We start from the raw sequence: 113,935 nt of genomic DNA, 5'->3' as shown, positions 1-113,935 counted from the left end.
GATATAATTACATCATTGTGCTTTTAAAGTGTATGTGCATGGTTTGTAGGCACGTGGACATGCAGATGCTGTGGAGGCCAGCAGAGGGCACTCGATTCCCGAGAGCTGGAGGAACAGGTGGTTGCAAGACGCCCTGCAAGCATTCTGGGACCGGAACTCCTGATTTCTTGCCTCTGCCTCCCAAGTGTGGGAATGTAGACGGGTAACACCAGGCCCACCTTAGTTTTTCATTTTTACAAAGTCCAACTTGTCCACTCTGTAATGTTTACATTTTATTTATTTTGTGTGGCGTACACTGTCAGGCGCATAAGCATGCACACATCGCACATGCGTGTGGACACACACACACGCACACACGCGCAAATAAGTGTGATGTAGATTATTTTCCAAAGTGTGACATCTAGAATTCCACAGCCCCTAAGTCCTAGCCGCCAATCACGTTCTTGCTTCTGTGACGTCATCATTTATTATTACATCAACTCTTCAATTTTAATTTTCATTCTGCGCTAACCACATCCAGTGTCAACATTTGAGTCTGAGCTTACCCTTTTCTGTCTCTATAAATGTGCATTTTTTTAAATTTTGAAAATGAATTAAAGCTACCATACCCTTTAATTCTAAGTATACACCAGTGCATGGTCCCTAAGCTACGCCCATAAATAAAATGGCAAGTGTTCATTCTCTCATAACTTCATCCCTTTGCTACAATCTGTTCCTGTTTGCGTGTCAGTGCATATATGTTTCACAAACTGTGGAAGATAAAACAAAAAACAGCTAAGATCTGACATGGTCTATAATTTTGCTTAATAATATTAACTATTTCAGATGTAACTGATCTTAAAATAAACTGGAGCCTTTGTCTTGTTCTTTTGGATACTAGGGATAGAATTCAGATTCTTGTGCATGCCAGGCAAGAGCTTTACCACTGAGCCACGCCCCCAGCCCCTCACTGGGGGATTCTAGGCAGGGGCTCTACCACTGAGCCACGCCCCCAATCCCTCATTGGGGGATTCTAGGCAGGGGCTCTACCACTGAGCCACGCCCCCAGTCCCTCACTGGGGGATTCTAGACAGGGGCTTTACCACTGAGCCACGCCCCTTTTAATTCTGACGTTTTAAAAATTATTATTTGTTTTGAGTCAGGGTTTCACTATGGATCTCAGAACTCACTAAGTTATAAGCCTCAAACTTATAGAAATCCCCCTGCTTCTACTTCTCAAGTGCTAGGATTAAAGGTGTGGGTCACCATACAGTTGGATTTATTTTATTTTTAATTGTGCGTATATGTGTGTTTCTATGTGTGGGTATGTGCACATAAGTGCATCTGCCCATGGAGATCAGAAGAAAGAAGCATCAGATTCCCTGGGGATGCAGATGTCATTGTCGGTTACCTGATTTGGGTGCTGAGAACCAAACTCGGGTCCTCTGCAAGAGCAGTGACTGCTGTTAGAGCTTCAACTTCTGAGCCATCTTTCCAGCCTCTAAATATTCAGTGACTTTGTTCTTGTGCTTCTCCTCTCTCAGCTTCCTGCAGAGCTGGAATGACAGTGATGGGCCAGCATGTACAGCTCTGTGTGTGTGTGTGTGTGTGTGTGTGTGTGTGTGTGTGTGTGTGTGTGTAATGGCAGGACTCCCACTGGGCTCATCCCCAGGCTTGGAACAGGATTTTTAATGAGTCTTTCCTACATCTAAAAATTTTACTTCTGAAAAGTATAATGACCCCCTAAAGTGGATTTCCATTGTCCAAATGTCGTTTCCAAATGACTTTGTCTCTTCAGAGAAGCCCATTCCAATTAAAGGAGTCTTGGTCATCCCAGATGTCAGCCTGAGTCCTCTTGTCACTTGAACACATCCCCTCACATCTTCTCCTGAAAAAATCCACGTGTTAGTGTCACAGGCACTCACAGAATGAGCTCAGCAGGCAGGTAATGCATGGGGCCACAGGAGCAAGACATACCAGGGCTGTAGGAAACGGGTGTTGTGAAGCGTCTCACACCAGATGTCCCCTCAGCTCAAACGGCAGAGAGCTAGCTTCCACAGCATCCATGTCTGCTGCCACCTGGTCGTAGATTCCCCTCGGATCCTCACACTGGACCTCAGGCCAGCGAAGGTCATAGGGGTCCTAACAGGCAAGGAGTGTGGTCAGTGCCGCAGAGATATGCTGTGGGACATCTCTCCACTCTGGGGGCACATGTCCCTATAACCTTCCCGGGGAAGGAAAATGTTTTAGTCCTGATGATTCTGCACACCAGCTTGCCATGTGCAAGGCCTTGTGTGCAGTCCCCAGTGCCACCAAAGCCAAACTAGAACCAAAAAGCCACTATAAACCAGGTACTGTGCCTGGGTCCTTGTAATTCTAGTGTTCTAGCTTTGAGAGGAGGAAAGCTGGGGCTGCATAGCGACAGCTAGGCCAGGGCTACATAACAAGAACCCATCTCACCTCACAAACGCTCCCTGTTTGTCTGCCTGCCTGCCTGCCTGTTTGTCTGTCTGTCCATCTGTCTGTCTGTTCGTCTGAAAGTGCAGTTTGAGAGAAGTCAAGGTGAATGAGGGCTGAAGTTAGGAAATAAGCAGACTGGAGACGGTGAAGGTGGTTCGTTATAATCACTCTCGTCTCCGTGCCAGGGGATCAGGACTGTAATTAAGAGTTAAAGCTGGGTGTGGTAGCATATGCTTCTCATGTTAAACCCAGGAGTTGGAGGCAGGAGGATTTTGAGTTAAGAGCTTACTTGACCTCAGCATAGTGAGACAAAAGATAAATGTACAGAGAAAAAAACCAAAACACTTAACACCTAATAAATAATAAAATAACACTACCACCACCACCAACAACAACAGTTGACAGCCAGTTGTGGTGGCTGAAACCTGTTATCCCAGTATTTTGGAGTCTGAGTCAGGAGCATTGCCATTAGTTCAAGGCCAACCTGGGCTACAGAGTGAGTTCATAATTAATAAAACAACCTCATAACATCAGCTGTGGCATCTGTAGGATGTGAGCCTCGATTCTTTTTCTCACGGCTCCCAACACAATTCCCCATCAAAAAGGAAGACAGTCTGGTGTAGTAACACACAACTGTGATCCCAGCACACTCTGAGGCTGAGGCATGGGGATTGTCAGCCCAAGGCCAGCCTGTGCTACATAGTGAGACTTTGGTTTTGTTTTTGTTTTGTTTTTTAAAAACAAGTATGGTACCGTGGAATGATTCAGAAAGTAATGACACTTGTCACTGAGCCTGTTAACTTCTGTTCAACCTCCAAGACCCTTCCCTCCACACACATGCAGGCACCCACACAAGTAATTAATTTTAAATGGTGGATAAGAGGGGAAGGGTCATACAGAGAAAATAAATGTTTGTTTTAGCAAACCCTGGTACAGCATTGGCCCAGGGGGTGAACACAGCTGCCCTCATCTGCTTTTGTGTTACCCAAGAGCTACAAAAGGGTTGATAATTTTAAAATGTTAAAGGAAGTCAGAGAATGATAGTATTTGTGATGTATAAATTCAACTTTCAACACCCAACTATGCATTCCTCTTGGACCATAGCCTCGTGTGTTCATGTACGCACGCGCTGTGACTGCTTCTAACCTATGACAGCAATGAATAGCTTAGGGGAAAGCCATATGTACCCAGAAGCCCAAAATATTTGTTCTCCAGACCCTGTGCAGAGACACAACTTGCAGACTCCCCTCGTTTCTGGGGAATTATGGTCCAGCACCACGGACAGCGTTTCAGCTGCTCTGTCTTGGGAGCCAGGAAGGTAGCATCTGAGACTGGTGTTTTGTCTTAACATTGTCACCCCAGATGCTGGAGCATTGGGTGGGGCCCAGGGGAGAGTTGGGCTCTTCGTTTTGTCTTATTAGGTTTTTTATTTTTTGAGACATAGTCTTGCTGTGTAGCCCAGGCTGTCCTTTAACTCCCAGTCCTCCTGTGTGCAGGGACGATAAGCTGCTATCACCATACTGTTTGAATGTTAGGTGTGTATCTCGTCTCCCTTGCCGCCATGATGCAGTGGGTGGTGGTCACCTGCCCAGCCACCATCCTCATGTCATTAGTTCTCTGCTCTCTCCCACTCTCTGCCTAGTGTATTGAATAGTGTTGGCCTGTAATCTCTGACCCCATAGATGAACACTGTACAATGTGCAGCCTACAGTGGCTCACACAGGTTGTACCCCGTTGGGAGATGTGGACAGGACAGTCATGAGTTCAAAGGCATCCTAGGCTACATGGTAAGTTTGAGTCCAGACTGGGGTTATATGAAGCCCTGTTTCAAATCAAGACCCCTCCTCCCAAACCAAATGGTATATTCTATCCCCTGTCTCAGTGATTGGTTCAACATGCGTGGGACCAAGGGTGGACCATTGTATGGGTGCCCTGTGTGTTGGGAACTACTTGGAAAAGAGACATTCTGTTTCTTTGACGATTTCAGATCTAGCAGGATGGAAATCTGGCTCTACTGGGAAACACTGAGGAGGAGTGAGCCCCGTTGTGCCTGAAGACAATTCTAGCATATAACTTTTTAGCTGAGTGACCAAGATGTTCTTTCTCAGAGCAGCAAGACAGAGTAGCAGGTAAAGGCACACATCTTAAAAGTCTAGTGACAGGAGTCTGATTCCCGGAACGCACACAAAGGTGAAAGAAGACGACAAAATGGTTCTCAGACATTCTCATGTGCATTGTTTACCCCCGGTGGCTAGACCAGAGGCTAGACCATGTTCCCATCCATCAGAAGGGAGGGCTAGACCATGCTCCAATCCATCAGAAGGGAGCAGATGGCCATCTGGGTCTCTCTAACGGCTTCTCCCTTTGTCCTTCTCCAGATGATTGGCCCTCCACCCCTTAGTAAACTGACCTGTGTGTGCAGGCCCCACCAACGGGCATGCTAGAGGATGTCAGAGGGAACCAGGGGGAGAGCTCTGGGCTCTAAATCACTGGGACACAGCAGGAACCCCACCTGGACAGCTCTATGAGAAAGAGAGACTTCATTTTCTGCTTGGCGGAGACAGAGTCTCACCGTGTGGTCAAGTCTGCCTTTGAACTCCCTCCACCTTCCTCCTCCTCTCTGGCATGCGCCACCACACCTGAATGAAGGTGTGACACTTTAATTTTTCCTGCCGCTGCCCTGAGGGGGTCTCTTTGTCTCAGTGGCTTCTTCTAACCGGTACACACAGTGAGAGGTGGGTTTCCAACCTAGACGACCTGGTAATAAGAATTCTCTTACCATTCGTACTTCATCATAGAGGGGTCCCCAGGCCCCAGGCGGGCCATAGGCTCTCTCCACTTCATCATGCAGGTGTCCGGGGAAGGCCATGTCCTCGCCTTCAGCACCTGTGAAGGCCGGAGTTGGGATGAGGGCTGGGATGGGAAAGTATCTCCCCAAAGGCTCACAGGTTGGGGTTCCATGGCTAGGGGTGCCATTCTGGGAAGTTCTGGAACTTCGGTGGAGGGTGTGCTTAGCTGGACAGAGTAGGTCACTGGGGTGTGCCTCTTGCCTCTGGTCCCCTTCCTGTCTGGCTCACTTCCTGTTTCCCGTCTGCCACAGGAGAGAAACTCTCCTCAGCCACACAGGCAATGGGGCCAAGCCGGCATGGGCAGAACCTTCTGAAGTGAGGCAGTGGACATCTGGACTCCTTAGGTTGCTTTCCGGGAGTATTTTAGTCACAGTAATAAAGAAATAAGTAACTAACATTCGAAGGAAAGGTGGCCATGACTCACCTTGGTGATACAGCACCTCCTCCAGTGTTGGGGGAAGCTGGGGGCTGAAGTCCCTCATGGAGTAGTAATTTGGGTCCACTTCTGCTGTGCTAACCTGTCACACACATGCATATGCCCATACATAAACACACACACACACACACACACACACACACACACACACACACACACACACTGGGGGGAGGGGGGAGGAGGGGGAACCAATATATAAGGTCATTTCCCTTGATTCTCAAATCCCAGGAGATGACAGTGGTTAGCCTGAAGCTGAGGCTGGAGGCTGCCAGGCCCCTCCTCTCACCGTGGAGCTTCTCGTGTCCCGGTCCCCAGTCCACTGACTCTCCTCATATTCATTCCTGATCCTGTCCTCCGACCTTCCAGGGCAAAAGTGCCAATGAAAGTTGGCTTCAAGTCTGCCACCCGTCTCTCCCAAGCCTCTCCCTCTTACCCTGCCTCTGTCTTCTCTGAGATCTCTGAGAGGAAAGAGAAAGGAGAGCTTCAGAGACTCTGTTCGAGCCCACCGGGACCCGAGCAGTTGTACCGTGCCGCAGCCCCGGCGTCCCCACCCACTCGGATCTCCAGCTTGGCACTGAGAAAGCTCTCTCCTCACCCTCAGCAAGGCGCCTCAGTCTTCTCCGCCAGAGGAGACCCCCAACACAGGAGGCATTGGAGAGCAGCAGAAGACCACCAACTGCAAAGAGCACAGGCAGCAGGGGCAGCCTTGGGGGTCCTGGGAGCGGAAGATCCCTTGGTGAATCCCCAACTCCTGGGAACATCCTGGGATTGGGATTCTGAGAAAGTCTGTCCCTGACTGATGGTTAGTCTTCAGTGACAACCTGATGGTGCCCAAATTACCTAGGACACGTGTGCAGCACGCGTCAAGGTGTGTGAGAGGAAGGACAGCCCTGAGGGTGGGTGGCGCCATTTCCAGGACCTGGGAACTCAGAGAGAATTGAAAGCTGGGGGATTGATGCCGAGTGTCTTCCTCTACTGCTTTCTGCCTTATTTTAATATATACGCGTTACATCATTTTTATTTATTTTATGTGTATAAATGTTTTGCTCGTATGTATGTATGTTGTATGTATGTATGTATGTATGTGCACCACGTGTGTGTCTTATGCCTGTGAATGTCAGAAGGTCCCTAGAACTGAAGTTACGGATAGTGGTAAGTCACGAAAAGGATGCTGGGAATCAAATCCAGCTCCCCCGGAAGACTTTTTTTTATTTTTATTTTATGTGGGTGAGTATTTTGCCTGTGTGTATGTATATAAACAATGTGTGTGCAGTGTCCCCAGAAGAGGGTGTCAGATCCTCTGGAACTGAAGGTATGGATAGCGGTAAGGCACTGTGTGAGGGCTGAGAACTGAACCTGGGTCCTCTGTAAAAATGAACAAACAAACAAACAAAACCAGGAAGCGCTCTGACCTGCTGAGCAATCTCTCTAACCCAAAAGACTTACTTAATTTCAAAAATCTGTATGTGTGTTTGTGCACATGCATGTATGTGCCCGAAAATGTCATATGAGGGTGTCAGATACTCCAGAGCCACCCGATGTGGGTCCTGGAACTGAACTCGGGTCCTCTAGCATGTCCCTGGCTCCTCTGTCTTGTCTCACTGAGCCGGGTGCCTCTGCTTCAGCTCGTCTGGTTAGCTAGCAAGTCTTTGGGGTCCGCCTGTGTCTTTCCCCAGCCCCAGGCTGCAGCTGTGTACAGCGACACCAGGCTTTTATGCAGCTCCTGCAGATCTCTTGCCTTGTGTCTGTATGGCAAGTGCTGTACCCACTGAGCTGTCCTCCCCAGTCCTGGGACCCCTTCTTTCCACCCAAAGGCAGTCAATGTGTTAGCAGTGGGTCCCCCTCCACCTGAGCCCTGTCTGTCTGAGAAATCCCCTTCCACGCCGGCTCCATGTTGAGACATGCCATTTGCCTGTGGGGAACAGTAGCTGACGGGACAGAATTAGAAGCTCGAGAAGCACTGGTATATCAGAGCTCATCTTTCTTGTTATTCTTGGACCCCGTGGTCATCTCCATGTGAGCGGTACTTACATTGTCCCAACCCTGAGCAGGATGACTGCCACACATATGAGGAGGAAGTCATCTGAGCTCAGTCCCAGTCTGACATGACCATAGAGATGGTTTAAATCAGCCCAAGCCAGAACTGTCCCAGCAGACTCACAGAATCACGGAAAATAATGTATGTTGCTCTATGCCTCCGCCCTTGAGGTGGTTTGTTACCTGGCTAAAGCTGACTGACACAGCCACCTCACAGAGAGAGCATGGGTATAGGTAGCACTTTTTTAATTGTTGCTGTTTGCTCTGGGGTGATGGAGTACATCACTGTGCAGCCCACACTTCAAACTTGTGATCTTCCTGTCTCAGCCTCTGGAGAGTAGGGAGTATGGGCATGCAGTGGCTGGCAATCCTTTAGAATTAAGATAGACTGGGAAGATGGCTCAGGAGGAAGGGCACTTTCTGCACAAGCACGAAGACCTGAGTTTGGATCTCCAGCACCCACACAAGAGCTGGCTATGGTGTGTGTGTGTGTGTGTGTGTGTGTGTGTGTGTGTGTGTGCATGTGTGAGTCTGCTGTGGGTACACATAAATGTCCATGTGTGCACATGTGTACATGTGTGGGCATATACGTGTGCTCATGTGTGGGTGTGCATGTGTATGTGAGTGTGCATGTGGATACGTGAGTCTGCTGTGTGTGCATGTGTGAGAGTGTGTACGCGCATGTGTGTGGGTGGGTGTGAGTGTGTGAGTGTGCATGTGCATGAGTCTGCTGTGTGTGCACATGTGTATGAATGAGTGTATGGGTGTATGCATGTGTGTGTACTCTTGCAGAGGCTGGAGGATGACGTGGGGCATCTTCTATCACCCTCTATTTGCTCCCCTGAGACAGGGTCTGTCAGGGAATCTAGAGATTGCTGTTTTATTAAGATTTAATAATTATTGTTATTCATATGTGTGTGTATAAATGGCAGGTAGGTGTGTGTGCGTGCATGTGGGTGTACACAAAAAGGCCAAAAGAAGGCCTTGGATCCCCTGGAACTGGAGTTACAGGCAGTTGTGAGCCATAAGATGTGGGTGCTTGCAACCAAACTCAGTCCACTGAGCTAAATCTCTCTGGCCAGCCTAACCAAATTTCAAACAGAAGTGGTCACACTCAAATACGCACACACGTGCACACTATCACATACACTCATACATGCACACTTGCACACTCCCACGCTCATGCTCTCTCTCTCTGTCTCTCGGTGTGTCTCTGTCTCTGTTTCTCTCTCTCTCTCTCTCTCTCTCTCTCTCACACACACACACACACACACACACACACACACACACACGCACATGCTCGTATGCACGCCAGCATTAAATTAAATCACTCCAGGCATAATGGCTCACACTAGTAAATCCAGCCATTGGCAGGCTGAGGTAAGACCTTACTACAAATTCATAGCACGACGCTGTCTCAACAAAAGGGAAAAAGCCGGCCTGAGGATGTACCTCAGCGGCAGAGTGCTTACTTGCGCAGCATACACAGGCACCGACCTGGGTTTGGTCCCCAGAATTGCAAAAGGGAGTTAAGCCAGCTTAGGAAAAGAGAACCGATATTACTTCAGCAAGAAGAGCTGAAGGGGGTGCGTGGGAGTCTGCAGGGATTCAGCTAAATCTTAGGCAGCTGTGGTCGTCTGGGAGGGGAGCGGCGGCGGGGGTGGGGGTGGGGGTGGGGGTGGGGGTGGGGTGGGGTGGGGGTGGGGCGGGGGTGGGGGTGGAGAGGGTGAGGGGTGGGGACTGAGTGAAAAGAACCAGGGAGGGGCTCAGGGAAGGGGCACTTGCCTGGAGGCAGCTCTGTGGGCAGCTGGTGGTCTGTGTCTTCAGGAGCCTGGTCGGGGCCTGCGGGAGGAGAGAGATTAACATTAATACCAGGAATCCGATAAGCCCAAAGGATCCCTGGACTTCGTAAGCTTTCCAGCCGACTTTAAAGATCATGGAAGTGGTGCATAGCTTCTTAGGGACATACATTTATTTATTTATTTATTTATTTATTTATTTATTTATTTATTTATTTATTTTTAAGATTAGTTTTTTATGCGTGTCGGTGTTTTGCCTGCATATATGTGTGCGCACCGTGCGCATGCCTGGTGCCCAGGTGGTTGTGGATCACCATATGGGTGCTGGAACCAAACCCCTCTGCAAGAGTAACAAACGTGGGGTTGGGGATTTAGCTCAGTGGTAGAGCGCTTGCCTAGCAAGCACAAGGCCCTGGGTTCGGTCCCCAGCTCCAAAAAACAAACAAACAAACAAACAAAAAAAAAAAAAAACAGAGTAACGAACGCTCTTAACCACCCAGTCAACTCCACAGCAGAGTGTGTGATCTTAAGGACAACAATATATGACAGCAGTTCTGTGCTGATAACAGGGGATTATTAATTAGTGTTTTACAGTGTCCATGTCCCTTTAATGTGAACTGCCGATTTGTTGAGTGAGTTAAAAAGATGCCGTGGGGAGGGGAGACCGCTCAATAGGTGAGGTCGCTTGTCACCAAGCCTGGTGACCTGAGTTCGATCCTTGGGACCCACATGGTGCAAGGAGAGCCCTGATTCCAGCAAGTTGCCCTCTGACCTCCCCAGCCATGTTGTGGTGTGTTTGCATGTACGCATGAGTGGGTGTACAATAAATACTTCAACATAAAAGCATTAAAATAATTTAGATACGTTTATGCAATTATATATATAAGGCATGTAAGTCGCAATATTAATTAAAGAGGAAGAGGCCATGAATTTGGTTGGAAGGGAGGATAGAGAAGGGGGAAATGATAGAATTACATTTTAATTAAGAAAAGGAACAGCGGGAGAGACAGCTCAGCAGGCAAGAGCGCTGGCTGCTCTTCCAGTACCCCTATTGTGGCTCACAGCTTTCTGTAACTCCCGTTCCAGGGGACATAGCTTCAGCTGGCACCAGGCGCACACAGAGGACACACACATGCCAACAGGCAAAACATCCACACGTTAAAAATGTTTGAATACAAAAATAAATAATATTTAAATAGTAAAAACCAAGAACGTCTTTGAATAGAATAAATGCATTTGAAAAAAAGTGGTTTAATTATTCTCTGTTGGCGTTTTATACTAGAAATACAAATTAGAGTTAGAGCAAGGGAGGCAAGTGTAATGGTTTGTTTTAGCATGCAAAGGTTAAGACGGAGCATGCGTGGTGGGGCGGGGCGTGTGCAGAGGCTGCAGATTGGGAAAGGATTCATCATGGGAAGACAGGACAGGAGGTATCGTGGGCTAAGCGAACTGGAGTACACTGGGGATATTTCCTTTACATTTACGCCATAATATTGCACTGTCCAAAGAGTATATCAGATAGTCTCTTCCCTTAATCCTCACAACCCAGCTGAGAGGAATCCACATTCAGGAACCCAGGGGAAGGGCTCTGAGAGGAAAGCCTACTCTAGCTGGAGTGGCAGTGCATCTCTGGAATCCCAGCACTCACAAGTGGAAGGCTAGCCTGGACCACACGATACATTTCCAGGCCAGTCTGGGTTGCAGATTGAGATCCTGTCTCAATAATCAAACGACAAAGAGACAAGTAAGAACTGCTTTTAGAAACTGAGATATTTCCTTGAGCCTACAAAAGTGGTGGATAAGCTTCAGGCCTCTGTAAACCATGTCCTGACGGATTAACCAATGTGCTGCCCGTCAGTTTTCAGTGTTACTCACTGGTTAGTTTCTTGTGGTGCTGGGGATTGACTTTTGCATTTGAGTCAAAGTCTTGACAGTGTAGCCACGCCCCCAGCCCCTCACTGGGAGATTCTAGGCAGGGCTCTATCACTGAGCCACACCCCCAGCCCCTCACTGGGGGATTCTAGGCAGGGGCTCTACCACTGAGCCACGCCCCCAGCCCCTCATTGGGAGATTCTAGGCAGGGGCTCTACCACTGAGCCACGCCCCCAGCCCCTCCCTGGAGGATTCTAGGCAGACACTCTTCTGTTGATCCACACTAACATGTGCTCTTCTACCACTGAGTCATATCTCTAACTCATGAATCATTTACAATGATTTGTCTGTGTTTTCAAAGTTACTATGTGAAGTGACCTAGATTATCTCTAATGTTTCCTTAGAGACCTCTTTGTGTCTGTGAGTACCTCTTTATTTCTGGCAATGGGAAGTTGTTTCTCTCTCTCTCTCTCTCTCTCTCTCTCTCTCTCTCTCTCTCTCTCTTTCTCTCTCTGGTTTGTTTTTATTTTATGAATATGAGTGTTTTGTCTGTATGTATGTCTGATCACCACATACATGTCCGATGTGCTGCGCTCCCCCTCCCCAGGCCAGAGAGGACATTGGACCCCTTGCAACTGGAGTTACAAACTGTTGTGAGCATGTGGGAACTGGGAATTGAACCCCAGTTCTCTGGACGAGTAGCCAGTGTTTCTTAACTATCTCTCCAGTCCCCCTCTTAATCTTTCTTCTTTCAATCATTTTTTGGGGGCAGTTTTTGTTTTTTGAGACAGGGTCTCACTATGTACTGTGGAGAGCCTGGAATCCGCTATGTAGAGTGGCCGAGAACACACAGAGCTCCACCCGCTCTGCTGGGATCAAAGGCGTGCGCTGCAACGCATTGGTCGGTTTTCTGAGGTCTCCGAGTCTCTGCAGAAGAACTGACTTTCAGTTTCGTTGATTTTCCTAGTTGTACTCTGCTCATTCCTTAGGACTCTGACCCTCGCCTTTTATCTTCCTCCTGCTCTTGGATTTGGTTTGACTCATTCTTCTGCTAGTTTTGCAGGATGGAAACACAGAATTTCCTTCAAGGCCTAGGTTGGTGCATTCTTTGTCTTTTATGTTTACTTATTTATTCACTGATTTTCTGTGGGGGGGGGAGCACATATGGGGGTGAAAGTTCAAGTCACTTCTCTCCTTCCATTATGTGAGTCCTGGGACTTGAACTCTAACCATCAGTGTCGGCTACAGGCATCTTTACCCACTGAGCCATCTCCCTTTCTGTTTTATTTTTTTAATCTAATATAGATATTTAATCTGCGAACTGCCTTCTACACCCTGACTCAGCTATATTATCATTTTTTGATGCTTTTATTTTCACTCAAAGCTCTTTCCTGCTGAGTGTGGGGGCACACACCTTTATTCCCGGCACTCAGGAGGCAATGGCAGGTGGTGGATCTCTGTGAGTTCTGGGCTAGCCTGGTCCACATAGTGTGTTCTGAATTGGTCAGAGGTGCACAGCTCGACCCTGTCTCAACAAACAAAACAGACCCCCCTTTCTTCCCAGTCCTTACAGATCAGTGACTAAAATTGGTCCCTAGAGCACATCTGCCTGAATTCAAGGCTTATCTCCAGCTGCTCCTGGCTGTGTGACGTCAGTTCGTTTGCTTAACCTCTCTGGGCTTTAGTTCACTCATCTGTAAATAGGAGAAATAACAACATCTACTTTGCTTTGCCATCCCACAAGATGTCAAAAACCAAGCCAGACCAAAACCAGTAACAAAAACAACACAACCAAAAACCACAAGCCAAAGCAACAGCCCTACCCAAGACTGTCCCTTCCCACCTGGGGTAGTGACGGAGACCTGGATCCCCTTGTCCGTCAATCCACTGTCCCCCAGGGCATTGCTGGCCAACAGCCAGATCCTATATCGTGTAGAAGGCTTCAGCCCAGTCAGCGTGAAGGTAGTGGCCTGTGTAGGTAGGACATCCACGTGGAGGAATCCTGGGGTCTCGAGGGCCTCGTACCTGCATGGTGAGAACAGTCAGCTCTGCCAGGTGTCTGTCTCTGTGGCCTCCCCCACTTCGCCATCCTTGGCGGAGGCCTCACCTGATTTGGAACCTCTGAGGCAGACCCCCATCAAAGCCAGGCTTCCACTCCAGCCCCACCGAGTGAGGGCTTATGCTGACAACCTTCAGTCCCAGTGGAGGGTCAGGGCGGCCTTGGAGAGAAGGGATGGAATAGTCAGGTGTACAAAAGGAGTCTCGAACTTGCCTGCCAGAGTCTCCTGAGGACGATGGTTGGTTCTCTTTCTTCACAGAAGCTGTGCTCAGTGAGTTCGTCTCAGCAGTTAACAGCACGAGCTGCTCTTGTAGAGTTCCAAGGTTCAGTTCCCAGTTCCCACATGCAGCTCACAACCGTGTGTAGCTCTGTGGGTAGCTGGCACATGAGTGGTTCATAGATACATATGTACGCACAACACTCACACACATAGAACATGGTTTTAAGTTCGCCTGGAACCCTGGCTCTGAGAAGCGCGAGCATTGCTTCTGGAGAGGTACTGGGAGGCCAAGCTTCTCTACGGCATTCTCTCCAACATCGTTTGTTTGTTTGAGATAGGAGTTCCCTGTGTAGTCAGACTAGCCTGAAACTCACAGAGATCTGCCTGCCTCTGTCTCCCCAGGGATTAAATATGTTATATATTTATTTGTTTTCGTGCACATGGATTGTGGAGGTCAGAGGATAGCTTGTGGGAGTCAATTCTCTTTTTCCACCATGAAGGTTCCAGGAATGGAACTCAGGTCCAAACCCTGGAGCCACCTCATTGGCTCAACTGATTTTTAAAATCAATCTCTCTCTCTCTTTTATCCATTCATATATCTATCTGTCTGTCCATCTGTCTGTATGTCTGTCTATCTATCCATCTATCTATCAATCATGTATTTATCCATCTTTCATTTGTCTGACCATCAGTCTGTCTGTCTGTTTGTCTATCTATCCATCTATCAATCATGTATTTATCCATCTTTCATTTGTCTGACCATCAGTCTGTCTGTCTGTTTATCTATCTATCTATCTATCTATCTATCTATCTATCTATCTATCTATCTATCTATAGACAGGTTTCCTCAGGTTAGCCTGGAACTTTTTGATCCCCTGACAATATCCGCCCAGATGCTGAGATAATTGGCATGTGCCTCTACACGCTTCCACCCATACATTTTTACTTTATACATGTTTCTGGCTTTGAAACCTTATTTAATATATGTCGCCGACTCACTAACATTGACAATATGGCTATCAGGAGGCTGAAGATATGGCCAAGTGGGTAGAGCGCTTATTTAGCATACACAAATGGCTGGGTTTGCTCCCAGCCCCTCATGAGCCCAGCATAGAGGCACACACCTGCCATCCTAGTGCCCAGAGGTAGAAGCAGGAGCACCAGGAACTCAAGGTCAGCCTGAGACTGAGACTCTGTCACTCTGGCTTCAGCAAAGTTTACTCAATGCGAATTCTTCATTGGGGTGTATAATAACTTCTCCCTTTTTTTTTCTTTTAAAGATTTACACACACACATACACACCAGCAACCACATGGTGGCTCACAACCATCTGTAATGGGATCGGATGCCCTATTGTGGTGTGTCTGAAGACAACTACAGTGTACTTATATACATGAAATAAATGAATAATTCTTTTAAAAAGATTCACTTATTTTCACTTTATGTTTATGGATATTTGTCTGCATGTATGTATGATGTATGTGCACTACATGTGTGCAGTGCTTTGGAAACCTGAAGAGGGCATCAGATCCCCGGGAATGAGAATCACAACTGTTGTGAGCCACCATGTGCATGCTGGGAATTGATCCCTGATCCTCTGCAAGAGCAGCCAGTGTTCTTAATTGTTCAGCCATCTCTCCAGCCCCCATAAATTTCTTGAACTTAGGAACATGACAGGGCATTTTAGCCTTCTGTTTGGGGACCACTTTAAATTATAAATACCAGCAAAATGAAAATCAAAACAAAATCTACACTCTTAAGTAAGTCACAGAAAGGAAAGGACACTTATTTACAGCATGACCCTAGGACAGCAAGGCAGAATGTTCACCATCGATGTGAACATGCCCACTAATGGACTCACATTCCATCTCTCTGGTACATGGCTTTTCATGACCACAAAAGGCCCGTTAGTGTGGGATACGGTGGCACACACCTTTAATCTAAGCAAATGGGAGGCCAAGGCAGACAGATCTCTGTAAGTCTGAGTATAATAGCCTTGGCTATGTAGTGAGTTCCAGGCCAACCAAGGCTACATAGTGAGACTCTAATTAAAAACTAAGACAAAACCAAGAAATGATGCATGTATACACACACACACACACACACACACACACACACACACACGGCTTTTGCCCCAACCTTAAAATCTTAGTAATGACACCCAGAATAGCATTCCCAACCACACTCTCAAGCCATGTGCTTCTAATGGGAATGACCTCACTCTTAGTAGGAGGGACATATGACTAAGCCATGTCAATCAATGTGAAATTGAAGTGAAGCCATTGAGTTACAAATGCAATGTTTCCACACAGGCATTAGAAGAAAAAGAGCTGTATTCCCAGGTTAAGGGGTAACTCAGTGACAGGCAACTTACCCAACATACACAAGGCTCTGGACTTGACTTCCTGCAACCCCCCAATCCCCAAAGAAGCTAGGCCTGGTGACTCTCAAATGTAACCCAGCCCTTTGGTGGTTAAGGCTGAAGGCTTACCATTTTGAGTCAGGCTTGGCTACAAAGCAAGTCTGAGGTTAGCCTGAGTAATATACAAGTTCAAGGTTAGCCTGGGCTACATAGTAAGTCTGAGACTGACCTGGGTTATACAGCAAGACCTTGTTCCAACAAAACAAAACTCCAGTCCCATGCATCGACACCTCTCATCTATCAGAAACACTTCCTGGCTTTGGTCAACCAGGAACTTGGCCAGTGACCCCAGGACCTGACCCCACCCTTCTCCCAGCCACTCCCGTCGTACTGATGCTGACGAGCTGGATGTTGGTGTGGTCAGAGCCAAGGGCATTGGTGGCCGTGCATTTGAAGAGGGCATAGTCCTGGGCCGCAGACACATTAGCGATGGTCAAGAGGCTGCTGTGGACAACACCCTGGTGGTACCTGTGCTCTGTGTACCTGGAGAGGGGGCACAGTAGGGCTCAGAAAGGAAAACCAGGGCTGGATGAACTGGGCTGGCATGAGAAATGGCTGACTCAGGTTCACCTGGGGTCTTGGAGATCCAGAGGGACCCCGTTTTTGGTCCAAGTGAAGTCGATGTTGGGGACACCCCGGGCACGGCAGTGCAGTGTGGCTGAGCTGGTGCTGTCCCCAGCGGCAGCCACTTTTGTTAGGGGAGTAGGCTGATCCACCTGGGGAGCAACTGGAGGGGACAGAGGAGCACTGGGTTGAGTGTGGATGCCCGTGAGGGACTGCTTGAAGCATGGGCAGACCTCAAAGTTACCCACATCGGACGACAAGACGAACCAGTCCTCTGGCTGCAGGAGCCACCCCATTGTCCACGATGCACTGGTAGGCACCAGCCTGGGATAGCTTGGCTTGGCGAATCCGCAGACGCCCCGTGGATCCCTTGGAAACTTTCTCCATGTCGTCCAGGTTCAGATCCTCCTCTTCTTCTCCCTGCCATCCCAAGACACGAGGAGCTTGTTCCCAGTCTGGCCTCATATCATCTCTCAAACTGTGTCCCATCTGTCCCTTCAACCCCCTTCCTCAAAGTTAATGAAGTGGGACTGTTCCTTGTTATCTATCCAACCACTTATTTAACCCATCCATTCATCGACCAATCACCATGCATACATTTGTGTAAACGCTCATGCATGAGTCAGGATGGCAGTCCTGGTTCATCTAACCATCTAGACTGCAGCTTGTGGGTAGAGCCCTAGACAGTCTCCAGCACACACACACACACACACTCGTGCACACACACATACGCACACACACACTCACACACACTCACACAATACACACTCACACACACTAACACACACTCACACAATACACACTCACACACACACGCGCGCACACACACATACGCACACACACTCACACACACTCACACAATACACACTCACACACACTCACACACTCACATACACTCACACACACTCACACACATACACACACACGCACACACACTCACACACATGCACACTCACACACATACACACTCACACACACTCACACACTCACACACTCACACACACTCAACACACTCACACACACTCACACACTCACATACACTCACACACTCACACACATACACACACTCACACACATACACACTCGCACGCGCGCGCGCACGCACACACACTCACACTCACACACTCACACACACACTCACACACACATACACATGCACACACACTCACACACTCACACACTCACATACACTCACACTCACACACATACACACTCACACACATACACACACACTCACACACACACAAGCTGAGCTGCATCTAATGGTTCATAAGCACTTGGGAGGAAGAGGCAAGAGAATCCCAAGTTCAGAGCCAACCTGGGCTACATAGCAAGTTCTAGGCTAGCTTAGACTACAGACCAAAATCCTCTCTCAAATATGAATGTCCTAGAATGGTAGCACCGGCCTGTCATTCTAGCACTTGGACCCTCCATCCCATAAGGGTGGGCTCTGCCACATAGCATGCTTAGGGCTAACATGGGTTACATCACCAGAGGTTCTCAACCTGTGGGTCACAACCACTTTGGGGTGGAGTCAAATGACCTTTTTACGGGGTCTTGTACCAGACCTCCTGCATAACACATACCTACATTACGATACACAACAGTAGCAAAATTACAGTTATGAAGTAGTAGTGAAATAACTATGGTCCGGCAAAATGGACCAGTCCTCCAGCCATGGGAGCCACCCCACTGTCTACAACGTATTGGTAAGCGCCAGCCTGGAACTGTATTAGAGCCATGAGGAACTGTATTAACGGGTCGCAGCATTAGGAAGGTTGAGAACCCCTGCATCAAACCCTGTCTCAAAAACAATGGGGGCTGGAGCGATGGTTCAGTAGTTAAAAGCACTGGCTGCTCTTCCCAAGGACCCAGGTTCAATTCCCAGCAGCCACGTGTCAGCTCACAATGTCTCTGTAATTCTAGTTCCAGATCTGACACCTTCACAAAGACATACATGCATGCAAAAACACCAATGTATGTTAAATGAATAAGTAAATAAAAAGCAAATAAAAAGCAATGGACCTTGGGGTTGGGGATTTAGCTCAGTGGTAGAGCGCTTGCCTAGGAAGTGCAAGGCCCTGGGTTCGGTCCCCAGCTCCGGAAAAAAAAGGACCAAAAAAAAAAGCAATGGACCTGGAAGATGGCTCAGGGGGTAAAGACACCTGCGGTTAAGCCTAAAGACCTGACCTCCTGACCTTCACACCCATACTGTGTCACATAGGCCCTACACACACACACACACACACACACACACACACACACACACACACACCAAATGAATTTAAAACTGTCACAATGAACAGCAAAACAAAAAACCAAATCTACCTTCCCACCTGCTCACCGAGCGAGCCATTTGACTTCTTCCTTTACAGTTTTAAGCATTCTGTATCATTAGTTGTGTGTTGTGATAATGATGATGATGATGTGTACATGTGTGTATGTATGATGTGTGAATGTCTGTGTGCATGTATGATGTGTGTGCATGAATGCAGTCACATGTGTGCAAAAGCATGCAAGTGAATAACTTGAAGACCTGTTTGCTTCTGAGGTCTGAAGTCACCCTGTGCACACAGCGCTCTTACAGCACACCTCACCTGGCCCCTTTGTCTTCCTTCCTCCCAGGCACCAAACCATCCACCCACCACGCAGCTCTCTGCTCATTCATGCCATTTTTCACTCCTCTGTGTCCACATTCATAAATGTGTACAACTGCTTACACATACATACACATATGGATATACGTACATATGCTATATATGTATACATTGGATATATGTTATATATGATATACATTCTATATATCCTATATCTGTATATGTATACACACACACAGACTTCCTTTCACTCACCTGCCTGCCCCCTTATCCTGTTTATCCTCCCTTTGGTCTCAATCAAGCATGGAGTCGCCCATCCTATGTATCTGTTCTTTCACTTAACTTAGCTTTTCACTCATCCCCCTACCTTTTGTTCCTCCGTGCACCCATTTACACACACACACACACACACACACACATACACACACACTTCACTCATTCATACATTCGCCTGCCATTCGACAAAATCAGTTCCAGAAGATACCCTGACTTGTATAGTCACACATGGCTTACACAGTGTGGCATCAACTCCCAAGGCACTAGTAACCAAGACACTGCACCTTCCTGGCTCCGCCTCCATTCACCAAAGGCTGGGCACTTACCAGTCTCTCCCAGCTGAACATCTCTGGGAGGATGGGATTGGCGTCAACGGTGCAGACTATGTCCACAGAACCCCCAACATTCACCTCAGTAGGGTCCCGGAGGGCACGGATGGTGGGAGCATCTATTGGGAGACAGGTGCTTGGAGAAGGCTCTTAGGCCCTGACAGGCCCTGCAGGGAGTGAGGGGAAGGGACCTTAGGAAGGAGGGGTGTCTTTGAGATGTTGCGAGTAGTATGGAGGTGGGTACAGCTTGCTCTTTATAGAAGAGAATTCTCAAGATAACAAGCCTTCACCGTGCCTCTGTAATTATTAGTTTGGTGTGTGTGTGGGTGGGGGGGCGGGTTGTACTAGAACAGTGTTGGAGTGGGGTCGAGAGAACTTGAGTGGCCGTGACTTCCGCGGTAAGGGGTAAGGCCAGCTCCTGGGAAACCCTAGTTTTCTGGGTTTCTGAGGGGGCTCACAATGCACGTCCAGCTTCAACAGCGCCTCAGCGGTGCCCTCTGAGTTCTGGCAGTGCAGCTGATAAAAGCCATCGTCAGCTCGGGTCACATTCCACAGCTGCAGAGCCCCTCCAGACAGGATACGGTGCCGGGGACCCCCAGCTGGGGAAGGAGAGGGTCAGGAGCCTGGATGACCTGCCATCCTCCTGAATCTGCACCACCTCCAGGCCCGCATCCCACCTGGGCTGAGGCGGTAGCCTCGGAAGGTCCAGTTGAAGGCCTCGGGGGCGGGGTTAGCGGACACCGACACCGGCAGCAGCACCTGGCCCTGCTCCACCACGGTCACTGCCCGGACTTGCTCCCCCAGGAATTCTGGAGGATCTTCAGAGGGGGCGCCCCAGGAAGTCAAGAGTGGGTCAAGTTAAGGCATGAGTTCAAGGGTTAAGGTTAGGGTCAAGGCTAGGACTAGGGTGGTGGACAGGGCAACTGTTGGAGCTGAGATCTGAGGCAAGACTCTGAATGGAAGCTAAAAGCTGGCAGGATGGTTCAGCTGGGAAGATTACTGCCAAAGCTGAGTTCACGGTCAGGGACCCACAAGGTGGGAGATGAGAACCAGCTTCCTTACATTGTTCTGTGAAGCTGGGCGTTGCAGCGGTATATGCCTTTAATTCCAGTACTTTGGAGGCAGAGGCAAGCGAATCTCTTGTGAGTTCTAGGACAGTCTGGTCTACAGAGCTAGTTCCAGGGCAGCAAGAACTACACTGAGAGAAACCCTGTCTCGAAACCCAATCCTCACAAAAACCAACAAAAAAAAAATTAAAAAAAAAAAAAGTTGTTTTTTGACCTTCGCCTGCTCACCATGGCACAGACATGAGGGAACACACACACACAATAATTATTTGTAATTTTTAAAAAATCCAACTTGGGTGTGGTAGCTCATGCCTTTAATCCCAGCACATAGGAGACAGGAGTATGTGAATCGCTTGTAAGTTCCAGGCCAGCCAGAGCTACACAGTCAGACACAGTCTGAAAAAACAAAAGCAGCAAATAATAATAATAATAATAATAATAATAATAATAATAATAATAATAAATATATATGTGTATCTAGTCGTACGGGCCTGCGATCTCAGCACTTCCGAGACAGAGGCAGGAGGATTGCTGCAAGTCCATGGCTCTCTTGCTCTACGTATCGAGTTCCAACTCAGCCAGGACTACATAGTAAGACATTTTAAAAACTTTTAAAAGTTAATAATTGAGAAGCTAAGATCCAGTTTTGCAAAAAAGGTAGCAGCAAGTGCCAAGACGAGAATGGAGACGGTGGATGGGAGCTGCTGCCAGCCCGAGATCAGGGTGAAGGCTAGGAAAGTTGCTAAGTGAAGAGGTCTAGGTGAAGACTGGGGAGGGGGGGGGGGGTCTGCAGGGGACCGGGCTGGAGGGGCGGTGTCAGGCCTGCGCACTTACACAGCACATTGAAGCGGTAGAAGGAGCTCACGGTTTCACGGAGTGCCTCGCTGTGGGCCCGGCAGGTGACCCGTTGACCGTGGTCTCGGGATGACACTCTGAGAAAAACACTCCTGGATGCAGCGGAGCCTTTGAACGGTGCACTCTGGGGTTTTGCAGCCACATCTTCCAGCCTGTGCAAGTTTGGGAAGTCAGGTGAGCACCCAGCTGGTTCCAGAAGCTCAGGGCACCGAGGGAGCAGACCGGGAGGGGGAGGGGACGGAACATGGACGGATGGGGCTTCCTGTAAACTCACCTCTCTCCTTCCTTGTCCCAAGACAAGTTGACTGGGGGGTTGCTGCTGATGCTGACGCAGGTCAAGTTCAAGGCGTCGCCTGGGCGCAGCGCGGACGAGTTGGCCAGGATGGTCAGGTTGGTTGGGGGGACTTAATGCATTAGAGATTCAGAGGCTGAGGAACCTGGACTACAAGGTTCGGACTCTACACCGCCCCCTCTCCACCACTCCCCACCCGCTGGGCCCGTGCGCTTACACTGCACCACCAGCTGCGTAGACGCACTGAGCTGACCCGCCTTGCAGGAGAACTTGGCTCGGTTGTCCGGCGGACCTATGATCAACACCAGCTCGCGGGAGAAAGTGCTCCCGGACTTCTCCACACTGCCCAGCTGCACACGCCGGGGCTCCTGGGGCTGCCGGGGCTCGCTCACCGGACGTGAATCCTGAGGACCCAAACAGGGTGGGTGGCTACTAGCCCAGGGCTTTTGTGTGACGAAGGTGCACTCAACGGCGTAGCACCCCACTAGTTTAAAGGAGTGGGGTCTGGAATCGAGTATCCCTAGTTCTAGCCTCTCCTGCCCGCCTTGGCAGTCTTGGGATCTTTCATCCATTGTACACCCCTCCCACCCTCACCCCCACCTTTTACCTGCTGCAGGCACCACACCCCTCAGAACTGATACTTGCAGAACACTGTGTCAGGAAACTCCCTTGAAATTACCAACCTGGTATGTTACTTTTTCCCTTTTCTTTGTCTCTGTTGTTTTTGCCTTGTTTTGCTTGAGGCCAGGGTTGACCTCAGAACAAGTTCTATGAGTAGCATGGCTGAGGATGGCCTTGTACTCCTGACCTTCCTGCCTTCAGCTCCCACGTGCTAGGGTTACAAAAGAGCCACCTCACCCGCCAGGTGTTTTTCTGAAAAATTCTAGTCTTCTGCTGGAGAGTTGGCTCAACAGTTAAGAGCACAGGATACTCCTGCAGAGGACCAGGGTTCGATTCCTAGCACCCACACGGCAGCTAATCACCTGCTGTAACTCCTGGTCCTAGGGGATCTGACACACTCTTCTGACCTCAAGGCATCAGGGATGAATGTGGTTCACAGGCAAAATACCCATACACATTAGAATTAATAAATAAAAATTTAAAATTTCAAAAACTTTCCACTCTCCCCAAAAGTTTCTCTGACCTTTTGCCCAATTCCCACATTAAGCCTTAGATATTCCTGCCTCAGTCTCTGTCTCTTTCTGTCTCTCTCTGTGTGTCTGTCTGTCTCTCTCAATCTCTTTTCTTTCCCTCCTTCATTCTTTATTTTCCTTAACATTAGCTTTAATGTGAATGAATTGTATTTACTGTGAATGGAATTATGGTTGTTTTTATCTCTAGAATTTTTGGCCCAAAGTTCCTTCTTTTATCCTGGAATTATTTTTCCAGTCCCTCCCTGGGGGTTTCAAAAATTCTCGTGGTATTAGCGACTTTTCATAATCTCTAGAGTTTTCCAAGAAATATGGGTATTTCCATGGTCTGAGAGGGTGGAGGACACAAGAGGGTCAAAGGCTGGGCAGGGTTTTGGTCCAGGCAGAGTCGGGTGGATCTCTCTAAGTTTGAAGCCAGCCTGGTTTACATAAGATCTAGGCCAGCCAGGACGACATAGTGAAACCGTCTGGAACAAAAAGGAACAAAATTCAAGGCCAGCCTGCATGACATTTTGTCTTAGGAAAGAAAGTAGGGAATGAGAAGATAGATTTTTCAGTAAAGTCTGAGTGGTTTGCTCACACTCATACACACACACACTCATACACACACACTCTCACACACATTCACACACTCACACACACACTCTCACACACATTCACACACTCTCACACACACTCACACACACATTCACACACTCTCTCATACGCACACACACATTCTCACACTCTCACACATTCACACACACACATTCTCACACTCTCACACATTCACACACACTCACACACACATTCACACACTCTCACACGCACTCACACACACACTCACACATACATTCTCACACTCTCTCACACACACACTCACACACACATTCTCACACTCTCACACACACTCACACACACATTCACACACTCTCACACTCACACACACTCACACACTCACACACATTCACACACACTCACACACACATTCTCACACTCTCTCTCACACACACACACAAGCAGATAAACAGAAAAGAGAGAGAGAAGACAGAAAGGAAGGAAGGGAAGGAAAGGAAAGGTGGGAGAAGGGAAAGAAGGGACTCTTGCTTGGTCCCTACCTTAAACCAGATGAGGGAGGGGTCTGGGTTGCCTCCGATGGCCAAGCATACCAGCCTCACCCGAGTCCCAGTCCGGATGTACTGTCCCTCTGGGGGCCCCTCAATCCACAGCTTCTGGGCAGGGTCTAGTGAGAGATGGTGAAGGAGAGATGTTTTCATCTGGGCTGAATCCTCAGGATGAGGTCGGTGAAGCCTGAGGCCTCACTGGGCTCTGGGTAAAGGCTCACATTTCACATTCAAGGTGAGTGACTTCTTGAAGGTCTCCTTGCTGAAGGCGTCACTGAAGGCTTCACAGGTGAGGGGCAGGCCATTGTCTTCTCTCCGCACCAAGAATGTGAGATTGGACATGGAGATGTGGCCACCATGCAGGCCCTGGCAAGGAGTAAGCTTCAGATTTAGGGCCTGAGAAGCTCCCACCCATGGCAACAGAGGCCTGGGTCCACCAGACCCCAGCAGGGACACATGAAGCCCTTCCCACCCTCTTCTGTCAGACCCGGGAACTGGGGCCTCAGTCTGGGCTCCCTGGGGCCTCAAGGGATGTCAAACCGTCATCTTCTACATCCTCACATCCATGACTGTCTCATCTGTGGGCAGCAGCTGCCGTCCACCCAACCACCATCGCAGCAGGACCCGTGGGCGACTGGACTTGGTCAGGCAGCAAAGGGTCACGTTCTTGTTCTCCGATTGTGATACAGATCCCAGGATGGTAATGGCGCTTGGGGGAACTGATGGAAGACACAGCGAGGATAGATGGGAGTTCAGGCCAGGGTCTTCAACCCAGACAGATGGGGGTGGGGGCTGATGGCGAGGTCTTTGGCATCAGATTGGCCAGATATGAGGACAGAAGGCCGTCTGGGTGTGGACGGAGAGCAAGAGGACGGGACTCACAGGTGACCTGTAGTGTGATGCTTCTCTCCTGGGTCCCTGCAGACACGCTGTTGTAGGACTGACAGCTGAGCCGAGCTCCATGGTCTTCAGGTCGTACAGTCATCACCAGCACGCTGTGGGCCACTGCCTGGGCATGCTCGGTGCCCCAGGCTGTGGACACTGGTTTACCGTTCTGGACACAGAAGCAAGCCTGGTTATCTCCTCACAGCTCCTTCCCTCATCCCCCATGTTAGCCCTCCATCCTCACCTTCAGCCACTGCAGGGTAGCAGGTGGATTGCCACCTCTGGCTGTGCAGGGCAGCTCCAGGTTCTCCCCTGCCCTCACATGCCCCTCATTCAGGCCTGGCCAATCAATGACAGGAGGTCCTGGGGGAACTAGAGAGCACAGAGCACTCAGGGAGCCTGGGAAGCCCACCTACTCTTTCTGGGCCCATAACTGACTTCAATCTCTTCTTGTAGGCAAGGGAAATGGGTCAGGAGGTAAGGGTACTTGGCCACAAGCCCGACAACCTGAGTTCAAGTCCGTGGTGCAAGAAGAGATTTAACTTCTGAAAGACGTTCCCTGACTTCTCCACTTGGCATGTGCATGCATGTACACATGCACACACATGCACACACACACACACAGAATACCAATAACAAGAATAAATATTAAATTTCCTTGTATGCTTGCTTTTTGTTTCCAGTATTAGGTGTGAAACCTGGGTTTATGCTTATCGCAGGCCAGATTCTATGGCTGAACTACAAAGTCCAGCCCTCAGTAGCCCAGGCTTGCCTTACTGTCCTTCCGCGCCCCCCCCCCCACCTCCTGAATGCTGGGATTATAGGTACACAACACTGATGACAATGTCTGAATTTTCTCCCATTCTTAAATCTCCCAGTGCTCTCAAATCATCCTCAATGTCCCAGGCTACCCACATCCCCCACTCACACAGAATATTCATGGTGAATGAAGCCTTTATGGGAGTGTCCAAAGCTGGGTTGGAACCCTCACAGACCAGTAACTGCCCGTTATCCGAGCTCTGGGGTATCACCCTGCCATGATAAAATAGAAGTTTCTGGAGTCAGAGTTGTCATCTGAAATCTAGGGACCCAGGATGAAGAGGTGGACGTCCCAAGTCCCCACTTTTAGCTCATCTCCATACTGATTTATGCAAAGATCTAAAATCCCCTGGGAGAGAACTGGGGGCTCGACCGTGAGAGTTGGGGTGGCTAAGGTCCCTATCTGGGTTAAATATTTTTACTTAATACCTTACCGTCGAGAATTTTTGAGAGTCAAAGTCAAGAGTTAGGACCCAGGTATTTCTAAAACTCAAGTCTCCATACTTGCATTGTTAGGTTTGGAAAGTGTTGTGGGACAACCTGGAACACGGGGTACAGGGAGGAAAACCCAAATTGCACACCTGGCTTCGGCCTCTGTGATGCAGAGTTTCTCCTCTGATCCCTCATTCACATTGGAGGAGACGTCCAATATAGTTCGTCCACCTTGGGGCAACAAGAAATCCGGATAGACGGATGCTGGATTCTTCTCCAAGGTGAATGTAGGAACATTACCCTGGAAGTCCTCAGGGTAGACAAGCACCCCTTCTTACACACCCCCTTCTTATTGGCTCAGGAGGACAAGAAGCTGAGGTGACAGTTTGGTCCTCCCACATGTTCAGGACCCCCTGAATTCTGGGATTCTCAGGGCCATATCATGGTTTCTTCTTTCCCCCCTCCCCTACATCTGCAATACGTCGGCAGCCATAGCTCACTTGAGTGCTGACCCTAGATCAGCCATCTTGCATTTCCTGGGTGTCTCCCCCACCCCATATCTCTTTCTTATCCAGAACATCACATTGGCCTCATTACCTGGGGTGATGATATCTTCAGGGAGGACATATTTTAGGAGCCCCTAGGAGGGCACTTGGCAGAAACACCACCTTCCCATCCCACCGGTTCACCCCCACTCACTCTGGATGAAGGTGATGTCAGGTGCTGGTTTTGCATCTCCAGACACACAGGTGACCACATACTCCTGCCCAGCTACCCAGGTCACTGTGCTTCCTGCCTCGGGGGTCAACAGAAGCACCTTGGGGGAAACTGGTGGGAAAGAGTCTGGGATCAAGCATTGTTGGGAGACACGTGAAGGGTTTGGCCAAAAAATTAGAAGCCGGGACTGTACCCAGGGCCCAGGGTGGAGGACTCCCAGTCTGAGGGAAGAGGACTCCCAGATCTGAGGGAAGAGGGCTGGCGCCCAGACTGGTGGGTCCTGGAGGGGAGTCTTTCACCCGTACCTAGAATGGAGAGGATTACTTTAGGAGACACAAGCTCGGGACCCAACTCTGAGCGGCCGACTTGGCATTCATACTCTGCGTCATCACTGAGGTCACAGGCTTCAATAAGCAGGTGGAACTCGCCTGGAGATGGAACCACCAAGGTCAGTGCCACTGTCTCTGCTAGTGCCTGACTATCACACACTCCGATCTCTTACCTTTAGCACGATCTCCTTCCAGGCTGTACCTCGGGAAGCCTGGCATCTTCGGGTTTGGACCCAGAAGCAGCCCATCCTTAGCCCACTGCACCACACTGCCAGGGGCCCTGACACCGCACCATAGCTTAACTGTTGTCCCTTCCACCGCAGTCAGGTTTTCAGACAGAGCCCAGAAGCCTTGAGGTGCTGAGGTGGGGACTGGCGACTCGGCCAGGCCTGGGGACACAGGAGATTGACAATAGGAGACAAGGTGACACTTGAGGGTATGTGTACTATAAGGCCAGAGTTCCACTCACCTGAGGTCAGCATTCCCATGAGCAGCAGGGGAGTCAAACTGGACGTTCTGTGTATTGGGCTTGTCCGGGCACCTCTGACAGTGACTCTCTTAGCGCCCATTACTGGCAGCTTGGATTGTTGAGGTCTTCCCTGAGCCTCTCTCTGTGTCCTTTTCTTTTCTTTTGATCTCTTTTTGTAACTCCCCTTCTCTCCTTCCTCTCTCCTTCCTTCCTTTTCTTCTTTCTCCCTATCTTCCTAGACTCCTCTCATTGTCTGTGACTGTCGCAGTCTTTCTCCCCCTGCTAACAGTTCTTTCTCTCAGTTCCAATCCCAAGTGCTCAAAAATCCCCGCCTATCTTCTCTCCGTTTCTCTTTCTTATCCTTTACTATCTCCCTCTCACCCACTCACAGGCACTCAGAGCTCACCAGCTGTGCTGGGTCCAGCAGTTCCATGAACCCAGAAAGCCAAAGCCGTCAGACACAGCATGGGAACATTTCTTGGACCCAGGGTGAGCTCACTTTGCTGCTTCCTCCAAGTCCTTCCTGAGTCTGCCCAGCGGGCAATGAAATCCCCTGTCAGCACATGCCAGGAGCATTCCTTGGTGCCTCCCTAGCCCCAGTGACCTCAAGGTCCGAGGGAGAGCATTTCTGACCAGGGCCATCTCCCAGCTCAGTACGGGACCCAGAGCTAGGCCTGTATGGGTGAGAAGGACACGAACCCCTCCCCCAATGACATCCTTATTCTTTGCAGCCCAGATCATGACATGTACCCTTCTTCTCTCCATGGCACCTCTGCTGGTGAATATTCACGAGTGTGTTTTTAAACAAGGAGAGTGTGGGGCAGAGAGAAGCCAACTGTGTGGGTGTGGATTTGAGAGCGTGCGTGTTCCAGGGGAGGTGACAGCCAATTGAACACAGTTAGAGTGTCTGATATCGTGTACACAGAGCATCGGGACAGTCAGTAGGACTGTGTCCACAGACCTCAGTGTGCAGAAACCTGGTGAGCTCAGACACCGATAAACATAGGCTGGGGGTCTCTGGGAGCTGGAACATCTGAATCCTGAGGCCATGTGAGAGTCCTTCTGTCCTTCTGTTTCCTCAACCCCTCCATCTCTCCTTGTGTGTATGTCTCTCTCGCCAGGATGATTTATCGTCTTATTCTTCTCCACGTCTTTGATTCCATCCCCCCCTTCCTCCACTCCTACTCCCCTTCTCGTTTCTGTCACTCTTGCTGCCCCCTCCCTGTTTGGCCCTTGAATTTTAGAAGCATATGTTGACTGGCCCACCCTCCCAACCTGAGAGCACAGACGCATTCACCTGGGATAAACTCCTGCTGCCTGCTTATCTCCTGCAGGAATCACAACTGTTCTCTTTTGCCCCTTATTCCCCTCAAACCTCCCACCTCACGGCTGCTCCTCCTCCAGGAGGCAGTCCGGGCATCTGGCCTGAGCCCCCCACAGCTCTCTACCAAGGGTGAGCCCTCTGGTCTTTCTCTCCCATCCAGCCGCATTATTGATTCATTACCGTCGGTCCACATTCCCATCTCCAAACCCATCAACGCCTCCTGGGAAATGGATTGCACGCAGACCTAACCAGGGAGTCTGTTATGGGGCCTTTGCCAGATGGTATCTTTGGGGGCCAAGGTGTAGAGATGTCAGTTGCTGGAGCCCTTAATTAGTGCAAACCTTCTACACTCAACCTTGGCTGTTTTCCTCCTCTGAATGCTCTGGGGACCCCAAGCTCTCCATTTTTCCATGCCCGTGGCCCCAGAGTGCCAGGAAAGGGAAGCTGTGTCGGGTGTCTGGAAAAACAGCCTCATCATCTGACTTCCTCCCCAGGACTCAGGAGTCCTGGGCTCAAGCCTGTCCTATTTCAAAACACAGAAGCCAGGAGGTCGGATTTAGGTGTGGGGCCTCCCGGGCCTCTCTTTTCCAGGCCGCCAGCCTGAAATCCTTCCACTTCTAATAGGACTCAGCACAGCTGTTCAGTCTGTTGGTTTTCCAATCCTCCCGGGGCTGTGAGGGTGAGTGAGATAGAGATTGGTTGTCAAATCCAGTAGCTTTAAGACTTAAGACCAGATATTCTGAAACTGGTCCAACTCCACCACACTGCAGGCTTCTCAGCCAGCAGAGGTCTGAAACCTCCCCTCTGAGCAAGTCCAACCCTCAAACATTTAGAAGTACCGGTTTGAGCCCTGAATGTGCTTTAATTCTGAGAGGTCCAGGAATGTCAGACCCAGGGTCCCAGGCCCCCAGTCCCTTCAGTAAGCTCGGGGTCCCTCCCACCTGCTTTGCCAGCTGCGCTGCGTGGGAACGCCCAGCTGGGCTGCACGGGAGCTGTCAGGACAAGCTGTGCGGTTCCCAGCCTCCCTCCCAGCCTGCCAGAGTCAGGGCACTGCCTCCTCCCAGCCGTCGCCCGGCAACCACTCCGATAGGCCATGGGCCGGGGGACGACTGAGTGGAGAGAGGGGACGAGCGAGTACTGCCGGGTCCTGGGAAAGGAGGAACTCGAGTTGGAGGGGAGGGGGCGGGCTGGATTCCTAGATCTTAGAGTGATGGTGTGGCTTACAACGATCACAAAGCAGCAGGGGGGTATTTTGGGAAATGGGGAGCTGAATCCCTCTTTTCTCAAGGCTCCTAAGTGGTCCTTCAGCACCTGGGTGCCCTCTCTCCGACCCGCAAGCCCAAGGAGCCTGGGCTCCGACTCCCCAGGGCGCGGAAGCTGGCGAAGCCTCAGGGATTCCCATTTATAGCTTGGTTTCCACTCAGCTCAGTCCCTCCAGGACTCGGGCTGAGCAAGTTTCTTCCATTCTCTTCTCTCCTCCCCCTCCCTCCTCCTCCTCTTCTTTAGCCTCCTCCTCCTCCCCGCCTCCCCTTCAACCTCAGCAGGGTGCAGGTGTCCAACTCGAGCAAGGGCCCCAACTTGGACTCAGATGTTCCAACTCTCAGACACCCTGATAATGCGGGGGCGCCCTCTTGCTGCGCGGACAGCTACCCTGAGCACCCCTAGCCGTCCGCACACAAGGCGCCGGAGTTTCTCAATGGGAAGAGGCCGGGTCTCCAGGAGGCGGGGCGAATAGGATCCCGCCCGCCTAGTGGGTCCTTCGCAGTCCTAGGGTTGCAACCCCGTGAGCGGTGTAGAGCACTGGAGACTGCGGACGAGCCGGATTTCAGGGACTTTGGGCCAGACATAGAATCTTCCAGCCCGGAGAGAAGAGTGGGGTGCAGAGAGGGGTTCCAGTCCAGCGTGGTGAGAGGCGAGCTATCGAGGAAGAAGTTGGAGGGCAAGCAGTGCAATCCTAAGTCTGCGAGATCTTGGGGTTCACACACTCAGGATGCTGGCCTCCGCCCTCCTCGTTGTCCTCTGCTGTTTCAGAGGAAATGCAGGTACTCCCAGCCCAACCCCCGGAGGGCACAGGGAACTCTATTGTCCATTACTGTCTTGTTTGGGAGAAGGAGTCTAAGGGTTCTTAGTCCTGGGTGTGAGAGAGTACTTTAGAAGCCAGGGCTTCTGAGTCTGATGAAGGGAGGCTTTGGAGACTGGACCCCTTGGGTCTTGCATAAGGGGATTCCTTTTCTAAGCTCAGCTATACCTCTTCTCCTAGGCTCATCGCCCCATTTCCTTCAACAGCCAGAGGACATGGTGGTGCTGTTGGGGCAGGAAGCCCGGCTGCCCTGCGCTCTGGGCGCATACAGGGGGCTCGTGCAGTGGACTAAGGATGGGCTGGCTCTAGGGGGCGAAAGAGACCTTCCAGGTGAGGCTGGTCTTTGCTCAGGGAAGGGCTGGCATTAGCGGGGCTGCTGGGCATGGACTGCATCTGAGGGTTTCAGCTTTGGGGGAGTGACAGACTCCCAAGAATATTTGGGAATCCTGAGTTTTAAAATAATTGCCTTTGAAGAGGTGTGATTCCATGTTTGGGGAATACCATCTTTATCCTAAAACATATACCTGCACGGACCCTTTGCCAACAGTTGTAGACAGTTGTACAGGTAACGCACAGGTTACTGTGAGTGCCTCAGAAGCCCCGCCCCTTTTTACTTTCCTCTATGGTAGGCGAAGGGTATTGTTTTATCTAATTTCTGTTGGTTTGTTTTGTTGATTGTATTGGGGTCTCCTTCTGCAGCCCAAGCTGGTCTTAAACTCGAGATCTTCCTGCCTCCGCCTTTTGGGCGCTGGAATGCAAGCATGCGCTACCCAAATCTGGCTCGACCTAATTTTAATGGGAATTGTCTTCTTCCACTCCTTTCTGATCTTTTCTCTCCCAAATCTGTGGAGACTATGAATTGCCAGGAGGCTTAGACTCTCTCTGGACCCAGCACATATTCTTTTCTCCCAGTATTGCTTTGGTTTGCCTTTTGAGACTGGGTCTCTCTATGTAATCCTGGACAGCCTGAACTCCCTATATAGACCAGGCTGGCCTCGAACTCATAGAGATCTGCCTGCCTCATATTCCTGCATGCTGAGATTTAAAGGTGCACACCACCATACCCTGCCCCGGCACATGCGTTTTAATTACGTCTTGGTGGGAAACATGGGGCTCTTTCCCTGCTCCCTGAGGTGAGGTGAAATAAAGACTTGAGACCAGGAGCTCAGGATTATGTGTGGTCTCTTCTGTCTCCAGGGTGGTCCCGGTACTGGATATCAGGGAATTCAGCCAGTGGCCAGCATGACCTCCACATTAAGCCTGTGGAGCTGGAAGATGAAGCATCCTATGAGTGCCAGGCCTCACAGGCAGGCCTCCGATCACGACCAGCCCAACTGCATGTGATGGGTGAGGGTCCAGCCCACTGGCACCATGGGAGCTTGGGGTGAGGAACTGGAGCAGCTAGGACTACTTGGGAGTAGCAGAGTCCAGGAACCCTAGGGGAGTGGTGGGTTGGAGCTGAGAGGGATTCAATTCTGACCCCAGATCTGCCATGTAGTCCCCCCAGAAGCACCCCAGGTACTAGGCGGCCCCTCTGTGTCTCTGGTTGCTGGAGTTCCTGGAAATCTGACCTGTCGGAGTCGTGGGGATGCCCGACCTGCCCCTGAGCTACTGTGGTTCCGTGATGGGATCCGGCTGGATGGGACCAGCTTCCACCAGGTTGGGTCTAAATCTGTTTGTCATTTCTTGTTCATTATGGAGACTCTGGGTTCACTCTAACCACAGGCTTATCTAAGGGGATTGGCAGCCATTCGGTGGTGAAAGGTGATTCAGGTCGAGCCAGACTTCCTGGCTCAGTCATTTGCTAAATACTTGTTTTTGCATATGGTGTTTAACTCGTTGTCCCTCAGTTTCTTTGTCTGTACAATGGGAAAATAATAGCACTAGTCACCTCATAGGGTAGTATAGAGAGTTAAATAAAACATGTGTGGGGTTGGGGGATTTAGCTCAGTGGTAGACCGCTTGCCTAGCAAGCGCAAGGTCCTGGGTTCGGTGTTCATCTCCGAAAAGGAAAAAAAAAAAAAGAAGGAAAAAAACCCCATGTGAATGACTAAAATTATCCAACATGGTTCTCATGTGAGTTATAGATGAAATCATTGTTAATGTGGAGAGTGGTAATAATGCACGCCGGTAACCACAGTGCTCAGGAGGCTAAGGCCAGAGGACCAGAAGTTCCAGCCGCGGCTCCATACTGACACTCTGACCAAGAAAGAATAGAGGAATCATTATTGTGTATTTATCACCTCTAGATCACGCTGAGGGACAAGGCCACCGGGACAGTTGAAAACACCTTATTCCTGACCCCTTCCAGTCAGGACGATGGAGCCACCTTGATCTGCAGAGCACGGAGCCAGGCCCTGCCCACAGGGAGGGACACAGCGGTGACACTGAGCCTTCAGTGTGAGTACAATTGGTCCTGGAAGGACCAGGGTGGGCCTGAACTCTTGCTTGTGACAAAGGAAGGAGGTCGAGGGATGTCACGATGGGGTACCTGGGGGATTGGGAACTGAAAGCCCAGCCTCTATCTGAGAAAGAGAAGAGAGCTAGAGATCCACACCCCATTCTCACAGATCCCCCAATGGTGACTCTGTCTGCTGAGCCCCAGACTGCGCAGGAGGGAGAGAAGGTAACTTTCCTGTGTCAAGCCACTGCCCAGCCTCCTGTCACCGGCTACAGGTGAGGAAAAATGTCACTTGTCTCTAGCAGCCGAGGAGAGCCAGGACGATGTTAATAACGTGCTTGTCTCTGCAGGTGGGCGAAGGGGGGATCCCCGGTGCTCGGGGCACGTGGGCCAAGGTTGGAGGTCGTTGCAGATGCCACGTTCCTGACTGAGCCGGTGTCCTGCGAGGTCAGCAACGCGGTCGGAAGCGCCAACCGCAGCACCGCGCTGGAAGTGTTGTGTGAGAAGGGGTGGGGCCGTGGGTGTGACCGAGGTGCGCGTGGCCGTGCCAGAAGGCGGGGCTAGGACAGGTGTAGAACTGGGTTTGGCCCAGGGAGCGAGAGGGGATAGGGGGTGGGGCTTCAGGGGCGGGGCTTGTGGTGTGGACATTTAGTGTCAGGTGTTGCTGGAAACCTACACTAGTGTTTTAGAAACGCAGATCCTAGGTCAGGGGTTCATTCCAACCCGCTCCTCTCTCTCCTCCAGATGGACCCATTCTGCAGGCAAAACCGAAGCCCGTGTCCGTGGACGTGGGGAAAGACGCGTCTTTCAGCTGTGTCTGGCGGGGGAACCCACTTCCACGGATATCCTGGACCCGCCTCGGTGGCTCTCAGGTGGAGTCCGATCTGGGGCTTGTGACAGTAGCTGGAATTAGATGGAGCTTCCTCCCCGAGGCTTGTCTCTGATGCCCCTTCCCTGTGCTAGGTGCTGAGCTCCGGGCCCACACTGCGGCTTCCGTCCGTGGCACTGGAGGATGCGGGCGACTATGTGTGCAGGGCTGAGCCGAGGCGAACGGGTGTGGGAGGCGGCACAGCACAGGCAAGGCTGACAGTGAACGGTGAGAGAACCCGAGGGTCTTGGGACAGGGGGTGGGACAAAAGGGTGGGAGTTGAAAGGAAGTTATAGGGACTAGTGTTGGAACTGGAATTGTTTTTCTTTTCTTTTTTCTTTTTTCTTTCTTTTTTTTTTTTTTTTCCGGAGCTGGGGACCGAACCCAGGGCCTTGCTAGGCAAGCGCTTTACCACTGAGCTAAATCCCCAACCCTGTAACTGGAATTGTTAAAGGCGAGGCAGGCCTGTTCTGGTCAGTAGGGAGACGTGGGCTGTTGGTTTTTTGTTTGTTTGTTTTGTTGTTTTGTGTTTTAGAGGTGAAACCACAGTGACCAGGTCTGACTTGGTTTTATTCAGAATTAGTTTTGGAGAGGTGGAGACCTGTGTCTAACGGTCCATGGTTTCCGTTCCAGCACCCCCTGTAGTGACAGCCCTGCACCCTGCACCAGCCTTCCTGAGGGGTCCTGCTCGCCTCCAGTGTGTGGTGTTTGCCTCTCCTGCCCCAGACTCCGTGGTAAGGAAAGGACCTTCACCTCTATGACACACCGGCCCTCCCACACCTGACAATGACATCTCCCACCTCCCACCAGCCCCTCTGTTCTTTCCCAAGCTCCTAATGGACTTTTTTCCCCCCACCCGGTTTTTAGGTTTGGTCCTGGGACGAGGGCTTTCTGGAGGCTGGTTCACTGGGCAGGTTTCTAGTGGAGGCCTTCCCAGCCCCAGAAGTGGAGGGGGGACAGGGCCCAGGCCTTATTTCTGTGCTACACATTTCCGGAACCCAGGAGTCCGACTTTACCACAGGCTTCAACTGCAGTGCCCGCAACCGGCTAGGTGAGGGACGAGTCCAGATCCACCTGGGCCGTAGAGGTGAGTTATTGACCCAAGGAGCCCCAAACCTGAGCGTCCCAAACCCCACAAGCACGGTTTGAAGCTACCAAACTATAAGGGTCCTTAAATACACAGACTCCCCAAAACTCATGAGTCTCACAACTATGAATTCAGGAGAGCGAGATGGCTCAGCAGATAAAGACACTCGCCACCAAGCCTGATAACCAAGGTTCAGTACTCAGAACCCATGTGGTAGGAGAGAACCAATACCCCAAAGTTGTTCTCTGACCTCCATTTATATACCCCCCCAACACATATACCTATACACAATAGCATTTAAAATAAGTAAAAGCAAAAACAAGCAAAAAAAAAAAAACAAACAAAAACAAAAAACCCTATGAGTTTCTTCAATCGTAGGACCACCAAATCAATAATTCTTTCAAATACAGGACCCTAAATGGAGACGCCATTCCATACTAGGAGTCTACAAATGTGGAAAATTGTGAAATAAAAGACTCTCAGGTTCTAAGCAGCCCTAAAGTTATGGTGTTTGTTTACATTTATCTATGTATCTATTTATTTATTATATGAGTACACTGCAGCTGTCCTCAGACACACCAGAAGAGGGCATCAGATCCCATTACAGATGGTTGTGAGCCACCATGTAGTTGCTGGGAATTGAACTCAGGACCTCTAGAAGAGCAGTCAGTGCTCTTAACCTCTGAGCCATCTCTCCAGCCCCCTATTTGTTTATTTGTATGGAGGGTCATGTTCCTGCCACAGTGCACATGTGGAGGTCAGAGGACAACTTGTGGAGTCAGTTCTCTCCTTCCATTCTATGGGTCCCCAGGATCGAAGAACCCAGGGCATTAGACTTGGTAGTAATCATCTTTATCTGTTGGGCCGGCCATCTTGCCATCCGTTTGTTATTGGAGCCTTGTTTTCATTTTTTGAGACAGAATCTCAGATAGACCAAGCTGGTCTTCAACTACTGGCAGTCATCCTGCATTGTCACAAGTGCTGTGACTACAGAAGGGACTTGCCAAGGGATTTTACATTTACATACTCTCAAGCTTCAAATCCCCAAATTCATGGGTTCTCAGACACCAGACATAGCACACTACAAATGTGGGGAAATCCCAAGATTGACAGCCTTTTCAGCCCAAGGATCCTAAACACAAGCCCTGAGCCCATTTCCCTGCTTTCCCCGTCTTTGGACACCCTTCTTAGGACACCCGTCTGCTCCTTACAGACTTGCTGCCTACTGTCCGGCTTGTGGCTGGAGCAGCTTCTGCAGCCACCTCTCTCTTTATGGTCATCACTGGAGTGGTCCTCTGCTGCTGGCGCCATGGCAAGTATCCATGCCTTGAACCTCTGCCATCCCAGCCACCCTCCTCTCCATCCCATCTAGCCCAACCCCTTGATTGACAGCCTTGATTGACAGCCTTGATTGACAGCCTTGATTGATAGCCTTGATTGACAGCCTTGATTGATAGCCTTGATTGACAGCCTTGATTGATAGCCTTGATTGACAGCCTTGGGACCTGGCTCCATTCCTGGCTCCCAGAGCTCACACAAGGCTCATCTTATGCCAGGTTCAAGTTCCCACCCTAGTCCTGATCAGTTTCCTCTGGGTCACCCCAGCTCCATTCTGTCTCTCCCAGGCCCAAGTTCTCCATGGTTTCCAACCTTCCTAGTCCACTTTGCCCAGTCAGCTCTGTTCCCAAGTACTGGTCACTCCCCTCTTACCTTTGCCTCTCCTGTCCTGGGCCTCAGGCTCTCTCTCTAAGCAAAAGAACTTGGTCCGGATCCCAGGAAGCAGTGAAGGTTCCAGTGCACATGGCCCTGAGGAGGAGACAGGCAGCAGTGAGGACCGGGTAAGATCCTGGGTCCCCACATTCCATTGTGCTCCCAGATCAGCCCACCCTCACGCTCAAGTACGGCCCCAGCCTTTTTGTTGTTGTGTGAGACATGATTTCTCTGTGTAGTGCCTTGGAACTAGCTATGTAGACCAGGCTGGCTTCCAAATCCGATATCCTCCTGCCTCTGCCTCCTGAGTGCTGAGATTAAAGGTGTGTGCCATTATAACCAGCTTGGCCCCAGTCTTAACCATGATGACCCCAGGCCCACAGTATCCTCATAATTGCAAACGTGTCTCCTCGCAGTTGTCCTTTCGTCTCAACGTGTCCTCACAGCCTTCCTTATTGTCCTAAGTGTAGCCTTCAGCTCTCTTCAGCCTCCAAGGACGACCATGAAAGACTTTGGGGATCTCGCAGAGATAGGATGAGCTTCTGACCATGGCTTATCATTATCTGTCCCACCTCAGGGTCCCATTGTGCACACTGACCATAATGATTTGGTTCTTGAGGAAAACGAGGCTCTGGAGACAAAGGTGAGTACTGGGAGGGGGGGAGCTCACTCTCAGTCTGCGGCTCGCCTTACTTCAAAACCAGAACAGCTCTACGGAGACAGGGTCTCGCCGTAGCTGGCTTGGACTCCGCACAGACTTTCTCCGGTAGCCGTTGTTGCTGGGGTTGTGAGCCTCCGACCAGAACACCACATTCGTTGGTTTCTCTGCTTCTCTTCTTTTAATTTTGTCACCTTAAGACCTTCGCCCAGGCAGGTAGATCTCTGAGTGTGAGGCCAGCCTGGTCTACAGAATGAGTTCTAGGACAGCCAGGGCTACACAGAGAGACCCTGTTTCGATAAAAATAAAAATAATAAAATAAAAAAGAATCAAAGAGATGAACAAGGGAAGAAGAGACGTCTCAGCAGGTAAAGGCCCTCGCCAAACCTTATGACCCGAGTTCATTATGATATGACGGAAGGACAGCCAGGGCTACATGGAAAAACCTTGTCACGAGCCTCCCTCATACTCCAAAAGACCTGCCTTTAACTGCACCTTCACTTCCTGAGCCAGCTCACCCGCTCACCCGCTCACCAGCTCACCAGCTCACCTGCTCACCAGCTCACCAGCTTACCCGTTCACCAGCTCACCAGCTCACCCGCTCACCAGCTCACCAGCTCACCCGCTTATCAGTTCACCAGTTCACCCACTCACCCGCTCACCCACTCACCCGCTCACCAGCTCACCAGCTCACCAGCTCACCAGCTCACCAGCTCACCTGCTCACCAACTTATCAGTTCACCAGTTCACCCTCTCACCTGCTCACCCACTCACCAGCTCACCCTCTCACCTGCTCACCCACTCACCAGCTCACCCGCTTACCAGCTCACCCGCTCACCAGCTCACCCGCTCACCAGCTCACCAGCTTATCAGTTCACCAGTTCACCCTCTCACCTGCTCACCCACTCACCAGCTCACCCGCTCACCAGCTCATCAGTTGCAGCATCAGTTGACTCTCCTTTTACCTTGGTTTCCAGGCCCCATCTGCCATGTTTTATGCCTCTAAGTGTCTCTTTGTTCAGCTGCTGTCTTCCAGACAGGGGTCTTTCTTTCTCATTGACTCTATGTAGTGCTGGGAATCAAACCAAGGGCCTTGAGCAAGCTAGCAAGCACTCACGGACAGAACTACATCCCTAACCACAGTTAAAGCCTTCTTGTCTATACTTGAGTGCACTTTTCTCTTGACCTGAAAGCCAGTCTTCCTTTCTCCCACCCTCCCTCTCCCGTTCCCATCTTCCTCCTGCCCCAACTTCAGTCAGACCTGGCTTGTTCTAGGAAGACAGTGCCCAACCCCACCCTTTCTATGCTGGTCTATATGTCTAGCTCTCTGTCTGGGAGTCTCTGCCTCTGCTCTTTCTGCTGTCTTCATACCTAGCTCTAGGTCCAGCTGAAGTTCAGTGTGTCTTTCCACCCATGATCCTAACCTTTCTATGCACATTCCTTACCAAATCTCATTTGTTCCTTAGGATCCAACCAATGGTTACTACAAGGTTCGAGGGGTCAGTGTGAGCCTTAGCCTTGGGGAAGCCCCCGGAGGAGGCCTCTTCTTGCCACCCCCATCTCCGATGGGTCTTCCAGGGACTCCTACTTACTATGACTTCAAGCCACATCTGGATTTAGTCCCTCCCTGCAGACTGTACAGAGCACGGGCAGGTTATCTTACCACCCCTCATCCCCGAGCCTTCACCAACTACATGAAACCCACATCCTTTGGACCCCCAGATTTGAGCTCCGGAACGCCCCCCTTCCCATATGCTACCTTGTCTCCGCCCAGTCACCAGCGTCTCCAGACTCACGTGTGAAAACATCTCTCCAATTGAAGAGCCTCAGGACCTTCAGCTTACCACATAGTGTGTTGTCCAGATTTTTGGGGAGTCAGAGCAAGCTGATGACCAATCCCTCCAAAATGGAGCCCTGATGGAGGGAAAGAGCACTACAAGCATCAGAACTGTTAATGTATACTCAGTTCAGCCAAAGTGGATTCTCCAAGCAGGAGCAATATGGCTGCTATACCTACTTGTTCTCCTGTGAGGAAGACATTCAAGATGATGACTAAACACTATGCAGAGGGACAAAGATGGGGACTAGGGCTATGGTTGGAAACATTTCTAGCCAGTAAAGCAGACATGTGACCATCTGCACCAAGAGGAAGGATAACATAAGACAAATCAAGATGAAAGAAATAACCCCCGCCCCTCCATCCTGGCCAATAAAAGTATAGCCAATATGGCTGTCCATTCTCTGGGAACCAAAATGGCCACTATCTTGATTCCTTCCTTAAAGATACAGAAAGAATTGAATCCCAGGAATGGGATGGGGTGAAAATAAAAGAAATAAGGGGGATTCTTGGACTAAGAATATTTATATTTAATAATAAAAAGGGGGGACAAAGATGTAACTGTGCTTCGAGCCTCCTGGTGTTTTCCATGAATGAAGAGGCTTGTAAAGGTTGGACTGTATATAGTCCTTCCTCTCTCCTAGCTCATGGGGTGGCAGAAGCAATGACATCCTAAGTCCTACTGTAGGCACTTTCTCTTTGTGTGTGTGTGTGTGTGCGCTATCTTTTTAAGATTTGTTATTTTTATTTTACTGTGTGGGTATTTTGCCTGTGTGCATTACTGTACACTCTATACATGCCTGGTCCCTGAGGCCAGAAGAGAGCGATGGATCCCCTGAAACTGGAGTTATTGTCAGTGTGGGTATTGAACCTGAGTCTGCTGAGAGAGCAGCCAGTGCTTTTACCCACGGAGCTTTCTCCTAGTGGTTAGCCGGGAACTCTTGGTCTCGCTGCCTCAGGTCCTCTGGGATTACAGGTGCACATCAGCATTCCACTTTAGGCTCTTTTAATAACATGTCTCCATCTCACCCCAATCACACCCACAGAGATGCACACACGCAAACAGAAAGACGGCAAATGCGGGCAGGTTCCCACAAGACCGTCAGCTCGAAGGCCATATAGATGCACACACACACACACACACACACACACACACACACACACACACACGGGCGCGCGCGCGCGCGCACGCAGCTAGGCTGCCTCAGTTGGCCCGGAAAATAGAATATTTTACACACACTTAAGACAAAACAGTGGGGGCTGGGGATTTAGCTCAGTGGTAGAGCGCTTACCTAGGAAGCGTAAGGCCCTGGGTTCGGTCCCCAGCTCCAAAAAAAAAAAAAAAAAAGACAAAACAGTGACCCCCTTTAGGCAGAAGACTTAAGGTGGTCCTCAGAGTGGGCGAGAACGGGGACTCCACACAGTGGTCCTTAGGTGCTGGGTTTTCGAAGGTTATACTATCCAGCCCCTGGCCTGAGTCATCTTTAAAGAAAGGGTTCTAGGGCTTTGGTCATGGATTTTTGGAGGGAGTATTTAAAGGTCCAGACACCTAGCAAACAGGACAGGAAGGCTGAATTCCTAGGTCTGAGGAAGCAAGGGTGGGAGACAGCCTCTGGTGCTGAGACTGAAGAGGCCTGGAAGGGAGTCGGCCTTACTTAACTACAATGTTTCTTCTTTTGAGACCTGGTTGCCTGTAGGCAGGCTAGCCTCAAACTCCTATCCTCAGGTCCTCTCCTCTCAAATGCCCGGATTACAGGTATTCCTGTCACACTCCCTATGTTCTTGACTGGGGAAATTATGGAGGCCTGTATTCCTGGGGCCTCAAGAGAGGAATTTATGGAGGACCTCTGCCCCCATGGGTTCTGGCGTCCTTGAAGGACAAAGCTGATGATGGTGTCTGAGTTTGCCAGAAGAGAAGGCTAAGGGTGAAAGTCCAAAAAACGGCTACGCCCAGGACTGAGCCTAGTGACTCGGCCTTCACGAGGACAGTGACACCTGGAATCTGGAGGGGCTGGGACTTGGCGCAGGCTCCCTCCCGGGGTTCCCGAGCTTCTCAGTGCGCAGAGCCGCCACGCTATTGTCCTGGCTGGGAAGGCGGGGCCGGCGCGGGGCGGGGCTGGCGGCGCCGGCGCAGCCCGGGGGCGGCGGGAGGAGGAGGAGGCGGCGGCGGCGGTGGCGCTGGGAGCTCCTGTCACCGCTGGGGCCGGGCAGGGCCGGGCGGGAGCGCAGGGGACCTGAGGGCCCGAGGCCCGGACATGGGGCCCTCCAGCCCCACCACTCGCGGTCAGGGTCGCCGCCGGGGCCCGCCGCCGCTGCCGCTGTTGCTACCACTGTCGCTGCTGCTTCTGCGCGCGCAGCTCGCCGTCGGGAACCTGGCTGGTGGGAGCCCCAGCGCGGCCGAGGTGAGGCCCGGCCGGGTCCTGGGGATGGGGAAGGGGCGGGACCGGGCCTCTGGACCTGGACGCGGGACGGCCACCGCAGTCCTTTTGGCCAGGTGGCCTGCCCCACGCGATCCGAACTGTAGATATTCCTAGGTTCCTCCATCGTCTGACGTCCCTGCCCCCTCCCACCCGCATCGTCGGACCTGGCTCTTTCCAAGAGCCCCGGGTCATAGAAATCCAGAGCACCCCTAGACGACAAAGCCCCAAGCCCTGCCCACCTAAGCGTAGGACCCACCAGGCAGCAGGCACTTGGATCTAAAAACCCAGATCCCTTGTATCCTCTGTATCCACATGAACCCCCTGCCCTCAAACATCCAGGACTCCAGGTCTCCACCCACTACTCAATCCGGATATAGCTCCCCTAGTCCTAAAGGTCTGATGTGCAGGCCTGCTAGGAAGCTGGGCCCTGTCATCTTTACACCCCCTCAGTGGGAACCTGAACTGGGGATGGAGGGAGGAGGGGCCAGAACGCCTGGGTTCGCCCTCCGCCCCCAACACGATTCAAGTTTAACCCCTTCAGGCTCCAGACCCAAGCCGCTGGGGCGGGGGCGGAGCCTGTCTTCTCAGCCACAAGGCCGCGAGAAACGGGGGCGGGGGGGGGAAATCCTGGTCACCATAGCAACGGGAGAGCTGGGGCGCTTCAGCCCCATGGGATCTGTTTCCCGGGGAACAATCTCTTTACCCAGGAGGTGCTTAGAAGGATCTGGTTCTAGAGACGATAGGGGCACGAGTCCTAACTGGATTTTAGGGAGCAAAGGACCAGACAACCCAGATGACAACGTTCCCTGGCCCCTCACTGCCCCATCTGCCTCCATTCCCAGGCTCCGGGGTCGGCTCAAGTGGCTGGACTATGTGGGCGTCTCACCCTTCACCGAGACCTGCGCACCGGCCGCTGGGAACCAGACCCACAGCGATCACGACGCTGTCTTCTGGACCCGCAGCGCGTGCTGGAGTACTGCAGACAGGTGGGCGGGACCCCGTGGGGAGAGGCGTGGTCAGTGGGAAAGTGGGTTCAAGCTGGGGCGGGGTCGCCCTTCAGGAAGCTGGATTTGGCGAAAGACAGAGCCTAGGGAGATGAGAGGATCTGGAAAGCCAGGGAAAGCTTGGGGTCTGTGGCCAGCGAAGAGGCTAGGAGGGGCTAGCGCAGAACCTATTTTGAGAAATTAGGGGCGCCGGGGGTGGGGGGGAGGAGACTGCAAAAAAACCGTCGACTAATCAAGATTTGCCTGAAGAGTGGCAGGGTTTAGGAATCTGTGGAGCCATTTAGAAAAAGTGGGAGTGTAAGTGGGCGTGGCCGAAAGAGAGGCAGGGCTTAGATCAAAAGATCTTTAAACCAACAAGATTCAGTAGGTTTTGGAGCCGGGTGAGAGTGGCTGCCTGCCTAAGAGAGGTGAAATGAAAAGGCGGGGCTAATACAAAGAGAACAGTTACTTAGAAGCTAGTCAGAGAAAGGCAGGGTAGGAAAGAGACCGAGATACATTGAGAAAGAAACCTGATTGCAGAGCAAGGTCGCCCTGAAACGTGAGCTCAGAGAAGTTGAGCTTGGCATGAACAGGCGTGCGGGGGGAGGGGCCGGGGGGGACCTTTAGAAGGATCACAAATTAAAGACCCATATAAGCCACAGAACGAGTTCAAGACCAGTTTAGGAAACATTAAGGAGACTCATAATAAAGGAGTCTCATAATAAAAAGTAAAAAGAGGGCTGGGCATATAGTTTGGTGGTAGAGCACTTGCTTTGGCGTGTACAAGCCCCTGGGTTCAATCTCCAGTACTGCAAAAGAAGAGATGGAGAAGGCGGAGGTTAGCCAGTAGGTTGACCGCGCCCCTCGCCCCCCGCCCCCACACTGTGTCCTACAGATGTACCCAGAGCTGCACATAGCTCGTGTGGAGCAGGCTGCACAGGCCATCCCGATGGAGCGCTGGTGTGGGGGTACCCGAAGTGGCAGATGTGCCCACCCCCACCATGAGGTTGTGCCCTTCCATTGCCTGCGTGAGTCACCCGTTGGGGGAGTGGGGTGGGAACTGAGGTGAAGTGGGAGTCTCCTAGAGATGACTCCGGTCTACATTAGAAGTCTGGGCGATGGGTTGAGAAAGCTATGAAATGCCTGGACTCTGAGGAGGGCAGGGCTGGGCTACTAGGATTCTGGTGTCTCCCATTCCCCAGCTGGCGAATTCGTGAGTGAAGCCCTGCTGGTGCCCGAAGGCTGTAGGTTCTTGCACCAGGAGCGAATGGACCAATGTGAGAGTTCAACCAGGAGGCACCAGGAGGCTCAAGAGGTTAGGACTTTGTCCCACCTGTTTCCTAGCCCTAGGACCTTCCTTCCAGAACCCAAGCATTCAAACCGGGATGTAGGGATTCCATGCCTCAGCCACTTAAGAACCCAGCTTCCAGGCTTTCTGTCCATACCTTCCAACCATGTCATTCTGGTCCCCCGGGCCTCCTCTTCCTGCAGGCCTGCAGCTCCCAGGGCCTCATCCTGCACGGTTCTGGTATGCTTTTGCCCTGTGGCTCTGATCGGTTCCGAGGTGTGGAGTATGTATGCTGTCCACCTCCCGCAACTCCCAACCCATCTGGGATGGCAGTTGGGTGAGTGACAGAGACTCTTTCTATACGCAACCCCCACCCACAAGGCTCTTGAGGCAGGCATGGAAGCCGGGAGCCTATCTGGAGATCTTACTGGCTGAGTCTTCTGCTCCTTCAGTGACCCCTCTACCCGGTCCTGGCCCCTGGGGGGCAGAGCAGAGGGAGGTGAGGATGAAGAGGAGGTGGAATCCTTCCCTCAGCCAGTAGACGATTACTTCGTAGAGCCCCCTCAGGCCGAAGAAGAAGAGGAAGAAGAGGAGGAAAGGGCCCCACCTCCCAGCTCCCACACCCCTGTCATGGTCAGCAGAGGTGAGGCAGGCTCTTCTGCCCCCTCTTCTGCACGTGTGGTTTGGGTATTTGGGGGGGGAGTATAGGGGTGCCTTTAGGAGTGACCTAGTGGGGTGGGACACAGCTGGGGGAATGGAAGAGATAGTGGTGGCTTTGGATATGGTAGATTAGTCTGTGAAGGACGAAGGGGGGCGCTCACAAAGGGGGGCTCAGAAGAGGAGTCATTTGACAGACATTACTTTGAAGATGGGATGATGGATTCCAGAATTTTGCAAACGCTGGTCAGATTAGCCAGGCAATATCTGTGGCTAAACTGGATGATGTCTCCAGCACATATCCTGAGTAATGTCCTTCTCAGGGAGGAAAAGTGACCGGCTGGCCTGACCCCTTGTCTTGCAGTCACTCCCACCCCGAGACCCACTGATGGTGTGGATGTTTACTTTGGCATGCCTGGGGAGATCAGCGAGCACGAGGGTTTCCTGAGGGCCAAGATGGACCTGGAGGAACGTAGGATGCGTCAGATTAATGAGGTGATGAGATGGGGAAACCAGCATCCCCACAGGAGTCCATAAATACAGGGAAGTTCTTAGTTGACACCGCCTCTTAAAGGGTAACCAGGCATCCTTCTACCTGAGCCCATACTACCCTCTAATATGCCAAAGGATTACTGATCTGCCTAGCAGACCACTGCAATGCCACCGGATTCCATAGATACTCTGGTCTATGGCACAATCCACTCTAAATTCCTTTGGAGCTGGTTGGGTGTAATATCATACGCCTTAATCCAGATGCTTTAGATGTTAAGGCAAGAGGATCAGAAGTGCAAGGCCATATATATAATATATAATGACTTTGAGACCAGCCTGGGCTACATGAGAACCTGTCTCTAAAGAAATAAAATACATAAAAGAAACCATCTGGTTATTCCTTCCCGGGAACCCAAAGTTCAGTGGTACTAGGTGATCTTCATCCTCTTAAGCATTGGAGATGGGGAGGGGGAGTACCTGTGTGGAGCAGGATAGATCATGGGATCCTGAAGTGTCCCTATCCACCCCCAGGTGATGCGTGAGTGGGCCATGGCTGACAGCCAATCTAAGAACCTGCCAAAAGCCGACAGGCAGGCCCTGAATGAGGTAGGACATCCTCCTCCGAGTCTCACTCATGCCTGTCCGCTACTGGGGACAACTCCACTTTCTACTCACCCGTCCCCTTCCAGTCATTTGGCACTGCCTCTACTCCTAGAGTGGAGCCCAGGGTTTGGGGCATGCCGCTGAGCAAGCACTGCCCCCTGGGGGATGGCTTCGGAATATTCTCTCAAACGGAGTCATGACCAGTCCTTTCTCTGAAGGTGTCCCATCAAAGCTAGGCCCCGTCCACTGGCTGTGGTTACTTGGTCCTGTCTCTCCGGTCTCATTTTTTTCTCAGTCCCTCTCTAACAAACCCAGCTTCCTAACCCTGGCCCTACGTCCCTACGGGTTGCCTTTGGGAGATCCTATGTAGAATACTCTTGGCCAGCCTCCAGGCTTGAGCCTCACTCCGTTAGCGTTGTCTCTTGTTTTGGAGCTGCCCAAGCCTGCCTTCCCTTTGATTGACCGGTTCTGTTTTTAGATTGTCCCCACCTAATCTTACAGCCTACACACTCAGACCACTTCCCAGTAGGCTAGCCCCGCCCCTGATCCTGCAGTCCAGCCCTTCTTTTTTTCGGAGCTGGGGACCGAACCCAGGGCCTTGCGCTTCCTAGGTAAGCGCTCTACCACTGAGCTAAATCCCCAGCCCCCAGTCCATCCCTTCTATTGGGCCTTCCATCCCAGATTGGCTCTGTCAGGAAGGAGACCCACTGAAGCCTCTTTGTTCTAGATTCATGTTCACTCAGGTTTTCACACACCTGCTCTCTCTCCGACCTCTGCACCTCTCCCTAGCACTTCCAGTCCATTCTGCAGACCCTGGAAGAACAAGTGTCTGGTGAGCGACAGCGCCTGGTGGAGACCCACGCCACCAGAGTCATCGCTCTGATCAACGACCAGCGCCGAGCTGCCCTGGAAGGTTTCCTGGCAGCATTACAGGGCGATCCGCCTCAGGTATGGGGGTTGTGGGTAGGGCACAAACACCAGTTGAGAAGGATTAGGATCGGCTTGGACAGCCTTGGTCCCTTCCGCAGGCTGAGAGAGTTCTGATGGCCCTGAGGCGCTACCTGCGAGCGGAGCAGAAGGAGCAGAGGCACACCCTGAGGCACTACCAGCACGTGGCCGCCGTGGACCCTGAGAAGGCCCAGCAGATGCGCTTTCAGGTTCGCACACACTTCCGGTCCCGGATGCTAACCCATCCTCCTCTCCTTCTACCCCCTCTTCTAAAAAATGTTCGGTGTATGAGTGTTTTGCTCGCATATCTGTTCACCACATGCGTGCCTGGTCTGTGAGGAAGCCAGAAGAGGGTGTCGAGTCTCCTTGAACTGGAGTTCCAGACAGTTGGGAGCCACCATGTGGTTGCTGGGAATTAAACCTGGGTCCTCTGGAAGAACAGCAAGTGCTCTTAACTGCTGAGCCATCCCTCCAGGCCCCAGATTCTTCTCTTGACCCTCATTTTCTTTAATTTAATTTTTTTTTTTCAGAGCTGGGGACCGAACCCAGGGCCTTGCGCTTGCTAGGCAAGCGCTCTACCGCTGAGCTAAATCCCCAACCCCGACCCTCATTTTCAGTTTAGAACCCTTCACTATGCCTGGAACTTCCCCCTTGTGTCCCCAAACCCTTTCCAGTCCCTCCATCCTTAGCCCCCAGTTTCTTGATGTGGGAACACTGCCCCCAAAGCTTGCCCACACACACACATTCAAACGTGGGCATGAGTCCACACCTCTCATACCATGCTTTTTTTTTTTTTTTTTTTTTTTTTGGTTCTTTTTTTCGGAGCTGGGGACCGAACCCAGGGCCTTGCGCTTCCTAGGCAAGCGCTCTACCACTGAGCTAAATCCCCAGCCCCAATACCATGCTTTTGACCCCCCTTCCAGTCCCTTGGAATCCTACTTCCTGTCTCTCAGATTCCTGTTTCCTCTCCCTTGGATTTTACTTCTCTTCCCAGAATCCTTTCCCTTGAGCCTGGAGCTTGTCCTTCAACCTTCCTCCCTAGCCCCGCTTGCTTTCCCTGGAGCCCCTGCTGTATGCACTCAGATTCTACTTCTGGTTTCTTGGACATTCTCTTTTGATCCACAGATGCTCTCCCCTGTACTTCTGAATAGCAAGCCTTGCCCATAAGCCATTACGACTCCTTTATGAATCCTCTAGACCGATTCCCATCTCCCCACAACCCCACATGTGTTCCTCCAGCCCTCTTGCTTTCTCCCTCTGACCCATGAGTCTTCTCCTCCATTGGTGTGTTCTCTCTCTCTCTCTCTCTCTCTCTCTCTCTCTCTCTCTCTCTCTCCTGTTTTTGCTTTTGGAGAGAGGGTCTCACTATATAATAGCCCTGTTTCCTTGGCCTGGAGCTTGCTACGTAGACCAGACTGTCCTTGAACTCACAGAGATCTATCTGCCTTTACTTCCCAAACGCTACTATTAAAGGCATGCACCACCACGCCCAGTTCTAAACCATATTCTTTGTATCCTCCTGTCTTCTTGCCTCCGGTACTGTTTTCCTCTGTCCAAGCCTTAAACTTCTGGTCTTATACACATCTCTTCCTTCTCTCTGGATCCTGCTTCTCCTGCCTCAGTTTCCTTCCTCTGTGGTTGGGTGTCTGACCCTTGTGCCTTACTCCCTGTCCATGCTCCATGGTCTATTTCCATGGTGCCTGTTGAACTCCTTTTCATCTCATTCTTCTCCAGCCCGCACTGCCTGCTTCATCCCTCGTACTCACTCCCCACAGGTCCAGACCCACCTTCAGGTGGTTCAAGAACGAATGAATCAGAGCCTGGGGCTGCTCGACCAGAACCCTCACCTGGCTCAGGAGCTGCGGCCACAGATCCGTGAGTGCCCGTTACCTGTGTCCTGAACTTCAGTTCTCCGAGGGTGGACTTTGACTCCCAACCCTCAATTTCCCAGTCTTCATTTAAATCACCGTACAACTCGGTAGTTCAGAGTAAGGGCCAGGTTTTTTGTTTTTATCCAATTAATTTGAATCAGTGTCCTCTGATCTGGATTTGTTTCTTTTGGTGGTATGGCTAGTAATCTATTAGTTGTACAGATTGATTTTAATCATGGCTTGTTTTTGTTCTTGTTGTTTGTTTTGAGACAGGGTCTTACTTTGTAACACTGACTGGTCTGAAACTCACTATGTTAGACCAGGCTAACCTTGCACTTTGAGCAATCCTTCTGCCTCCGCCTTCCAAGTGCTTGTGCCCCATCACCTGGCTAGATGATTTTTTTTATGGCATCAGGGATGGAATCAGGACTGTGAGCCCTGATAGGCAAGTGCCTCACCATCCCACATCCCCAGCCTTTGGCTTTTTTTTTTTTCCGGAGCTGGGGTCCGAACCCGGGGCCTTGAAGCTTGCTAGGCAAGCGCTCTACCACTGAGCTAAATCCCCAACCCCCAGCCTTTGGCTTTTTAAGACCAGGTTTTGTTCTGTAACTGAGGCTGGCCTGGAACCATGTAGCTCAGACCAGCCCTTAAATTCACAGTCCTCCTGCCTCTGTTTCCCCAGTGTCAGGATACAGCCATACATTGGCCCTACCCTCTTCAAAAAAATTGTGTAGTGTCAAGTGTGGTGGTACACACACTTCAATCCCAGCACTTGGAAGGTGGAGGCAGGCCGATCTCTGAGTTTGAGGCTAGCCTGCTCTCCAGAGCCAGTTTCAGAACACACAGAGGAAACCCTGTCTCAAAAGAGAAGAAAATTGGGTAGTCCTGGGGACTAAACCCAGGACCTTTTATATGCTTGGCGTGTACACCACTGAGCTACAACCCTGGGTTATTGAGTCTAGGTTCTATTGGTTAGAACAAGTCCCAAGTTAAATCTGGATTCAACAGAGGGAGCCTACACAAGAGAGACAAGACCAGGAAGTATCAGCCTGCACAGTCCCAGGCTACTGTGATTTCCTTCCAGACAGTCCATGCCTCGGTCCAAACCTACTTGAAGAGAGGATACAGCAGATCCAGCCTCCATCCTTCCTGCTAGAGCACCTTGCATGCTTCTGCCGTCTCTCTAATCTCCTGTCCGTTCCGCTGTGAGGGTGCCCTGCCCTTGCCCTGCTGTGACCGTCATACACTCACTGCCATAGTCATCTTTCTGTGTGTCCCCTCAGAGGAGCTTCTCCATGCGGAACACTTGGGACCTAGTGAACTGGAAGCCTCTGTGCCCGGGAGCAGCAGTGAGGACAAAGGTAGCCTTCAGCCTCCTGAATCCAAGGATGGTGAGCGAATACAGAGTCCCTCCCACCTTTGAGCGTCAAGCCTCTTCCCCTTGCAATGCCAGATTCCTTGCCTTAAAGGAAGAAGCTGCTGGGGAGCCCAGGACTTTGTGCATGCTGGCAAAGAGAAGAGAGTTCTTCCACTCAGCACTCAGCGCTAGCCTTAGCTACCCCCTCCCCTTTTATTTTTTTTAGACAGTCTAAGTAGCCCAGGCAGACCTTGAACTCAATATCTGGAGTAGCTCAGATCACAGGCATGTGTCACTAGGCCTAACTCAGTCCTTAGATTGTTAGGACAGGGTCCCACTCTATAGCTCAGGCTAGACTAGAACTCACTATTTAGCCTCGGGTGGCCTCAGACTCGTGATCTTCTTGTGTAAGCTTTCTAAGTGCTGAGTTCATAGACTGTGTAGTACCATAGCCAGCATACAGCCTTCTTTCCAATTCTCTAAGGTCTGGGGGTATCTGTGCCACCACAGCAGGTGGGAAGGAATAAGGAAGGATATCTGGGGGGTATTGGGCCTCTGTGGGGTCGTTGGCCCTGGTGGGGTTCTCTACTCTTTCTTTCTCTTCACTGTTTCACCTTTCATCTTGTCTCCTGTGCTAGCAGATGCCCCAGTGACCCTTCCAAAAGGTAAGTGTCACACGGCATAGACCCCGACCACCAAATACCACTGAACCCTAAACCATGAGGGGAAAGGGCTGCATGCCGCAGGAAGCCCATGCCGCCTGAGTGGAATCCAGCGCCCTTTCTGATGTGACTTGGGGTGGGGTAGGGTCCACAGATCAAGAGTCTTCCTCCTCTGGGAGAGAGAAGCTAACCCCACTGGAGCAATATGAGCAAAAGGTGAGTGGGTGTCTGGACCCTGGGTGGAGGGAAGGTTCTGGAGGCTTGGATTCCTCAGCTTCGGGAAGGAGCTTGCTGGGACATGGACTTAGTGTTGTTGGACTGGGAGGTACCCTTCTAGGCCCCGGGGTCTGTGACATCTCCTGACATCTCCTGCTTCCCAGGTGAATGCATCTGCCCCAAGGGGGTTTCCCTTCCACTCATCAGATATTCAGCGGGATGAACTGGTAAGAAGAGGCAGATCCTGGGGGCGAGGTCAGAGGTCAGCGTCTAGGCCGTGACCTCCAAAGCCACAGTGGATCCTGGTGAGCCTCAAAGAAACTCTTGGTTCCGCCTCCTTTCTCCACAGGCACCAGCTGGGACTGGAGTGTCCCGAGAGGCCTTGTCAGGTCTGCTGATCATGGGAGCTGGAGGAGGCTCCCTCATTGTCCTATCCTTGCTGCTTCTGCGCAAGAAGAAACCCTATGGCACTATCAGCCATGGAGTGGTGGAGGTGAGGGGCAGACATCGCGGTGGGGGCGGAGTTAAAAGCAGCTCTGCTCCCACGCGCTGAGCCCTTCCCTCGGCCCTGTTGCAGGTGGACCCCATGCTGACCCTGGAGGAGCAGCAGCTCCGGGAACTTCAGAGGCATGGCTATGAGAACCCCACCTACCGCTTCCTGGAAGAACGACCTTGACCCCAACCCTAGCTGCCTTCAGCTGAACCCTACTGCCCTTCTTCCGGTCCCCTAATCCCAACTCCCAGCTTCCGGTGGGGGAGGGAGATCTTGACAAATTCATTCCAAATTCCACCCCCTTAGAAATTCCCAGTTCCTGCCCCACCAGGGACCTTCTCACCTTAATTTATTTTACGTTAATTTATTGCTCCTTAAGGTGACCACCATCTGGGTCCCAGTGTATGTCACCCCCTGGAATTCACCGTCCCACGTTTCTTCACTAACATCCCAATAAAGTCCTCTTCCCCACCCGGCCATCCCGTGTTTCTGTTGGAGAAACTGTGTGTAAGCACAAGCACTTCTTGAAGGTTTTTAAACTGAGTGAGGGGTGTGTGTGTGTGCTGCGTGCGTGTGTGTGGGCACAAAATTTTAATCTCAGCACGCAGGAGGCGGAGGCAGGCAGATGTCTGTGAGTTTCAGACTAGTCTGGACTCTGTTCTACTTAAGAGTTCCAGAACAGCCTAGAATCAAAAACCCAAACAACAAAACCCAAACAAACCTGGACTGAACCTGGGTGAGGCTGTTTTAAACTTAGGTGGGGCCTGGAGGTGAGGGTTGCCGCGTAGGTGGGCGGGGCCCAGAGGCTGGGCGTTGTTTTTGGTCTGCCTGGGAGCTTTCCGTGGTGCTGAATGGGTCCCTGCTCTGACCCATTTGTGTGTATCAACCCTCCCCCATTCCCTCTGCTCTTAAGTTTTCCCCTATAAACTTTAAAAAAAAAAAAAATTACTGGAGCCGGGCGGGGTATGCGTGTCACGCTGTGGGAGCGGAAATCAGAAGACATCTGTCCTGGGGCTACAACTCGTTTGTTAGAGGCAATAACCCTTGACCCAATAAGCCATCTCAAACGTCCTTCTCCAGCCTTGTATTTTCAGTCAACATCACACCACTGCGACCGTCCAGCCTTAGCAGTGGAGGACTGGGAATACACGCATGCTTGTTTTTACTTTTTTTTTTTTTTTTGGATGTAATAAGCAAAGGCGAGGTTTATTACGGAGATCTATTACGGAGATCTCCGGGCCGACACGTATCCCGCGCAGGAGACAGAGGTGTCGACCTAGGTAAGCGCTCTACCACTGAGCTAAATCCCCAGCCCCGCCATGCTTGTTTTTTAAAAATATGTTTCGTTTGCTGGTTTTGTTTTTGAGGCAAGGTTTTTTTTTTGTTTTTTTTTTTTTTTCCGGAGCTGGGGACCGAACCCAGGGCCTTGCGCTTCCTAGGTAAGGGCTCTACCACTGAGCTAAATCCCCAGCCCGAGGCAAGGTTTTAAAATATAGCCCTGACTCTCCTAGAACTCGCTTGGTAAACCAGGCTGGCCCCACATGCACAGATCTCCCCTTTGTCTCCTCAGTGGATATTGCAAGGCCTAACAATATACGACAGTCAAATACTCTGCCGCTGAGCTGCATTCCCAGCCCCGGGTGCCACATCAGTGTCCCACAGAGGATATCTAATACCAGCAGCCCCTTCTGAACGCTCGCATTCCAGCTGTGACATGTCAGGGTCACGCTGCGACCAATCCCGAGGTAAAACAGGCTTCCCCGAGTGTGGCTACTTATCCCAAGATAGCTGTTAGCAGGACTCCAGGGTTACGTGTGGGGATAATTTAGCTGCACCTGCTATTTACCAGGTTTTTATTCAGGGGATTTTAAAACATCAGGAGAGTCTGAGATCTCAGCTTAACCAAGCATGCACGAAGCCCTGATCTCAGTCTTCATTACTGAATAAAGTGGACACGGTGGCACCTGCCTATTATCCCGGCACTCAGGAGGTAGAGGATTACGAATTCAAGGTAAGCAGGGGACAGGGCTCAGTGGGTAAAGGCGCTTGCCACTAAGCCTGATATTTTCTCCCCCAGAACCATGTGGTAGGAGAGAATCTGTCTTAGAAGCTGGCTTTTAACCCCCCCACTCCTCTACACACATGGACACAAATAAGTACACACACACACACACACACACACACACACACACACACAAGTGCGATAGCAAGAAGACATCCAAAATGTTCCACACCTTTGGTCCCAGCACTTAGAAGGCAGAGGCAGGGGATCTGCACCAGTTGACGGCCACCCTGCTCTACACATTTTAAAGCCAGCCAAGGCTATGAAGTGAGATCCTGTCTCAATCAAAACAAGAAAGAGAGAATTTCAAAGTCAACCTCAGCTACGTAGCAACTCCCAGGCCAATTGAGAGTACATGCAACCAAAAATAAGTATTTTTAAAGATTTATTTATGTGAATATTGTTCGTATGAGTCTTTTGTCTTCGTGTTTGTGTGCACACCACATCTGTGCCTGGTGCCAGTCAGCAGAGGCCAAAAAAGCATTGGCTCCCCTGAAACTGGAGTTATAGACAGCCGTGATCCACTGTGCGAGTGCTGGGATGTGAACCCATGTCCTCTGCAAGAGCAGCCGGTGTTCTTAACTGCTGTCATTCTCTACTACATAGTGAGCTTGACAGTAGGTGCCATGAGACCCTACACCAGAACACACAAAAACCAAACTGTGTTTTGGAAACAAACATTTATGGTGCTCACTCTATGCCAGAAATTGCTCCATTTGAGAAAGGAGGAAGGAAGGAAGGAAGGAGCATGATCAAGGCTTTTCTCTTCCTTGGCTTGCCAGATGTCCCTTTCTAATGTAACTGCCCAGAAGATGGCAGCCATGCACCAAACTCTAACATGGGTGAGTCACGATCTTCTGACAGATGGCTTGGACAGAGGTAGGGGCGGAGGGGAGGAGCACCTATTTCTAACTCTCCCAAGGGCCTTATAAGCTAGCAGAGGCTCTTCATGAAATATCCACGTCAACGCAGGTCACATATCACACACACACACACACATACACACACCCATATACACACACATACACAGACACACACAGACACACAGACACACACACACACGCATACACACACATACACACACGCATACACACACACAGACACACACACATACACACACATACACACACATACACACACAGACACACACAGACACACACATACACACACATACACACACACATACACACATACACACATACACACACATACACACACATACACACACACGCATACACACATACACACACAGACACACACACAGACACACACACGCATACACACACAGACACACACATACACACACATACACACACACATACACACATACACACATACACACACATACACACACACACGCATACACACATACACACACAGACACACACACGCATACACACACAGACACACACACACATACACACACATACACACAGACACACACATACACACACATACACACATACACACACATACACACACACATACACACACATACACACACACACTCACACACGGTGTGAAGTGGATGAGTGTTGCACACCCTCCCAGTCCACTAGAGCACCAGATTTGTGCTGTTGTCTGACAACAGTCACACCTTTATTACACTCAGAGCAGGGAGATGCACATTCCCCTAATGCCAGAAGGGAGAAAACTCATGATCACCCGAGATTTAATAAACTTCACATTTTAAGTCGGATCTCAGCACTTGGGAGGCAGAAGCAGGTGGATCTCTGAATTCAAGACCAGTCTGGTCTACAGAGCAAGTTCCAGGACAGCCAAGGCTGCATAGTAAGACCCTGTCTCTAATTAATTATCTAATTAATTAATTTTACATTTTAGTGGAGATGCCTGATCTCTCTCTCTCTCTCTCTCTCTCTCTCTCTCTCTCTCTCTCTCTCTCTCTCTCTCTCTCTCTCTCTGTATTTGCACATGCACCACAGGCTATAAGAGAACGTCAGCCCTCTTCTTCTCTGCTGTTTGTGGGACTCAAAGTCATCAGGCTTACTGGGACAACAAGTCCCTTTACTGGCTGAGCCATCTTGCCAGCCCTGTCTTTGTCTGTCTGTCTGTCTGTCTGTCTGTCTGTCTGTCTGTCTGTCTATTTCTGAGACAGGGTCTTACTATATAGACCAGGCTGGCCTTGAACTCACAGAGATCTGCTTGTCTCTGTTTCCTGAGTACTAGAATCAAAGACACGTGCTACCGCGCCCCCCAGCCTGTTAGATAGTTTTAAAACACTGTAATTAGGAGCTGGAGAGAGGGCTCAGAAGTTAGGTTCTCAACACTCATGTTAGGCAATTCACAGTCACAGTAACTGCAGCTCCTGGGGATCTGACGCCCTCTTCTGGCCTCCATGGGCACGCATGCTTTCCCTCACACATTTTAAAATTTTAAATTCTAAAACAATACCATCATTAAAATGTGTTGCCATTGCTGTCCTGATGCTTCATGCCCTAAAACAGCCTTCTTCTTACACCGAAGATGATGTTTTGGGAGGGGGACATAGATCCCTAACCATATCACACAATCGGCTGTACAATTAGGGATTCCTGATCGTTAATAAGTTCTCAATGAAATTCAGCACATTCATATGAATTCCTGGGCCATCTGCCACAGTATCACATCTAGGAGCACACTCACTAGCGTGAGGCAGTTGCCATGAGAGACAACACTTGTCCCTGGTAACTCTGCCCCCCAGTTTTCTTTCCTGTCCTCCTGAACTTCTGATCCTCCTGCCTCAGACTCCCAAAAGCTGGGATGATAAGATTGTACCACCACGCCCAATTTGGCCATGTGACTTTAGTCGAGGGTATTTATCAGCAAGTCTTATGCAAGCAGGGCTTCTTCCTCTCAAGATACTGTCCAATGGGGTCTTTGCTCGCTGTTCTGGATAGTTTTTTGGTTTTTTTTGTTTTTGTTTTTTTGTTGTTGTTGGTTGTTCTTTTTTTTTTTTTTTTTTTAAGATTTATTTATTTTATGTAGTCCCACAGATACACCAGAAGAGGACATCAGATCCCACTACAGATGGTTGTGAGCCACCATGTGGTTGCTGGGAATCGAACTCAGGACCTCTGGAAGAGCAGTCAGTGCTCTTTAACCACTCAGCTATCTCTCTAGCTCAAGAACGTACTGGATAGGTTTATGTCAACTTGACACAAGCTAGAGTAATCAAGAGGAGGGAGCCTCAACTAAGGAAAGTTTGGGCTGCAGGGAAACCTGCAGAACACCTTCTTAGTGATTGGTGGGGAGGGCTCAGCCCATTGAGGGTGGAGTCATCCTGGGGCTGGTGGCCCTGGGTTGCATAAGAAAGCAGGCTGAGCAAACCATGGGGAGCAAGTCAGCAAGCAGCACCCCTGCCCCATACACCACGGCCCCTGCATCAGCTCCTGCCTCCAGGTGCCTGTCCTGTTTGAGTTCTGTCCTGGTTTCCTTGGATGATGAACAGTGCTTTGGAAGTGTAAGTAAGCCAAATAAACCCTTTCCTCACTGATTTGATTTTGAGCATGGCGTTTTGTCACAGTGGTAGCGTGTGGAGAGACCCACCTGCCTTTCTGGACCACCTCCATCTGCCATTAGTTGAGGATTGTCGTTAGGTTACAGCAGGAAGTAGGGTGAGCCTAATACCCCCAGAATGGTTTCCTCTATCTCCTTCTCCTTCTAATTAAAACAAAACAGCAGCAGCAGCAGCAACAACAACAAATTAGTTTGAGTTTTTACTGGTAGCCTAGGATTGATTCAAACTTGAGTGCTGAAATTATAGGACTGTACCATCACCCCCTCCTTTCTTCCTTCCTTCCTTTGTGTGTGTGTGTGTGTGTGTGTGTGTGTGTGTGTGTGTGTGTGTGTAACCCTGGCTGTTCTGGATTTGCTTTGTAGACCAAGCTGTTCTCAAACTCAAAGAGATCTGTCTACCTCTGCTTTTCAAGCATTGGGATTAAATGCATGGGCCACCACACCCAGCAAACCAATTTTTTTGTTTGGTTTTTGCCCAGGGCTAGAACATAGGGTTTTTGTTTGTTTGCTCCTTTGTTTTCAGACAAGGTCTCAGTATGTAGTTTTTGACTGTCCTAGAACTTACTAGGTGGACCAGGAAGGCCCTAAACACAGAGATCTGCTTGCCTTTGCTTCCTGAATGCTGGGATTAAAGGCACATGCCACCATGCCTGCCAACACAGGGCAGAATATTTTCCACTGAGCCACACCCCTAGCCCCTCACTGGGGGATTCTAGGCAGGGGCTCTACCACTGAGCCACGCCCCCAGCCCCTCATTGGGCAATTCTAGGTAGGGGCTCTACCACTGAGCCATACCCCCCCAGCCCCTCATTGGGCAATTCTAGGTAGGGGCTCTACCACTGAGCCACGCCCCCAGTCCCTTATTGGGCAATTCTAGGTAGGGGCTCTACCACTGAGCCACGCCCCCAGTCCCTCACTGGGGGATCCTAAGAAAGGACACTCACTACTGCTGAGCCACTCCTAGCCTGAGAAGCTCCCTGGCTTTGAAGTCTCATCACATCTTTGATGTTTTTTGAGACAGGGTCTCATTATGTAACTCTGGCTATCTTGGAACTATATAGACCACACTGGACTCAAATTCAGAGACCTGCTTGCCTCTGCTTCCCAAGTGTTGGGATCAAAGGTGAGCACCACCACAATCTGCTGGTTTTCTCATGTTTGCTGAGGGGATTGGGCACCAGTGGTCTGAAATTACAGTATCAGGAAGGGAAGGCTATCTTCGAAACAGAAAAGAGCCTTCTTAAGGCACTAGATGGACAGCACCTTGACCTTTGACCCCTAGCCTTTCTATCAACATACTGTGGCCCCTCGGTGCTGCTCTCCTGCACCAAAGCTCCCCCAACATCCATTCTGAATGACACCACACAGTCCGAGGCCAAATCGAGTTTAATTGGTAGCTAAAGGGATACAGACCAAGGGGAGCAATTCACTGGGAATGCTAGTGTCTGGGGCATTGAGTTCTAAATGATAATGTAGCCAGGACTCAGGGCACGTTAATCTCAGAGGGCCCTTCCAACACCTCAAGGGTGTGGGTCCTGGGGAGGAACCCTGATGGGAGGGTTCTGGGAGACCTCAAATCCCATGGGGCTCCATTGGGGATTCTGGGGTGTAAGACTGAGAGTATGGGGAGGTGATCATGACTGATCCAGGTAGGAGAGGGTTAAAGGTCTTTAGAGTGTTTCACAGAAACAATCAAGTGGGCTCGATTTCACAGAAATCATGCAGGCAGCCCCTTGTAGGGGAGGAGGTGTTACAGACCCCAAATATTGGAGACTGCTTACCTCCCCCAGTGCCACTTTGGAGTTTTAATGTAAGACCCTAATGGCAGGATATTACACATATATTATCAAGAATCTGCGACATGAGCATACGCTGACTGTCCCACGGGACGGTGGGGACTGGAAAATCAGTCCAGGTTCTGGGTTTCGGTCCTAAGAGGACAAGCCTGGGGGTGCCGCACGGCTCCTCTTCAACAGCTGCCGGAGCTAGGGACAAATAAGTGGAGTGAGGCATGGGGGAGGCTGGGGGAGGGCACCTGGGAGGCTGGGAGAGGGCACCTGGGAGGCTGGGGGAGGGCACCTGGGAGGCTGGGGGAGAGCACCTGGGAGGCTGGGGGGAGGGCACCTGGGAGGCTGGGGGGAGGGCATCTGGGAGGCTGGGGGAGGGCACCTGGGAGGCTGGGAGAGGGCACCTGGGAGGCTGGGAGAGGGCACCTGGGAGGCTGGGAGAGGGCACCTGGGAAGCTGGGGGAGGGCACCTGGGAGGCTGGGGGGAGGGCACCTGGGAGGCTGGGGGGAGGGCACCTGGGAGGCTGGGGGAGGGCATCTGGGAGGCTGGGGGAGGGCATCTGGGAGGGTGGGGGAGGGCATCTGGGAGGCTGGGGGAGGGCACCTGGGAGGCTGGGGGGAGGGCATCTGGGAGGCTGGGGGAGGGCACCTGGGAGGCTGGGGGAGGGCACCTGGGAGGGTGGGGGGGTGCCTTCGGTGGAGTTCCTGACAAGGGAGAAACTGAGTGGGGTCAGTTGAGCAGAAAGGTCACAGGTCCAAAGTCAAGATAGGGGTTGAGGTTATGTGTGGTGGTCCATCCCACTACTTGGAATGGCTGAGGCAAGAGAGCTGGGAGTTGGGTCATCCTGGGCTATACACTGAAACCCATGTGGTTTAGGGGTGAACCTTTGTTCAGACTCTGATAGAGTCAGGAAGATTTTGCTGGTTGGGATTCCAACCACCTTGGAGTTAGCATCGGTGGGAGTCAAAGGGCAGAGGCAAGGGTCAGAGATCACATTTAAGATCAGGATCCAGAGTTATGGACTGAATCAGAGGCCTCACTGGGGGAAGGAAGGCCACACTTTCAGCCCAAGAATCAGGGTTGAGAGTACCAAGAAAGGAAGTCCTAGGAGCCATGATATGGAAGGAAAGGGTCAGACTTGAAGGTCAGAGATCACTGTCTGGGGGTTTATGTGGTTTTTTGTTTGTTTTTTCTTTTTGAGACAGGGTCTAACCATGCAGGTCAGGCTAGCTCAAACTCTGTCTTGCGAGTGCTGGGGTGATAGGAGGGTAGTACTCAGCACAGGACACTCTTTGAAGAGTCGCCTTCTGAGACTAAATGTCATTTTCTAAACGAGGCTTGGGTGCAGTTTGGGGGACCCCTAGTTAGCTCAGAAGTCAGGTCAGTGCTCACCCCCTCAGGGCCCGGTCCAGGCCGCAGCAAGTGAACTGGCTGTTCATTCTCCAGGTTGCGCAGTGTTGGGTCCGCGCCAGCTGCCAGCAGGTGCCGCACAATGGCCTCTTGGGGCGGCCCAGGGGGCAGGGCGGCTGCCATGTGGAGGGCTGTGTTCCCATGGGCCTGCAACCACAAAGGGAAGACTGATGGGGACCCAGACCCCTGCACCTGGGTCTTTGAACCGGATCCTGCCTCCTCTGTATCTTACGATCTTATGCCCCCCCCTCACCTACCCCCGCCCACCCTATGTGGTACCGGCTCCTTTCACACCCTGGGTCTCCCCCTCTCGACATCCACAGCTCATAGGGCCCCAACATCCACCTGGTTATTCCATCTCAAATCACCCACACACATCTCGGCCTGGCCTACCTTCATATTCACGAAGGCCCGAAGGTCTCCCCTCGGCAGGCCCAGGAGCAACTGAACCAGCGTGGGGTTGGCAGCCTGTACAGCCAAGTGCAGAATGGTCTTGTTGCTCTTGATCTCCTAGGAGGAGAATGGTAGAGGTCAGGCCAGTCGTCCCTCCGCACCCGCTCCCCGGCAGCCACCAGGGGTGCCTTCCACAGATGTGTGTTATGTACTGTGTAAGAACGTGGCTAAGGGAGGCCTTGTAACATGTGTGTCATAGAACTGCACATTCAATATGACAATTTTCCAGCTCAAGTGTCTCTGAGACCTCTCTTCAGTTTCCAGTTCCTCGAAGGACCTCTCTGGGCTAGACGTTATCCCGGTCCCCTGGCACCCCACTGTACACACTAAAATGCACCCTGTCTCACGTGGACGGTACTGTATCGTAAGTGCAGGAGCTGGGTGGTGCTAATCAGCAGACAAGTCTACATACAGTACAACAGTCATGTATTAGAGCAGCGGTTCTCGACCATCCTAAGGCTGTGATCCTTCAACACACTTCCTCATGCTGTAGTGACCCCTGACATAAAATGATTTCATCACTACTCCATCATTATAATTTTACCACTGTTACAAACTGTAATGTAATGTAAATATCCGATATGCAGGATATCTGATATGTGATCCCCAAGGGGGTCATAGCCCACAGGTTGAGAACTGCTGCTTTAGAAGGAAATAACTTTTTAATTTTAAAAAAAATTGAATTTTAGGGGTTGGGGATTTAGCTCAGTGGTAGAGCGCTTGCCTAGCAAGCGCAAGGCCCTGGGTTCAGTCCCCAGCTCTGAAAAAAAGAAAAGAAAAAAAATTGAATTTTAAATTTCTCTGATTTTAAAATTAAAAAATTTTGTTTATGTATGAGTGCTCTATCAGCATGTATGCCCGAAAGCCAAAAGAGGGCATCAGAACCCATTATCGATGGTTGTGAGCCATCACGTGATGGCTGGGAACTGAACTCAGGACCTGTGGAAGAGCGAGCCAGTGCTCTTAACTGCTGAGCCATCTCTCCAGCCCTGGAAATAGATTTCTAAAATGAAACTTTACTACATGCTTTCAAGGAGCGTAGAATCTCTAGCTCTTTTGCCCTCTACTGAAGCATTATGAACAAAATGCTCTACCACTGAGCCACGCCCCCAGTCCCTCCCTGGGGGATTCTAGGCAGAGGCTCTACCCCTGCAATAAGCATGAGGAGGTTCTAGGTTCCACTCAGCACCAAAAGAAAAGAAGAGGGAAGAAAGGAAGAAGGACAAATAGTTATGGAAATAGTCACATGTTTCTGTTTGCTTAAAAATAGTGTAGGAGAGGGACTGGCCCTGGGGACCCAGGGCTATCAGCCCAGCACCTGGGAGGCAGAGGTAGGAGAATGGTGAGTTTGAGGTCAGCCTGAACCACAGGAGAGAATGTGCCTTAAAGTAATAAAAATAAAACAAATATATAACGTAGGCTTTGTGACAAACTTGCCTAGCCTGCAGCACACCTTCAGTTAAATCCCCGGGACCAGCAAAAATTAAAGCCGAAGGGAAAGCGGTCCAGAGACTGGGATGATGGAGCCACTGTAAGCGCTGGCAATTGATGTAATGTTGGTGTACACAGGGCTCATCATAACAGTTTTTGCACTTAATCCATATTCAAATATGTTCTTGGGAGGGCTGGAGAGATGGCTCAGCGGTTAAGAGCACTGGCTGCTCTTCCAGAGGTCCTGAGTTTGATTCCCAGCATCCACATGGTGGCTCACAACCATCTGTGATGGGATCTGATGCCCTCCCTGGGGTGTCTGCAGATGGCTATAATGTACTCATATACAATAAATATATACAATAAACATTTAAAAGATATGTTCTTGGAGACAGCTTATCAAGTACGGGGCACAGAGGTAGTGAGCTGGACAGTAGCTACAGTACAACCTCCATCCCCTGTTCAAACTCAAACTGAAAAACTAATGTTTAAAGTTAAATGACACAGAATTCCCTCCGCTCGCCTATGAAGGCACCACTCACAGGAAAGGAGGATCAAATAAAGGATTGAGAGACAAGTTCTAGGCTCAGATCTCTCCCCCGGTTCTAAATAGGGCTTCTGTTTCCTTATTGGCAGAATACAGCATAAGAAAGAGCTTGATGAGATTGGGGGTAGGGGGAGCTGATTTAAGTCACTCTGTGCTTGACAAATCTAAGCCATGTGGATGACCAGGACTCAGACAAGGGGAGGAACATACTCAGGGTTTCACAGCGAGATGGCCCAAGGTCAGCATTTAGTACCACTGGTCCTTTGCACACATGTCCCTCTGGGTTTGCCTGTCCCCTGCCCCCCACCGCTGCCAGCCAAGCTTACCTGGCTGGTATGACTGGCACCCATTTGCAGTAACATCTGCACACATGTCAGTCTGTCTCGGGCTTGGGAACTCAGCATCCTCGGACACATAGTAGGTGGGAGCATAGCAGCGTTGAGGGCCAGGATGGCCGTGTGGAGGGGGGTAAGGCCTGTGGAATGTACACAGTAAGGGACTTGCACCTGAGTGTCCACCCTGTCCAGCCAGCCAACCACATCAGCCCTGGGCAGGACCAGCTCACCTTCGAAGTCTCTGGCTTCCAGATCCACTTGAATGCCTGACTTAAACACAGCCTGGGAGAGGAAGGAGGAGAGATTGGAAGGGTCTGCCTAAACACGGTCCTGAATACCAGGATCTGGACAACCAGCCCACCTCAGACACCCTGGGTCTGCCAACGGGACATACCGAAAGGACTCCCGGGAGTCCGTAAGTGGCAGCCACATGCAGGACAGAACGGCCCTGGTGGTCAGTGGCGTTAGGCTCTGCTCCCAGGTTCAGCAAGTCTTCCACAATCAGGGGCTGGTTGGCAGCAGCTGCCACTAGGAGAGGCGTCTGCAAGAGGCAATAAAATCAGCCGGGACTCCTGAAAGTCAGGAGCCCCCTTCTTCCCCAGCTGCAGAAGTCGGGACACCTGGCCTTACCTTGCCTTTGTGTTCACGGATATCCAGCTGTCGGTACATCTGTAACACCTCTGCGGCTGCATAGGCTGCCCAGCGCAGTCCCCGAGCAGCAAACAGGTGCAGGAGCCTGGAGACAGGTGGGTGGGGGTAGGGCAGCAATGAGAGCAGCCCTACACCTGCAGGCAAGCCACAGGGGTCTGGACAATCCTGTCCCCCACCCCTGCCCCCTACTCACGTGTCTCCTTCCTCATCCTGGGCCAGCAGTTGTTGGGGGCCCAGAGCCAGTATGTGAGCTCGGGCTGCCTCCAGGGAGGGTCCAGTGGACGGAGGCAACTGTGGGGATCCCGAGGGAAGACCAGAGACTCTCCAGGATCCTACTTGTGACAGGGAAGGTTCTGGATACGGCCGGGTATCCAGAGAGTCCTGAGGGGCAGAGAGGTAGGAAGAGTCAGTCACCTGAGAATTTTCATCACACACAACACACAATGCCTGGTCAAATGGGTGTGATCAGGAACCCATGTTTGCCGACTGGTTTTAAAGCTCGGGACTTCAGTTTTGCCACAAGGAAGAAGGAATCCTTTGGCGGGGGGGAGTTTGCTTTTGTCTTTTGAAAGAGACCTCGGGTTTGGGGATTTAGCTCAGTGGTAGAGCACTTGCCTAGCAAGCGCAAGGCCCTGGGTTTGGTCCCCAGCTCCGGAAAAAAAAAAAAGAAAAGAAAAGAAAAGAAAAGAAAAAAAAGAAAGAAAGAGATCTCAGTGTGAAGCTCAGGCTAGTCCTGAACTTGAAGAAATTCTGCCCCAGAAATCTGACTGCTGGGCAAGCACTACTATGCCCAGCTTGTTTTAGTCTCTGCATTGCTACACTACCTAGGTTTATTTCAACTTAGCTGGCTTAAAATGATGATCCTCCTGTCTCTGCTTCCCAGGTGCTGAGACTGCAGGCATAAGCCAGTACACTTGGTCAGGGGTGGGAATCTTAAATCAGTCCCCGAGGGCTGGAGAGATGGCTCAGTGGTTAGGAGCACTGACTGCTCTTCCAGAGGTCCTGAGTTCAAATCCCAACAACCACATGGTGGCTTACAACCATCTGTAATGAGACCTGATGCCCTCTTCTGGTGTCTGAAGACAGCTACAGTGTACACAGTATATATAAATATAAGAAATAAAAAAATCTTTAAAAAAAAATCAGTCCCTGATATCTCAAAATACTGAGATTCCCTACCCCCCATCCCTCCCTCACAGAGATTGAACCTCGTGGCCTCACGCACGCTAGGAAAAAGCTGGACCACAGAGCAAAACTCCCAATAGTCTTTCTGTTTTCCACTTCTTCTTTTTAAAGGACGAGGTCTTATTCATGTGCCTAGGGCAACCTTGAACTCATTCTGTAGCCCAGGCAATCCTTCTACCTCTGCTTCCTGAAGAGCTGGGATGACAAGCCTGCACCACCAGTCTGGGCACCACGGGGAAATTTTTAGGGGCCCTTAAGCATCTGTCCCCACTCTATAGTTTACCTCCATTGCCAGGGGAAATGGGCCTGACCGGCCTGGGTCTGACACTGGGTAGAGATCAGGAGTCAGGAAGCCTTCAGAAGCAGAGTATGGGAAAGAGCCTTCTGCATACGGAGCATGGATGCTGGAGTCCCAGTCTGTGAAGCCTGAAGGGGGAGCCAGGTTGCCAGGTCCAGAATCCACAGTCTCTTGGAAGGCAGGGAAGTGAGTATGGCCTGAAACCGAGAGGGTGGGCAGGACCAGCTTGTTATTAGAGCCCAGAGACACAGCCAGGGATAGTGAACCTGGAGTCTCTTGAGGCACTGAGGCACTGAGGCACTGAGAGCTGAGTCCTCCAATCCTGGGACATCAACAAGCTGGGGTGCTTGGCCGCCTGGGTCTCAAGCAACTGGGATCTGGATTCCTGGAATCTCAAACCCTGAGTCCCTGAGGGCAACAGTCACAGACTACTGGGCTATTGAAAACCAATGTCAAAATCCAGGGGTTTCTGTTTGAAGACAGGTGTCTTAGATAGCTCTAGGTGGCCTGGAACTCGCTAGTTTAAAAAAAAAAAAAAGTGTGGCTTCAAACCCAATGGCAATCCTCTCCTCTCAACCTCCGGAGTACTGGAAATACAGACATGTGCAACAATGGCAGGCCAGCCATTAAAATTTCCCATATGTCTCAACAATAATGAGAGCTGCCTGTCTCCTCGGTCCCCAAAGTTCTGAGAGGTGGGTCGAGCTAAGTTTCTATTCTTACCTGCCTCTGACTCGCTCACAGATGGGGTCAGTGGCTGGACCAGAGGAGGGGAGAAGTGTCCCTGCAATGCAAAGAAAATGAATTTATATATCTGCAAGATTCTTCAGGTCCATCCCCCGCCACATGTAAAGCATCAGAGTCAGGACTACAACTCCCATCTCCCCCAGAGCACATGGCTTCATGTCCTATGCGGGATTTCCAGAGACTCACCGGTACCCCAGCAGCCTCTGGCTGCTGCTGTCGGCGCCTCTGTTCTTCCAGAAGCTTCTTTACGGTCTGTGTTGGGCAGTGACTGCGCTCAGGCCGACTCACTGTGTGTGGGAAGACAGAAGGAAGTCATCAGGAATATTTAAGTCACCCGAATGCACCCTCAGCGGCAGCGGTGGGTGGCTGGGAGTGGATGTGGGCGCGCGCCCTCCTTTCCCTCGAGCGCGGAAAAACTGGAGAACTACAAAGCCAATAGAAGATGTTGAGTGCAGGGCCCGCCTCCGCCATTTCCTTCCTTTTACTCCACGCTTTTCCTCTGCACCAACTTTCCACCACCGTAGTGGAAACTGAGGAAGTGGGGAGGCTAGCATTTCTCTGAAGCATCTATCTCCTCCGGAGACATCCCACTCCTCTGAAGCATCACCACATCCGTAAAAAATCCCAACCTAGGCTACCAGGCCTAACACTTGAAGAGGGGTGGGGTTTGCCAATCTCAACTTCCTGAAAAGGCATTTCCAGGTTCCCAATGTCTCTGTTTTAAACTAGAAGTAGAGGCACACCCCTGCAATCCAGCATTCTCGTGGCAGGCCAAGCTCATCTACATATCAGTGAGAGGCCAGCCTGGGCTACCTGAGACCTCGGTCTCAAAACAACAGCAAAATAATTTCTCTGTTCTAGAATCTGACATGTTGGGACTAGGCGCAAGCCTAGTGTCCTCAGCACAGTCTTGGACCATCACTCTTGCTTCATGCTCTCTGCCAGAATCAGTGGCAGAGTAGTTCCTCAGAAATCCAGATATCTGGTGTCGCAAACCTCCTGTCCCCACCTCGGCCGACTTGGGAATAGCAGGGACCCACCATCCCGCGATGCCCCTGTATCCCATAGGCGCGGCAGTCTCTCATCCAGAAACCCAGGAGTACAGACCCCCTCAGCCTCCTCTGGGACCTGCAAGTCCGGTTCCCTCCACCGGAGAAGAGCAAATCCCTAGCTCAGACTTCCCAGCTTTGACTCCAGCGCAAGAAGGGTTAAAGCCAGACGGGGACCGACTCGGAAACCCTCGAGAAAAGACGCCGCGCGCTGACGTCACGGCGCTCACGCAAGGGAATCTTCCACCTCCCAGTTCCGCTCCGCACGCGCACGCCGCAGGTGTCTGGCTCGGAGGCGGGGCACGCAGCGAAGCGCGGCGCCCGTGGAATCTCCGCTCACGGGGAATTCCTTTTCGGCCCAGGCACCCGGCACCGGTAGAGCGCTGGGAAATCCCAGGGCGGGGCTGGTCTCGACCAGAGTGGACCCCTGAGGTCCGCCGCCCGACCTTCAAGACCCAAGCCTGCGTCCATAACGGCAACTCGAAGGATGCAATGCAACCCCTCCTTGGGTGAAGGAGTCCGAGTCACTTCGTCCTCTTTCAGAATCCCCGGTATCAGGCTTCCTAGTCCTTGCACCCCAACCCCTAAGATCCCAGATACCTCTCTTAATGTCCAACACTCCCAGGACTCAGAAGTCCAGGATCCCAGCCTCTCCTCTTCAGCCAGCTCCCTTAAACGTCGGGAATCCCCAACTCTCAGGGCCCAGCTTTACGCTCCAGTCAACCCTCAAAGCATTCAGAAAGGCGCGTGCCTCGCTTTACCCCAAGGTTAATCCCTTACCTCGAGGATTCTTGGATGCAGATTGTGGGCCCCCAGGGCCGCGGCCTCGGCGCTGCGCCAGCCTCGCTGCTTGCCCCGCGGAGCCGCCGCCGGGTCCCCCGATCCAAAGCCAGGTCCCCCGCGAGTTTTTAAATTCTTCTTTTGGCCACGCCTGGTTCAAGGCGGAGCCCCGCCCACAGTTCTAGGAGTCCCGGGTGAAGCGGGAGAGCTTAGTCTCTGAATGGGAGGGGCTGACCTTGAAGAGTGTCATCGCCTAGTCTCCCTGGAAGTAGGTGCTTAAGGATCCTCCCTTTTTCTAGAGGGAGACATGGGGATCTGGAATTTTGAGTCTCTGACCAAGGAGATACTGGAGGCCTTGACTTGGCTGTGCACAAGCAGAGAAGTACTGTGGGGTCTTCCGGGAGAGGATGACCATGAACCTAGACCCCATGGCTTCTTGGAGAAGTCCTTAGGCAAGGGTCGTAGAGGTGCCTTAAACCTCTCTTTTCCACGTGGCTGTTTGCTTCTTTAGAGTTAACTTTCATTTATAAAGCTTTTTTCTCCCGCTTTGGTTTCAGTTTTGATTTGAGTGTGTGTGTGTGTGTGTGTGTGTGTGTGTGTGTGTGTGTGTGTGTGTGTGAAGGGCGAAGAGGGGGTTCGTGTAGCTCAGGTCAGCCTAGAACTCTAGGTAACTAAGGATAACCTTGAACTCCTGATTCTCTTGATTCCATTTCCCAAATGTTGGGTTACAGAGAATTGGCCACCATATCAACTACCAATATTGGCTTTTATTGTTTTGTTTTTCAGGTTTCCCCCGCCCCCCTTCAAAACAGGGTCTCACTATGTAGCCCTAGCTGTCCTGGAACTCACTATGTCGACCAGGCTGGGCTTGGAATCCACAGAAATCTACAGAAATGTCTCCCCAGTGATGGGATTAAAGGCATATGCCACATTGTCTGGTTCCAATATTTGCATTAAAAACATGTGTGTGCGAACTCCCCCCGGAGGTGGAAGAACATGTGCTCCAAAGCCCTCTGTAGATTTCAGCCTTTTTGTGAGGGTTATGGGGTTCTAACACACGTCAAGAACCTTTATCTGCCGAACAATCTTCCTTCCAACACTTTGTTTTTGAGACAGGGGCTTCCTACATGTAAGCAGCTGGGCTGGCCACGAACCTGCTAAATCAGCCAGGCTGGCCTTGAACTCACAGCCATTTTTCTCACTTGTCTCCCAAGTGCTGGACAATCATGTCTGACTTACTTATTCACCATTTAAGAAACCCTGTTAGCATAAAGGAGACACTTTCCTGAACACAGGGGATGGAGAAGTATGAGCCAAACAGGAATTCCCAGTTCGCTAGGGGATGGATAGTCTCAGTTCTCACTTGGTGACCTTCCTTGGCACTGAACTGTGATGACCAAATCAATCTCTCTCTCTCTCTCTCTCTCTCTCTCTCTCTCTCTCTCTCTCTCTCTCTAACACTGCTGGGAGTTGGGTCTCCTCCTCCCTTGCTTCTGCCCTCGGCTTCCCTATATGGTTGCTTTTCCCTCTCTCCCCTGGCTCTGTGTGTGTGTGTGTGTGTGTGTGTGTGTGTGTGTGTGTGTGTGCCTCTTTAAAGATCTCACCCAGTCTATGGCTTTACACATGTCTCTCAGCTATCAGCCCTCCCAGATTTACTGTCAGGACTAGACTTGTCCCTAGACTCTGAACCCTACCTGTAGTCATTCACCTTTCTCCAGAGAGATGTTAGGTTATTTTCAACTCACCGTGACCAAACACAGGCAGCCCTCTCTCCCTCATTTCCCAACTCTTCTAACTCTCTTTCAACCCGCTCTCCATTTTTCTAATCCCACCCGGGCCAATCACCGTGGTCCCTTTTCTCAAACACACACCCCCTCCAGCCCCCAAGTGTTGGCCCTACCTCTAACCTATTTCCATAATCTCCCTGGTGCCCACACCATGGCCCTTTCGCCACTCCACCGAGATAATCTCGGAAGCTTCTCAGGGCTCTGACTCCCCCATATTTGTTCTCCAAAGGAAGTCTTGAGGACACACATGCACCCACACAGGAAGTAGGTGGTGTTGTCACCATCGGAGTGATATCTGTCCTAGCTGCCTCTCTGCTGCTCCTCTACTGTTCTGAAGATCACAATTTTGACCAGATCCTTTCAAGTCCCAGCCCAGCATGGCCCCTCCAGGTCACCTCCTGTTCCTGTTCCTGCTCCCAGGTGAAGCCAGTGGTCAGGGGTTGAGGGACAGGAAGGCCACCTGATGTCAGGGGCACAGAGAGGAAGCCGTTCTCCCTGTGCCCCTGGGCCCTTGGGGGTTGGGCATGGGATTCTGGAGCCCTGCTGAGTCACTTCTATTTCCCTTTTCTGCTCTCTGTGCCCAGGAGTCAGTTCTCCTTCCAGTTTACCTCTCCGCTGTGGAGCTTGGTTAGGCCATCTTAAGTGTAGCGAGAATTTTTGGTTTCTGTAAGAACTTAGTTATGTTATGTGAATGTTTTTGTTTTAATCTCAGATGTGGGGATGTGGGGATCCTTCAGACCGTCCACGGCAGGTAACTGTGATGTGTCTCGTGCTCTGGCAGGGGTGCAATTTTACCAGCTGAAGATAGTTTACTTTTGGAATTCTGGGGAGCCTCGAGAGGTTTAAAGAGGCCAGAGCCCCAGAGGATGCAACAGCAGCCTGCTGCTTCTGCTGGGTTGCTGGTTGGAGACATCCTAAGGACTTGCCCCTAGAACTTGACAGCCCCTAACCAGTAGGAAGTAGTCTAAAGAGGTCCACATGCCCTTCCCCCTCTAATCTTCCTTCTTGCTTACCTAGTGTTGGGGGTTGATGGTGAAGGGGCCAGGATGGAGAAGAGTGCTAGGAAAAAGACCCCAGTAAAGTAGCCAAAAAGCAATCAGCCGTTAGTGATTCAGCAGACAGCCAGTGCAGCGGCAGGAGGAGCAGCCACAGCCTCTAGGACTCTGGCATTTTTTTCACCCTCTCAAGAGTCCCCAGAATTCCAAAAGTAAAATCATCACGCCCCTAGGAGACAGAGCATGAGACACATCAGAGTCAGCTGCTGTGGACAATCTAAAGCAGCCCCATGGCCCGCACCTGGGCTTAAAATGAAACATAGTCACATAACACAACTGGTTTTTAGAAGAAGCCAAAATTCGCACTACACTCAAACATCCCACCTGCCCTGGGCCTCAGTGTTGGCGTCTGCTCCCCTATACTTGCCACCCCACCCGCCTTCTCGGGTCTTTTCACAGTGGCCGCAAGTCAGACAAACGAAGGTGAGGAATAAAAGAAGCCTTTGACCTTGAAACTTCAGCACGCCTGCAACCCTAACGTCTGGTGACCTTCCTAATCCCAGCCCTTTCCTGGTCCCGTCTTGACTCTTTACCACCCAGTTGAAGTGATGGGAACCATGAGACTCTAACAGATTCTCCGGTGTGCCCAGGGCACAGGAATTCCAAAGAATCTAGGAGCCACAGTTCCCCCTACCCCACCCCACCGCACCTTGCCCCACCCCGCCCCACCCCCACCCCGTCTGGGATCTTGGAGGGGGCTGTTCGTGTGAGAGAATCACAGCTTTTGGGTGCCAGAAGTCTCAGCTGCCTGCTTATCTGGGCTCTCACCCCCCCCCCCCCAGGTTCCTGCTCCGGATGTGGGCCTCTGTCCCTGCCACTCCTGGCAGGCCTGGTGGCTGCAGATGCGGTCATGTCACTTCTAATAGTGGGGGTGGTGTTTGTATGTATGCGCCTACACAGCAGGCCTGCCCAAGGTGAGCCAACGCTGGGGCAGGGCTTGAGGTGTAGGTCCCGTAGCAGTCCCTAGGGAAGAAGGGGGTCCCACGAAGGCGGTCCCGGGGAAGCCCTGGAGGAGGTGTCTGGGGAACCCCTGAGGAAGTCCCTGCGGAGGCAGGGGGTCTCCCAAGAAGGTGGAGATGCGGGAAGAGTGGTGGGTGGTCAGGCTTCATGCTCTCTCTACTCCACCCACCAGAAGATGGTCGAGTCTACATCAACATGCCTGGGAGAGGCTGACAGCTGCACCTTCCACTTTTGTCTTCCAACCATCCTCGATCGCATGAGGGTGGGGTAGGGAGCGTGGGAATGCATTTTCTTCCGGACTAGAATAAAGCATTCAAATACCTCTAGACTTGTTCTTCTCAAAGTCTGACCTCCTCCCAAGTAGCGATTCCCTGATTTATGACCGTTTTTTTTGGGGGGGCCCCACTGTTACCCAATGCCTCAGCCCAGTCAAACATAACTCAGTCATTGTTTTTGCTTCGTCTTTTATTTGGGGACAGAAACGGTACAAGGTCAGATATCTCCCAGAGGGCACTCTGTGGATATTTATTCCAGCGGGAGTCCTGATCCCAGGGAGGGTTTGTTGAGTAAGCGTCTGGAATGAGTGGATCCGGGCATCAGGTTGTTGGTGGGCATAGGGTGGGTTCATCTGTAATACTGCCTCTGTGTGTTGAGGTCACTGTATACTTCTGGCCTCTGACCCTGAAGCTCCTATAAAAAGAAAAAAAAAAAAATAGAGGGAGGACATCATTGGAGGGGCCCAGCAAGTAAAAACAAATCTTGTTTCCTAATGACCTTCTAGGTCTCTGCTAACTTTTTCAAACTTAAAATCATGAAAAGGTCCAGATTTTATTCAAATGCACTCAGTGTTCCCCTGGCTTCTCTGCCCAGACATTATGTGCCAACCCCAGGGCCCTTGCACATACAATTCCTGCTGCCTGGAGCACCAAGCCCATAGATGTTCAACCTGCTCCCTCTGAGTCTTGGACATGTCTCAGTTTCCCCATCTTTAGTTTCTTTCCTATCCTACCATTATATTGGCTTACATCAGTCTCTTCATAATGCTCCCCCAAATGACTTTGTTAATTTGCTTCAAATAAGCCTCTCCAGTCGGGATGCTGTGTTGATCCACATAAATCTCAACCAAGTCATTGAAAGATAAATAAATCCGGCTGACATTTGCCCTCAAGTTTCCTGGCTCTCAGACTGGACAGCCTAGGGTCTTCTGGGTGTGAGGAGGCCAATATTGAGATTCTATGTTTTGTTTTGTTTGCTCGGAGACAGGGTTTTGTAGATTGATGTCATTATGCAGGTGAAGACAGACAAGATAAAATGAGGCCCGCCATTGGATGAGAAGGAAGGGAGGCAGGAACAGAGGTTTTAGAAGGGAGAGAGAAGAGGAGAGGCCGGCCGGAGTGAGGAAGAGCTGGGAGAACATGGTGGCAGATGTTAAGATTCTTCTCCAACATAGATACAGGTTTTTATGAATATTTTTAAGGGATGGGTGTGTACAGAATTTTGTGCTGTCTAGATGGGCAAATTCTATCGTATCAATTGGATCACGGGTTAATTTGTGGTGTAAGGCAACTTTAATTGAGTTCAAGAGAAGGTGCGGTGGTGGGACACACCAACCCCACCATGGAATTGGGATGTGTTTGTTTGCATCCCATGGTAACTACCCGCCAAGGGAACTGTGAGTGAAAGCAGCGTGGCCACCCGGGTCAGAGAGAGAGCCCGGGAGAAAAGCGCAAAGCAGTACAAACCGCAGGAGAAACCCTAGCACTTTTCTTTTTTACAGCAACAATGTTTCTTTGTGTATCCCTGACTATCCAGGAACTCACTCTGCAGACCAGGCTGGCATTGAACTCACAGAGATCTGCCTGCCTCTGCCACCCGAGTGCTGCGATTAAAGGCGTGCACCAACACTGCCTCACACCAAACTCAAATCAAGAGTCAAGAGAGTCTTACACTTTTCAAAGAAAACCTTTCTCCAGCAAGGAGTCAGTCAAATGGGCAAAACTGGCTCCGGGGAGTGAGGTAGACTTCCAGAAAAGGGGACACAGATTAGGCATCTGTGGTTGCAAGGGGCAGACTCTCCGAGAGCACACACCAGAGACCAGCCTGGGTGTGTGCTTCCCTAGAGAAGGAGTCGCATAGCCTCACCCACATCCTGAAGGTTAGGAAGGAGTTTTGAGACTGGTGAAATGGCTCAGTGGGTAAAGCTGCCAAGTCTGACGACCAGAATTAAGAGTTCAGAGGTCCCCAAGGTGGAAGGAGAGAACTAGCCCCACCAGTTGTCTTCTGACCGCCTCCATGGCTGCCAAGGCGGACGCACATCCACCCGCTCCTCACACACCCATAAATAATATGTGCAGTTTTTAAAATAAGGTAAAGATAGGATTTGATGATCTCCTATAACCTGCCTATACACGCACGCATGCTCACACACACATTCACACATAAATACACACACACACATAAATACACACACACATAAATACACACACACACATAAATACACACACACACATAAATACACACACACACATAAATACACACATGCATAGAATCTTGACTAGAGACTCATTTGAAACTGAGCATAAAGGTCATGGTTGCATTGAATGTGTTTGACAGATGCTCCTTTGCCTTCAAGATTGGGGGAGCTCCCGAGGAAGGGACCTCAAGGTTCTGGGAAGGGGTGTGTTTGTGTGTGTGTGTGTGTGTGTGTGTGTGTGTCTGTGTGTCTGTGTGTCTGTGTGTCTGTGTGTGTGTGTGTGTGTCTGTCTGTGTGTCTGTGTGTCTGTGTGTCTGTGTCTGTGTGTCTGTGTGTCTGTGTTGGGGGAGCTGGCATGGGGCAGGAGCAAGGGTGGAGGAGAATTTGCTGTTCTTACCTGATAAGGTGACTCAGTCTCAGCCATGTGCTGTTTCCGGGTCCCTGGAGAGGGATAGAGAGGGACACAGAATGTAAAGATGGACTAAGCTGTTAATTGGGACTAGTTTTTGTTTTTAAAACCAGCCCTTCCGAGCAACTGGAGAGATGGTTCTGCAGTTAAGAGCAGATGCTGCTCTTGCGGGGGACCCAAGTTCAATTCCCAGCATCCACACGGGTGGCTGGGTCACTTGTAACTCCACTTCCAGGGATCTGGTTCCATCTTCTGACCTTTGTTGACACTGCACTCAAGTGCAAACACACACACACACACACACACACACACACACACTGAAGAAATATAAAAAAAAGAAATAAGAGGGGGGAAAACCCAGAAGCCCCCCCTTTCTGGCCTGAGGGTGTCACTCAGTTGGTACAGAGCATTTGCTACAAATGTAACCATTTGGACTCTCAGCATTAAGGGAGGAAACAAAAACACAGCAACAACAAGCCAGCCCTCCCGTCCCCAGCCCTTTCGATATTTGTGACCTTGAAGCTTTCATTTTGTCCCCCTCCCACCAGGCCAGGTCTCAAAGTGCCCCAGAGCAGCCCCCACCAGCTCCGCTTACCGTCTGCAGTCCCTCGGCCTCGAGAGACCAGGCGGCCCAGAGAGTACACCGCCAGGGCGATGAGCAGAGTCAGCACCAAGTCGCCCAGCACAATCCCAGCCAGTACACCCGGGCTCACAGAGGAACATTCGCATCCTGGGTAATTGTCTCAGAAGGATGAAGAGGGAGACACAGGTTAACAATCAGGGCTCGGCGTTAGCAGAGAGAGAGAGCTAGAAGGAAAAGGGGTAGCCTGAGGAAATCTTGAGAGGAAGAGAGAAAGACCAGGGGTGTTATGGCTTACCACTCTGGGCCTGTACGGGACTTAATCCTAAGGAGAAAAAAAAAAAAGGTAAACTGAGAGAGGTGGAGGCAGCGAATAGAAAGATTGAGGTTGTCCTCAACTACTTAACAAATTTGAAGCTAGCCTGGGCTATTTGAGATTCCATATTCAAAAGGAAGATGTAAACTGAGACACAGGCAGACAGTGGATGTAGAAGCTGAAGAAGGTAGGAAAGGGCTCGTCCCACAGCACCTAACGGACCAGTTGCAGAAGCAACTGACCAACGTGTGATATATCTGTGAGCTTCAATGTCCCTCCTACTGATTCCACCAGGTTCCAAATCTTGGGGCCTCTAGCCTAAGGACAAACCCACAGGCTCTGGTGGAACCTTCTTTTGCCCAGCCTTTCCCTTTGTCTGTGCTGTCCCTTCCTGCCCTCTGCCCAGCCCCGGCCCCAACATGAGCTGAGGCAGCCACAGAAGCACCCCCAACTCACCTCCCACAGTCAGGAGGACAGGAAGGAACAGAAAGCACCAGGAGGGCTCTGGGGCCCCCATGGTGGCCAGACGTGCACTGGACACCACAGTCCAGGGGCTGGTGGGGCCGTGGTGTGACGTCCAACCAAGTGAAGGAGGAAGTCTGAGGTGGGTGGTGGCAGCAGGAGGAGGGGACAGCAGCAGGGGGGAGGGACATATAGACATGGCCGCAGAAAGTATGCAGCCCAGGGGGCTGTGCTACGGTCCTAATGGGCTGAACGTGAAGGACAAGAGATACACACGGCAGTTCTTAATCTTCATCTCCAGAGGGAGGGCAAATCCTATAACAGGAGGGACTACGGGTGTCAATAATTGAAATCAGTTCATCGTCTTCTTCCTGGTTGGGCAACCTTGAGCAAGTCGCTTAGCCTCTCTGGGCCTCCATTTCTTCACCCACAACCCTGAGAATAAAATCGTACTTTCTTTGCAGGGTTGTGGGGCCTCAGCCAACTGACGTTACCAGGTCAGGGCCCGACGCGCACTAGCCTCGTAAGTATCAGATGTAGCTGTCATTCAATATCTACATTCTTGCCACGGTCACAGGCTATCGAGGAGAGAGCCACTGGCAGGAGCACTCATGTCAGTACTCCCAAGTGTTAAGTCACTGAGTCCTCATAGTACTCATTGGGGCTTGATACCTTTCTCCCATTTTATAAAGAGGTAAAGACACTTGCCACAGAGCAAGGAAAGACTGGACAGGACCCAAGACCTAAAGATGGCCACTTCCGCTGTTCGAAGAGAAAAAAGAAAGAAAGAAAGAAAGAAAGAAAGAAAGAAAGAAAGAAAGAAAGATACAGAGAGAGAAAACAGCAAAGCTAGAGGGTGAGAACTCATATCACAGATGGGCACACCACAGAGACAGAGCTGGGGCTTGAGGGGAGGCAGGTGGTGGCCATGTGGTGACTACTGGGCCGGGCTGGGCTACACTGGGGAGCGGGAAGGCAGCTGGGAGCCAGGACTGAGGGAGCTCTTGGGCGAGGAGGTTGGGACTATTTTAGTCCACAGTGGGAACCTAAGCAAGGACTAGAGGAGGAGGAACCTGAGGTTGGAGCCCTTAGGCAAGAGCCAGATGCAGGAAGCCTCCCCCCTACACTGTATGTCACGCCCTGTAGCACCCTGGGTGCAAGAGAAAGGGGAAGCTGGATGGTGGTCATGGGACAGAAGCTAATGCCAGTCTGGGAGAAAAAGACGCTAGAATTGGGGGTGGGGGAGGTGTCTCTGATAATCATAGCCACTACTGGTCAAGCTGAGTCTGGTTCCTAAAGAGTCCAAGTTTCTTTCTAAAGTCTAGAGTCTAGTGGGGAAAGTGGCCCCCTGGACACAGTAGACCTCTTAATTCAAGCCTGAGCTAGCTTGAGCTAAATCAGCAAAGGACCTTTGGCCATGGGAAGGGGGGACCTGGCCTTCTGGGGGGGTCAAGGTTCCCTCTGCCTATGAGTAGAAGCAGAGCGTAGGAATCTGAACCAGAGGACCACAGATCCGTATCCCTGGAGGACTTTGTGAGGCTCATTAGAGCTCTGCCTGACACACTGTATGTTCTCACGGCATGCTAACGACTCTCTTGAGTGGTGTTAGCATGTTCAGAGGTGAGCTCTGGTCTCCCCTTTCTAAATCTTTCCCTCGTTTCCCAGCTTCCCAGCATGAGCCTTCTGACGCCCCGTCCTCCGACCCCAGCCACGCCTGTTCTGTCTCCAGAACACATGCAATGGATCAGCCGAAATGCCAGGGCTATGCAAGTCAGAGCAAACGTGGGCTGTAGGAGGGGGACTGGGCTTGGCTTGGAGTTCTGGTGTCCTCTTTAGTTGCTAAGATGTAGGGAGTTTGGGGGTTCCAAAGGAGAGGTGTTAATGGACATTTGTGGGGTATGAGCCAAGGTCGGGCTGAGCGTGTGTGTGTGTGTGTGTGTGTGTGTTCCTCAGGTGTGTGACTAGAGGACAAACTCTGGTGTCATTCTTACGAATTATTTACCTTTTTTTCTTTTACTCATCTGAAAAACATCAAGTAGTCCAGGCTGGACCTCCCATCACCCCCCTGAAAAACATCAAGTAGGCTATGCTAGACACCCCCTTCTAGGAATCCTTGCCACTCTGTCACCCCGGTTGTGAGATTACAAGACCCAGTCTTTTCTCTTACATGGGTCCAGCACTTTGCCAACTGACCGACCTTTCCAGACCCAAGGACATCCATCCATCCATCCATCCATTCATTCATCCATCTAAACGGCTTTTCCTTTTTTTTCCAGATTTAATTTTTCTGTATATGTGTGAGTGCCTAAATCTACATGCATGCCTGGTGCCCTCAGAGGCCGGAAGAGGCCATCAGATCCCCTGAAACTAGGACTGGAGTTACCGGTTGTCATGAGCTGCCACGTGGGAACAAGGAACCAAGTGAGGCTTAGCCACAGGGCCATCTATATAGCTTCATGCCTAGTAGCTCAGGATGGCCCAGGGATCTGTAACTCAGCTGGCCTTGAACCCCCAATCCTCATGTTTTAAGCTCCCGTGTGCTAGCGTTAAAGGCATGAACCACCACGACCAGCTCAGAAATGACATCTCGCAATATTTTTAAAACTCATACAGCTGCACAGATCCAAGCCACAGAAAGCAGACCTCTGCTGGTCTCTGGGCCAGAGGGTGGTCAGGTTCTATCTTTGGGTGAGGAAAGAAGATGTGGTGAGAGACATCTCCTGATGGGCTGAGCTCTGCAATGGTGCCTTGCTGCAGGAAGCTGGGCTGAGGTCTACAAGACGACCAACCTCTCTAGGCAGCAGGCCAAGAGCTGAGGAAGGTGAAAGCCCACGGTCTCAGAACCCCAGTACTCTGTTGGCTCTGCAGCTGCTGCAATCTATCTGCCCCATGGCAGCCCTGTGAAGCTTTGAAAAGCAGAAAAACGGGCCCACAGGTGTAGCTCGGTGGTAAGGTGCTCATTCACTGTGTCCAAGGCCCGAGACTCTGTCTCTAGCACTGAAGAATTGGAGAAGAGAATGAGGAAGAGGAGGAAGGAGAGGAAGAGGAAGAAGAGGAGGAGAAGAGAAGGAAGAAGAGGAGGGGGAAGAGGAAGAGAAGGAAGAGGAAGAAGAAGAAAAGGAGGACGAGGAGAAACCCCCATTTCCTTCTTCAGGTATCCTATGCTAGCCTTGAACGCATTATATGGCCAAGATGATTTTGAACTTTCTGATCTTTTGTCCCCACCTCTGGAATGCCGGAGTTACCAGCAAGCACCACAGTGCCTACATACTGGGTTGGTTTCTTTTTTGAGTCAGTATCTCAACCTTCATAGCCCAAGATAACCTCAAACTTAGCCTGACTGTCCCATGCCTGCTTCTGATTCCAGAAGTAAAGCCTGCCTTTACCTGAGTGGCCAAGAGTTTTAGTTGGCCGTTTGGTTTGGTTTTTGGTTTTTCCAGAGTTTCTCTGTGTGGCTCTGTTATTCTAGAACTTGCTCTCTAGACCCAGCTGGCCTCGAACCTCCAGAGTGCTGGGCTTAAAGGCAGGTGCCACCACCAACGGCGAGAGTCTTTTTTTAGCAGGCACTTCTGCAAAGGGGAGGCTCCGATGGCCCGTTAGCAGGAGGTGGGCACCAACGTCATGAGTCACTGGAGAAATACCAGTGACAGCTCAGCAGAACACCACCGCACCCCAGTGGAAAGGCTGACCCACTCAGTGGCAGCAGAGACTGGAAGTCTCGGGCCGGCGGGAAACAGAAAGAGAGCTAACACTTGGGGAGTGGGGGGATGGCCTCAGAGGTTTTTTAAAAAATAAAGTATTTGCCTCCCCAGCCATCCCGAAATCACATACTGTTTACTCAAGAGAAATAAAATCACAAGGTCACATGAAGGAGCGTAGAATCAAGTGGGCACCGTGGCAAGCACCTGTAATCCAAGAAGGCAGAGAAAGGGGAAATGAGAGTTTGGCCCCATAGTGTGGGTTACACAGGGAGACTTTGCCTCAACAGGAAGTGGAAGCAATAATCACTAAAGACCCTAGGAATGAGATGTCACGGGCTGGGAACGTAGTTTAGTGGGTTAAATGAGTGCCTAACAGTTACCAAGCCTTGCTTCTGAGCCTCGCACTGCTAACTGGGTGAGGTGGAGTGGACCTCAAGAATCAAAGGCAGGAGGGTCAGGAGTTCAAGGTCACCCTCAGCTACCTTGCAAATTTCAGGCCATCCACAAGACCCTGTCTCAAAACAAAACAACAGACCAGTAGTCTAAAAACTATGTCAAGGGCCTAGAGAGATGGCTCAGCTCTGGCTAAGAGCCCACACTTTTGAAAGGAACCCATGTTTGTTCCTTGGACCTACATCTGACAGCTCACAACTGCCTGCAGCCCCAGCTGCAGGGATCTCATGCCCTCTTCTGGCCTCCGCAATACACACATGCACGAAGTGGAGACTTATGGGTTCTTTGGAAAGCCAGTTGTGTTAAATGATGCTTCGCTGGGGCACACAGGTGAAAGGGTGCCTTGCTGAAGCGGAGACGTGAAGGACTGTTGTCCTGAGCAGACACGGGAGAGCGGGTGTTCTGATACAGCTAACACATGAAAGGACCTGGGATGAGGAGCATAACCGCGATTCCACAGACAGTGGGAGACGAGCACTGAGCTTTGCTTTGGTTTGCCCCGCCTCACTATTCTACGCTAAAGACATGCATGTCCCTGTTGAGCTCAACTTGTGGTGATGCTGTCATTGAGAGACGCTCTCCCAAGAACTGCTCCTGAGGTTCCTGCAGCAGCTCGCCTCAGGCTGGCTGGTGAGCCTGGTGGTTTCGTCAGGATTGAACTACAGCTGCCTGGCGTCTGCCTGCCCAGAGGACTGGTCTTCAGCTGCTGAGTCCTATTTGGTGTTTGCTACGGGATTGAGCTGCTGCCCAAGAGGATGGAGCTCAGCCCCGAAGAACCATTGCTGCACAGGTCCACTTCCCCCACATCCTAGTAACTTTCCTCTTCCACGACCTCTGCTGGGCGGTGGGCAAGAGGAGAGGTTGAACCCTAATAAAAGTAGGTTACAAAGGATGTATACCTACAGATGTACGTATAGATACATAAGTAGGACATAAAAATAAACCTTAAAAAAAATAAAAAGCCTTGCAGAGAACTAGAAACCATAAAAAGCAGAGGAAATGCAAAAGGAAAAAAAAAAAGCAATTCTAGAAACAAAAAGTACAATACCAAAATTAAAATTCAATGGATATATTTAACAGAAATGAAAGCTCTAAAAAAAAAAAAGGCTAGTCTAAAATTCTGTAGAGATAAAAATATGAAAGCTACACAGGATAAAAGAGCATGTCTAACTTTTTTTCTTCATAGCTCCAGAAGAAGGAGATACCTACAATATTCAAATAGATCATAGGTTGCGGCAAGACTGTAACGCTGTGACGCCAGGTATGGGCTCCCCCACCCTTACCCCCTACCCCTCCACTTGCCCCCTCCCCACATGAGCTCCTCACCAAGGGAGCCCCCTGAGGCCCCCCAAACAATGCAGGCTCTGACCATTGCTCCTGATTGACCAACGGAACTGTTTGAACAACAGACCGGGGTGCTGAAGACACCACACACTGGGGTTGCGGGACAGAGAGACCAGGTTAGAAGGAAGTCGGAAGCTTGCCCCGGCTGGCTTGCTTTCATCCAGCCAGAGAATGCTGCTGGGAGAGGAGGGGTCTCGCCCAGCTGAGGGTCTGGCATGCTGTACTGTAGACCTGACAGACAAAATGTGCCGGGGGGTGCAATGGTGGCACGAACGTTATGTGAGTAACCAACTTCTTTCTGATTAGATTTGGTACCCACTCCACCCGGGGGGGATGCACACTGTAAAACCTGTTCGAAATCAGGAGAGGTTCTAGGCTGTGGTAAGTCAGGCACTGTCGCTGTTTTGCAAAGTGGACTTTATGTGCCCCCCAAATTCCCTTCTAGATCACTATGTCTATGCCCACAAATTGAGGGTCAGAGTCGTAGTGGGCTATAGGTACTGAAGAGACTCATAACTGACCAAAGTGTTCAGAATGAGTCGACTGCTGAGTTTCCAGCCTATATCTATATGCTCTTACAGAGGACCTGGATTTTATTCCCAGAAACACAGTATGAACTACAATTGTCTGGTAACTCCAGTCCATCTGTAACATCAACTCCTTCTGCAGGCCTCCACAGGCATCAGGCACACACGTGCACATGCACTTTCACACACACACACACACACACACACACACCATGTGTACAAGTAAAAGAAATCTTTATTATTTTTCTTTGGGTTTCCTTTGAGGCAAGTTCTCTCTACATACCCCCAATGATGACTATCTGTTCTGGAATTCTCAGTGTAGACCAGGCTGGCCTTGAACTTACAGAGATCCTCCTGCCTCTGCCTTCAAGTACTGGGGTTAAGGTTGTGCACCACTATGCCCTGCCTAATTAAATCTTAAAAACTAAGATGTATAGAAGGTCTAGCTGGGAGGTCAGCAGGAGTGGGAGGAGGCAAGAGAATGGTTTGAATATCATCCAATAGGCACGTATGAAAATATCATGAGACCATTGTTTTATATTAACACACCTAATAAAGACTATTATTTTTTAATTATTTATGTTATGTGTGTGGGGACCTTGTCTGCGTGTATTTCTGTGCACATGTGTGTGCCCAGTGCCTGCAGAAGGGATAAAAAGGGCATTGGGGGGCTGGGGATTTAGCTCAGTGGTAGAGCGCTTACCTAGGAAGCGCAAGGCCCTGGGTTCGGTCCCCAGCTCCGAAAAAAAAGAACAACAACAAAAAAAAAGGGCATTGGATCCCCTGGAATAAGAGTTCGAGATAGTTGTGAGCAGCCATGCGGGGGCTGGGAATTGAACCCAGGTCCTTTGGAAGAATAGCTGGTGCTCTTAACCACTGAGCCATTTCTCCAGCCACTAACAAGTCATATTTTTACATGTATGTAATCTGTACATGGGCTAGGGCACTTGAATGCAGTATTTCCAGAGGTCAGAAGATTCCCCTAGAGCTGGATAGACAAGCAGTTGTGAGCCTTCTGACCTCCCAACACCGGTGCTAGGAACTGAACCCGGATCCCCTTGGAGAAAGGAAGTAGGCTTTTAACTGCTGAGCCAACTTTCCAGCCCTATAATAAAGGTTTTCTATAAACAGTGTAAGCTTGGCTGAATATTGGAAAACCAACTATGTAAATCAGCACATTATCAGCATAATGAGGGGGAATCATACGCTTACCTCAACAGATGCGAAAAAGAAAAGGCATCAGATGAATTCAACATCCACTTGGGATTAAAATTCCCAGCACATAGACTGGGCTTGGTTGATAGAGGGGCTCGCCCAGCATGTACAAAGTCCTAGGTTTGACTTCCAGCACCTCAGGAAACTGAGTAACAGCCTCGACCTTCAAGCCCAGTGGTCTGGAGATAGAAACAGGAGCATCGTTTTCTGGTTCCTGTTGAGGCATAGTGAGTTCGAGTCCAGCCCAGGATACTTGAGACCCTGCTTCAAAAATGATGTCAGTAAAGAGAGAACAGACGCGAACCTCCTAACTTGATGATTAGTGTTCCGAGAACTATAGCTTACACTCCTGTGCAGACACTGAGGCATTTAATGGCTCAATCCTAAGAGAGGATTCTTCTAAGAATTGAAGCGAGGTCTGCCGTGTCTGTTGATTTTATCCTGAACACTGTAAGGTCGCCATCAAGCAAGATGGTGAAGGCAGGGGGCTGGAGAGATGGCTCAGGGGTTAAGAGCACTGGCTGTGGGGTTGGGGATTTAGCCCAGTGGTAGAGCGCTTGCCTAGCAAGCACAAGGCCCTGGGTTCGGTCCCCAGCTCCGAAAAAAAGAAAAGAAAAAAAAAAAAAAAGAGCACTGGCTGCTCTTGAAGAAAAACCCAGGTTCAATTCCCAGCACCCACATGTCAGCTCACAACTGTCTGTAACTTCAATCCCAGGGGATCCTTTGCCCTATTCTGGCTCCCACACACGTGACTCACAAAATACCCACACACATAAAATAAAAAATAAAAACAGGCGAAAGTTATCAGCACCATTATTCAGAAGGGATAGGACTGGGGTTATAGAAGAACGTACAGTAGGCTCAGTAGACTAAACTTCTGAAAAATTCATAGCAGAACTTAGGTGGGTTAATGAATTTTAAAAATCAATATATAAAAATCAATTTTATTGCTATGTACCGGCCGCAAACCAAACAAAAACAAAGAAAAACAACCACTTATATGACTATAAATGGTCAAATACCTAGTTATAAATCTAATAAACTAGATGAAAAGCCCGCTCAAAGAAACTTTATTAAGAAAGACTTTTAAAATTAAAAACCCTAAATAAATAGTGTGATATATCATTGTATCGGGTTGATGTCAGTTTCAATCTACGTACTTGGTGGCTTTGTAATCCAAATGAAGATCTCTTTTCTTCTCTCTCTCTTTGGAACTTGTATTTTACACAGAAATATAACGTCGAGAGAAACAAAGATGGTTTTTTAGAAAGAGCAAGGCAAGAGGTCTCAGACTACCTGATATCAAGACCTTTTGGAGGGCTGGGAAGAGGGTTCTTTGGGCAAAAACCATGGCATGCAAGCATGAAGACCTGAGTTCAGATCCCCTGACCCATGTGAAGCCAGATGAGGTACTTGTGCATCATCAATCCCAGCTCTCCTCTGGAGGCATAGAAGACAGACACGGAAGAGTCCCTGAAGTCTGTAGACAAGAAAGCATGTCTCAGGGGCTGGGGAGCGTGCTCAGCCCATGCACTGCTCTTGTGGAAGACCAGCGTTCAAGTCCCAGAATCCACATCAGTGGCTCACAACCACGTGGACCACCGGCTCCCAGGGACCCGACATCTCTGGCCTCTGCAGGCACCCGCACTCTCACACACATACCCACACACAGATACGCAATTAACAATAAAATAATCTTTTTTTCTTTTTCTTTATTTTGGAGTTGGGGACCGAACCCAGGACCTTGTGCTTGCTAGACAAGCGCTCTACCACTGAGCTAAATCCCCAACCCCAAATAATCTTTTTTTTAAGTGCTGTCTTCAGCTAGAAAGCAAAGACTGACACCCAATGTTATCCTCTGACTTTCACATGCATGCCTAGGGCATTTACATGCATGAACATGCACGTATGTGTATCATACACAAACACACATAGTCATGAAAAGGAAAAAAAATCTACTGTAAAGCTATGGGAATTAACATGGTTGTTGGTCACCCTGAACAGAATAAAGTCTAGAAATATCTATCTATCTAATATTTAGCCACCTGAAAGATGGTCTTCTCAGTAAATACGTTTCTTAGGGTTTTGTGGCTGTGAAGAGACACCATAACCAAGGTAACTCACATAAGAAAACATTTAGCTGGGGCTGGCTTACAGGTTCAGAGGTTCAGTCCATCATTATCATGGCGGGAAACATGGCAGCATCCAAGCAGACATGGTGCTGGAGAAACCGAGAGTTCTACATCTTGATCCAAAGGCAGCAGCAGGAGACTGAGTCTTCTGCCTGCCTACACAGTGACACACTTCCTCTAACAAGGCCACACCTCCTAACAGTGCCACTTCCCATGGGCCAAGCATCTTCAAACCACCACAATAGCCTAACCTAATTTGGACGAATGGTTAAAAATGACTCTAGGGCTGGCAAAATGGCTCGACAGGTAGAGGTGCTTGCTACCAAATCTGAGGAGCTGGACCTGAGTCCAATCCCAGGACCCACACAGCGGAAGGGGAGAACCAACTTCTGCAAGATGTCCTCTGCCTCCACACACGTGCTGTGGCCTATGTGCATCTGAAACATATTGATTATAAGTAGATCGTATTCATGTCCCTAGACACAAAAAGAGAAGCAATTAAGGATGATGTAGAATATATTAAGAAAGAAAAACAGTTCTGAGTCAACCCCCCCACTACTGATTAGAATAAAGTGATAATCAATACATTGGCTAATTAACATTGGGAATTCACAGATAGGTGTACTGGTGCATGCCTTTAATCACAGTAGAAGGGGACCTCCGATTTGGAGATCAGCCTGGTCTACAAGGCAAGTTTCAGGACAGCTAGGGCTACACAGATCCTACCTCAGGGGAAAAAAGAAAGAAGAAAAAAAAGAAAAAAATTGAAATTTGCATTCATCAAGAGATTTCTAGGGGCTGGCGAGACAGCTCAGCAGGAAGAGTTACTGCTAGAGTCCTGACAACTAGAATCCAAACTTCAAGGCTCAAACAGTGAAAGAGAACTGACTCCAGTGGTTTTCTGACCTCCACATGTGTGCCGGGGCATGCACATTCCCATGAGCACTCACGTGCTTGCTAACAACCTGCCCCACAATAAATAAATACCTTTAAATAACCTAATAAATGTAATTTTAAAAATGACTTCTATGCTGGCCAAGATTATGTACATGGCTACAATCCCGGCAGAAACAGGATTGCTGTGCGTGTGAGGCCAGCCTGGGCTCCACAGAGAAACTGTGTCTCAAAACACACAGGGCCATGATTGACAGTTATTGGAGCTGGTGGCAAGTCTATGGGAATTCCACTTCTGGACGCTAGGCACATGCTCTACCACCACCGTCTTTCCCAGTCATTTTATTATTATTATTTATTGAGGCAAGGCATCACTATGTAGCACTTGTTAGTCTGGAACTTTCTATGTTGACCAAGTCGTGCTCACACTCAAAGATCCAAGTGCCTCTGTCTCCTGCATGCTAAGATTACAAGTGTGCACTGCCCTGCTTAACTTTATACATGGCTGGGAATCAATCCTAGGGCTTTGTGCACGCTAGATGCACACTATCAACTAAGCAGCCCCAAGACTTAATTTTTCCAGGCTGAAGAGATGGCTCGGCAGTTAAGAGCACACACCACTCTTACAGAGAATCTGAGCTCAGACCCCACATCCGGAGGCTTACGAACTACCTGTAACTCTGTTTCCCAGGATTCAACACTTTCTTCTAGACTCCTGGGACACATACTCATGCACATACAGTCACACACACACACACACACACACACACACACACACACACGACTGAAAATAATAAAAAAAAATCCTTTTTAATCCCAGTGTGTATTATTAAAAATGATGCACACAAAAAAGTATGAATTTCAATGATTTTTTAAAAGATGATTGACTGTTTCAATGAGAAACAGAACCACTCCCACTGTTCCTTTCACCCCTACAGATGACAAACTGTGTGATCTGATTACATCAGGTGTGATGAAGATGCAAAGACAGAACAGCCACAAAAGGCTGAATAAGTCAGTAGCTTAGCATATTTGTGTGCATATGTGCACTGGCAGAGGTATGTGCAAGTGTGTGCATGTGTGTGTATGTACACTCATGCACATGTGTATGAATGTGTGCATGTGTATGTGTGTACATGTGTGTATATGTGTGTTTTTACACTTGAACAGGTGTGTATATATGTGTGTGGATATGCACTCATGCACATGTGTGTATGTATAAGCTCACCCATGTGTGCCTGTGTGTGTGCATGTGCAAATGTATATATTATGTGCACTTTTATATGTGTGTGTCTGTGTGTCTGTGTATGTGTGCACTCACCCATGTGTATATGTGTGTGCATGTGTACATGTGTTATATGTGCATTCACCCATGTGTATACAAATGCACATGTGTATTTGTGTGTATGTGTATATGCACCCTCACATGTATATGTTTGTATGTATGTTTGTGCATGTATGCACATTTGTATTGTGTATGTATTGCACATATGTATATGTGTGTATAGGTGTGGGTACATGTATATACACATGTATATGCATGCATTGTGTATGTGTATAAATGTGTGCACATGCATAAATGTGTGCACATCCATATGTGTGTACATATGTATATGTGTGCATGTATGTATATGTGTGTGCATGTATGTGTATGTGTGCACATGCTCCCATGCATATGGAAGCAGAGGTTGATATCAGATGTCCCCATCTTTTTTTTTTTCACTTACTGCAGCACTTTTATTTTTCTTCACACAATGACGTGTTGCTGGGGCCTAATGTTCTCATTGAACAGTAGAAAACCAAAATTTGTCATTTCTTAAAGAATTGAGTACAAAAAACCTTATATAAATTAAAAGGATGGATACATTTACAGGTGTCAATGCAAACGTTCCCAACTCAAGGCAAGTAACAACCTATGGTGGTCAGGAGGGAAAAAACCAGAACGGAAACTGGGTCCTAAGGCTCGGACTTTCCCACCCTGTTAGACTGGCAAGAAAGAAGTGGTAACTGGTTCAGGAACCCTTGCCAGCCTCAGGAAATCCTGTAGTCTGCTGTTGGTTAACACCCTGCACAGATCACTACATGGTGCTCACAGAGATCCACTAGGCTGGGGACTTCTTTTCCATAGATCTCCTCAGCCACCACGTGACCAAGCCACATGAACTAAGGACTAAATCAAGATATGCACAAGGTATTAAACATATACCAAGGGAACAGTTAACTTGAATACAAGGTCAAAAATCAGCAACAAGTTCTATGATCCAGTGCTGATATCAGATACAAGCTTCAAGGACAAATTTCTTTTCAAAGGCTTATTCCGGTTTCATGAGGCTAGCATGAGCTGTGTACATTTGCCAGGGCAAATCGATACTTCAGAATCGGCTCACACAGCAGATGCCTGGCACATGCTCAGTCCATCTAGAAGCATTTGCGGTGGACGATGGAGGGGCCTGACTCGTCATACTCCTGCTTGCTGATCCACATCTGCTGGAAGGTGGACAGTGAGGCCAGGATGGAGCCGCCAATCCAGACTGAGTGCTTGCGCTCAGGGGGAGCAATGATCTTAATCTTCATTGTGCTGGGTGCCAGGGCTGTGATCTCCTTCTGCATCCTGTCAGCAATGCCTGGATACATGGTGCTACCACCAGACAGCACTGTGTTGGCATACAGGTCTTTGCTATGTCCACATCGCACTTCATGATGGAGTTGAAGGTGGTCTCGTGGATGCCACAGGACTCCATGCCCAGGAAGGAAGGCTGGAAGAGAGCCTCTGGACACCGGAAGCGCTCATTGCCGATGGTGATCACCTGACCATCAGGCAGCTCGTAACTCTTCTCCAAGGAGGAAGATAATGCAGCAGTAGCCATTTCTTGCTCAAAATCCAGGGCAACATAGCACAGGTTCTCCTTTATGTCACGAACAATTTCCCTCTCAGCAGTGGTGGTAAAGCTGTAGTCCGGTTCAGTCAGGATCTTCATGAGGTAGTCTGTCAGGTCCCAGCCAGCCAGGTCCAGACGCAAGATGGCGTGGGGAAGGGCGTAGCCCTTATAGATAGGCACTGTGTGTGTGACCCCGTCACCAGAGTCTATGAAAATGCCAGTGGTGTGCCCAGATGCATACAAGGAGAGCACCGCCTGAACGGCCACGTACATGGCCGGGGTATTGAAGGTTTCGTACATTATCTGCGTCATCTCTCGGTTAGCTTTAGGGTTCAGGGGGGCCTCGGTCAGAAGCACCGGGTGCTCCTCAGGGGCCACACGCAGCTCGTTGTAGGTGCGGTGCCAGATCTTCTCCACATCATCCCAGTTGGTGACAATGCCGTGCTCGATAGGGTACTTCAGGGTCAGGATACCCCTCTTGCTCTGGGCCTCATCACCCACGTACGAGTCTTTCTGGCCCATGCCCACCATGACGCCCTGGTGTCGGGGGCGCACAACGATGGAAGGAAACACGGCCCTGAGGGTGTCGTCCCCAGTAAAGCCAGCTTTGCACATGCCAGAGCCATTGTCAATGACGAGGGCGGCGATTTCTTCTTCCATTGTGATCGGCGGAGGAGCAGAAAGGAGCGCAGTGTAAGCCGGCGGCGGAGTGTGGGCCCTCCATCTTATTTTTTGAGGCAGTCTCTCACTGAACCTGGCACTTAGCCACTAAGCCACAGAGATCTGTCTGTCCCCACTTGCTCAGCACTAGAATTTCATGCATGCGCCCTATACCTGGCTTTTCTGTGGATGCTGGAGACCCAAACTCAGGTCCTCAGCCCTGCACAGGAAGCAGTTTACCAACTGGACCATCTCCCCAACCCCTGCCACCTTCAAAACCAGTTTGTCATTGTGCTTCTGCCCCATCTGTACTCTAGACAGATGAGTGCTATTGACAGCTACAGACCTGACATCCAGCCCAAATGCCCATTGCAGGACGAGGGCCATACAGTGACACAGTCACACAGCAGAGCACTGCACATAGTAAGTGGAACAGACAGCACTTTACCACAGCCTGGGTTTAACTCCGAACATAATGCTGAATGAAAGAAGAAACTAGGCCAGGAAGTGCTGGTGCACCCCTTTAATCCCAACACTCAGGAGGCACAGGCAGGCGGATCTCTGTGAGTTCAAGGCCAGCCTGGCCTACAGAGTGAGTTCTAGAATAGCCAGGGCTACACAGAGAATAAACCACCACCACTTCTGTTTTGGTTGTTTGGTTTAGTTTTTTGAGATGGGCTCTTATTGAATGGATCCCAGAAAGGCTTCGAACTCTTCAGGCCTTCAGCCTGAGGGTTGTTTGTGTCTTTGTATTTTGCCCCCAACCCCTGCCCCAGACAAATTGTATTAACTTGAAAGTGCAGCTTCATCCCCTATGGCTGTTCCTCCGTGAGCTGACCTCTCTGTTTTACATTGGTTCTGTCCTGGAAAGTAACCAGAGAGGAAACCCTTTCAGTCCTTGGGGCAGAATAAATTAAGGCTAAGATTTCATTTCTCAGTTCATTTGTGTTTAGAAAAGCGGTAGACTTAATTGGACCCACTTTCTCTCTCCATTTTCTACTGCTAGCAGTACAGACAGTGAGAGCCACCCTACACCAGACTGGGGCTGGCAGGGCCAGAGCGGGACCCCGACCACACCACTGACTCCTAGGAGCTCCTATCAGGTCTTCAACTGTTTGCCCTGCACCCGTCTCTTGTCCAAGTGGGGACATTTTCCAAGTCCCCTGGAGATGCCTGAAACTGGAATAGTATTAAACTCTGAAGTTTATTTAGTCTTTCTCTCCCTCCCCAACCCCACCCCTGTGTGTGTGTGTGTGTGTGTGTGTGTGTGTGTGTGTACACGGGTGTGTGCGGGCTTGAATGCTTCACAGTTCTTTGTTAAAGGCTCATAAGCTGAGTGTTTATTACCAATTTGTTATGGGTGGTCTGGATTCACAACTCTCTGAGATTTAGAATCCCCTAGGAGACACACCTTTGTGTCTGTGAGTGTGTCTGTGAGTGTGTCTGTGAGTGTGTCTGTGAGTGTGTCTGTGAGTGTGTCTGTGAGTGTGTCTGTGAGTGTGTCTCTGAGTGTGTCTGTGAGTGTGTCTGTGAGTGTGTCTGTGAGTGTGTCTGTGAGTGTGTCTGTCTGTGAGTGTGTCTGTGAGTGTGTCTGTGAGTGTGTCTGTGAGTGTGTCTGTGAGTGTGTCTGTGTGTCTGTCTGTGAGTGTGTCTGTGAGTGTGTCTGTGAGTGTGTCTGTGAGTGTGTCTGTGAGTGTATGGGGATACCTGGGAAGAGAGAACCTTAACTGAGGAATTACCTCCATCGGATTGGTCTCAGGCAAGTCCCTGAGGCGTAGTTTTGATTAATGATTGATGTGAGAAGGCCCAGCCCACTGTAGGCGGTGCCACCGTCAGGCAGCCGGTCTGTGAGAACAGAACAGAAAGCAACTTCCCTCCATGGTCCCCACCTCTTCTCCTACTTGAGTTTCTTCCGCCTGGACCTCCCTTAATGAAAGACTGTGATCTGGACGCATAAGCCAAATAAATCTTTCCCTCCCCAAGTTGCTTTTGGTCACGGTATTTATCTCAGCAACCGGATCAAAGTAGGACAAGCAAGAGGATTGTCCTCCCGGTCAGCAGCACCCACCAGCGGGTAGCCCACTAGAGAGAGATCCTAAGGAAGCAGCGTGTCCCTGTCGCCTCGCCCCCTCTTCTTTTCCCTGAGTAATCGCATCTGTTGTTGCTGCTGCCATTTGATTCCAGCTTCGTCAGCTTCCAACGCAGACTCGGTGGCGATGACTCTCCAGGGATCCAAGCCTTCAGTTCCGGACTAGGACGCCTAAAGCAGCTGGCTCCCGGGACCGAGTAGCCACCTGGGTCTTGCCTCTTTTGCGTGGGAATGGCTACTGTTGAATTAATCTCCGTTTAGAATATATTATATGCATAAATATATGTAAACACATTCTCTGGGTCCTGTTCTGTCTAAATACATTGTTTTAAAAATAATGTTGCGTTTTAAAAGTATCGAATATTTTCCTTTTAAAATGACACATGAACATCTTTGAGTAAGCTCTTTCCTTTTGTGTGGCTTGCTCCTGAGACTGACTTCATTGAAACAGTAGAGCGACAGGTGTGCACGTCTCTCGTCTTTGTTGTCTTTCTCTAAAACGCCCCCCACCCCCCAGCAGGGTCTTGCTCTCCTGAGCATCTCTGGGCTGTGGAAAGCACATCATCAGTGATGAAGGATTATCTCAGTATCTGTGTAACCATTATTCAGATATCACTGGGGGTTACACTCAATTTTGTCTTTAGTCTATGTCTGTCGTTCTCAGCCTTCCTAATGCCGAGACCCTTTAACACAACTCCTCGTGTTGTGATGTCCCTCCCTTCACAACATAAAATTATTCCATTGCTACTTCATAACTGTGATTTTGCTACTGTTATGGATTGTAATGTAAATATCTGGTGTGCAGGATATCTGATATGCGACCCCCTGAAGGCATCAGATCCGGTTACAGAGGGGGTCGCGACCCACAGGTTGAGAACGCCCGGCCTATGTGCTGTCAAAGCAACCACTACTTTGAATATCTGTGCACGAGGGAATTATTTATGTTTCTTTTGTGATCTCCTACCTTTTGCCCACTTTTATTTTGGGCTAGTGGGTTTTTTTTATTAATTTCACATCAATATATTAACATCTTCATTGTACTTAGGGTACTGATTATTTTTTCCTGTCTTGTTTTCCTAGTATTTATTAGTTTTATATTGTTAAGCGTGTTCTTTATGGAAGAGTCAACTCTTCCCACAGGCCAGTGCATCCGTCTTTTCCTTAGCGATTCATCCTCACACTCTGAAGTACGGAAACTCTTTCTGTACCCAGAGGTTATTAAATATTTATTTCATCTTCAGTGCTTTTATTGTGCAATATTCTACCCACATTTTACCCAAGTCCATCTGGAATTTATTTTCATTTATCATGTTAAGATGAAGCTCCAAATTGATACTGTTCTCCCAAATGCCTCAGACATAAATCCAACTGGCGTGACAGTGCATTCTTTTCTGCATCATATTATCAAGAATAGCTATTCCAACACTAAAACCGCACTTTAGGGTATATGAGCTTCATCTTGTTCTGGATGAGATCTTTTTGGTTTTTAAATTTATGTGGTTTTTTTTTTTTTTGGTTCTTTTTTTCAGAGCTGGGGACCGAACCCAGGGCCTTGCGCTTCCTAGGTAAGCGCTCTACCACTGAGCTAAATCCCCAGCCCCAATTTATGTGGTTTTATGATATGTGTATGACTGCCTCCCTCTATGTCTGTATACATATGTGCGCAATGCCCAAAGAGGCCGGCAGAGGGCATCAGTTACCTTGGAGCTAGAATTAGATAATTGTGAGCAGCCATATGGGTGCTGGGAGCAGAACCTTAGTCCTCTCCAAAAGCAAATAGTGCTCTTAACCAATTAACCATCTCTCCAGCCCCTTGATAAAGTCTTGGTGTATTGCCTATGCTGACCTCAAACTCCAGGTCTGGAGCAATCTTCTTGTCTCAGCCTCTTGAGCAAACAGAACTATAGGTTTGTGCTACCGTGTCTAGGTGAGTTTCCCGATTTTACTGTCTCACCACTTGTGTGTATGTGTGTGACACTGAGAGCCTGACTGGCTGGTGGTGAAAAAGTGAATGAATAGATGGATGGATGGATGGATGAACAGATGGAGGATAAGTAAATCAGCAAACAGACAACTATAGCATGTTATCCTTGATCTGGGTGATGATCATATTCATGGTAAGAAAGACAGTCTTGGGGCTGGAGAGATGGCTCAGCGGTTAAGAGCACCGACTGCTCTTCCAGAGGTCCTGAGTTCAATTCCCAGCAACCACATGGTGGCTCACAACCATCTGTAATGGGATCTGATGCCCTCTTCTGGTGTGTCTGAGGACAGCCACAGTGTACTCATATACACATAAAATTAAAAAATAAACTAAAAAAGAAAAACAAAAAACAAAAAGACAGTCTTCCCCTTTTTCTGTGAAGTCCACAGACAAAGATAAAACAGTTTTACTCACCCTGGGTCAGGTGGGCTTGAAGCTTCTGAAACACTGAAACACCAGGGGTGTAAACAACACCCATAAGCCAGTGAGATGGCTCAGAAGATTGAATCGTTTGCTCCAAAATTTAAATGCTAAAAAAAAAAATAGTAGCCATGTTCTTTTGTTCACTATCCTATTGTCTTAGTTAGGATTTTACTGCTGTGAAGAGACGCCAAGAACATGGCAACTCTTATAAAGGAAAATATTTAATTGGGGCCAGCTTTCAATTTTGGGTTCAGTCCATTATCATCATTGGCGGCATGGTGGCCTGCAGGCAGACATAACGCTAGAGCAGCTGAGAATTCTACATCTCGATCCAAAGGCAGCCACGAGGAGACTGCGGTTCCACCTTGACAGATCCTGAGCATTGGAGACCTCAAAGCCACCTACACAGTGACACACTTCTTCCAATAAGGCCACACCTCCTGACAGTGCCACTCCCTATGGCTAGACATATTCGAACACATGAGTTTATGGGAGCCAAACCTACTCAAACCACCACAACTGTGTTTCAAGAATTTGGGGCCTGGAGGTGTGGCTCAGTAATAGCCTAGCATGCACGGAACCCTAGCTTCTAGTCTGCGCAAGCAAGCACATTGCCAATTGAACTCTGCCCAGCCCCTCACCTGGGTTTTAAAAGTGAGGAAAGTCTTCAAGTGGAAGATATATGGAGGGATCAAGAGATGGATCCTCGGGGTTGGGGATTTAGCTCAGTGGTAGAGCGCTTGCCTAGCAAGCGCAAGGCCCTGGGTTCAGTCCCTAGCTCCGGAAAAAAAAAAAAGAAAGAAAGAAAGAAAGAAAGAAAAAGAGATGGATCCTCAGTTAAAAATACCTGTTATTATTGCAGAGGACCCAGATTCAGTTCCCAGCATATACAAGGTGATTCATAGCCTGCAACTACAGTTCCAGGAGATCTGATGCCCTTCCCTGACCTCCATGGGCACTATGCGCAGACACTTTGCATAGGCACACGTGCAGGCAAGACACTCTTCACAAAAATAATTTTAAAAATAATAACATTTTTCAATGGAAGCCACATGCAAAAGATATCATCAGAGACCAGTTACGAATTGTAGGAAGACATAGTAGAATGAGAACAGAGCTGGGAACTATAGTCATATAATTAGTAAACATTTATCAAAGCTCTGAGAATGGGGCTGGGGGCGTGGCTCGGTGATACAGTCCATAGTGAAGGGCTGACTGGTTATGGCTCCAGGGAGAATGCTTACTTATTATGTATAAGACCCTGGATTTGATCCCCAGCATAATTTTCTTAAAAAAAAAAAAAAAACCCAACTACGATGAAAAAATCATCTGAAGAGAATGTGTAGTATCAACAGAGAAAAAATGTCATGCCAGCAGCTCAATAAATATCTTTTTTGAGATAAGTTTTAGGGTTCACACTTGTAAACTCCAGGACTTGGGAGGCAGAGGCCAAAGAACTGCCTTGAGTCCCAGGAGAGCCTGGGCCCCGGTATGACAACTTGTGTATGTACATATACTGGCACCGTTTCATCACAGGCTGTGGCCATGCAGCCCTCTCAAAAAGGGATCTCATGAAGCTTCATCATGGGGGAGTTCATAGCTGTCCATCAGAAAGGAGCAGACCTGACACCATGTGAGCCCGAGGCTTCATCTGAAAAGACCACAAGCCCCTCTGCTTGGACTGGGGACATCTGCTTGGGGGAGGCCAGCTGCTCTGCAGGCTCTTCATGCCGGAGTGGCTGTGTGTAGTGGCTTTGGTCAACAGAGCTCTCAGGCAACAGCTAGTCACATGTATCAGGCAAGTGAGCAAGCCATCCAGAACCAGCCCAGTGCTGGCATTTGACGCCAAAGCAGGAAGAGACTGAAGACTTTACTGAGCCTTGGAGTGAGAATGGCAGGTGGGAAGAGTGGGGTAGTACAGACTTGTCATTCCTGGACTCTTGGAGCTAGAGGAAGGAGGATCAGAATTCTGTTAATTATCATGCTCAGTGTCCTAGTTAGGGTTTTACTGCTGTGAACAGACACCATGACCAAAGAATTTCTTATAAAGGACAACATTTAATTGGGCTGGCTTACAGGTTCAGAGATTCAATCTATTATCATCAAGGTGGAACGTGGCAGCATCCAGGCAGGCATGGTGCATGTTGGGAGTTCTACATCCTCATCTGAAAGCTGCTAGCAGAATACTGGCTTCCAGTAAGATAAGGGTCTTAAAGTCACACCCACAACGATACACCTATTCCAACAAGGCCACACCCACTCCAACAAGGCCACACCCACGCCAACAAGGCCACACCCACGCCAACAAGGCCACACCCACTCCAACAAGGCCACACCCACTCCAACAAGGCCACACCCACTCCAACAAGGCCACACCTCCAAATAGTACCACTCTTTGTGCGGAGTACATACAAACCATCACAGTTGGCTATGTATCAAGTTTGTAGCCAGCCTGGGTTACCTGTTATATTGTCTCAACCAGTCAATGAATCAATGAATCAACCAACCCAGTGGTTAAGAGAATTTACCCTCTTTCAGAAGCCCAGGGTTTGCTTCCCAGAGCCCACACGTTGGTCCCCAATCCCAAGATATTCGATGACCTCTTTTGGCCTCTGTGGAAACCAAATGCGCATGGTGTTGCAGACACATACAGGCGAACAAACTCATATACATAAAGTAAAAATAAATACGATCTTTTGAAGATAAAATAAAAACTTTTTTTAAATTAGAGGAAAATAAAAGAAGATTGTCAAGATGCTACTTTGGGGGATAAGTTGCACGGTTGCCATAGGTAACCACAGACTGGGATTGCAAACCTGACTTAATCCTGAAGGGAGCCCACAGAAGATGTAAATCTGTAAGTCGGGAACCTGATTTGGGAGAGCAGGTGTGGTCAGACCTCTAGTTCATTAGGGAAGGGTCCGGGGCCACCCTGGGCTGCATCCGCCTGAGACCTGCTCCTCAATACCTCTTACATGTCTCAGGCTACAGTTTATCTCTTAGCTGGGAAGCACAGAGTAATGAGGAAGTGGGCGGCCATAGTGATCGTGTGTGTGCGTGTGTGTGTGTGTGTGTGTGTGTGTGTGTGTGTGTGTGTGTGCACGTGCTTCAGCTTCTATTGGGTGACTTCCTCTCTGGCCTCTTGTGACATGTCTTCTCTTTGTTCCTCCAGCCTCAGTGGCAGCAATTTCCTGTGACTGTTCATTTCCGATTACTTCACCGGCTCCTACTCGGCCCAAAGGAAACGGTAATATTTCTCCCTTAATCGCCGAGGCTGGTGGAGCTGAGGAAGGTTAGAATGCGGAGGGACTTTCCTCATTGTCCTTGTCATCTGTCTGCCTCAAGGCAGAACATAAATCCTCCTTTACCAGAGACAATTTTTAATCAACTCAGAACCAGGCATCAGGGATCTGCTAAATTCTCTCCACGTATTTTTATCGCAGTCCCCAGTCTTCGGTTACCCTCTGTTTTGTCTCTGCTCTAAGATTTACCCTTCCTTGTCCAAAGAATAAAAGCCTCTTGCTGTGGTAGATTTCTCCGGACTTCTGGGGAAGTGCTCCGCAGGAATGTAAGTTTAATTAAATTTACCTGTCTCAGCCAGGTGCGGTGGTGCTGTCCTGTAAGCCCAGTGCTTGGGAGCTGCTGGCCAAAGGGTCAAGAGTTTGAGGCTATCCTCAGTTACAAAGGCCAGCCCGTGCTATATGAAACTCTGACTCAAAAATAAAACCAGACGGATGAGAAACATGGGTGGCGCCCATGTGAACAACAACGGGGGAGCTGAGCCTTGGTTAGCAACACAAAGGCAGGTGTGAGTTGAAGGGAGAGAGGGAGGCAGCGCTGTGAAGATCGGGGAGATGTGGGCTGTGGTCGTTGGCTTGGGTTTTGAGTTCAGATCCCCAGTGTCAGTATACAAAGCTGAGTGCTGTATGTGGGCCCTGTAGTCCCAGCACCAGAGAGACAGAGACAGGCAGAACAAACGGGCTCACTGGCCAACCATTCTACGCAAAACAGGGAACTCCCAGCTCAGTTAAAGACCCTACCTAAAAAAATTCGGTGAGGAGGGGATGGAGAGATGGCTCAGCAGTTAGAGGTAATGGCTACTTTCCTTGAGGATGTGTGTTCAATCCCCAGAACCCATGTGGTGGCTCATAATGGTCTGAAACTCCAGCTCTAGGGGATCCACTACCTTCTTCTGGTCTCTGAAGGCGCCAGACACAAACATATAGTTGAATGGAGAGAGAGAGAGAGAGAGAGAGAGAGAGAGAGAGAGAGAGAGAGAGAGATACAGAACAAGAGACAGAGACAGAGAGAGTGACAGAGAGACAGAGGAGAAAGAAAGAAAGAAAGAAAGGAAGAAAGAAAGGAAGGAAGGAAGGAAGGAAGGGGAAAGAACACGCCTGCTCCTAGGCATGGTGTAGAGAAGGTTTAATGTAGATATGAGGGAGAGCACAGCCAGAGGCAGGGACATCTGAAAGACCACAGAGTGGTCATGACCCTGAACCAGGCCATGTGTGGGGTTGGGGGGAAGACAGGGGAACCAGATGCAGCACCCAGGAGGTCTGGAGGGCGAGTGAAGGAGGGAGGGGGGAGAGAGGGGTGATAACTAGAATGGCTGGATTATATAGGGAAGGGAAGCTTAACCCCTGGGCTGGAGAAGTTTAGGGTAGGGGACAGGATAGGGTGTGCCAGCCATACCCTGTAACAGATAGGGACTGAGGGATGGGAGAACCAGGCGGCCAGGGCGGCCGGGGCGGCCAGGGCTGCTTTGATTTGTTAAATATGCACCTGAGGCTTTTGTCTCAGGGTTTGAGATTTAACATCCAAACCTTTTGTTGATTGTCCATAAATGATTCCAACATCCCCATGACTACTTCCGGCTGACAATGTGGCATTGTAGGGGGCCCAAAAACTGGAATACTGGCCAAGTCCGAAAAGAGGAGGCTGTTTTACCTGCTGTACAGGCCCTGCAAGACCTTCAAGGGCTAAGGAAGTGATAGAGACTTGCTGGCCGCCTGCAGGATCACCCTAGGCTCCTCTGTGGGAATTTGGATTTCACTGAGGGCCGAGGGCAGGTTCAGTCTTCAGCTGCCAGGCTCCGAAGATCCAACAGACATTCCTGGGAGGAGGAACTTGGGGGATCTGTCTACTTGTCTGGGCAGAGGGGCCATCAACCCCCAGTGTCCTTGTCCACAGTTTGCCAGGGTCCTGGCAGTGGGCAAGGTGAGGGCTGTTCTTCACCCAATGGCCAGCTTTGCTGTTAAAGGTAGTTCAAGGTGGAATTCTTCCATGCCCCGCCATCTCCTTTGGAGAAGATTAGGGGTGCTGCCAGGAGCTGGCATGTATGTCTTTTCTATCTTTTCCTGCTCCCCCTTCCTTTATCATCTTAAATGCTCTGTTCCACAGATCTCTGAAAAGTTTTGAGACCCTTATCTGTTACATATATCTAAACTAAACAAACCGATAATTACTTGTTTTAGGCTTAGCTTTAAAAACATACACAGGAGACTAAACAAAGCTTACTCTTGTAATTAATTAATTAATTACATGACTACATGTATGGTTGTAAATACATTAAAGAATTGGATCAATTGTTAACTTGTTGTAATTACCTTTAACAGTTTACAATAAGGTAGTAGCCTTTTATAAGATTAGATTCTATCCTTGTTTTGTTTCATCTTAAAAAGTAGCAATCTTTGAAACTCTTTTGCATCAAAATAAAAACTATCCTAGCGTATCATCATAGAATATCATGGTTTTTAAAATAACTTAGTGTATCCAAACATATAAAGCTTAACAAATCCAGCAATGACGAAGATGTTAGAAAAATATTACTGTGGACCTGAGTGGACCTTAGGAATTTATAAGTCTTATCTATCAAACATATGCTGTAACTTATCTGAATTTTCTAGAAGCCTGGTATTGAACAGTTAGCAGAGACAGAAGTAGTTAGACATACTTCCTAAGTCAGCTTTTGTTAATCTAAGTAGACTTTTATAACCCTAAATTTTTATCCTCTTACAAAGATCCATACCAATTCCAAATAATTTGGAGATTTACTGTTGTTTCCTTAGCCTAAAAGAGATACAACGATAAATGAATGACTCAGCAGGACTGAGAAGTTTTCTAATTGTTGCTTTATGCCACATGGTCATGTTTGGGTTGGTTTTGTGCAGTCTACATTCAGATGCCAAGTCTATGCCCAAGGATCGGGTAGTAGTCGGGACGTGGGCATTGTTTTGATCAATGCATTATAAAGAATGCTCCCTGATGATCTCTGATTGGGTAATAAAAGACTAGAGCCTGCGTGCGACTGGGCAGGAAAGAAAAGAAGGTAGGACTTGAGATGGAGTAGGGGGGTCTCAGGTAGAGACCATGAGGAGAAGGGAAAAGAAAGAGGAAGAAGAGGGTCTTCCTGAGACCTGAGCGTGTGGCCAAGAAAAGCCCACCCTGAGGACTCACATGCAGCAGATCTACCCAGGCGAGACTCAGACAAGTAACACGGGGCTTATGGCTGGGATGCAGGTTAGAAACTCTCAGAACCTGCCGGGCACAGAGCCAAGAGCTTGCAAATAAAACATCAGGTTCCTGAGTCATGTATTTGGGAGTTATTTGGTCTAGGGTGGGGTAGAATCCTTGCCCCCGTAATAATACTTTGACATGGTCATCTTGAGGTAGCGAAGTCTCATTGGCATGTACTCTTTCACCTCAGTAAAGATGGCTGCCAGTCCCACGGTTGCTTCCATCCTGACGAGGACGTTACCAAGACGGAGGAGAGCCACAGGTTGCTGTTTAAAACATGTTTTACTATTAGACCGAAATTTCAAAGAAGAGTAGAATTAAAGTTACATCTACAGTATACACTAAGTCAGAGTTGAATCACATATATGGCACGTTAGAGCAAATTAAAATCACCCATGCATAGGTTTTAACTATAAGGCTTTTGTGTTTTGAGCCAAATTTCGTTACAGATTTTTACAAATTCTTTAACCACACCAAGTGAATTAAGAAGCCCTGAGATAAAGACTACTTATATGACAGAAGATTTCTCCAGCGCGGAGCACAGAGAAGTCATAGAGAGAAAGGATTTAAGAATAGGAAGAGACTTAGGAATCATCTGCCTGTGCAGTGGCACAAGTTGTCGTGATCTGTAATTACATGGAGCTTGAGTGTGCCACCTCTGGCCATCGAGCTATACGGACAGGGGCCAAGCCACTATAGCAAGACAGTGAGGCTTTAGGAAAATCTGAGTCCCAGTGTCACAGTCCGAGAATCACTGAAGGAGGACCCCAGATGCAAAGACAAAGAGCATTTATTCCGCAGAAACAACCAGCATGTGAGGGTCAACCATTTTCCAAAATGGAGACCCCAGATAAAGGCATGCAGACCTTCTTATAAGGAACCAGGGGAACTCTCTAAGAGGATTGGGTAATCTCTAATGTGATTGGCAGGAGCCAAATCAGTGACATTAGTATAACTTTGATTGGCTACAACGTTAGTTCTTGTATATTTAGAGAGTGGGTTAGCTCATCTAAAATTTCACTGGTGGGCACTGGGGAGGTCACAGGGGTCAGCTTCCGATTGACTTGTGCCAGGTGGTCAGTGGTCTGCATTCCGATGTCATGAACATTTAACCACAGGATGACATAGGACTGCCCAGCACAGATGGCCCGTCCTGGGATAAGATATTTTCCCATCTTGTGGTTATCCCCAGGCTGTTCTTTGGGAGGTGTTTTATGACCTTGTTTTTGGATTTTTATGGTCTGTTCCTGGAGGGGATGCCTTATGGCCTTCTTTTCAAAATCAGGCCTGATACTTAAATAGTGACAAATGGGGTTTACATTGTCCTTTCACCAGAGTCTAAGGAGAAAAGGAGGACAGGGAAGGTTTGTGGGCATACATTTTTTTGCAACTTACTTTTAATAAGGGTTCGCCCTCTCCTCTAGCCCATCACCCAGCAGAGGCAGTGGAGGAGAAAAGTTACTAGGAAAGGAGGGAAGGGGGACTTGTACAGGAATATTTTTGGGGGGTGAAATCGATCTTCTTGGGCAGCAGCTCAGTCCTGTAGCAAACACCAAATAGGAGTCAGCAGATGCAGACCAGTCCTCTAGGCAGGCAGACACCAGGCAGCTCAAGTTTAATGCTGAAGAAACTACCAGGCAGGAACCTTGAGAGCATTTCTTGGGTGAGCTTCTCTCAATGGTGGCGTCATCATGAGTTGAGCTCGACGATGCTATGTAAGGTGAACCAACAAATATCTGTCTTTAGCGAAGAATAGCGAGGTGGAGCAAACCAAACCGAAGCTCGGTGCCCCTCTCCCACCATCTGTGGGGGTCATGGTTATACTCCCTCATCAAGAGTCCCTTCACATGTCTGCGCTAGCAAACATTCTTTCTCCTGTGTCTGCTTCAGGGAATTCATGCATTTGCTTTAGCGAGACATCCTTTCACCTGTGTGCCCCAGCAAAACATTATTTGACATAACTAACTTTCCAAAGAATTTAGAAGTTTCCGCTTCACGGATTCAGCAGCTCTCAGACAGAGACCAGTGTAGCCGTAGAAGAAGGAACTCCACCCGAGGGACCTTCCAATTGTAGAAGCCACAAGGACATAGAGAAGCGGCAGGACTTCCAGGAGGGAGCTGAGAGACAGGAAGGAAGATCACAAAGTCTCTGAAGGACTTAGGGAAGCCTAGGAGCTTGGTAGGCAGCTCCTAGAGGGAGGCAAGGAAACTTACAATGTCTGGACCCAGGAGAGCACAAGGAAAGACACTGGCAGGTGGCTCTGAGGGAGGCAGGCAAGGGAAGGGTCACAGACCCGGGAGTTATAGAGAAGCTGTGGGACTTACTGAGTAAGGGTTGGGGATTTAGCTCAGTGGTAGAGCGTTTGCCTAGCAAGCGCAAGGCCCTGGGTTCGGCCCCCAGCTCCGAAAAAAAGAAAAAAGAAAAAAGAAAAAAGGGACTTACTGAGTAGCTCCTAGGGGGGCGGGAGGCGGTGAGGAAGTTCCAGGAAGGAGCTGAGAGAGAAGAGTTATGAGGAAGCAGAACGGGTGTTATGCTAGCAAGAATTTCAATCTGGAAGTGTCCCCAAGCAGACTGGGGGACTTGTCAGAGAGAAATGTCCCAAACCACAGAGGAGACACATCCCTTTCCATGTAATGGGTGCCCAGTAGGGAGAGATGAAGCTTCCTGGGGCAACAGTGTGGGTTTTGTAGTAAAAATAGACAAAGCAGGGAGCTCTGTAGTGATGCTTACCCAATAGAAGGGAAGAGACAAGTGTCACAGCAGGTAGAGGAGAAAACAGCTGAAGTTCAAGTAGAACCGCCCTTGTGGTAGAGCCTGAAGGGCATGGTCGTGGGGAGATGCCCACATGCTGGGTGCCCCAGAAGGGCAGAGTAGAGAGATGCTTATGTTTTACATCTGGATCCCCAGGCATCAGGAAAGGAATGTGATCCTGGTTGAGTGTCAGAGATCTCAGCCCGTCCTCTAGTGACACACTTCCTCCACAAGGCCACACCTCCTAATAGCACAAGTCCTTATGAGCCCATGGGGGCCAATGGACACCACCAAGCTCCTCAGCCATTTGTGCCAGGGTTTGAGGCTTACCAGTTTTGATGGTTTGCATATGCTTGGTCCCATGAGTGGCACTATTAGAAGGTGTGGCCTTGTTGGAGGAAGTGTGTCACTGTGGGGGTGGGCTTGGAGACCCTCCTCCTAGCTGCCTGGGGATGCTCAGTCTGTTTTGGATGTAGAACGCAGCTCCTCCTGCACCATGCCTACCTGCTGATGCTGCCAGCCTCCCTCCTTGATGATAATGGACTGAACCTCTGAACCTGTAAGTCAGCCCCAATTAAATGTTGTCCTTTATAAAACTTACATTGGTCATGGTGTCTGTCCACAGCAATAAGACCCTAACTAAGACACCAGTGGCACATAGACGCATATGCAGGGAAAACACCCACACAGGGAAAATCAGTAAATACATAAAATCTTAAAAATATTAAAAAAAAATAAGGTAAAGAAGTGACTGAGGAACCACCTGATGTTGACACATGTCCACCATACATGTATACTAGGTGTACACACAAACACGCACACACAAACACACATGCACACACATACACACACACAAACACACATACACAAACACACACACAGAAAAACACACACAAACACACACACACACACACAGACTGCTGAGTGTTCATAATAGTAAATGTCTATCACAAAAAACCCCAAGCTGGGGTTATATGAAGAAGATGAGGTTAGGCCAAAAAGCAAACAGAAGCAATGGGGGACAGAGAGGCTACAGTGGGCTTTGGATCCCTTCTATAGTGATATGGATCAGATATAACAGGGGAAGACCCCCTAAAGATCTTGGCTACAGACAGGAAAGAATTATTCAAGAAGACCAAACAGGATAGATAACATGACATACTGATTCCTCCACATGGGATCAGCCCTGTAACTGGCTTAGATATAAAAATGCCTCTAGCCAAAACTTCAGCTAAAATTAGCCAATAAATCTTGTTGGTTACAAAAATCCTTAAGATTCATCAAGCCATTCCTCCACATGGCATGAATGAAGATTTATTACAATTGGTTATTTTGATCAAACTAACTCATAAAAAAGACATTTGCCTTCCGCCTGCTCAAACAAGGAGCAAAAATTTCTCCTTAACTGATCTGTGCACCTTACTCAATCCATACAAATATCTTTATTGTACTAAAATTTGACTGTAAGATTCATATATTACAAAATGAAACACCAAGATCCAGGTCTGACAAGATTCACCCTCGGAGACACTGAAATCATCTGCTGTTCTAGCTTCCCTGCCTCACCTGAAGCTGTTTCCAGAAACTTACTCCCAGAACAGCTCCAAAAATAGCTACTGATTCTCGGTGATCTTGGTTCATCCATCCTTTCAGATGGATCCAGTCAGAACTTCAGTCAAGCCTTATTAACATTCAGAGACTGGATAACAAATGCAAAAGCTAACTTTTTTAAGTCTAACCAATCCTTCCAATTTTCCTACCCCTCCACACACCTTAAAAAAATTATCACCCTTATTCAGCAGGAAGAAACTATGGAGAGTAGTCATGCCGGCCCTTGGGTTTGTGTAGGTGGCCATCTTAGGAGATAATTTTAAAAGAGCCATAATTTTAGATGGGGGAGGGGGGACTAAATAGAGATCTTAGACATGTCTGTTTTCGCTTTCTCCTTCTCTATTCTTTCTTTCTTAGGTAAAGGGAAGGGGGTTGAAAAGAAAAAGGGGGATAGAGTACTATTATAAAAACTTAGATATATGGGATGGACTTTAAATTTACTCTTATAAAAGCATTTCATAGCCATAATCTTACTTTGGTAGGAATCTCAAAATTTTGATCCAGAACTGAAGTTATATTTTCTTACAATGGTGCAGAATTTATATGTTGAGACAGGTTTAAGGTTGTCATTGGTATAAACTTTTGTGTATTGATACAAATTTAAAATTGATTTTGTTACTGTTAGATAGGCGTTGTGCCTATGCAACTCATTCAAGAATACAAGGCTTAGACCCATCCTTCTATAGCTGCTCCCATGAACTGTTTAGGATGATTGAGTAACACAAGCAAAAGGTCAGATAATAAACTCGTGATAATATTCGATTCTGGTTTAATTAAAATAAATTGTTTTCGGGGTTGGGGATTTAGCTCAGTGGTAGAGCGCTTGCCTAGGAAGCGCAAGGCCCTGGGTTCGGTCCCCAGCTCCGAAAAAAAAAATAAATTGTTTTCAATATTATTCAAATAGTAAACAGCTTAGAGTAGTCAAGGTTTAAGTGTTCAGATATGCTATATATTGATAGATAGTCTTCAAAACCATCAGAAATCCACAGACTATGACATTTAAAATGATTTCACTACTAATAGAATTTTTGACTGGGAGATGTGTCAGCTCCTGACAGTGCCCCCTTCACAGAGCAAAGAGGATATTGAGCATCATAACCTCCATATAGAGCTGCTCCAGTTGTGGCAAGGAAGCCACTGGGCAAGAATTGCCCTAATTCATCTACAGACAAAAATTACTGTCCAGGAAAGGACACACAATGCAGAACAGTCAACAACAGCTTAGCTCTGCCAAGACAGGGTAAGACAGTCTTTCATAGTTCCTGCTTCACTTTAGGTCTGTCAGACGGTTCTGGGCCAGAAGACTGAAGACAGATGAGAAATAGGAGAGACTGTCCAGGCAGACAGATGGATCTACAGTTTAAGTTTTGAAGGCTATGCCTTTGTGCTTCCTACACAGTCAGGTAATATTTTTTTTCTTTTTTCTTTTTATCGGAGCTGGGGACCGAACCCAGGGCCTTGCGCTCGCTAGGCAAGCGCTCTACTGCTGAGCTAAATCCCCAACCCCGTCAGGTAATATTTAATCTCTTCTCAGATTTCTGATGGGTTTGAAGACTAGTTATAGTCTCATAATCAAACTTAACTTGTTAAGCCTTGAGGAAGATCATCAGGATTTGAAAGGATGGTTTTCAGATGGTAATACAAGTTAAAATCAACAAAATCCAGACACAGAATTGTAAACTCTTTAAGTTAGAATTGTTGGTAATTTATCTAAATTGCCAAACATGATAGACTGGATGTTGTAAGTGTATATCATACCCTACAATTTACATAATTGTTATAATTATGTTCAACATATATCCGAGAGAAAAGAGCCTTTTTAAAGGGACAAAGAGGAGGAAATGTGGGCTGGAGAGATGGCTCAGAGGTTAAGAGCATTGACTACTCTTCCAGAGATCCTGAATTCAATTCCCAGCAACCACATGGTGGCTCACAGCCATCTATAATGGGGTCTGATGCCCTCTTCTGGTGTGTCTGAAGACAGCTACTCATGTATGTACTCATATACATAAAATAAATAATAAATAATTCTTTAAAAAATGGGATGTATATTTGGGTCTGGTCTAATGTTATTTGTACTATGTTAATCTGCACGAGAATCCTCACATCTACACGTAAGACACTGAGGGACCCTGCCTCAGTGGTTTTGATTGGTAAATCAAGTTTCTGCCCGCCAATGTCTGGGCAGGGAGACAGAAGCAGAACTTTTAGGATGCCCTGGCAAAGAACTGAGGAAGAAGGAGAGAGAGATCCACTATGCTGGGAGAATGTGGAGAAGAGGAGAAACCATGCCTGAAAAGGTGTAGGACAAAGAACGTAGCCATCTTTTAGGAGCCGGGAAAGAGCAATCCCAGCCCTCTCTCCCGACTGGGTCTAGAGAAACAAAGATGGAATAGATTTTAGTAAGTAATAATTTGGGAATATTGGAGAGAGATAGTTAGCCATGTATAGAATAGGAAGTGGCCCAGCCATTGAGCTGTTTAAGGCATACAGAAATATAAAGGTTGTGTGTGTGTATCTTTCATTCAGGAACCCAGAGCATTAGAGCAGGTAGCAAGAAACGTGCCACTGCCACCGCTGCCTGGATCGACTTGAGTAATTAATTGGGTACTGCTTCAGGGGTGGGAGCAGGGGGATCATGGGGATTTTTTTTTTTATTAAGAGTACAACGAGAAGTGATTGGAAGATTTCCAAAGGGATGGGGAAGTGTCTGGGTCAGAATGAAGTTTTTGAATGTTCTCTCCAGATGAGGTGTGAGGACTCCAGACCATGGTCAAATGAGGGCAGGGGCAGTTTGTGGGTTAGCATGCTAGTTTGTGGTTAGAGGCGGGGCTTGGGGCAGTTTATGAGCTCACCAGTTATTCACAGCAAAGGGAAGAAAAACGAACAGGGTTAGGGGAGTACTTCCTTCTGAACACCAGGAAGGAGGTTTGAATAGGAATGACTCGGGAAGGGGCTGGGGATTTAGCTCAGTGGTAGAGCGCTTACCTAGGAAGCGCAAGGCCCTGGGTTCGGTCCCCAGCTCCGAAGAAAAAAAAAAAAAAAAAAAGGAATGACTCGGGAGGTATATTAAGGTACAGAATGCTGGTTGCCATGCTAGGGATGCAGGCTCAGTAGGTCAGAGACGTTCATTTCCTACCACGTGTCCCGTGATGCTGATGTTGCTCACCCAGCCGTCTCTCCTATGGAAACCACTGACCCGGAGCAACAGCAAGTAACTGGAGAGCTACACGCATGGCTGTACTGTGTATGTACACGTGCATTACTGGTTTATTGTCGAACTGTCTTAATTTGTAACCCAGGCTGGCCTCCAACTCCTTATCTCCCTGGATCCACCTTCCGAGTGCTGAGCTACTATGCCTAGTCACTTCTGTGACTGAATTTCTGATGATAGACAAAAATAATGGCAGGGTTGTAGAAGGGACGCTTCCACCGGAATTGTTGAGGTTTGGTCTTTCGCTATCCATTGTAATGCTAAGTGCAGGCCACTGAGACCTGGTTGGCCCAGAGACTGACGCCCATACACCTTGGCCCCAAGTTATTTCTGATTGGTAAATAAAGATACCACTAGCCAATAATTGGGCAGAAGAGACATGGGTGGGGTTTAGGATTCCCGGGCTTTGGGATCAGAGGAGAACCACAAGTGAAGAAGGTGAATGGAGAAGAGAGAAGCCCCCCGTGGGTTAAGAGAAGGAAAAGCCGCCATGGTTAGGGATCAAGAGAACGTGGCCCCGAGGGCTGGCCAATTGGAGTTAAGAGCAGCACAGATGAAACATAGCAAAGAGTAATAACGTGGGGTTATCAGTAGGAAAGTAGATTCTAACAGCATGGAGGGGAGGCCCAGCAGTTGTGCTGTGTGAGGGTTATAGTAAATACAAAGTTGTGTTTTATCCAGGAACTAAAGGGTCAAAGCTGGTTGTAGAAACCCCGGGTCAGGATTAAAATTTTTCGCGACACTAAATGGCACCTCAAATGAACTTTATGAGGAGAAGATTCTCGTGGCTCAGGGCAGCCATGATTGAGCCTTGAATGAGAAGATCATTAAGAGAGATTGGAGCCTTGTATCAAATGAGGAGTGTCCTGAAGAGAGAGAACATTCCGTTCCAGAGTTCAAAGGGAGGTCCCAACTCTCGCAGGTTTTCAGAAGGGGAGGCCAACCTCCGTACTACAGAACCTAGCCTGGCCTAGCTTACAGCCGGAAGTCACAAGGCACTGGTTAAAAGTCCAAATTCAAGACTGGCTTGAGCTTACTCACGGCTGCATGGGGGAGGGAGATGGCAGAACTGCTGCGTACCTATCAACGCTTTCCCACCTTCCCAGAGATCTGCAGGGCTACCTAGCCTGATTTCAGAGGGAGAGAGAGAGAGAGAGAGAGAGAGAGAGAGAGAGAGAGAGAGAGAGAGAGAGAGAGAGAATGCACCAGGGGGTCTGTGATCTAATATCTAATACCTACAATAAAAGAGACAGAGCCAATAAAAGGGCTCAGCAAGTAAGCGCACACACAAGTCTGACGCCTGAGTTCAATCCCAGGACTCACACAGTGAATAAAAAGAATGGACTCCTGCAGTGGTGAGTGCGCGTGCGCGCCTGCACACACACGAACGCGCACACGTGCGTGCGCGCATGTGTGCACACAAACTTACACGCACATGCAAACGCACGCACACACACATTTTTAAAGCACAAAAGAAACAGATGAAACTAATTTAAATTAGATATTTCCCTTGTCTTCGATTACTTAATCATTCACTAGTCAAGGTGGGTACTGTGGTTTGGTGGGTACTGTGGTTTGTACCCTGGATTGCAGCACTTGGGAGATAGAGGCAGGAGCGTGAAGAGCCAGCCTGGGCTGCATGAGCCCTGCCACTGATATTTGAGCATTGATGTATCACGACGCTATCAGTTCAACATGTCATCCACGTTTTAAGTGGTTGAGATATTTTTCCCCATTGCCAAATGTGACCAGAGGATAATCACAGTGACTAAACAACCCCCCCCCCCGAAAAAAATGAGTAAGGGGAAGAAAATAAACCCAGACTGGTAATAAATTAATGCCACTTCAGGCTTTCTGGTAAATAAGGGCAGAGCCAGGCCTGAGAGGCTGCCGGGTTCCACTAGAGCTTCATCTCCTTGAACATGGCTGGTCTAACGGCCGCTGTCAAACTCCACTATGGCATATGCTGTATATGCTTTAGAAAGCTACCTTTCTTCTTCTTCTTTTTTTAATTGGATATTTTCTTTATTTACATTTCAAATGCTATCCTCTTTCCTGGCTTCCCCTCCAGAAACCTCTATCCCATCCCCCTTCCCCTTGCTTCTATGAGAGTGCTCCCCCACCCACCCACCCACTCCCTCCTGATTAAGACATTTTTACACTCTGTTTTTCATATTAAGTCCTTAAGATCTGGACTACATTTTGTCCTGGCAGCATGTCTCAGTGAGGACTCGAGAGTCATCAGTGTGTTTGGCTGGAGAGGCAGAAGGGGGCAATTATGGCAGTATGGGAGGAAAGAGGAGCCGCTCATCCTGGAGTCTGGTTGAACTCTCTCTGCCAGCTGAGAAGCAAGAACTTCGCCACACTAACATTCGCTGGGAAAGTTCCAACTTGCAGATAATATTGTTCTCTGTGTTAAAACAGCAATGGCCCAGGCTTCAGGCCTGAATGAATGTGATCTCCAGCAGGGGCACATTTTCTCTCTCACACATTTTTTCAGGACTCTCGAGAACAAGGCTATTCAATTTGTTTACACGGAAGCTATCCTTGCTTCCTGTATCCCCGACATCTAGAATGTTACCTACCAATTGCAATTCTGCCAGGTGCATCTGGGGAGCCACCCTTAGCAACTCCTTAAAGACAATAACTTCGATAGTCGCCAAAGTCCTGTATGTGGCTATTTTAAAGATGTTGACATGAGGGTCACCTCTGAGAAGCCCACGCTCATGCCATCAGGTAGGTCTCACTTCATCCCAGAGCACCTCTCTCTTAACCTCTATTTTAATATATATATATGTATGTATATATATGTATGTATATATATTATAGATAGATAGATAGATAGTATTTAGATAGGTAGATAGATAGATATTTAAATCTTTAAACAAACTCCAACTCTATTCTATACTGGCCTAACCTGAAATTCTTTTTAGTGACAAAACCAAAGAGCCAATTGTCCCAGAGTCAAGGTCCCTAAAAGATGAAGGGAGCAATTCAGGCTTCTCTGAGGAACAACATGGAGCCGTTTCTCCATCTTCATCTCTGGTTACAATGTACTCTGCATCCAGCAAGTCTAGCGTCTGCTGCCATTATAGGCGCAGCGAGCTGAGGATGGAGACTCGCTCTCAGGCCATCTAGCCTGGCATACTCGGCAGCAAAAACAAAAACAAACACCACCCCCCACCCCTCTGCCAAAATAGAGAGAGCTCATTTCAAGCTAAGCAGAAAGCGAAGACCAGTTCCTGAGGTAATCTTCTGGCCTCCGCATGTACACCCTGGCCCATGTACACACATGTGTGTGCGTGCACACACAGAGGCATTCAATTCTGTAAAACAAAGAGGACAGATGGAGAGGGAGCAGGAAATATTTCCTTTCCAAAGTTTCACCGCAGTTTTATAACAACCAAGCTAATAAGACTCAAAGCCAACATGGACTACCTTTAGTCCCAGCACTCGGGAGTCAGAGCAGACCTTTAATCCCAGAGTTTGGGAGGCAGAGGCAGGTGGATCTCTGTGAGTTTGAAGCCAGCCTGGTCTACAGAGTGAGTTTCCGGACAGTCAGGGATTTACACTGAGAAATCCTGTCTTTGGGAGGGGGTGGGGGTGGGAGGGAGAAACCCATTAAATCAGATGCAGATGAGAGGGAGGAGACATTGTCACAGAATAAAAGACATAAAGAAACTCCCAACAAATACAGTGTACAGACTCTGGATTATAATCTGAATGAACCAAGAATTTATCATTTATAAAACAATCAGAGAAATTGTTAGTTTTATATGTCCTGGGGTTTTTTTCGTTTTTTGGTTGGGTTTTTTTTTTTTTTTTTTTAGAACCCAATGTTTTAGAGGTACGTATTTATAGATGAAATTATAGGCTGTCTGGGATTTGCTTTAAACTAATTGGTTGGGGGAGGCGGAATAAATAAAACAAGATTGGCCATATGTTGATAATAATTGAGGCTGGGAGATGGGAACTTGGAGGATCGTTATATAATTCTATTTTTGTGAATTGCTAAACATTACCATAATAGGGTTTTAAAGTGGAGAGGCATGATTGGAAGGAAAAAGAAAAGAAAGGAAAGATTTTGGGTTTTAGTTTTTCTTACTTTGATGATCCCAGAGCCACGGCTCTCAGAGAACAGGCACCAGAGCTAACAAGGGACAGTTTGAATACGGGAGAGCGAGGTGGGCCGCTAAGCAGTCTAAAGAGTATTTGCCATGGTGCAAAATGTTGGTCTCCTTTATTTGCTCCAGTAAGGGATTAGCCTCTCCGGACTAATCAGCATCTTTGACATCTGCAATTCCTAAACCAGTATTTGGTCTAATTTTACAGCTAAGGTCCAGTGGGATCAGCAGGCCTGCAGCGCCACCCTCTTGGGCAAGGTGCTCGCTCAGTCTCCACATCCTCCCAACCACACGTGTACACCCTATGCCGCACCCGCTCTGTGCGTTTAGTGAGGCAAGCACTAAAGGGGCGAAACCAGAACAAGGTGAGGCAGAGGGTGTCTGCCATGCCTTCTGGGAAATGTAGTTCTTCTTCCACGCTGGAGCCAACGCTTAACTCACCAGCAAGACTACATGTCCTACAATGCGCCCCTGCGCACGGCAGCCCCTTAGTGTGTTGCTGCCTCCCGGTGGCAACTAGCAGTTAGGACTAAGTCTGAAAATTCAGAAGACAGCAGTAGGGGCGGGGACAACGTTGGGAATGTAGAGTCGTCCAGGAACCTCTGGGAAGTCAGTACAGAGGATGAGGCTGGGAGACCTGAGCCAAGAAGGGGTTGTAGTAATGAAATTGGAGGAGAGCCCGGTATGAGGATTAAATGAAATCAGGACAGCAACTGTTGGCTGTATGGTTGGTTATTACAGAATAAGCACTTTTCATGTGGCAAAGAACTGCTTCAGAGCTTTACACGTATTAGCTAATTTAATCCTCTCAACGGCCATTCGAGCTATTATCAAACCCTTTTACAGGAGTGAAATTGAGGCCTAGAGAAGAGGCTAGGGACGTTCAGCTGGTCTGTGACAGAGCTGGGATTTGAACCCAGACGGTCAGGATTCAAAGTCTGTGTCCTTTTGGCTATGAGTATCTGACTGCCCTTTTGATGTCTTTAAAAATAAAATTATGGTGTGTGTGTGTGTGTGTGTGTGTGTGTGTGTGTGCGTGTGTGTGTGTGTCCAGGATCCCCCTGATCCTGGTGTGGTAGAGATCAAACTCAGGTCCACATGTGTACATAGCAAGTACTTTACTCACTGAGCCATCTCCCCAGACCCC

General features: G+C 49.4%; 6 protein-coding genes, 1 long non-coding RNA gene and 1 pseudogene across 19 annotated transcripts; 3 read left to right on the top strand and 5 right to left on the bottom strand.

Annotated features, from left to right (window-relative positions):
- Window positions 1-259: 259 nt before the first annotated feature.
- Window positions 260-28,521, bottom strand: Nphs1 (NPHS1 adhesion molecule, nephrin). The gene is given in 30 exon segments (NM_022628.1): window positions 260-1,867; window positions 1,957-2,121; window positions 5,219-5,325; window positions 5,713-5,806; window positions 6,011-6,083; window positions 6,158-6,182; window positions 6,320-6,439; window positions 9,547-9,603; window positions 13,276-13,457; window positions 13,540-13,651; window positions 16,465-16,616; window positions 16,704-16,860; window positions 16,946-17,117; window positions 19,897-20,018; window positions 20,358-20,498; window positions 20,577-20,717; window positions 21,801-21,973; window positions 22,096-22,225; window positions 22,331-22,517; window positions 24,362-24,486; window positions 24,589-24,733; window positions 24,929-25,086; window positions 25,250-25,421; window positions 25,497-25,624; window positions 26,181-26,284; window positions 26,653-26,734; window positions 27,203-27,331; window positions 27,526-27,648; window positions 27,723-27,938; window positions 28,019-28,521. Coding segments are annotated over 29 exon segments (3,759 nt in total). The 5' UTR covers window positions 28,119-28,521; the 3' UTR covers window positions 260-1,867; window positions 1,957-1,989.
- Window positions 28,522-30,662: 2,141 nt separating this feature from the next.
- Window positions 30,663-40,539, top strand: Kirrel2 (kirre like nephrin family adhesion molecule 2). The gene is made up of 15 exons (NM_001271398.1): window positions 30,663-31,384; window positions 31,603-31,752; window positions 32,620-32,769; window positions 32,921-33,081; window positions 33,672-33,822; window positions 33,993-34,098; window positions 34,174-34,322; window positions 34,568-34,695; window positions 34,787-34,919; window positions 35,325-35,425; window positions 35,559-35,778; window positions 36,992-37,090; window positions 37,516-37,616; window positions 38,066-38,131; window positions 39,613-40,539. The coding sequence occupies exons 1-15, from the start codon at window positions 31,333-31,335 to the stop codon at window positions 39,946-39,948; spliced, it is 2,103 nt and encodes a 700-aa protein (NP_001258327.1). The 5' UTR covers window positions 30,663-31,332; the 3' UTR covers window positions 39,949-40,539.
- A 1,537-nt stretch (window positions 40,540-42,076) lies between these two features.
- On the top strand, window positions 42,077-52,452 carry Aplp1 (amyloid beta precursor like protein 1). Of its 3 annotated transcripts, none has more exons than XM_039088308.2 (17): window positions 42,077-42,385; window positions 43,246-43,389; window positions 44,282-44,414; window positions 44,589-44,701; window positions 44,878-45,011; window positions 45,127-45,317; window positions 45,696-45,826; window positions 46,355-46,429; window positions 47,216-47,374; window positions 47,455-47,583; window positions 49,150-49,249; window positions 50,529-50,636; window positions 51,241-51,267; window positions 51,410-51,480; window positions 51,645-51,707; window positions 51,830-51,973; window positions 52,058-52,450. In XM_039088308.2, the coding sequence occupies exons 1-17, from the start codon at window positions 42,239-42,241 to the stop codon at window positions 52,154-52,156; spliced, it is 1,968 nt and encodes a 655-aa protein (XP_038944236.1). In that variant the 5' UTR covers window positions 42,077-42,238; the 3' UTR covers window positions 52,157-52,450. The 3 variants fall into 3 exon arrangements, with proteins under 3 accessions (XP_038944236.1, NP_001094272.1, NP_001386743.1); NM_001100802.2 differs by having other exon boundaries at window positions 42,172-42,385; window positions 50,529-50,606; window positions 51,244-51,267; window positions 52,058-52,452; NM_001399814.1 differs by having other exon boundaries at window positions 42,172-42,385; window positions 51,244-51,267; window positions 52,058-52,452.
- Nfkbid (NFKB inhibitor delta) lies at window positions 52,056-68,323 on the bottom strand. Of its 7 annotated transcripts, XM_039093862.2 has the most exons (12): window positions 68,226-68,323; window positions 66,583-66,683; window positions 66,373-66,433; window positions 65,635-65,846; window positions 64,360-64,547; window positions 64,146-64,251; window positions 63,910-64,056; window positions 63,746-63,797; window positions 63,507-63,655; window positions 61,143-61,259; window positions 60,732-60,896; window positions 52,056-59,536 (listed from the first exon to the last, which is right to left on the bottom strand). In XM_039093862.2, exons 4-12 carry the CDS (start codon window positions 65,638-65,640, stop codon window positions 59,483-59,485), a joined length of 984 nt encoding a protein of 327 aa, XP_038949790.1. In that variant the 5' UTR covers window positions 65,641-65,846; window positions 66,373-66,433; window positions 66,583-66,683; window positions 68,226-68,323; the 3' UTR covers window positions 52,056-59,482. The 7 variants fall into 7 exon arrangements, 2 of the variants coding, with proteins under 2 accessions (XP_038949790.1, XP_063133904.1); XR_010059970.1 differs by lacking the exon at window positions 68,226-68,323 and adding an exon at window positions 67,437-68,217 and having other exon boundaries at window positions 59,511-59,586; window positions 59,809-60,896; window positions 63,507-63,797; window positions 65,635-66,433; XR_010059971.1 differs by lacking the exon at window positions 68,226-68,323 and adding an exon at window positions 67,504-68,217 and having other exon boundaries at window positions 59,511-59,586; window positions 59,809-60,896; window positions 63,507-63,797; window positions 65,635-66,433.
- Window positions 68,324-70,120: 1,797 nt separating this feature from the next.
- Window positions 70,121-72,353, top strand: Hcst (hematopoietic cell signal transducer). Of its 2 annotated transcripts, none has more exons than XM_006228785.5 (4): window positions 70,121-70,432; window positions 71,467-71,490; window positions 71,850-71,981; window positions 72,203-72,353. In XM_006228785.5, exons 1-4 carry the CDS (start codon window positions 70,390-70,392, stop codon window positions 72,238-72,240), a joined length of 237 nt encoding a protein of 78 aa, XP_006228847.1. In that variant the 5' UTR covers window positions 70,121-70,389; the 3' UTR covers window positions 72,241-72,353. The 2 variants fall into 2 exon arrangements, with proteins under 2 accessions (XP_006228847.1, NP_001005900.1); NM_001005900.1 differs by having other exon boundaries at window positions 70,319-70,432; window positions 72,200-72,353.
- A 121-nt stretch (window positions 72,354-72,474) lies between these two features.
- Window positions 72,475-76,410, bottom strand: Tyrobp (transmembrane immune signaling adaptor Tyrobp). 2 transcript variants are annotated; one of them, XM_008759166.4, is made up of 5 exons: window positions 76,262-76,410; window positions 75,788-75,814; window positions 75,505-75,639; window positions 74,898-74,941; window positions 72,475-72,717 (listed from the first exon to the last, which is right to left on the bottom strand). In XM_008759166.4, the coding sequence occupies exons 1-5, from the start codon at window positions 76,320-76,322 to the stop codon at window positions 72,652-72,654; spliced, it is 333 nt and encodes a 110-aa protein (XP_008757388.1). In that variant the 5' UTR covers window positions 76,323-76,410; the 3' UTR covers window positions 72,475-72,651. The 2 variants fall into 2 exon arrangements, with proteins under 2 accessions (XP_008757388.1, NP_997690.1); NM_212525.1 differs by having other exon boundaries at window positions 72,478-72,717; window positions 75,505-75,651; window positions 76,262-76,331.
- Window positions 76,411-88,626: 12,216 nt separating this feature from the next.
- On the bottom strand, window positions 88,627-90,345 carry Actg1-ps6 (actin, gamma 1, pseudogene 6; annotated as a pseudogene).
- Window positions 90,346-100,687: 10,342 nt separating this feature from the next.
- On the bottom strand, window positions 100,688-104,231 carry LOC108349559 (uncharacterized). Of its 3 annotated transcripts, none has more exons than XR_005493971.2 (3): window positions 103,819-104,027; window positions 102,483-102,798; window positions 100,688-101,372 (listed from the first exon to the last, which is right to left on the bottom strand). It is a non-coding gene; the product is annotated as an uncharacterized LOC108349559 (long non-coding RNA). The 3 variants fall into 3 exon arrangements; XR_005493975.2 differs by having other exon boundaries at window positions 100,688-101,353; window positions 103,819-104,026; XR_005493969.2 differs by lacking the exon at window positions 100,688-101,372 and having other exon boundaries at window positions 101,862-102,798; window positions 103,819-104,231.
- Window positions 104,232-113,935: the final 9,704 nt, after the last annotated feature.

Source organism: Rattus norvegicus, chromosome 1 (assembly GCF_036323735.1).
Source record: "Rattus norvegicus strain BN/NHsdMcwi chromosome 1, GRCr8, whole genome shotgun sequence".
In the NCBI taxonomy this organism is placed as follows: Eukaryota; Metazoa; Chordata; class Mammalia; order Rodentia; family Muridae; genus Rattus; species Rattus norvegicus.
This window is presented reverse-complemented; position numbering and strand designations above follow the sequence as displayed.

Coding starts and splice junctions, on each gene's coding strand:
- Kirrel2 (NM_001271398.1), top strand. CDS start 31,333: ATGCTGGCCTCCGCCCTCCTCGTTGTCCTCTGCTGTTTCAGAGGAAAT. Junction 33,823..33,992: donor GGTGACACTGAGCCTTCAGT/GTGAGTACAATT, acceptor CCATTCTCACAG/ATCCCCCAATGGTGACTCTG. Junction 37,617..38,065: donor CAGGCAGCAGTGAGGACCGG/GTAAGATCCTGG, acceptor GTCCCACCTCAG/GGTCCCATTGTGCACACTGA.
- Aplp1 (XM_039088308.2), top strand. CDS start 42,239: ATGGGGCCCTCCAGCCCCACCACTCGCGGTCAGGGTCGCCGCCGGGGC. Junction 43,390..44,281: donor TGCTGGAGTACTGCAGACAG/GTGGGCGGGACC, acceptor TGTGTCCTACAG/ATGTACCCAGAGCTGCACAT. Junction 45,012..45,126: donor CCATCTGGGATGGCAGTTGG/GTGAGTGACAGA, acceptor CTGCTCCTTCAG/TGACCCCTCTACCCGGTCCT.
- Nfkbid (XM_063277834.1), bottom strand. Junction 64,252..64,359: donor CAGGATGAGGAAGGAGACAC/GTGAGTAGGGGG, acceptor ACCTGTCTCCAG/GCTCCTGCACCTGTTTGCTG. Junction 59,537..60,731: donor CTGGACCGGGCCCTGAGGGG/GTGAGCACTGAC, acceptor ATTTGTCCCTAG/CTCCGGCAGCTGTTGAAGAG.
- Hcst (NM_001005900.1), top strand. CDS start 70,390: ATGGCCCCTCCAGGTCACCTCCTGTTCCTGTTCCTGCTCCCAG. Junction 70,433..71,466: donor GTTCCTGTTCCTGCTCCCAG/GTGAAGCCAGTG, acceptor GTCTTTTCACAG/TGGCCGCAAGTCAGACAAAC. Junction 71,491..71,849: donor CGCAAGTCAGACAAACGAAG/GTGAGGAATAAA, acceptor CCCCCCCCCCAG/GTTCCTGCTCCGGATGTGGG.
- Tyrobp (NM_212525.1), bottom strand. CDS start 76,322: ATGGGGGCCCCAGAGCCCTCCTGGTGCTTTCTGTTCCTTCCTGTCCTC. Junction 74,942..75,504: donor AGGCCGAGGGACTGCAGACG/GTAAGCGGAGCT, acceptor ATCCCTCTCCAG/GGACCCGGAAACAGCACATG. Junction 72,718..74,897: donor AGACTGAGTCACCTTATCAG/GTAAGAACAGCA, acceptor TTCTTTTTATAG/GAGCTTCAGGGTCAGAGGCC.